At 41.7% G+C, this 144,179-nt stretch overlaps 4 protein-coding genes across 8 annotated transcripts; 2 read left to right on the forward strand and 2 right to left on the reverse strand.

Annotated features, from left to right (window-relative positions):
* The first annotated feature begins 1,460 nt into the window (after nt 1-1,460).
* On the forward strand, nt 1,461-81,514 carry LOC311263550 (cGMP-inhibited 3',5'-cyclic phosphodiesterase 3A-like). Of its 3 annotated transcripts, none has more exons than XM_084363703.1 (14): nt 1,461-3,006; nt 42,424-42,474; nt 53,037-53,297; nt 56,231-56,388; nt 65,797-65,870; nt 66,777-66,928; nt 67,032-67,169; nt 67,341-67,452; nt 67,680-67,793; nt 68,375-68,574; nt 69,480-69,683; nt 70,976-71,137; nt 74,265-74,526; nt 75,663-81,514. In XM_084363703.1, the coding sequence occupies exons 1-14, from the start codon at nt 2,086-2,088 to the stop codon at nt 75,974-75,976; spliced, it is 3,123 nt and encodes a 1,040-aa protein (XP_084219829.1). In that variant the 5' UTR covers nt 1,461-2,085; the 3' UTR covers nt 75,977-81,514. The 3 variants fall into 3 exon arrangements, with proteins under 3 accessions (XP_084219829.1, XP_084219830.1, XP_084219831.1); XM_084363704.1 differs by having other exon boundaries at nt 66,780-66,928; XM_084363705.1 differs by lacking the exon at nt 42,424-42,474.
* A 3,112-nt stretch (nt 81,515-84,626) lies between these two features.
* LOC311263635 (solute carrier organic anion transporter family member 1C1-like) lies at nt 84,627-104,911 on the forward strand. 3 transcript variants are annotated; one of them, XM_084363831.1, is made up of 15 exons: nt 84,627-84,809; nt 89,456-89,619; nt 94,519-94,660; nt 95,104-95,236; nt 95,389-95,510; nt 95,601-95,747; nt 98,859-98,957; nt 99,281-99,529; nt 100,812-100,976; nt 101,594-101,789; nt 102,033-102,198; nt 102,416-102,600; nt 103,659-103,723; nt 103,969-104,086; nt 104,388-104,911. In XM_084363831.1, the coding sequence occupies exons 2-15, from the start codon at nt 89,524-89,526 to the stop codon at nt 104,611-104,613; spliced, it is 2,109 nt and encodes a 702-aa protein (XP_084219957.1). In that variant the 5' UTR covers nt 84,627-84,809; nt 89,456-89,523; the 3' UTR covers nt 104,614-104,911. The 3 variants fall into 3 exon arrangements, with proteins under 3 accessions (XP_084219957.1, XP_084219958.1, XP_084219959.1); XM_084363832.1 differs by having other exon boundaries at nt 89,459-89,619; XM_084363833.1 differs by lacking the exons at nt 84,627-84,809; nt 89,456-89,619; nt 94,519-94,660 and having other exon boundaries at nt 95,129-95,236; nt 95,366-95,510.
* An 861-nt stretch (nt 104,912-105,772) lies between these two features.
* On the reverse strand, nt 105,773-109,186 carry bcap29 (B cell receptor associated protein 29). Its single transcript, XM_084363540.1, has 8 exons — nt 109,078-109,186; nt 108,584-108,690; nt 108,265-108,365; nt 108,016-108,163; nt 107,695-107,830; nt 107,058-107,154; nt 106,813-106,913; nt 105,773-106,684 (listed from the first exon to the last, which is right to left on the reverse strand). Exons 2-8 carry the CDS (start codon nt 108,673-108,675, stop codon nt 106,649-106,651), a joined length of 711 nt encoding a protein of 236 aa, XP_084219666.1. The 5' UTR covers nt 108,676-108,690; nt 109,078-109,186; the 3' UTR covers nt 105,773-106,648.
* Nucleotides 109,187-117,881: 8,695 nt separating this feature from the next.
* On the reverse strand, nt 117,882-125,501 carry LOC311264326 (G-protein coupled receptor 22-like). Its single transcript, XM_084365107.1, has 3 exons — nt 125,044-125,501; nt 122,741-123,918; nt 117,882-121,858 (listed from the first exon to the last, which is right to left on the reverse strand). The coding sequence occupies exon 3, from the start codon at nt 121,852-121,854 to the stop codon at nt 120,538-120,540; it is 1,317 nt and encodes a 438-aa protein (XP_084221233.1). The 5' UTR covers nt 121,855-121,858; nt 122,741-123,918; nt 125,044-125,501; the 3' UTR covers nt 117,882-120,537.
* Nucleotides 125,502-144,179: the final 18,678 nt, after the last annotated feature.

Below are 144,179 nucleotides of genomic sequence, written 5' to 3' on the forward strand. Positions count from 1 at the left end.
CATGGAATAAACCAGTCAGATTAAACAATCCACTCTTCCACAGAAAAGTCACCCCTGGGCTCCGATAAGGTGAAAAAAACAGATGTTATCACAAAAACCTGCTCACACTCGGAGGCGGCCACTGTCCTGTGTGACACGACACATTGAAAGGGATGTCTGGCACTCAGTGAGCATGTGCTGAGAGGTGATGGACAGGACCTGGCCTCCTCCTGCTCCTATCGCTCTGTGTTAGCGCTTCTTCTCCTCCCGTGCTTCCCGCTAATCACAACTGACAAGGGACACGCAGGACTCTGGATGGAAAGAGTCGTGCTGACCTGTCTGGGGGAATGAGCACAGGTAGAGAGAGGAGTGACGGGAGGGGTAAACAGCCCGAGATTTCAGGAACATCAGCACCACAGTCCTGCCAAATATGCTGCCTCTCTGTTTTGAAGGCTGCAGGATTTCCATAAATTAATGAAGGACGTGCGACTGCAAAAAAAAAAACAAGAGCATGGCATGACAGAGCAGAACGCTTTGTCTTTATTTAGATGCTGTGAGAAGACCAGATGTTTAAAAGGGTTAAATGTACAGTATAAAACAGAGTGTGTGTGTGTGAGAGAGAGAGAGAGAGAGAGAGAGAGAGAAAGGAGAGCTGCAGAGGCTGACGACATGCACAGTCTGTACGTCACCTTCTTTGTGTGTGCATCAGCAGACGTGAGTGAGTTTACATGTGCTTGCTCGGCTCTAAACGTCTATATTGTGCAGTCCCATGAGAGCATTACATGGACATCTGAGGGAACACATGTGTGCCTCCTGGACTGTGAACACAAGTGCTTATGCACAGGGGGAGATCTGCATGCTGAAACATTGATGGAAGCCTGTGACGCAACACATCATCAGTGACACTTAAAGTGTGATGAATATTTCAATGACCCGGTGGAGCAGGGGACAGTAGGAGTCAAGCTACAGGGCAACCACGGGCCTAGTATCACTGCAGACGAGTTTGAATGCAGAGCTGCCATCGTTTTTGTTTCTTCCATTCGTCAGCATCTCTGGACTCTTCTCCTCTGTTAAAAATGAATTAATGTCAAGGCAGTTTGATGCCTTGCGTTAGACCAGAACTGCAAATGAAAATGCACCCCTTGAGATAAAACATAGCCTGAAATGTTTGCACCCGAATACACCATGTTTATTCCATTCAGAGAGAAGCACACCAGGCAAATATAGGTCAGCTACATTATAGAAAAAGGGGGTTTGCTTCAGTTTAAAAAAAAAAAAAAAAAAGGTATTTAACAAAATTTCAAGAGACAAAAAAACAACAAAAACAAAAGTCTGATCTGGTGAGGACAACGCCTGATGGGCTGGCTGAGGAGAGATTTGGGGGGTTTCACTGCGGCTGCAATATCTTGCTCCCTGTGTGGAGTCGGAACTCGGGGGTGTGAATGAGCTGAGACTCACGGCTGGTTGGAGAGCTGGTGACAAACACTCCGGATTTGCCCCTCAAAACGCCGAGCAATAACCTGACGGACACTCACTGAAACAGCTTAAAAAAAAAAAAAAAAAAAAGGAAATTCCTCAGCAGTGTTTATCCTCGAAAGTATCAAAGAGGAGCCTCTCTCTCATTTCAGGAGAGACCGGGAAGTGGCCACAGACAATGGACACAGAGAGCGCGTTTTATCGCTGAATGTACACGAAACGGGACTGATGTTTCGCTGCGCGGACCGGGCCGAGGAGCCACAAAGCGAAGAGAAGGACAGCAGAAGTCAGAGAGACGTCGCTCAACAAAGGAGGGCAGCGCGGGACGCGTGTGTGCAGAGAAGCAGTGCCCTAGATCTGTAACATCTGAGTAACTCTGTCATTCAGCCTCCTTTCATGCTGCGTCGGGCAGCACTTTCTCAACCAGCACCTGGAAAAACAAAGAGAATGTGTTCAGTGGCAGCACATCTCCATGCGTAAATGGAGACGCATCGGTGCGTATTCGCTGTACTTTTTCATTATGCGTACAGTAAATGATGCTTGTGTTGCCATGAACTCATGCCCTGTCCCATGACCACACTGCTATAGATGCATTATAGACTTCCTCATACTTCATATCTGCCATGAGTGATGGCGATGCCTGCAGAATCTGACAGTACCGGTGCGCAAAGCAGCACTCGTGAAAAAAGCTTCAGCGCACCAGATCGCAATGGTTATGTGAAAACATGTGTCATCCCACTGTGCCGTGACCGAGATTACGAGTCGTGGGTGAGGCTAATGTTCACAAAAATATGGAGTTCCCAGAGACTCCGGAGTGCGGTGTGTGCGGGGTCGCTTTCGGTTTTTCTCGCTCTGTTGGTCAAATGTGCAGACTGGAAAGCTGGAGCCAGCAGCAGCAGCAGCGCTGACAACAGACTCTCGCATTCATCGTCCCCACTTCACTTCGTTTCAGGCTGCGCGGCGGAGCTGTTGCAAACTTGCTGGAGTGTGCTCTCGCCATTGTTCACCCTCGTATGTGCCTTCTTTTGGGTCGGGGTCTACTTGATCCGCTGCGGGGTCCTCATCCAGACCGCCCTCTCCCTCCTGACCTTGTGCCACCTGGGCGAAGCAGCGGCGTGGTCTCTCCTGGACGGGACAGATGAGCAGCTGTTCTCATTCACGACAGCAGCCGTGGTCGTGCTCGTCTGCGTGGCCACCGGCGCACTCATGGTAGCGCGGCTGAATCAGGGCATATCCGTGGTACTTTTCATCAGCATAGTCAGGACTATCTCACTTTTCTCGCTGCACAAAGTACGGGCCACTTGGAGACCGTACGTTGCGTACCTGGTTGGAGTGCTGGGCATCCTGCTGGCGAGGTATGCTGACAAGCTCCTTCCCAACCAAGGGAGACACAAGGAGGGCTGCACCCCCGTGACTGGAGCCAGGGAAGAGATCCCTGTATTTAAAAGGCGCAGGAGGTCCAGTTCTGTGATAGCCTCAGACATGGCACACAGTCAGTCCAACAGTAAGTCACATCGCCGGACCTCTCTGCCATGCATCCAGAGGGACCAGGTAAGAAGTTTGTGTCCCATTCGACTTTTTTTTTTTTTTTTTTTTTTTCTCAATTTTTTTTTTAATGTCTGGCATGTTTTCTCTCTTCCGAGTTTTGTGTTTGAGGCGAAGAGAAAGGAGGGAGCAGTGAAATGGCACTGAAATCAGGAATGTTGGCCTTTCAGGACTCTGATGAGAGTTTTCATGATTATTCTGCTCTTACTGAAGCGATGAGGATCACAGAGTTTATTTAAAAAAAAAAACGTGTGCGGTGTAATACACAACAACAATATTAATACATACATATGTACATATTATTGTAATTATTATAATTATTATTATGAGTTTACATGTTATGGTCCTGTTGTTTGGGTATTTTGTTCTTGTTGCTCTGATCATCTTTAGACTGTCACTCTATAGAGCCACTGACAGGAAAACATGCAAATATAACAAATGGCAATATTTTGTTCTACGTAACCTTCACAGTTGTTAAGGTTAAGAAATTAGAATCATTTTCTGAAGAAAAAAATACACTCATCTTCTACTAAAATGATCAGTTTAGCCCAAATTTTCCACGTTTTCCTCTGAAAACATGGCACCTGTCAGGCCAAGGTGATGAGTTATTTCGTGTAGGCGTATACAGTTCAGTTTCAAGTGTAGCTCAACAACAAAGTGCCAAATTTGGTGTTTTGTCGTCAAAGGGATGCTATTTTAGAGACAGCTTTTAAGTGCTGATGGGAAAGGGAGGCTGATGATTTGATGTCAGTGATTCATCTCATTCCAGATTATATATGTCAAACATTTTCCCCAGATGATCTCTGAACCGCTGCTGCAGAGCTCACAGTGTTTCTGGTCTTTCTGCCCTGGACTTTAATACCACTTGCTCCTCATGCTGTCCCTAAACCCTAAGAATGTAGCATCTCTGGCACCGACACACACGCGTACCTGTGTTAAAAGGGGACGAGGGGGTGGGTTGGTCATACAAGCAGGCTCATATCAGCTCCTTCAGCCCTCCTTATGGAAAATCAATGACCATGCTGAGCATGTGGATGGGAAACAGACTTTTGGAGTGATCAAAGCTCTCGTTGTGACCTGTGAGTGCGGTGAGGTTGGGAGATGAGAGGCTGCACTGTCGGCCCGGCCACTTGAAAGATGCCCTCAGCTCTTAGGGCTAGTTAGCGTTGTAGTGTGCTTGTTTGTTTTTCTTTGTGGTCACACACACACACACACACACATACACAAACCAAATATGAAAAGGCTCTCAGATACTTTACAGTTTACACCTTATTCAGATTCAGGTTTGATGTGTCAGTCATTATTAATTTGAAGTGCAGCAGTCGGTGTGCTGCAGCGATGGAGCGAGGCTGGATCCTTGTTTTTGATGGAGTGATGAGCTGGAAAATGGCTTGCTTCATAGTTTACATTGAACTGTTAGTGCGTAGCTGTAAACAGGCACGTGTGCAGATTATTGTTTTGAAGAGCAGCGATGCAAATGATGGAAAGAAAAATCTACTTTTTCAGTCTAAAAATGTATTTACATTAAGGGTGTCACAACGTTGTGATATTCACGATAACCATGGAAAAAAAGAGGAAATATTGATGTTGTGTTTATAATACACATATGATAATATGGTTTTAATAATCTAAAGAGGATGATCGGTCTTGTGCATCTTTTGTTTATGAGTTCATCTGGCTGCCTTTTTAGTAATTTCTCTTCTTGGAAACTTTTTTTAATCATCATGGTCACAGACTCTCTCTCCACCTCCCTACACTCGTGTTTTCATTTGCCAAAAAAAGAAACAAAATTAAAGATAGATTTGATTGCTAGCATTTTTTAAATTCAAATGTCTATAGATATTGATATTTGATCAATGATTATATCGTTATCTTGAATTCGTTTGGCCACAGTAATCGTGTAGTGAAAATCTGATATCCTGACAGCCCTTATTAACCCAAATACATGTATATGTATACATTTTGTTTACATTGTTGTTATTATCTTTTTTGGGTGTTGTTGCATTGAATAATGAAGTTATCATACATTAAAAACAAGAAGGGAACTGTATAGGTGAAAAAACAAAACAAGAAATGAAATATTTTTGCCACATCACAGAGAAGCTTTTTCATTATATTAGGGGTGAACATAGATATCAGAGAGCCGAGCTGTCAAATCGCTTCGAAAGACACCAAAAGCACAAAAAACAAAAGAGGACGGATGCCATTACACTTGGATTCAGACTCCATTACTTTAAGACAATCAAGATGGAGTTACTTAGAGAACAATAAAAACAGCCCCAAAATCAAGACATTAGTCGTAAACAGCTCTCGTTGATGCAACTGCGGCAATAAACACGCTTTTGTCTGCAATGTCCCAATAAAATCTGAGCAGGATGGAACTACCAGGCAAACAAAGCAGGCAATAACAAGCAAAAATACAAACTTTTACTACGTCTCTCACTCTCCTCTGCTCTGTCAGCTCAGCCCGGCTGGAGCCCTCTGCTGAGAGATGATCTCCATTACATGTTTTTGTTGTCGGCCTTAAAGACAGCAGTCCTCAGACTGTCTTGATGTGAAGGTTCAGAATATAACAGATTTTGTGTGTTTTCACTCTCATCTCTGGCGGCAGTGCTAAGCAGTTGACCAGTCATGGCCTGCCTGTAATTGAGACACACATGGCGTACACATGCTGTCTTAACCGTGTCTTGTCTGTGTGGTCTGTAATGTGTAAACAGGCCCATGCTGACCCGCACTAGTCATCACCTCGCTCACATGGGGCTCTGGCCTCCCTAAGGGAGGTCAGACGCACGTTTTGGGGCCACAATGCAACCACCACATGGTGAAGGGAACAGCAGAGATGCCAGACACCACGAAGCGTCTGACTGACTCTGCCTGGAGGAGAAAATACAGGCTAACAACGACAACAACTTAGCCATAATTTTCCAGATACGGCTGGTACCTATCAGGATGACCTTAAGAGGCTGAATGACGTCTCAGCAGCTCTGCCCTTTTGCTGTGTTCAATAGAGTTATGATGTTTTTAAGAAGCGGTAAGAGCGCCATGACAGGGAGTAGATCTGCACTTTGTTGAAGCGACGATGTTTGCATCAGTGCTGTGCGTCTGAAGTGTTTGAAGAACAGCGCGAGGTTGGATGAAGGATTACAGTTGATACTTAACTTTGTTTTTTTCTCAGGAAGCTTCTCCCACAGACCTTGGAGTTCTTATATAAAGGCCCTTCAGACTGATAGTCAGTGTGTAAAAACTGTTTATCCAGAAAATAAATAGAGCAAAGAGGGATCCCTCTGTCTCTTCATCCAAACAAGCCTTAAAGCTGCCATGTTGCCCTCCGCCACTGTGCCAAAGCCACGCTCCGAGGCAACGCTTCAATCTGTGCGACTGTAGATTTAATAAACAGCCATTTTCCCTCCTTTTTGATCACAAATTGGCTGCCAGCATCTATCAGCTCACTAAGTAGGTGCATTTCGCAACACTGGGGTCGTCCTTCCCATCATCTGCTTAATAAAAGAAAGTCATTATCAGCTGATCTGATAGCGGTTAGCGGGGGCCTCTGCGGGATAGTTCTTCTTCTCGGGTTAATACGAAATGACAGGCCGGTCTTCTGTATTTCAGCTGGGGATATTGAACTGGAGGAAGAGGTGTGGAGTTGTGGTGTGGATCGCTTTTCACAGCGTGTAAGGAAATTTGAGTCCAAGGCTCTCTCTGCTGCAGACATCAGCGCTGTCATGGAACTTTCTCTCCTCTCCAGCACAGGAAAGCAGTCTGCCATGTTGCCAGCGCACATCGAGTGTTTTAAACCTTAACCTACCTGAGCTGCAGAGCGGACGTTAGCGGGATTCTGCTTTTTTTTTACAAGATTCGCTCTCCGAGGTGTGAGAAGCCACTCCCTTTTCTGTCGGTAACTCCACCCCTCCTCGCAGCGCTCTGCTCTCTGTCCTCTCACTGACACCAACACAAATATTATCCCAACCAGAGGAGGAAATTCTTCCTTAACTTGGCTGATAAAGATATTCTTTAAATCTATGGTAATGACTTCCCGTGGAATGGGATCCAAACACAATTACTGTTGCAGTTGTAAATGTTTCCTGTTACTCTATTTTCGCTGCAGCGTCCATAATTGAATTGTATTTTGGATGGAGGAGGTTGTTGATAGCCTGTAGGGCAGTGATTTACCACTGGGCCACTGTGCACTCTCATCCCAAACAGCTTGTTTGTATTCTAAACACATAGCCTCGTGGGATATGATGTTTTTTACTTTTTTTTTCTCCCTGTGACTGGACTGGCCTCTGGGTTAGAGACGCTCTCATTGAAAGCCTCCCCCTTCATTTTTGGAGAGGAAGCTCATATCAGCATGGGGCTGTGTGTCTTGTGATTGGCCGATCCGCTTCACACTTTCAATCCCCATTCAGTCCCAGTGTATTAGCGGCGCCGTGCATGTGTGAGGAGGCAAGGGGTTGAGGAATTGGGGTAGGAATGAAAGTAGGTCATTTGAGGTTTTGTTTAGTAGCCAGGCAAAACAGCAGGCTTACTCTTACCCCCCTGAACGGTGGAAGAGTCCTGCGTTTGACTGATGCAGCATAGCAACTCTAAGCGTGCTTGTGCTCCAGATTTGTTTGTGTTACCTCTGCCATGTTGGCGGAGCAGTGTGAAGCCACATTACACAGGGTTTTGGTCTGTGGCGGCATAAACAAGAGCTTCTTGGCTGCATTTTTTTTTTTTGTTTCACCAAACAGACAGGTTCTGGACAGAGTGCTGCGATGGCCAGCTCCCAGCTGTTTAAAGAATAATTTGGGTTTATTACAACCTGGGTCTTATTTTCATAGTTTTGCCAATCGTTTCAATCTGTTATGATAAGATTTGGTAGCGTGGCGACGTCATTACAATAAAGTGTGACAGGGCAGCAATGAGTAGTCAAAAATGATGAGGAGTTAAACAAACCGTCAGTTTAGTCCAATTATCTAAACCTCTGTATTTGTGTGAGAACAACTGAAATGCTGGTAATAATCCCTCATTGCACGGGAAAACCAAGAAGTCATTTGTAAACTGTGATGAATGTTTGCAAACGACATTTCAGGTGATCATTTTACCATTAACCTTTGTCCTCTCCTCTTGTTTAAAGGAAAAGTTTAATTTTCAGGAAATACGCTTTATTGACTGTCCTGCAGAGAGATGGATGAGAAGTTTAATACCCCTCTTACGTTTGTACAGTAAATATGAAGCGACAGCTGGTTAGCTTAGCTTCGGATAAAGAGAAAAGCTAGCCTGGCTTTGCTCTAAATTTGACATGTTAAATAATGAGATTAAGTGCTGTTAGGCATGTTTGTTTGTTTGTTTGTTTGTTTTGTTCTTAGTTGGCTAGCCATTTATGTCATTTAAATCTTGACAAGAAAAGGAATGAAAGTATTTACGGTTAATTAACTGTTCTGCAGTTTAATCGATACCCCTCTTATGTTTGTGCGATAAACGTGCAGCTACAGCTGGTTAGCTTAGCTTAGGATAAAGACTGAAACGGGGGATAAAAGCTAACCCAATTTAGCTCTGTTTTAATTTTAACAACATGTTACTGTAAATGATGAGATTTACCTCAGCCAAACGAGCTGTTCTTCCCTGCTCACAGTCTTTATGCTAACACAAGCTAGTTAGCTGGTAGCTGTAGCATGTATGCCATTTAAATCTCAACAAGAAAGGGATGAGAGTATTTCCCAAAAAATAGATTTATTCAAACCTGAATTGTCATCTAACCACCTCCTTGCAGCGCCATCTGATCTCTACAGGCTGTATCGCAAAAACAGTCACTTCCTGGTTGAAAAATGGCAGTTGATTTACAGTGCGGAGATATGAGAAATCGGCCATAACTGTTAAATTTAAAAATATAAAGTAAAACATGGTGTTCTGACCTACCTGGCATTTCTGCTTTACTTATTTTATGTACTGCGTTGCTTTGCTAGCGTCTTGGATATCTACCCACCGGCGACATCTTAGACTATCTGCTAGTTTAGGATAAACAGGTTATTAGGTCTCCAACCTAATCTTAGTTCATGTTTATTAATGAGATATGATAACATCAAATATTCATTTTACATGAATTCGATGTATACACTTCATGAAAAAAGACAATTAGATTGTATGTAAACTGATGCATGATGCAGGGGTAAACAAACATTGGCATTGGCTCTACTTTGTGATGTTGCTGTGTTCCATGAAGTACGACCCAAATTGTAAGAAAGCAGAATCATCCTTTAAACTCTGCATTACATTGCTCACCCATCTGTGTCCAATTCTTTCATTACCTTCATTTACAGTGAGAGTAGCTCACATCCTGGTTCTTGCCCTGCGTCTCTGATCACCTGAGCCAACCAAACCAGAGGTCCAGGACTGAGCTGAGCACCCCTCTCCCCTCCACCCCTGGCATGACCACGATCTGGCCGACTACTGATTACCATGGAAATTATGGAAGGACGTCTGTGTGAGCATGTGTGTGCATGTAAGCGTGTGTGTGTGTGTGTGTGTGTGTGTGTGTGTGTGTGTGTGTGTTGCCAGCAGCTTGATGGCTGCCAGCTGCTGCAGGCTGAGAGGTTGAATCCGCTCGGAGAAACACGGAGGGCCTCAAACCACAGACACAACCCAACGCAGCTGGAACTGCTAGACAGGCACAGGCCTCCAGTCCTGACACACAGCACACATATTAACACCTCGGGATCCTCATAACTGCTGCACATTTGAATAGAATAGCAGAATCTGAAGCGAGTTATGACTTTTTGTGTGTGTGTGTGTGTTGAAGAGGTAAATTACACGCTGTACTTTCTTTTCTTCTGCTGTCTGTTCGAGACTGAGGCAATTATGTCACTCAAGTTTTTCTGTGTTACCATAAGAGACCGACTATTTCAGTGATGGAGGTGAACAGAATGTTCCTGGCAGAAATGTGTGTAAGCGTACAGTACGTGGGTGTGTGTGCTTGTGCATGAGTGTGTTTGTGTGTGTGACAGAGAGAGAGGAGAGAGTGTGTGTGTTTGTGAAGCACTTACATATGCGCATATGTTAGGAGTGTGTGTGAATAGAGCCGTGCATTGTATGAAATTCTTTGATACTATATATGTTAACTAATGTGATACACCAGTTTTGGTACTGTTAACGTACTGATACTTTTGTGGATGATTTACTTTTAAAGTCTTTATTTAAAGTCTATTTCAGGTTAAATATGCCCACTTCAAATTGTCCTTACCTCTGAAAACTATTATTTCTAGTAACAATGACAATTTTGTTTATCAAATAAGATGTTTAAATAGGAGTGGCTGATTGGACTCAAGTGCAGACAGAAGGGAGGCAAGTGTAGTCAGCTTTAGCAAATATTTGCACCTTTAGTAACAGCATATCGCAGCAGAAGTGCTGCTTATTCAAGCCTCAAATGACAATAGTGCTTGTTGTGTAATTATTTCGATGGGGACTTTTTCCAAGTATGTTTCTGCAAAACCACGGATAAGTTCAAGCTGTGTGTTTCCTTATGTTGCAAGCTGCAACTTCACACGTCTTTCGGTTCAATGTTTTATTTCTCTCTTGTCACAACGCTGTGCTTATGCTCTGGTTAGGTTTAGGCACAAAACCATGTTTTGGTAACCACAACGAGGTCTCCTTAAAAACACCCATTTTTTTTCGCCACATATTCATCTGGAATGGCCCTACTTCTGGTGAAAAATATCCAGTGCTGTCATGCTTGCAAATGTTAAAACACCATGGTCCCTCATCACAAATATCCAGTTTTTTCACTTGCAGACTGAAACTGCGGTCACCGGTTTGGAAACCTTGTAGCCTGTAACTCCGCTCCGCCTCCCGATGTCTAAGTCAGGTAATAAACATGTAATGTCATGTGATGTCCGGCTAACGTTGCTAACATTACTGAATTGAGCAGCACCTGAGGAGGTACTGTATAATTCATTAGTGGCACATTGCTAGTCTACCAAAGAAAACTAAATCACGGAAACAGTCCCCTAAATAAAGAGAATCAGGAAAATCATACAAAAGGGTATCCGTGAATATGACACTGTCTAAAATTCTAAAAAAAAAATTAATTGATTAAGCTCAGATCCAAATACATCCAAAATAATGCAGTTCGAGTGTGAAAAAAGCAATGTTTCTGCTCTTTAAAGGATGGGCAGGTTAATAGGTGCCAGTACATATCCGGTACGACATCACTTTGGGGAACTGAACGCAACACATTTGGCTTTCATCTCTATTTATCCTCCTGAAGGGCCTTTTCAATCACACGAGGAGCTCACCTTAAGACAGTGATCCCTTACATGAGGGGACATTCCTGTGCTTGCCCCAGCGCTAAATGAACTGGAATGTGCAGGTTGAGCAGACCCTGAAGGACAGGCCTGTGGGCCCATTCACCCAACCCTCCCCTTCCCGGACCCTCCTCTCCCCGCACACCCTGACCTGAGCCAACACCACCATCCTGGGCTGTCACCAGGTGTGCAGCTGGCCTCTGCCGAATGAATAGACACTCTCACATCGCCCCGGGAAGTGTGTGTGTGTGTGTGTGTGTGTGTGTGCATGTTTGTGAGAGGGAGGTAGAAGCAGGGAGAGGGGGAGAGTAGCGCTAGACGTAAATAGCTGCAGTCAGTAGAATGTGTGAAAAACAAATGGAAGAAACAACTGCTAATTTCCCCTCTCGGAGTGCGCACATGCACGTGTGACACAGCGGTGTCCCAAAAGTTGATCTCATGGTCTTAGATCGGTGTGCGGGTTCAGAAAGGAAGTGCAGCTAATCCCTCAGGTCCAGTCTGGCTATTGTGTCTCTGCTAGAAACAGAGCGGGCCACAGTCGCTGCTGCTGCTGCTGCCTCAGCCATGATTCATTTAACAAGCAGGAACATTTTGAACCCCTCTGACTGGTGCTGTCCAATAAATCCAAACATGGTCAGCTATTAATTGATTATATATTTCGGGAACATGACAAGGTAGGCTGTTTTCACTGATGGATGGTTTGTATTTAGTAATCCACTGCCTGGCTACATATTTTCGAAGCGACTGCATGTGTTTTACTTGACTCAAATTATTCATGCCACATACATTTTCCTCTAAACATTACAACCGCAGGGCTGTTGCACATTATTTCCAAAAGTACCAGTGGTAGAAGAAGTGTTCAGATCCCTTAAAGTAGCATTACAACAATATGAAAATGCTCAATTACAAGTAAAAGTACAGAAATGTTATCAGCTGATAGTCCAGTATCAAAAACAAACAATATTTGTTATTCATTATTTGAATTTTGTACCTATTTTGATGAGTCAGAGCGACTTTTTAACTTTATTACTAACCCTAAGGTAGTTGATCTGTAGTAATGCATTATTTATCTATTTTATTTTATTTTACAAATTTTACTTGATGTAATGTAACTGAGTACATTTACTCAAGTACTGTACTTAAGTACAATTTTGAGGTACCTGTACTTTACTTGAGGATTTCCATTTTCTACTACGTTATACCTCTACCTCCATTTTGGAGGCAAACATTGTACTTTTTACTCCACTACCTTCTTCATAACTTTAGTTACTAGTTACTTTGCAGATTACATGCTGCATCAGGTACAAAGCAGCACATTTTTTAATTAATTCATTTTTATCTGTTATTAAATTCAATACAATTATATAATTATATGATATATATGATAATACCAAGTACCATCGTATACAGTATATACATATATGACATATATATTTACTTTTACTGTGCATTTCATATGAGATACTTTCAGACTTATACTCAAGTACTGTTCATATTAGTAACTTTCACTTTTACTAATGTAATATTTTAATACAGTGTCTTTGTTTTTAGTCAAGTATCACTTACTTTTAACACCACTGATGTTTTGCATAACATCTTGATCTGCTCAGTAACTATTGGCTGTCACTTAAATGTACTGGAGTAAAAAAGTACAATATTTCCCTCTGTTAGCAGGCTGCATGTCTGTCTAGCTCGACGGCGTGGTGCGAGGAAATGTGTTATTGTAACCTCTGCCTGGTGAGCCCTCCCCGTCCGTCCAGCCCGCTGCCTCACTGGCTCGCCATGAGCCTGTCTGTCCCCGCAGCCAACAAGGCTTCTGCTGTTCCCTGCTCAATGCTATGTTTTACTCTCTAAATATGTTCGAGAGAAAAAAAATCTGTCTGTACATCTGTCTGTCAGTCAGGTTATTTCACCCCGTGCAGGGGCGAGAGTCTCAGGGTTTGGGTTAAGGGCTGTTTTCGCACAGTCACTTTCAATTAGTCGGATATTAAAAGAGCAATGTATAGCTGTAGTGCTGCGCTGAGGTTGCATGATGGTGTACGATTAAGATTTTTGTGAACAAATAAGAATGTGGCAATGCTGGTTATGATGCAGCGTGAAGCCCTTTATGTTCCACTTTGGTCACATCTCTGAATCCACTGTGCAAACAGAAACCGCTAATGGTCAGCTCAAGGAAATGAGTTATTTTTTGTTAATTAAAAATAGTAATAAATAGGGAAAGAGGTGAGAAATTGAAAAGCAGTCAGCTGTTTCTTTTTAAGTTGGAATCATCTTTCCTCTTAAGGTGCTTGAGTGTTTCCTATTCAGGGTTCGTACGGGTGCTGGAAGTCTTTATAAACGCTTGCATTTTAATGTTATATTTTTCAAGGTTTGAAAGATGCTTGGATTTTGGATAAAGCGCTTGAAACTGCGTAATATTTGTTAATTAGGATGGCAAGTCTACTTAAAGACACATTTTGAAACATGAAACTTTTTTGTTTTTCTTTGACTTTTCACCGCTCTGTAGGATGATACCATGAAACACAATTTTGGTTGTTTAAGGAGCAATAACATCCGATTTAGAGTGATGAAGTAAAATAATAATTTTCAGTATATATCTGTAAATATATATGTAATTTATCACATACGTAAGTTGCTGGAAAAACTTGAAAATTAAGTGAAAGTGCTTGAAAAGTTCTTGAATTTGGCTTTGTAGAAGGTGTAGGAACCCTGTCTATTATCTGTATTTATTTGCAACATTCCTTGTCGAAAGAGGGGTGTTCGCATGTGTGTGTGTGTGGAAAGTGTGCGGAAGTTTATCACTTATTAATGTGGGACACCAGAAAAAGGAACTTTTTTTCCCTTCAACGTGCGAGGCGCAATCAATATTTAATCTCATCTTTAAAGTTACGTGAGGTCGTTTCAAGTTAACGTTCACTTGTTAGGTATGTGATGAGGACAAGACATCCAGAGGGCATTGAGATGTTCCCCACACTTTTAAGAGTTCAACTCCACGCTGTATTATTCAGTTTGAAAGTGTGAGTCTCTGCTCATTTGTTAGAGAATCGGTGAGACGAAGGCAGGAGCTGTGGCTTGTCCTCAGTCTTTTTTTCCAAAAGAATCCCTGCTCAGTACCTCAGATTTTTGTCCGTGGACTTTGATGAAGTGGTGACCCCCTCCAGTACGTCTTTTCTATACACTGCTGACACACACACACACACACACACACCCAGAGACACGGTCCAGCAGACTGGCCAGGCAAGGTCTCATTGATTTGTTGCTGCTATGCTCTGCATTGCCCGGAGACACTAACAATGTCAGGGCTGACGTGTTCCTGTGTAGGTGACATCCGTTTGTTCTCGGCCACAATTGATGGCTACGAACAGCAAGCTCTTCTGTGCGTATGTGTGTGCGTGATCAAGACACGTCCTGTGTCGTGCAGATAGTGGGGCTGTTGGTACCAAGCGAGCACCCCTTCCTGCCCAAGCTCACCAACTAATTGCTTTATGTAGCACAAGCCAACCCTGATCCATTGAACCTGGTTTGGGTCATGTCTTCGTCTGGAAAACAAGAAGTGAGAAAAGACATGCCACGACGACATGTGAGCCCCGTTGATAAGACGCATGGCATTGTTTCGGAAAAACTTCAAATGAGCCCCCGTCCGCCCGGATAACACAAAGCCATATGCTCTGTGTCAACAGAGGGAGAAAATTGAAAATGGGTCTCACAACAATGTGTTTGAGGTTAGAATAGGCGCACTGAGCCTTTATTTTAACGTGTATGTGCCTCGGGCTGCCTCAGATTTCTCTCTCCAGAATGTTTTCCTTTAGCTGCTGTTCCACTCATACTCTCGCTGATCCCTGCGTTGTCTCCGGCAGGACTGGACAGCTTTGGTGTCTTCACTTCCCTCAGTTTTTCTCTCCATTGACAGTGGAGAGCGTTTAGTGTCAGGTCCTCAGGTTCAAGGCAGTTTAGCAGCCTCAGATTCAGGCTCAAAGGGTTTCAGGCTAACTTTTTTCACCATCCCAGAACCGTCCTGAAAAACAATTTTCACCATCTTGAAGTGAACATAAACCATCCCAAAATCAAAATGCTGTTTCTGTACTTTGTAATTATCATCTATAGTTATTGGTTAAAAGAAGCCTAAGTACACTATCCAAAGTGAGCTGAGCTGAAGCACTTAAGGACATTTATTGACTGTAAACTTGTGGTGTTGTAATGAAGTGCAGGTCACTTTTTAAGACTTCATGATTGTCTGGAGAAAAACTCATACTTGCCAATCTCGAGACCTCAAAAATAGGGAGGAAACCAAATTGTGGTCCTGTGGGTTGTAGCCCCAAAATATTTGAGATTCAAGGACTGTGTTTCCTGAATTCTGGTGACATTTGAAGAATGAAAATAACAAAAGAAAAAGTAAAACACAACAGCATTGTTATGTGAAATAATTTGAATTTTCACAAAACAACGCAGAATAATTTGCGCTGTTGGGCAAACTGGTATAAATCTGTGGCATCAAGTGTTATTTATGACTTTTCATTCATTCATGTTTTGCCACTGCCCTGTTTGTCAGTCTATCGATGGGGATTGATGTGGTGCGACTCCCGTGATTAACACAAAAATCGACGTGGCAGATTGTATAGCCCTTTTCCTATAAAACTGAACGAAATGGGAATTCTTCTCTCCAAGGCGTCTGAAATTTGTTTACATATTCTTTCTCAGTGCCAGAAACGGGTTATGAAAACTTAGAGGAGAATAGGTGTGAAAAATTATCATAAACGGGGAGAATTGTAATGAAAAACTGTTAGCTGTAAGCTATTAGCTGTTAGCTTGCTTAGCCACACACATCGCAGGACTCAAGTTTACCTTGTCCTTTCAGACTTTAACACTTTTTTTTTCATCGGTCTTCTGTCTCCGGAGAAGATCTCTGTTCATTCAAAAGCATTTTCAGGATGGCGGTAATCTGAGCAATGCAACTGACATTGTCTATAATTCTGCAACTTCCTTTGACCTCTCTCTTATTGGTCTCCATTTTGAACAAACGTTATGAATATTTGTTGACCTTTTATTATAATCACCAATCAACCTCTCACCTTATGTCGGTCCATCATGGTCAGACCCACTTCAGCGTTAAGACTAAAGAATTGTGAGAGGTCTGGCAGGTGATTCATCAAGGCTTTTGGAGAGAGCGTTTCCATTATAAGGACGAGGAATGGCATGTGGTGGTTTTGGCAAAGCTCCACAAACTGGAGAGGCAGAAGGACTTTTGACGTCATCGGGAAACGTGACCCACTTCTCAAGAGGCGAGGAGCCTTGGGCTGGTTGAGCAGATGTTGCACAGATGAGCCTGCGTTCACCCACACACACACAGACACACGCACCTACCCCGAATGCACACTTTCTACTCTGCCTTTATTTTCCATTAAAATACCCACAGAAAGAGAATCAATGGCGCAGGAACTTTAGCCGGGTCTCATTTGGGTTTGTGGGCGTGCACAGGCGTGAATTGATGTGGTCGTCAGAAAGAGGTGCAGCGTGACAAAAGGGGCGGTGTTAGCGGGTCATTCGGGTCATGTCTGCTCCTACAGTATACCTTCAGCTAGGTCGCTCCCGTTATGTAAGGTGGATGTAGGGAAGACAAAGTGATGTTGGGCCCAAGAGAACCACTAGTTCGCTTCTCTGCTGGCTCCATTCGGCTCATCAGCCAGGGGCAGTCTCCTCCCTCTCCTCTCTGCCATCACTCTGCAGCTTTCAGACGTTACATAAAGCCTTTCTTTCTGGTCTGTCAGTTAGTTAGATGTGTTACAGTGCAATAGGCTCTCTATCTCTCTGCACTTTTCACTGAAACTGTAAAGGTGCCCGTTGTAGTGCTTGGGTGAGATTGGGTTGATCGCACAGCTCCAGGCTGATTCCCCACTGGAGCAACACACAATGCAAACTGAAGCTTTCTGAGTTGCGTTTTCTATGTTTTCCACAATTTAAATGGTGATAATACAGCAGGTCAGTGTTGTGTTTACAGGGTTGATTTTCTGCATATTCTTGTATTACTTTTTCTTTTTGTCAATGTATCGTTTTTTTCGTGTGCCACCATGTGAAACTGAACTCAGTCCCCTTTGGGAGATGATAATGTTTCATCTAATCTGATTTCACTCTCTAAACCTGATTCATAAGTCACGATTTGTGGTGTAACTGATCCTCGACATCATTTGTGGTAATGATGGAAGAAACAAACTCTGGCATTTCACAAATTTCAGTTGATGGAATCAAATTATGCAGTATATTCACAATGCTTGCAGCAGTTCTTTGTCGGAGAAAGTGGCGGACAAACAATCCAGCCTGCAATCTGAGAGTTCATGTGATTTCTACATGACTTGCTCTCCGATTCATGTTCACGTACCATTGACTCTTTCGATCATTTGGGACACTTTGAGTAGGTAGTTTTGGATTTCATCTACATGGTATCTAAGTTTCTTAAGTTTTTTAAAGATATAAACAGCACATCAGCATCAACACAACAAATAATATGATTAAGTAGTTAAAAAAAAAAATAACAATGAATAGTTGTCTGGAAATGTTGTTCATACAAATATGTTAGCTAGGTATTCATTTGATCTGTGTTATGTCTCATGAAAATGTTCAATTTTTTCTTTTTAACTGTGACTCTTAAAAGGTATGTCAGCTTTTCCAAAGCCAAAATGTCTTGGACACTGTTCCTGTTTTGGAGTTTTGACATCAAGCCAGTTTCTGGCAATGGCTCTCTTACTTGCTGCAAGTAAAACCTCAAGTAGAGATCTTCCCTCATCACACTACTTTTAATGTTCCCAAGATCCAATAGCCTACAGGGCAGGTATTTGGGAAATTAATATCCCAAAACAATTGCAACAACTGCATTAACATTCCCCCGATATGAGCATGTTTTTTTGTTTTTATAAATCATGAAAATATGTGAGTTGTCAGCCTCTATCATTCCTCACAGCCTCTGACAGTGTGTTTGTGCAGCATGTTGCCTGATTTTTATTTTGGGTGTTATGAAAAAGCGAGCGAACATTTCTCCATTTCAAAAAAATTACATCGCTGCACTACCTGCCAAGCCACAGCTGGCAGTCACTTCCCAATTTCTGAGAAAAATCTGCCAAATTTCCCAGATCTTTGGAAAAGGCACACATCAGTACCTATTGATCTAAATCATAAGCTTGGCTGTGTCTATTTATATGTAGATATAGTTTCCTTTTTAATCTTGCTCCATTTTGGCAGTCGTTTCCTCTTCATTTGTTATTTTTCCCCCAGGGACGAGTTAGAGGCTAAATCATTTCAGGCAGATGTTTGGTCCTTTTTTTTTTTTCTGTGTTCAGAAATTCATAAAAAGTCTATAAAACAAAATGGTGGCTCCTCCAGTGAGAGGCTGCTCGCACTGTCTATGACAAGCTCATTATTTCTGAAATGTCAGTGGTAATGAAGATTGGTCACCTTCAAGAAGCAACTCAATTTACTGTGACGGAGGTCTTTACGTTTCTCATCACGCCCAGCTCCTCGCGCTTGTAAACTCTCGTGCTGAGGGACGGCGAGCTGAGAGCAGACCCGACAAGATTACGTGCTTATGAAGATTATTCCTGCTTCATTTCACATGCAGCGATATTGTCGCTCGACGCCAGGAATGCACTTGGATGTTGAAGGAAGTGCAAACAGACAACATGCACATACACACACCTGCATAAAAAGGCCTGCCTGGAGCCTGCATGTGATGTTGCCACAGATGTAATAAGCACTCATTCATTTCCATGTTGGCAGAATGTTAAGATTGATTCAGGGGCCGGCAGATGAAAAGGTCAGTGGGCTTGTTTTGAGTGAGTGTAAGATTTCCATCATCACGCCGCACGCTCTACCAGGCCCAGTCCAAACTACACAAACAGTGTCTCTGAAGCCCTTGACAGCCTCGATTCTGCCATTAAGTCAATAATCTGCCCTCACTCTCTCCTCCTCCTCCTCCTCCTCCTCCCCTCCCTCGCGACTGACCTGCTGTTAGTTTACGTACTTCCCTTTTTACTTACCCTCAACAACGCTTGTCCAAACAGCGGCATAACTTTCCCCCTTATGCGTTTCCCTTTCTCCCACCATGCCATTTTCCACAATTTATCCACTTTGTCTCCCCTCCTGAATTCTCTCACCCAGCACCTTTCATTGTTTCCAGACAGTGGTGAAACATATTGAGGGAAATGTGTGGAACGTTAGAGTCTGTTTGCACGGAGAAAGACAGGGACACACACACACACACACACACGCACACACACACACACACACACACACACACACACACACACAGGAGGAACTGTTCCAGGAAAGTGGCATCTGTGCAGCCCATTAGACAGAGATTCAGTGGACCTGTGCGGGCCTTTTACATATGGTGGTCAGCTGCTGGAAAGGAACTGGAACCAGGGTCACATTTGAGAGAAAACATTAGGGGAGATGATGCATGTTGGACACACACACACACACACACACACACACACACACACACACACACACACACACACACACACTCACACTTCAAAGCACTGTAGTGCCCTTCACCGATGCCCCGGTAGCATTACTCTGGCCAAGTCGTTCATATCCGCGGGGCCTGGCTGCAGGTCGCAGCAGACAGCCACCCTGCGGGCTGCAAATTAACCCTCACACTCACACATTTGGAGCCTGGACAAATCCTAACACTCATCTCCTTGTGTCATAAGCCGTGAGAAGTTTGACATTTGTTCTAAGGAAGTCTGAGGATCATGAGAACAAGGGGGTGAACTCACAGAACCCTCTCATCAGTAGCAAAACAGTTATTATTGCAGGGAAAGTCCAGCATACTGTAATGATTGCTGAAATGTCTCTCTTGAGGTCTGCGTTCTTGACTTTAGTGAGAGAGGAGAACGTGTGGAACAAAGGAGAGGAGAGTGTTTTGCAAAGGTTTTTTCAGGAAAGTAAAGCAAGGAGGAGGCAGCTGTGATTCATTAGTTTATTTGTATTGCTAGGTCTGAGTTGACCTAGTCCAGACCAGGCCCGGATACTTCCTACCAGGCCGACTGTTCTGCTCCCATATCTTTGAACTTTTATCAGTGTGCATAGAGGCATTCCTGTTCAGTGTGTAATGGCTAAAACATGATTGTATTGCACTGTATTTATGGCTCATTCATTTTGCTTTTTATTTTCCCCACATCCTTAAAAAAAAACTTTGTGAAAGCAAAAAATGATGGTGAAATCAATTTATTACCATTCACAGCAGAGGGATTCTTTCGCTCTGCTGCTTTTTGCTTTCATAAATTATTTATGATATTTTGAAGGGCTCTGACTTATTTTGAAGGGCTCTGACTTATTTTCAGTGCGATCATGTGAACAAAGTCTCTAACAGCAGGACACACAAGAGGTTATAATGAAAATAAAACAAATCTAGTAGTAAAAGTACAAATAGAAAATATATAAACAATTCCTTATAAACAATTTAGGGCAGCTTGTTGCTCAAGAGGTAGAGTAGGCTTTCCATTAATGACCGGATGTTTGGTTTGATCACGGGTCCTCTTGTCTGCATGCCAAGGTGTCCTTGAGTAAGATGCTTAAAGGTCCAGTCTGTAGGATTTAGCAGCATTTAGTTTTGAGCTACAGATTGCAGCCAACTTTTTAACACCCCTTGCCTCAACCTCCCCTACGGTGGCTGCTGAAAACATAGAAAGAAAGAGTCTGTGTTTGGTTTGTCTGTTCTCGGCTGCTGTAGAAACATAAAGGTGCGATATGGCGGCGTGGAAGAGGATCTGCTCCCTCTGTAGATATAAAAGGCTCATTCTGAGGTGATGAAAACACAGTTTTTAGTTCATGGTGATTATACACTAATGAAAAAAATATTCCATTTCTACCAAAAGATCCCCCTCAATCTTACACACTGAACCTTTAATTATTATTATTATTATTATGGTTTTGTTAAAACATGTAACTGTATTCTACTCTCCTACAATGCAGAGCCCTAAAATTCATCCTTCCCCAAGAAGCTCTCCAAGCTCTCAGGTATATTTAATCATGTATTTAGCTTTATATGCTGCACATGGAACTGGTGAACTTGAGGACGAACTTTGTAACTATGGCTCGGTTTTGTTTTGGCTATCTGATGTTGTGACGTTGCTATTGTGATATGAAAATGTCAGTCAATTGTGTTAGTCACGGTGATGTTACAGTGTTCAGCTGAGCAGATGTTTGGCTCTTTCATCCACTGGTTTATCATGATAGTAACATTCTTCAGAAAGACATTTCTCTTGAACAATTGACCCATAAAAAGCCATGTGCGATAATATTTTATTTTTTATTCAGCATTTTTTATGCATATTATTATTATTATTATTATTAATATTGCATATTACTCTCGATTTAAATCATCTGAAAAAGAGATACTGTATATCCAAACAAAGGGCCCTGACTAAAGGTCGCAGACATAACTTCACATGTAATGAAGTCACATGAGTTAGTAGTAGTCATTGGAGTACCTCGAATCATTTTACTGCCATGAAATTGGAGTCGATTGCCCATTTAACTTAATATGCCACATTTAGAAATGCAGTTGAAAGCAATTTGATTATGTGCAATGTGATTATACTTTTCAGAAGTTAGTCAGTAATAAATTACATTTGCAAAGTAACTCGATTACCCTGTTTCTGATCATGTTCGGAGAGCCTCCCTCGTTTTTAAAGTGACTTCTCGTCAGGTAATGTTATTTGAACCGAGTTTTTAAGGAAAAATGTTCCTTCTGGGTGGTATGTTGTCGGTCACGGTGATATTACGAGAGCTGCGGCCCTCCGGGAAGATCCTGCTCACGTTGTTTGAATATGTGTTGTGTCGGAGCACCTGGTCAAAGCCTCAGGCAGCGGATGTGGCTGCACATGCTGCATGAATACGAGACTCATTAAGTTCACTGGGCTGCCAGGTGGACTGCAGCTTGTTTCAGCACATACACACGCACATGGTCCACACACGCTTGCATGAATATACACATGTGTGCTCGCTAATAGGGGCGCAAATGAGACACGTTCACACACTTTGCAGGGACGGACGGAAGGAGGGAGGGAGAGCTATTGGGCCTCTAATCAGATCAGCTCAGATATGGTATCATTGTAACCAAATTAGCGATGGTACAGAGTATAGTATGTCATGTTTTGGCCAGAGCTCAGTCACATTTGTAGCAGAGAAGTGACATGGAGCGCTTGTCCCAAATGCAATAACTGGACTTGCGTCATGCACATTAAGGACAGGTGAAAATAAAGATACTGAAGGGGAAGACTGACGCTGGATGTGGCTCACACATGCAACTTTATTAACGAACACAGAGTGACGGATACTTCTGACTGAAGCTGCCGAGGTCACTCAGCTGCAGTTCCAGCGCGTCTTATGATCAGTGCTAATCCGTCTCACTCACAGCAAGAACAAACAACGAGGACTGTCACAACAAAGAGAGTAATCACTTTAAAGATCTGATGTGTACGTTTATAAAAAGAAAGTGCATAGCTGGAATGGCATTCATGTCTTGGCGACACATTTTCTCATATTTATAGCTCGTTATTTTTATCTTATAGTCGAAAATGGGATGTTTGTCTGAACCTATAAAGCAAAATATGTTTTAAAAACCATCCATAAAATCCTCTTCCTCCTTCTTACCGTTACTTTTCAGCTCACTGATGTTCTCCTGCAGTGGCATCACTCTAAACGCACCAAATACAAGCAAACACAAGCATTTGTGACTCTTTCTCTAACATTCCTGTCCTATCTGATACTTTAGATTTACAGATACTTTTCAAAAAAGTACAATAGCAGAGAGATAAAGTTACATATTTGATGTCTGAAAACATCTTTGCATAGCTTTATGTTTGTCATGTGCCGCTGTTTTATTGATTGATTTATTTTATTTTGTGCTCTGTGCATCAGAAAACCTACATTTCTTTGACACCAGAGATACACAGTAGACGTTTTGGATGGAAAACAAATATGAGCACAGCTGAAACTACTGGAGCCAGTCTTGACTCTTTGAGTTCTGGTGACTCGCCTTCTGTCTGGACTCACCTAATGGTCTTTGTGTTGGGAATGCGCACGGCCGCAGTAATGGAGTCTGGATCACATGTTTGTCTCGACATACTCGTCTCTGATAGGCCCGTGGTTCTTAATTACCAGAGTGACTGTTTATCCACAGTGTTTGCCTGGATCCTTATCAGCCCTAACAGTGTTTTAACTCCCAGTGGAGAATGTGTGGGAGATGGCGAGAGGAAGTGTGTTTGTGTGTGTGTGTTGTGACGCACAATAGCGTGCATGTCAGCGTGCATGTTTGATGTACTTTGTCAGACATGGGTCAGAGTGTGTGGAATGCAGAACACGCAGATTCAGCCTGTGATACCGTGGCTGTGGTTGTTGCTGATGAGGTCGTGTTTGTGCTCCTCGTTGTCGGGACGGAGAGTCGCGCTTGTGGTCCGCAGTCACCGAGAGGACACTCGTGTTGAGGTTTCAGCGCTGAGTGTTCACGTTATTGCCTCATTCAGCGCCGGGGTTATCGAGCAAACATTGAAACTGCACGTTTTGCATTCCAACTCAGGAGCACTTGTAAAATTGTGACGAATTTCCTGAGTCTGGATTGTAAAAATGTTCACGCAGTGCGTAATCAGTCTGCTTTTTATTTAAGGTGGCGCTTCTAGAATGAGTTTGTGAGTGTATACATATGTTTTTGTTTGTGTGTTGAGTGTGTGTGCGTGTGTGTGTGTGTGTGTGAGAGAGAGTGTGTGAGTGAGCATGTGTGTAACATGAGCTCTGGCCATCTCCCTGTGTGTGAGTAATGGTCCCTGTTTTATTGGCCCGCTCCTCAACAGACTCTATGAGTAATCACATAATGCCTGCTCTGACGTCAGAGCTGTTGCCATGGTAACACAGTGCTCCCCACTCTGGGGAGGTGCGTTCATTTTTTTCCCTTCTTTCCCCCACATCTCGTCCTATGTGCGCTCAGAGCTCCGGCTCCGGATGGAGACATTACTCCTCGAGCTAAAATCACCTCCCCCTAATCTATAGTTTCACATGATTAGAGAACCTCACTTTGCTCTATTTTACCTTCTTCCTCTTCTTTTTTTTCATTTCATCCCCATCTCTCTGCGTCTCACTCTGAGCCTCGTACTTCACCGTCCCTATTTTACTCATCCTTCGTCTCCTCTTGCCTCCCAGCTCTGTCTCTTTCATGATTAGCCCCCATTTCACTCTCTGTCCTCTCCCTTCCCCTCTCCTTTCTTCTCTTCTCCAAACTCCCTAATGCCCGATGAACCACCTCTCCTATTTCCACGCCAGATGTATTCATTTTTCTCCCTGCCTTTCATGCACTGTTGAATTCCACTGAACGGCCGACCCCTCTCTTTTCTACGGGCTCTTCCTCTTCACAGTTTTGCCTTTTCCTTTCTCTCTCCTCGCTCTGGTGAGACGACAGGCTCGGATGAAAAGGAAACATACTCGTTTGTGTGTCCGTGCCTCTATAAGATTAATGAAGCTCCATCCGTCCGTATGCTGCCGGGACAATGAAGCAAGTTCACGTTTAGCTTTTTTTATACTCAGGAGTATCATGAAAAATGATTGTTGCCGGAGTTTACAAGCACTATGTTAATTAATTTGTAATAAATCTCACATTAAATCAGATACATTTGGATGTACCTCCCCAATAACTAGTGTAATTTAAAGTACTGCAAAAGCTTTTTGAGCACTATCAGAGTCTGTGTTCCAAGCCTAAAAACCATCAAACTGTCAATAATCAGGCCAGCCTCCATCTCTCGCTAGCAGCGGCCGGTCTGTCTGTCTGGCCAAACACTCTCACAGTGAATCCGTTAATGGCTCTGTGTTATGTCTGTTGTCATTGCTCAGAGAGGCCGGGGCTGAAAGCATTACTCTGCCCATTTCCAACCCATTTCCTTCCCTCATTCTGAGTAGTGTATCGCTGCTGACGAAAGGGGTGTCGCTGTCTCCCAAACCAGCAGTGATCTACCGCTGCCTCTATGTCATGTGGATGTGCCGTCACTCATCCAGTCGGGACTGTGATTGGTGGCCAACAGCGAAGACTGACTGCTCGTCCGCGTGATGTGTTTGGGACTGTAGCAGGACCGCTGTAATAGACTCTGTGTCTCACTAATCAACAGGGCTCGGCTCGTACAGGCGTCCATCTTCATTTTCCAATCAATTAGACCCCAGTGGAAAACAGGCCCATCTGATACAGGTGCATGTGTGTGTGAAGGTTTCTCCGTGGATGTGTGTGAGAGAGGAACACGAGGCAGTCAGAGGACACGCAAGTTCATGAGTGTGTGCGATTCTGTGCGGTTTGCCAGAAAGGCAGCCATACCAGATGACGGCCATAAAAAAGTGCCGCCTTACAGCTCAGCCTCGAGTCATGGCTGGGTTTCTGGCTGACTTGGCCTTGACAGAGCCGTACCCATTAGTCAGTTGCCGCATGTGACTGGGGGTTTGACCGAAGCCCCTGGGAGCGCTATCGAACCATAACCCAATGAGCCTCAGTTGAGGGCGTAATCGCCTGAGGCAAGGCCCATTTTGCCAGCAAAGGTCCCCTTGTTGCCCACAGTTTCACATGGCATTGCCAGCTCAGCAGAGGGATCGAATTCAGTCAAGGACGAAGACAAGGTGAGAGTCAGAGCCAGGCAGGGTGGATGCAAAAATGTTTGGAAACATTTTCAAAGAAATTGTGGCTTATTTAAGGACTGGAAAAATAAGTTAAATGTAAAAAATAAAAATAAAGAATGGTGAATGGTGAAGGACAGTACACTGTAAAAAAAAAAAAAGTTAAAGTAAAAGTAAACTGTACAGTAGCATGTGCAAAAACAGTAGGTGTGTATACAGTATATTAAAAAACACCAACCCATTCCCCTATTCGTTATTCGCCCTTGTTGTCAAGAGTTAGATCAAATATTTGACTGTTGAACATGAAGCTATGGCTAGCTTAGCTTAGCATAAAGACTGAAAACACGGTAAACAGCTAGCCTGGCTCTGTTTGTGTACCAGCATCTCTTCCCTTGTTAAGATGCAAGAATGGAAACAAACTACAAATGGAAATGGTTCCAACACGAACATCTTGTCTCTTGCCTACAGATTTTGCATTATTTGCAGAAAGAAGTTTATCTCCCAGAATACTGAACTATTCCTTTAAGGGAACCCTCCTCATCAGCAATGCCTTGTTACAGCCCATCAGTGTTAATCTACCAGGAGATATCACAGTGCATAAAAGACTGGAATGAAATGTGACACATGGAAAATGCACCATTCTACTAAAACAATCTCCCTCATACCTGACAGGCGTCATTTAGCCGATGGTTTCCAGCTTCTGACAGCTCATAATTGTTGCTGTGATTAGTTCTTTAATCTTGTGATTGCGTACAGTGAATGTTTTGGATGCAGATTCTGGTTGGGTTGAGGTCTGTCTGCAGTTTCTTCCCTCCATTGTATGTTCAAGGTTTTACGGTGTGACAGTGGCAGCGGCGGCCAGATCTGTGAGCTCTCCGTTCACACCCGCCCCCTCCTCTTTATCTCCGCCGGTTGTCAGCACCAGATCCATTTGGTTCAGGCCGGTGCAGCTGTATTAATCAGGTTATACGGGGAGAACTAATTTGTTTCGGGGTCTGTTTTCCATTAGATTAATGCGCACATGCAGATAATAAACATGCAGATTTTTCAGATGGCAAAAAAAAATAAAAAATGAACATTTGCCCAAGTTTCCACAGTTTTTTTTACTCGAGGGTGGCCATTTTGTATTTACAAGTCCCACGCAGTAAAGCCTTATCAACCGTGCAGTTGAAGCTGTTTATGGCTCAGTTTTATGATACCTCTCTTCTAGTCTACCTCCCTAATTAATTGAACTACTTCCCATTATACAGGATTATCCTTTCCAATTGGGCATTTTTCCGCCAGCATTGTGAAAACAATCCTGGCTGATGGACGTCATTTATCCTGAGCTGCAGCAGACGTTATTTGTTTCTGCTTTTCCATGGTCTACAGAAAGTGCAATTACAGCAATTACAGATGAGAAGTCACACTCGCTTCGGGCTACAGACCCATTTTGTCGGACATACACGGGATGTGAATCTATGCCGAACACGATCTTAAAACCAGGATTAATCATTCTTTTCATTGTTTGATTAATTATCCTGTCATCATTACTGATTGGCCAATTAAGTGAATAACAAATGAGGATTTGGACAGTGTAATGAGTGAGTGAGGTTAAACACAGCCTCCATCACACTCTCCGTCATGTTTTCTCTGCTCCTTCAGATGGTAGCAAGATGAGCCTGCTGTTCTGTGGTGTCTTTGGACCGTGTCGTGTGGAGCAGAATGTGAGAGGCAAAGGTTTCAGCTAATTGTTTCCTCAGCTGTGCTGCAGAGTTCACTGTTTGGGGTGGGCTAAGAATTCAGAAGCCCATTTTTAGAGTTATGTTGTTTTAAACTTTCTCTGTTGTGAGAGTTTTTGTGGCTTTCAGCAACAGAATGCAAAGTATGAAGCCGCCATTTTGTAAAGAAAGTTCTTTTCCTAACGTCAACAAAGTGACACCGGTGTTTCCTGTGGTCAAGGTCATGATCGAATTTAGCATTCACATGCATCTAACTATAAAGCAAGACATCTCTGTCTGTCTGTCTGTGATTCACATATCTCAAGAACCGTTCCTCCAAACTACTTTACACTTGGCAGGTTTGTTGCTGAGGACCCAAAGAAGAGCAGTCTTGAATTTGGTGAAATTTGGAAAAATGGAGATTAAAGACACGTTGCAGCGAGGATAAACAAAAGTTGAAGGTTAATTGAGTTTTGATAAAATGGGAGATGCGGTCAACACAGGTTTTCTATTCTTCAGCAAGAACTGGATGTGACATTTTAAGTTACTGTCAACAACAGTGTGCTCGCTAACATTAACCTCAAGAGCTACTAAGAGTCAGCTGCTACGGGATGCCTCTCATTGTTTTTTTGTGGTCCAGCTAGTAGACAAGTACTGGTGTTAATCATCTAGATTTTAAATTGTAAAATATGAAACGTGTCTGATATCATTGGGGCGGCCACGATGAATCCGTGTGCAGTTCAGGAGGCTTGAGACTGGATCTGTAAACCCCTCAAAATACCAGATAATCTGACATAATAGACCCTTTTCACAGCTGACAGCACAGATTTGGCCAATAATGTTAAAGATGGCTCCATTGTGGTCTGGTAGGTGGTGAGTAGCTGTAACTGTTGGACAAAAATGTTCACCGTCCTGCTTGCTTTGGACATCTGGACAGTTTAGTACCTCAAATATTCATATACTGTACATTATCATATAGTATACTGTCGGTTCTTCATTGCCACTGGTATCCTCTATAATACAAGAGAAAACACTAATTTAACAATAAGCTCCAAGCTCCACAAGCGAAAGCACCAAAGAAAACATACTGTAGTTTAAAGCCGAAGTATTCATGCATATTTATGCAGTGAGTTGTTTGTATCCATCTCTTGACGGCAGTTTTGCAATTATTTATGGGTTCCACGTTTTAAGTGGAACAGGAAGGCTATTTCAGGCAATAGCTGTTCACGAGCACACAACTGCTTACGAAAACGGATGGCAAGCACAAAGTAGTGCTTATTTCTTTTATCAGGAAGAGATAAATATAGCAAACACAAGCCCGGTGAATGATTGCTGCTTTTATAATGTATGATCTCTGCTCCCTCTGTTCCGCAGCATCTGAGACAGTATCAGTGAGAACTGAGACTGATGAATGTGAGGAATGTAGTCTGACGTCACTGGATGTGCCGTAGCTTCAGTCACATGGCTAGGTAAACACAAGTAGCCTTTTGCCATGGTGTGTGTGTGTGTGTGTGTGTGTGTGTGTGTCTGTGTCTGTGTGTGTGTGTGTGTGTGTGTGTGTGTGTGTGTGTGTGTGTGGGTGGCACCGGTGGCTCTGATCAAGAAGGATCCAGGAGCAAAGTGTGTTTCAAGAGAGTTCTGTGTTGTTGAGTGTGAAAACAGAAACAAATGCTTTGAATATTTTAACTAGGATTCCTTCCATGTTTAAACAGCAGACTAACAGGGTTTTTTAACAATGTTTTTTTTAAGCTTGTGGTTGGCCTTGCTGTTCCAGATCCTGAGCAGAAATGGTTACATAGACACTATTACACAGAAACACATGGACATGAAAAGAGAGAGAGAGAGCCATGCACAGGAATATACAGTACATAGGGACATACTCCTATGTATATCCTACCCTCTCACTAAAGTTACATAACGCAAGTGCAATTGATAGGGGAGCGGAGGGACTTCAACGTAATTGACTGATCAAACGCAATTGTAGGAATAAATGTTGACAGTGTACGTGTCTGCTAACCATGGATCTGCTGAAACCTTAACTTTCTTTATGCAATTTTACATTTCTTTAGTTTCCATTTTCAATTTTATGTTGTGACACTAATGTTTTATGGTCTCTTAACTTCAGTGCCATCCCCTCTACTTCCTGATATGAAAATCAGGTCGAAAACCTGTATTTTAAATATGATATGACAGATTTGAGTGTATCAGTGGTTTGCAGAAACGTTAACGGCCCCATTTTATTCTGGTGACAGGGCTGTAAAGATAGATCACATGGTTTTAGGTAATGCAGAAGGTGTTGTTTGCAGTGAAGAACCCACAGAGAATGACTTCCTCAATCCGCAAACAAGCGCTGATAAAAACACTGTATGCTATCCGCCTAAAACCAGATGGCACACATAGGAAGTTAGAACCAAGCTGGTGAACATAGTGTGGCACTTGACAGGTGTAGAGACCAATGTTTTTTTTTAGTTGATGAAGACCAAGCCAGAGCTCAAAGAAGAGTGAATATTGTGTCCATGTCGCTTGACATGTATCAAAACATGGATCCAAACATGGTTCCCTGTTGCTAACGTTGCTCCCTGCTGTATCTGCTGGGTGTTTAAATCTGCAGCTGTTTTTTAAACAAATATAAAACATCATCCACTTGCAAATTCACAGTTTGGAATAAATGTGCCTCGGCAGTGGGCCTGTGAACAATCAGTCTGGGTGGTCCGGTCACAGAGCTGTTGTCACTTTTCAGTAGAGCTCAACTGAAACCATACTTCATGATATTCCTTTGCCAAAGGCGTAACTGCTGCACGACACAGTGACAACATATTATTACTACAGCATCTTTGGTTATTATCACATCGTATATCATTTAGGCGAGCCGGGCAGAGAGCTTTGAGATAGTATATACTGTATAGTGCTCGCTGAAGCCTCGGTGAGCCCCAGCGAGGGTGTGATCGAATAAGATGGTTTTCTGTCACTCATGGAGCCTGCAGGCTATTTCCCCAGAGGACAACCAGCATCTCTATCTTATCCCCCTGTTTACTTTGCTCTAAGCCAGGTTTCCAGGATGGCTATCAGCATGATGGCCCACTCTTAATGGCTTTGTGCTTCGCCTCATGGAGCGAAGCCCACCAGAGTGTGTGAGGGAAGGCCATCTCTTGTTCCCTCTGTACCTTCGTGGTCCCCGCAGACCCCTGCATTCCTTCTACTTGGGGAACTAGAGCCCTCTGTGAGTTTCACTGATAAAGCAAGCGCTTTACAAGCTAATGGTGGAAAACCTGCCCATGGGGCTGACCTGAACCTCCCCTGGGGGAACAGATTCTGTAATGCAAATCCTTCCACCTGCAAAAAAGAGGAAGCAGAGATTTATGCCCCCACGCAGGTACACATGCTGTTTATTAGAGGCTGGCAGTCACACACGTTCATGCATGCACACACATGCTTTAAGTACATCAGTCGGCACATAGGTGCTGTCCTGACTGTACATTTATGCTTCTACCTCAGTGATTTATAAAGGATGTAGGGATGTGATTTAAAGGCATATGCTTGAGCGGGCAGTCGCTGTCTGTTTGTTGACTGGAGTCCTGTGGGAATCTTGATGGGATTGTAAATGTTCTATGTGCAGCTGAAATAGTGGGGGATATGTGTGTGCGTGTGTGGTCCTCTCTCTGATGAGCACAGACCAAACACAGAACACAGACGTTGCTGAGTCAGCCCTGTGAATAAACGATTAAATAATGTATGCACTGGAGGCAGCATGCATGCACAAATCCCCATGCTACTTTCATAACAGGGCCTTTGACTGAACTCTGTGTTATTAGATTCTCATTTCCTATTCTATGAATTATCTTATCGCAAACTCAGGTTGGATGCTAACGCTAGACCGGCGTAATCAAAAAGCAGATTTCCACGTGTCACTTCTCAGCCAAAATTAACATAATTTAGGGGCCTCATTTATAAAAACGGACTCACAATTAATTTTGTATGACTTAAGCAGAAAAACATGTATAAGTAGTGATTTCTAAAAACCTAACTTTGGCGTGGAAATGATCTTATCTCTAAGCAAAGTCTAGACTTGGCTTAAGTGATTTTCCTGCCCCTTATATAGGGATATTGCAGTTTAGGACACATACAGTATGCACCCAACCCTGTGGTTAACTTTGCATGAACTTTATGAACAATGTGCAGCGGCGACACACTCTGACGCTGCGTGTTTGTCTTTGTTTCTCAACCCACTATTCAGTCCAGTGAATAATATGTGTCCCTGGCTTCAATCTTGTCCACCATCTCAGTTTCATTTTCTCTTGATTCATCTCTATTCCTGATTAAACCCTTAGTTGTGCTGCATGATATGCGTGGAATAGCAAGGCAGGTGTGGTCAGTTTAAGTTGATTTAAAGGAGACACATTTTTTTGCTCATTTTCAGGTTCATCATTTTATTTTGTTTGACTACTAGAATAGTTTTACATGCTCTAATGCGCAAAAAATGCCTCAGTTTCCCCCTCTGTCTGATACTTAATGTTTTAGCTCCTGTCTCTTTAAGGGCCTCCTCCTGAATACCCAGTTTCTTCTGATTGGTCAGCTCACATATGCCAGCGCCAGCACGGCTTACTGTGTCTACGGTCGGCTCTGTCCTGTTTTCAGCTACCAGTTAGCTTCATTTTTACCGTGAATATAGGCATATATTATGCAAATGTGCGACATGGTGATGTAGTGTGATGTCACAAAGTCATCGAATTGAAGGCGAATCACTGACGAAGTGCTTCAGGAGCAGTGTTTTCTGTGGGAGAGAGGAGCTCCCATTGGCGTGGATGAGAAAGCATATTAGGTCTCCTTTAAGTTTAAGTTACAAATGGGATTCTCAGAACCTTTTTTTATGCTCGGCATCTTTTATGAATCAAACTTAAGCACACCGTTGGAAATGATCTTAAGACTAAGTTCGAGCATAAATCCTAGAACATTTTTTATTAATGAGGCCCCAGGAGTGAAAGTGTGTTTGCTTCAGTTCACATGTCACGGTCAGGTCCAAATGGTTTTGTTATTCAACTGTTCATTAACTTTGAAAACCCCTCTTGACGTAGATCGACTCCTCCAAAAGAAATATTGCCTCCTGTCCCAGTCAGACTTATGGTTTCATAAAAACATTTTACAGTGGAACTGTAACACCCAGCCCTGTTGTCTGAGACCTGCGCTGTGCACCAAACTAGCACAAATCTCTCCATTTTTCATTGCTTAAATAAGTCCTGTGGGAAACAGAATAGGGAAAAATGTGGCTAAACCCTTTTTATCAGCCTGCACTCCTGATCGCCTCGCCTTTCATAATTTAATTCGTAAACGCTACAGAAAGTCTTTAAGAAGACATATAAATCAATATTACCATTTCCATTTTGTGATGAAAGCTCAGCTGGAAAATACCCAAGCGGCTGAAGCAGACTGAAGGGCTGAATCACCGCGTTGATGGATGATGGGGAAATGCACTCTTTATCTCAGCGCTGTCTATCTTATTTGATGAACATGAAGCGAGGCCAGTAACACACAGAAAGCACATAAGTAGAGAATTAGTTGTACACTAGATGTGTGTCTAATTAGCCAATTAACAGGCAGGTTTAGTCACCTTTGGGGAAATGTATCGACCACAGAATGAGTGACAGCACAAGCCTAATGTCTGTGTTTCAGAGGAAGTTAGCTCAGATTTATGAAATTAATTGCAGTGTCAGAGCCTATTTATTCTGACATAACTCTTCCAACCAAGTGGCCATAGAGTAGCGGCTATTGTTGACACACTGTGCATCGTTCGAATCGACTGTGAATTAAACCACACAAAGCCCACTGGCACCTTGCAGACTGAACAGAGCGAAAGGCTTGTAAAACAAACAAACAAGTGAGTACTGTGTTCCCTTCTCAGCTCTCCAGGCCCCGGCAGTAATCCTGACTGGACCATTATACACTAATGGCGTTGGCATGCTGTTTTGAGGCGGGCTGCCAGGTCTACTCGGCCAGATCCCCTCTTTTTCACCCATCTGAATGTGCGGAGCTGGGAACCGGACAGCTCGTGAAGGAGTCGGCCAGAGCTCACAAGCGTGTACGCAAAAAATATCACAAAAAAATAAAAGGTGATGCTTTTTAATCATGAAACCACATGGATGAGGCTTGAAGAATATTTTGCTACTATCCATATAGGCTTTTAATGAAGAGATTTTCGCTTTGTCTGTGACACTTCTCATGCCGCCGCATTTGATAGTTTTTGAGGTCAGAATATGGGGTACTCCCATTGAGGTTTTCTCTGGGCCACGTTATCCTTGTGGCCTGTGCTTTCGCCCTGGGAGGCTGACAGATCTATCTCTAGCAAAGACATACACTGGGTTTCTTCTAGGATCAGGCTAAGTCTCTCCCAGGAAACGTAAAGACGATAAATCCCATTAGTCACACTTCAGAAATTAGAAGAGTCTTAGTAAGAAAGTGTGAAGAGTTGGGGAGGGGTAAACAGAGTGCAGATGCAGTGCTTGTGTGTGAAATATATCATATGATCATATTTGTGCACGTGAGCCTTTTTTTTATGCACATGCAAGTGTGATTTGTTCATTAAGTGTGTGTTTGTGTGTGTTTGCTTTGCAGACAAAGTATGTGAGAGGGTGTGGATGCCAAACAGCTTTTAGGTGTGCGTGTGCTAATCTTCGCATACACACAAGTGTGTTCCTCATTCGCAGCGCACGGCCCCCACCGCTTTGGCAGCCCACCTCAATAGTTCCCTTCCCTCCGGCGATGACGCAAATGACCCACGATGACTGACCCCCACGGTAAAACCTGTAAAACATTAGCCAGCGTGAATAGGAACGACTCTCCATACTCTCGCCTCAGCAGGCGGGCAGGGAAGGATTTATGAGTGTCCTCCCAGCGGACGGCTGCCGTGCTCAGGGTGGATGTGGCGGAGGAGAAGGTGCGGCGAGGTTTTTCGGAATCACAGGGACAAAGAGCCAGACAGTTTGGGTCAGAAATTTGTGTCTGCCTGGACCCGAGCCTTTCCACACTCTGTTCCTGCAGTTTTACTGTATACAGTACACACCCCTATTAATTCTTAGCACTTCTATTTGCCCCGTGTCCAATAAAAACAAAGGACAGTTTATGAAGATATTTCCAGAGGAGGATGATAGTTTATTAATGAAAATGTGAGAGAAAAATACTAGTGAGAAAGTAAATACATTGATTAGATAGAAGATTAGGATGGCACGCATCCACTTCTCATTTCCATCTATTTTATCTGTCATTGGCTGTTAGATTCAAAAGGTAATGCTAAATCTGACAGTCCTAAAGAAAGTCTGTATCTTTCTACACATCAGAGTAGAAATAAAGAGCACCAGGTAGATCACAGGGTTCAATTATCATAGCTTTTTGTGCTCGAAGCTTAGAAATTAAAGCAGATTTTAACATTTATACCAAGTAAAACTACGTTTGCTTCTGGCGCAGCATAATTCTTCCATTATCCCAGAAGAAAATCATGTAAATATACAGTAAAATGCCATTATTCCTGAAGAAATATCATAAAACAAAAAAACACAGCTTCCCAAAGAGGGGCCCAAGAGAAAACAGCTATATGACACTAATCATGAGAATACCTCCACCTGGGGGTGCAAAACAAGATTACACCTCATTCTCAAGGCCGTGATGAGTAACACAGAGTTTACTGTGGCTGTATCACCGTGAAAGTGAGTACAGGGATCTTTGATTGTTGCCTTGATGGTGTCCTGACGAATAAGCCGCTGTCATTTCTGAAGCCTTCATACAGAGAGACTTAGTAGAATCTGACCTACTTTCTTCTTTTTTGTCGGCTGAAATGAAATTGAGCGCAGGGATGTCTGAGTCAAGCGCAGCAGACGTCAGAATATCTCTGACAGAGAGCTGTGATAAAAGAACAAAGGAGGAATAAGTGAGAGAAATTCGGAGACCTGGAGGCAGCCGGTGTGAGCCCGAGTGCATGTGTGTGCGTGCACTTAGCAAATAGGCATATGTGTGAACTCATGACTGTGCAGGCCCGACTCTCAGCGCGAGAATAGTGGGTTTAATTAGACCGAGAGGTGGTGCGTAAAACCCTTGGGTCAAGCTGATTGGAAATCCTGCAGCCTGATCTCCTGGCCCTTCAACACTGCCTTAATTAACCCAACCATACTGTAAAATCAGCAATCTCTGTTTTTCCCCAAACAGAAGATCTCTAGTCTGCATTTCTTGGTTGCTGTGTCCTCAATGGACACCGAGTTTGAGTCAGAGTAAATCCAGGGCGCTAACAAGATAACACAGCTACTGAATATCTGAGTCGACACACATCAACTCCACTCACATGAAGCTAGTAATGAGGGACAAAATAGGACGCGAGAGGCAGAGAAAGAAGAATGAAGGCCTGATCATGAATGAATGATTAAGAAACACTGCTAGCGGTTAAATCGCACTGAGCTATATTAGGACAAGGCAGTTTCCGCTTCTCTCTCCAGACAGATTTAGAAAAGTACTCTGTAGTGAGCGGATGACAGTGGGTCGGGCTAATTACGAGGCTTCAGGTCGATCGGTGTGAAAGTCGAGCTGCACTATGGGTGCCGCTGCCGCCGCCGCTGCCACTGCTGCTGCTGCTGCAGCTCCCACCACTTCACACCCACAGGGAAGTGGTTCTCAACTGGTTATTGGTGGGAGCAGGTCAAAGCATATTCCAGTTAGTTTGTTTGTGCTTTGACACCGTGGTGTTTACCCAGCACCTCAGAGGCACAGCAGCTTGCTGTGGGCTGTGGCTTGGAGCCATGGTGGTGGACAGGGCATGGCTGCATACTGGCATCCACACTGCTGCCCTCTTAACACTCTGGGTGAGAGGAAGGGTGGGAGTTTACTCGGCTGGCACTGTTTTGAGTCATGAGAGCGCGGCTCATTTGCAGAGGGCAGTGGATATGTTATGGCTGGCTGCTTTCTTTGTATTGCTGACATTTTCATATCATCTACTTATGAGTATCCGTCCCATTATTTACCTTGAAGCATACAAATGTTTCTAAACAATCTGTCATCGAGCTGGACGGTAGAAGACAGGATGTCTTATGCCAAGAGGTTGAAATCTAGAACTGTGATACATTCACATTTGTACGTGTCAAAGGCTACATACCATTTTGACATTTCAATAAAACGTCTCATATCATGCTCACATTACACGTTTATGACCGAACTTCAGTGTCTGGAGGTGGAGCGAATTGTTACAGGCAACAAGGAACATTTCCAGCTGTGTTTGTGGCGCCAAAACTGGATATTTTTGACGGGACATTGTGACATCTCCAGCCGTGTTTTTGGTGACAAGACTGGCTGTTTTCAACAAGACCTCAGGACAATCTCCGGCCGTGTTTAGGGTGACAAAAACGGGTGCTTTTAATGAGACCTTGGGACATCTACAGCTGTTTCGCAGAGGCAAAGAAGGGTGTTTTTGTCAAGACCTTGGGACAAATTCCATCCGTGATTGTGGCGACAGGTGTTTTACACCAAAACAAGAAGTGTTTTATTTTTGCCTAAACCTAACCACAGCATAAACACAGTGCTGTTACGAGATAAAATTACAAATTGAACATAAAGAAATGTTGCAATATAAAGAAAAGTTAAGTTTCAACATACCAGTGGTTTTGCAGAAACGTACATTGCCAACATTTGTTCTGGCGATTGGGTTGTAACCTTTCCAAGCACTGAATCAATGATGTATGATACTATCACATGAAAAACCAAAGAAACATAACACAGAATATCGTCACAGTAATAAACAAGCATAGCAACAGAGCTAAAAACATGTAACATGTGGTAAACACTCACTCTGTTTGGCTAACTCAGAGTTATCTCCTTCAAGTTAATCCAAATCACACAAAACAAAAGTATTTCCTCACTCACTTCTCGTCGTATCCAGCCAGGAAGATATCCGTTGACGTTGAGATTTATGTCTCCATCCCGATACAACGAAAGTGAATGGAATTTTGTTTTTGGTTCAAATCTTTCTAAATTCAACAGCAACATCTCTTTCCAGGAACAATGTGACTCTGAATGTTCCACCAAACCTCACTGTGTTCAGGCTTCATAGGTGGAAAATAGGTCCAAAGTAAACTGTTGACAGTGAGGTTTGTGGGTTATCCACATTGTTCCTGGAAAGACAAGTTTTTAAATGTAATTCCATTCGTGTCTATGGTATTGGGGTGGAAGCAGAAATCAAACAGATGTCTTAAAACCAAACCAAAACTATCTGCATGGATAGAAACCAGTTACCAGCTCAACAAACAGATTACCACCTCAACACCATGTGCTGAGATCAGTGTAAAGTCAATTTATTGATTCAATCATCTTATTTGTTTCTTGAGAGATTCACTCTGGATCACGAAAGTAGAGTAAATGTCCAGAATGCGTTCACAATGGAGCCAGAGTCCCATAAAAATGCCTCAGACCTTATTGAGTGTGTCATGTTACTCTGGTAGCTGCAGTGCTGTGATTGAAAGACTTCCACTTTCAAAGACACAAAGCATTTTTTCCTTCTGAGGACTGCTTTCAGTCGCTTATAAATCACAAGTATTGCTGTAAGTGATGGAAAGCCACTGCTAGTCCTGGCTTATTGTGAGTTACGGGGCGGCATAATGAATCTTGCAGAGGGTGAAACAAAGGGCATAACTTCTGCAAAGTTGTTATTTTTCCCAGTGGGTGCACTGGAGCTTCAGGACAAAAACAAATCCATTTGGAAATTTTACTGCTTGGGCTGCGTTGTGCTGCCTGGAGGGCATCCATGAAAAACCAGGAGATATCTAAGAAATCATTCATGTGTGGTTTTACCTCTTCAGACATAATATTGGCAGTGAACTGTCACATGTTTTGAGTATAATCTTACACTGTTCTGCTCCATCCTGCTGAAACAAAACAAGGTAATAAAGCTTGAACAAGACTTTTTGTTTTTTTCTTGTTTTTTCTTTTTTTTCATTATTGTTTGTTATAGATATATAACCACTTTGTTATGTCATGTGCATTTTGATTGCAGTGATATATACATATTTAGCCTGTGTGAGGTTATTGTCTAGTTATGTTTTCTACCAAAGTTGGAGTAGTTTTGTACAGAAGCCCTGAGAGGCAACTGAGAAAAATAATTCTAGTGAGCATCTTTCATGTTTCATTTGTTGGTTGTTTTTTCTTTTGATTGGTGGCTGGTTGGTTGGTTTGTTGCTTGGTTGGCCGGTTGGTCCAGAATAGACCCCATTAACTTTCGGTGGCTATCCGGATAAAGGGACAGATGGTGGCTGGTATCTTTGAGTTAGAACAATTTGATGCAGATCCTAATAAAAATCCAGATCTAGCGGATTTAAATGTGTTTTATTTGATACTGGATTAGAATTGATTGTATTAAAGGGGGCTTTTGGGCCTCGGTGGAGTGCATGGAGAAATGAAACTCACCTGGAAGAAAACATAAATACTTTTTAGTCCTTTTTTTTGTTTTGTTTTTTTTAACTCTTGTTTGTCTTTGAAACATTGATGATGTTTGTGCTTCAGCAATTTCTTGTTTATTCTAGTGTATGTGGTTTGAAGTTTGAAAGCGCCAACACCAACGTTTTGTTTTCCGATTTTCCACCTCTGGTAAAAAAAAAACCAAAAACAAACACCAGACTACATCCTGTGCGTGGTTTAGTATTTGCTGATCAAAATGTTTGAGCCAGTCTCAGAGGAAATGAACTCTGCTGCGGCCTGTAAAGTCAGTCTGTGCGCGAGGCGATCTGCCGCGCTGAAATGTTTCAAGCCCGGCTTTGATTTTGTGTGGCTTTTTTTTGTTTTGGCACATCAAAGGGCGCATGTAGACTTCTGTGTAGTCTGGGTCTGTCTGTCAGAGCATGGAGATGAAAGGTTGGGTTACATAAGACCGTAAGTCGAAAGGCTGTTTATGTGTGTGCGCCTGGAGAGCCTCACTGATACTAGGACCTTCTAATGGAGCAGGACTGTGACCACGGAGGAGCTGCTGCCGGCTCCTATACTGTAAAAGCAAAAGCCACGCCGTCAGAGCAGTGAAGAATAAGACAAACAGCTCTCTGCCCGGCTGATACTATCATTTACAATCATTTATATCTAATACATCTAATCAATCTAAAGCCTTTTACACAGCTGATTGCTTGTTGACGTCCTTCTCCATTTAGTATGGCTATTTTTATGCATGAGAAGCTTCGTGCACGCTTGATGGAGCTTTAAAGTGACTCACAGATATTATCGTGTGAAGGATCAGAGAATCTAGGCTCTTCGTAGCTGCAGTCCAAGAAAATGGAGGATGAGAGAGTGAAGATGCTCGTTGAGAAAGGGCAAACCCCTCCTATTGCTTTTTTAAAAAAAAAATAAAACCTCCTAAATGTCAAACTGTAGAAAAGCGGTTGCACTTAATGAATGGGCGTGCATCGTGTTGTTTGCGATTGTTATGATGGCGACCTTGTTTGCTTATTGTCAGGGTCACCACGTTCCGTGGAGCGTCACCCATTGTTGCCAGAGCCTTGACCAAAGGATGAGGTGTACAGTAATCTTCCCACAAAGCTGCTGACAAGCCAGACCGTGTCTCCTGCAGCTAAAATGGCACATTTAATGAGCAAAAGGAAAACACAGTCTTCACCTAAATTCAAAACACAGGATTTCAATCTGCTTTGATTCCCAACTTAATCTGCAGCACAGCTTAAGGCCTTAAAATGTATCAGAATGTATATGAAAGAGCTTTCTTTTCTGCAAAAGTTGGAACAGTTTGGTCATTTCACAGATTTCTGTCAGTCTGCTGGGATTTTTCAAACTTTAGCAATATTTGAATCATGTCGGATGACAGCTGAGGGATTCTTTGTTTATGTCAGCAACTGCCAGTCAAAAATGATGATATCCAAGGACTTTTTCCCTCAAATATAAGCTTAGTTTGTTGCTTTTTGGTTAATATTTAATATTGAAAAGTGCCCAAGATTTGTTTTGGTTTGTTCATTTCTTTTGTTTCTATTGAACTGATCACCGAATAAAAGAAAACTTTACTAAAAATGCTTTTAGGGATCGCAAACATAGGGAGCATCAGCAGACAACATCAACATCTCTCTATTTGACACTCAGGCTGCAACTCACTATTATTGTCATTATCGGTTAATCTGCTGATTCTTCTCTAGATTAACTGATTCATCGTTTTGTCTATAAAAAGTTGTTGTTTTAATTCCGTTTATAATCTCCAAGGAGATGTATTCAAATTGTTTCATTGAGTCCAAAACCCAAAAATGTTCAGTTTACTATCATCTAAGACAAGCAAAAGCATAAAATTATCACATTTTAGAAGCTTTAACTAGTATATTTTGCTTTTTTCTTGAAAAAATTAACTAAACGATTAACTGATTATCAAATAAGGCTGTCACATTATCAGATTTTCACTACTCAATTACGAATTCACGATAACGATATTATCCCCGATATCTTTTTAAAAAAACCTGAAAAAAATAAATGCAATCAATTGTGTATTTAACTTTGTTCACTGTGTACTTACAGTATTGTGACACCCCATTATTAAATTTTGTGTTGATTGACCTAACAATTAATCGACTACTCATTACAGCTCTATTTGACAGACTTAAAGGTTTAACATCAATGATTTTATAAACAAAGAGGGAAAATAGACCTGTATTTTCGAGTATGAAAATGCCATTTTTTTTTATTTTTAAATGTTTTCTTATCAGAACACCTGAAGAACTAGTCTCTATGAAGGATTATACATTACTCAGGACATTGTTTCTGCTGAGACACATCTGCATATGTACTTTTTGGTGCTTAAAGCAACACATTTTCCATTCACCTCCATTGAATTGGAACGGGGGAAGAAATATCAGAGCCAGATATCGTAAAACCTCAGCTCATAAAACTCTCTGCATGGTCAGACACCACCAGAGGTACTGTAAATGAAAAAAATAACAACATTCTTCAGTCTTCAATTCAGTATACAGTACAATGTACCTGTGTTTTTAAAAGTAATAAATGTACACACTGAACAACCTTATATTTACAGGAACAGTAACTTTACTGTTGTATTTGTTTAGAACGAAGCAGCTCTGTGGGAAAACACTCCACACGACAACACTGCTGTCCAGAAACCCACTGTTTCCCCAGTGTTTTCACTCACAGCATGACACAACTCAATGACCTCCACTGACACAGTAAATTACACCTGAATTATCAGTTTGGCTCTCACTCTGAGCCCCTTGCCTCAGTGTGTGCAGCAGCAATTTGTCACAGCGACATGCTGGGTTTCTCAGGGCTTCTCAGTTCTGGGCCAGAAAGCTCTAACAGAGGCAGGGAGGGAGGATGGGGTGTTAAATGTTGACTTGGCTCTCCTGCAACGCGTGTTCACCAAAAATCAGTGACAGAGCTGCAGTGATGCATTCGGTGACTCCCCGAGAAAGTGGAAAATGGGTTTACGAGGCCTGTGGGAGGACACAGTGGCTGGTAATTAGACAGCATAAAAATCCTCAGCCTCCACCAGCCCCTTAGGCGGTGAATTGGAGCTAAAGTAAACCAAACCTGACTGTGAAATTGCATTAGACGTCTGCGCTTAATGGAAAGTGAAAAAAATAGACAAAACCCATTTTTGCATTTATGAGCGTTTCCATTCCCCCCACACGTCCTCGACTCTTTGCATCGCCACTCCTGCTCCTCCTCTTTTCCCGCAGTATATCTCCATTATGGTGTCGCCTTTGTGAGGAGGCAAGTTGTGGGATGCTAACAGAAACAGGATGTGCAGGACTGTGGTTTGAACGTGTCTCTGTCTCTGTTTCCCACAGATGCTCCCCCGCTCAGACTGGGACCACAAGAGAGGCTCCCGAGGATCACAGGTTAGCACTGTGCAGAGAAAATCACAGACACACCACTCATCACAAAGAACACATTTTCTACTAAATACCTGTAATAATAGTTGTAGTAGTAGTAGTAGCTTTAGTTTCAGTAGTAGTAGTAGTTGTAGTGCCTGTACTTTCAGTAATAGTTGTAGTTTTGTTGTATTTTCGTGAAAATGATTTTGTGAATCCCTACCAGAAGTCAAAGCAAACTTCCTGATCATTCTGCACGTTTTGATGTATTTTTTGGAGAAGCATGGTGAAAAAATTCTTATATTTCGTATAAATGGAATCGATTGCCGTGTGCCGTGTGCTTTGCACATCAGGCACACTGAATACTTATAAACAGCTGACGGGAAAACACACACGCTAGCTTCCTGATTTCTGTCACTCGCCTACACACAAACACCTTATAAATGACGCAAATAGCAGAAATCCTACCACTAACAGGCCTGTTCAGCCGCTCATTTTAGCCGTGGTTAAACAGCATGTCCAGAGGTGTCACTTCCCACCAGAGTCCTTGTTGTACTCTGTTAGTCTAAAGGACGCAGGTCTGCGATTTGGCTGTAAGGCTCTGCACAAGCCATTAAAAGCCAGGGAATTGAAACTAGAAGGACACGACACAGAGGGCACAGCTTGTGGAGGGCAGACACACACAGCCACATCCTTCAGATTACCTTTCCCATCTTTGAAAGAGTGTGTGCATGTTTGCGAATTGATGTATCGGGCTGCAGTGGAGCCACAGGGCAGGACTCCTGAGTACATAAAGAACAAACAATGCCCTTGGCGTTGGCATGGCCATATACAGTATGTGTGCACTGCATGTGCTGCTATCAGGAGGATATCCTTTAGAAATGAATAGACAATGCGTTTGCGCTGACAGTGTGTGCTTGGGTAGAAAGAACTCAAAGTTGTGGTCGGGGGAACATTAGGGGATTTTTCGCGAATAGTGATCATAACTTTGCAGCGCATGAGTGGGCCTGAAATCAAATTACACACTATATGATTTCCTAGAGATGTGAAGACTCATGGTGGTGTATCAGTTCCTGAAATCAGCCGTACAGAATTATGCCCTCAGAAATTTTCTAATGGCACGTTACCATTCTGAAATTTTCTCCAAGGCTCATATCAATTTGTTATGTGGGGTTAGTAGGCAAGCACATATTTTTTGATTGATGCATTCCCTAAGCTGCCATTTAGACTCAGTGGTCAGTTCAGTCTTTTTTTATTTGGATTGGTGCTGCGCGTTCGTCAGTGGAATCCTGTAATAGTCCAGAGACTGACAAGACGTGTAAGACGCTGAAGCTTATGTTGGCATCCCTCTCCCATCTCGTGGCTATTTTCCCTTGGCTCTGCTCTCCTGTTGGTTCAGAGAGGCCGGTAGCGCTTCACAACGGTGTGCATGGCACCTTGTAGAGGGTGTAAATCACACACCCCGCTCTTCAGCCAGTGGCCAGAGCGCTGCTTGATTGATCTCCACGGTGTCGTATTCGCCAACATGCACACATTAGCAGGCTCATTTTCCAAACCACGTCTTTTTTTTTTTTTTCTTTTTTTTTTTTTCCCGTCCAAAGCTTGCGGTGGATGTTTTAGCTTAGGAATTGACAGTGAAGTTATGTATGGAAAGAGCTATTTAAATATTTGTTTTCGACTTGAAAACACATTGGTTTTGGAACATTACCCGCGGAGATTATCGGAGAAAAGGGTGCTTGTAGGCCCGGATCTTGTGACTGTTATTCTAAATTACAGAAAGGCTGGAAGAGTGGTCTGTGAGGCAGACAAGCCATGACATTGCAGTCATTTTGAAGATTTCTCAAAATCACAGTGAGCGCTTCAAACACTTGAGATCAGACTCTCTTAAACTGCGGGTTTGAGAGTCGAAAAAGGTCGCTGGCCTTTCTCGGGTTGGTCCCATCATGGCAGGCTAGTCGAGTATTTTCTCATTAAATTGGGTCCTGTGGCAAGACTAAATTTATGGCTGACAGAGACTGAAAACACACTCTTTCGACCGTCCTCCGCCTGGGAAATAATTGGATCTGCCACAAATGATACGGAGGCATTAGCAATTTTCAAGCTCCTACTTTTTATGATGTGCAAGCAACAGTAAAACACCTCTGAGCTGGTGTCATTTCTCTGAGAGAAACTGAGGAGTAGAATGACATTTTAACTCGGTTTTATTTATAGTATGCCCATTCAGTTAGTAAGACTCACGACTGCGCCCGCTGCAGCGCTGATGTGGTAAATCCTCGCTCGCTCATCGCCCGGCATAAGCCATCTGTTTTACCTCATGCATCCCTTTTGTTTGCTCTGTCCTTTACGCCAGCATTTCATGCTTCTCTACCAGTCTGTCTGTGTGTCTATCTCTGTTTTTTTTTTTTTTTTATCTTAGCTGGCTCCTTTACTGGAATCAAACACCCTGAAATATGTGGAAGGAAAAACAAGTCTCTCCTTGGAGATGAGATGGCTGCATGTTCAGGGTCAATTGTCTTGACCTTTCCCAGTAAATCTTTAATGAGGCAGTTATTCTTTTTTGTTTTGTTTTGATCCCCCCCAACACACCCCCTTTTAATAAAATATGTAATAGCGTGTAATTGTATCCTGGCTGCAGCCGAGGACCTGGCTCAGCAAGGCTTTGGTCTGAGCTGACGGAGGTTGTGAGGAGAGTTGGGTCGCGGTGGGGAAGTGGGAAGTGCTGCTGGGTGTAGTTTTGGCTGTCGGAGCTGAGGCAGGGAGCGAGGAGTGTCTCTGTGGAGTTTTGTGTTACTGTTCTGCTGTGATTCGCACCGTATCACCGCTCTGTTATTTTAAATAGAGAACATCGGCATCTCCCAGGCTCCTCTTCGACTAATCCATCTCGACAGATGTAATCAGGCCCATTACACTGACTGCACTGCCACTGAAATATAAAGCTGCGTGGTAATGATTTTTTGAAGGTTCTGTGTAAATTAAATCAACGTGAGAATAAATAATGGCCGCTCTTAAGTATCATTTTTTTAATATATCCCTCAACTTCTTGCTCAGCACATTCCTGCATTTCTAGGAGTGTGAGGGTTAGGGTGAGGGGTTAATTTCAAAATAAGCACTACAGTGTGTTTATCTTATGAAGAGCCAGAGTTGCTTAGATTATTCTGATAGTGAGGCTGCAACGATTAGTTGATTAATCAGTTAGTCAATCAAAAGGAAATGAATTGCCAACTAATTTGAACATCCATTCATCTTTTCAGTCATTTTTCAAGCACAAATGTCAAACATTTGTTGGTTCCAGCTTCTTAAAGGATAAGTTCACCCAAGAAATGAAAATTCAGTCCTTATCTGCTTACCCCTATGGCGATAGAAAAGTTGGGTATGGTTTAGTGATCCACAAAAACATTTCTGGTGCCTCACAGTAAATTATTGTTGCAACTTTCTCCCAAACAACTAATGTAAATAGGGACTTGTTTTAAAATGGCATTTTTGGATGAACTTTTCCTTTAAATGTGAGGATTTGCTGCTTTTCTTTGTCATTTGCGATAGCAAATGGAGAGTTTTGGACTGTTGGTTGGACAAATGAAGCAGTTTGAAGACGTCACTGTGGGCTCTGGGAAATTGTGTTGAGCATTTTTCACACTTCTCAAATGTTTTAAAATTTTATAGACTAAACAGTTAGTAGGCAATTGTTAGTTTCAGCTCCAGAAGTGTGTTTACTAAGAGGATGAAATACTGTTCTTTCCTCAGTTGGCCCTTGAGGCATTTGTCCAGTCTGTAGCTCCCCTGTGGGATACATTATATTCTCACCATTGCACAATTTAAGAAGCCCACATATCACCGCCGTTTTACTGGAGGCTGAGAGGACTGTATGTTTAGACGAGGGAGGCGAGGGGTTAAAAGTGCACGGAGTGGACCGTCTCAGAAATTACAAAAATGTGACCTCTGTCTGTGTATCCCATTAATAATCATCATTAGACAGAAGGATCGGCGTTTTGTTTGTTGCATCAAATGCACTCCGTCTGTCCTCTGTAGAGTTATTGGCAGAAAACATGTGGACACAGCAGGAACACCAACAGTCATGTTTCCACTGCTCAGTGTTGTTGCAACGGTCGATGGTGTTGTTTGTGAAATGTCTCACATGAGAAATGTACGTTTAGTGCGAACACAGATCGGAAGTTTATTGGTACAAGTTAAAATATCTTGGATGCATGCATGGTTTGGTTTGAGATAGTTATTCGTCAAAAAACAGAAAGTAAGAGAGGCATTTTAATGAAACGTTTCTTCATCGTCTTGAACAATATCAAGATTAAATCAGCACAAATTTTTGCAAATACATTTTGGTGCGCATTTCTGAAACTAAAGCTACACGCAGCTAAGTATGGTCTTGAGTGCAGAGACGCTGTGTGGACAAACAGCTCTTCACTCTTCTCTAGTGATTGCTGGTTTGTTTTGACTGGCCCTTCATTTGGTTTACATGAACTGCTGCGCGGGTGTTAATCTATGGCATGTCTATTGATGTACTGATCCAAACAGGCAATTAAGACCATTGATCATGTACATCGTTGTTATTCATTGTAAAATGTCATAACAGAACGTCCATGCAGGCTTTAGTATGCAGCTTGGCTCGGCGAGGAGTCATAAAGACTGTTTATTGATGCTGGTAGTCAGTTTTATCAAATGTAGGATGTCGACAAAAGCTGGGGGCTTGTGACCAAATATCACACAGATTTGTGGTAATTTTGTGACTGGGCTGCTGGCACAGGGGCCTGGATTAGAGGGATCAGTGGGTGTGTCAAGGGCTGGCATCAGTCAAATCAGGAAATTTCCTCCCTTTAAAGGCAGCGTGTCTCTTGCCAGTTAAATGCAGAAAGATTGGCCAGACACAAAAATACCAAAAAGCTGAAAACAGTAAAGGAATCCACAAGCTCCAAAAAATGACTTCTTGGATAGCACAAGGTCACTACAGTGGCACAGAGGGCTGTCAGTATTAAAAATTGAATAAACATCGCTCCAAATGACCCGCCTGTTAAGGTGCCCTTGAGTATCTTACTGCTGTGCATTTGCAGTCTTTACTCGTCGTTCCCTGAGAGCACCAGTCCTCAGGCCAACGAGCAACATGTTGTATGACTGCTTCATTTATTTAAAGCAATAGTTTAGTGTATCGCTTTGAGGGAATATCTTGAAATTTGGCACAAATGTCCACTTGGACTCAAGGGTGAACTGCTTAGATTTCGGTGGCAAAAGGTCAAAGGTTAAGGTCACCGTGACCTCACAAACACATATATATATTTAAAAACGTACACAAATGAATAATGGGATAAAATGATGAAATTATGACATTTTATACCCAAAAGGTCAAAAAATGTTCTGGCCTTTATTCAACACCACAGCTCAGGAATAGTAACTTGACTGGTGCGCAAACGCACACAACCACAAGGCTGTAAAGAGTACCCCAGTTTCCTTTTTTCAAAACCGTTGTTAGATCTGCAATGTAAAAAATAACCTTGAGTTATTCTACGGCTAGCTGTAGGCTAGCTATTTTAGCCTAACCTAGCACTATGTAAAAGAAACAAGATATAATCTGTGAGCTTTAGACTGGTGGTAGGTAGTTTTTGTTGCCTCTGGAGTGAAGGACTGGCCTTTGTTCCAACGGTCAATTACTCAGAAACCCTGATGTCTCATTACACACCCTCCCTGGAGTTCTTCGCCTGTAATATATTAGTGTCGAGTCAGGGTAAGGGTATGTCATTGGGTTTAAGTACTGAAAGATTCACCCCTATCAGGGGCAAAACCCATATGATTCAGCACCATAGACAAAACTCTTAACCACTGAACTGACAGCTGCAGGGACAGTGTGGCCGTTTGTTCTCAGGGTAACAGACTATCAGACAAAGGGGCTTTTCGGTCCGATAGGATATTTATCGGACTATCACGGTTACGGAATAATGGCATGGCACCTTGCCACAGCCAGTCTAGCTACTTCCCGCTGTCTCCACACTTCACGCTAAACGAACCAGCTGCTGGTCATTGCTTCATACGTGTAGAAATGTGAGAATAGTATCAATCTTTTTATCTAACTCTTGTTTGTCTGTAGCTTTCTTTCTGTTTTCTCAAATCTCTCAGTCATCTCATTCACTGTGCCAATGAATTAACCAGATGAGGGTTTGTCAGTTTGTCACTTTTCCAACAAGCAGGCCTGCTGCAGTTTTCATGGCCACCGTGTGTGTGCGTGTGTGTGTACGTTGCCTTTAAAAAGAAAGACTGATCCATCTCCCTTGGAAACACAGGAATGATGAGTCATTTTCAAACTAAGGAAGCTGTTGTTTGGGTGATCAGAGAGGTGACATTTCTCTTGTTGCTCTGTAATTTAGAGTAGTAACTCCTGTATTCACACAACTCTCTGAGGTGCTGGATCCCTCACTAATTCTGAAGGGTGTATTTCTCAGAAAAGTCTCTACAGAGCTAAGTGTGAGCTAGTGACAGACGGTTGTTGACAGCTCCCAGATGTGAATGTGTGTTACTATTAATGTGATGTCGGGCAGCAGTAAAAAGAGCATGTATGCTTAGGGAATTGTTTAGAAATAAGTCATACAAGACATATACAGCCTGACTGGAAGGTTAAAATATGACTTTAATCACTGCTTTTAATGGAATTTACAAACACTGCAGATGTGTCCAAGGTAAGAACGTCTACGCCAGCCACGGTACTTTCACAAAAATATTAAGAATTTTGAAACGCTCAATCATAACATCTGTCCAATAGCTTTTTTCTGTAATACTCTGTGCTTTTTCCCAAGCAGAGGTCACAATGTGGGGCTCGTCTGAGATATATCCTCTTCGAAAGTGAAGCCTGCTGCTACAGAGGTGGCCATGGCTGATGAATGAAAGTGATCATCTAACCTGACAGGAAATGCTTATATAACCTTGTGATATTATGTAACTTACTCGCAATTTGATCTGTTACAGGATGTCTATTGATGATTCTTAAGTTTTAGGTTGCAGATTGTTGGAAGATTAGACAAATCAGAAACTGTCTTCAAGCCAAGATGCAGCTTTGATGGGAAGTTAAAAGCTTGAGCCAGGGATGGTCGGGACTTACCATTCTTTATCTTCCCTGCAGTCAGCTTTGTTTAATAGCTCAAACTCTCGTTCCTCGGTTCACAAACATGTAGAGAGGTTCAGAGACAGGATTTTTAAAGGGAGATATATTTTAACAGCACAGTATGTCTAAGGATAATGCCTTACATATGGTAGCAGACAGGTGTAGTCATTTTTTCAGGTCAATAAGAAACAAATTTAGTGGAAGCGAGATCCCCACTGCGTCCCGAAGCTCATGTCTCAAATGCACCTGGAGCGGTTCACCAGACTTTATTTTTCATGTCAAGTTTTGGGCATTAAGTGGCTTCCTCCCAGTGCAAAATCAAGTCTAACACATTCATCATTCCCTCTACTTTTATGGCCACTCAGGTCCAGGCTCGGGGTTGGTCACCGTCCTTTATCTGGGTGCAAACTTGGAGTGTCACAATTAAAAATCAATCGAAGGGAGCTTTCAGTTTTGATCATTGAAATCAAAAGCAGGATCAGCGATTCTCCCAGTATGTTGTGATTCTCCCCGACCTGGCCTACGTGCGTGCATCTGAAGAAAAAAAAAACACAGCTTCAAAGACGATACAGCTAACTTAGCGGTAGCCAGCAGCTGCACTTATTTTTCTTTCAGAGATCCTTTATTAATTTGTTTTGGGAAGGGGGTTTACGTTTAGGGGGAGAACTGAGCTGAAAAGAATTGATAACAGAGATAATTTATTGCTTTGTTTGAGAAGAGGGTTTACTCCGGACAGTTTTGAGAAACAGAACTTTTAAACAAACTGAATTTCTGTCTTTTGTTGTTTATTGTTGAACCCCCAAGTGTGGAATTTTTGTTGAATATTTTTTTAACCTGCTTAACTCAACCTGCAGTAAGTCACCAGGATAAAGTCTGGTGTTCGTTGTAAAATAGCCCCATCTTTCTGGAGAAGAATTTGTGAATGTAAATGACAACTGTCAGGGATAAATCCAATGATCTGTTCATATTTACAAATCCAGATGTGTTCATTTGACAATGGCGAATTGTGGATTTGAAGAATTGTGACACCACTAGTGCACACATGAGTCTCTGTGCTGCAAGCTCGGGATGATGCCAATTTTATTAGTTTGTGTCCCAAGGTATATTTATATTTAAGTCTTTCTAAATGTTCCTTCTGTTTTCAGTTTTGAGTTGGCTGCGGTTTGCGAACAAGGAGCAAAGTTTGTAAAAGTCAGTTTGTGTGTGTATGCATGCATGTTTGTTGATGCTGAGATGAGCCAGATGTTCTCCGGCAGCTTCATTCTCCTTCAACCCCTTCTTTAGAAAACTCCTAAATCAGCCTGTAAATGAGCTGAGAGACAGGTGTTTACATCTTATCCTCACAGCATGCATTAGAGTAGAGTATAGGAAAGAGGAGAGGGAGGAGAAGAAGAAGAAGAGATTTGAGGGAGAGGAGGGGTGAGGGGAGTACAATAGTCGTCTGTCCAGACATGCTCCGTCGGCCGTCCCGCAGGACGACTCCTTCTCTGTGAAATAGATTAGTTCGCTCCCAGTGCCGGTCATTTGACAGATTTATCAATAAATGTGTGTCACCATGAAGGAATGCCCTCACACCCGGTGAACACACGCCTTTTGTATTTTTGCAGATCAACAGGAAGATTGTATAAATACAGCGACTTATCTGATACGACTAGGAAAATAAAAAGCGAAACCTTCGCTGTTCCCACAAGTGGAAATGCATGAAAGGCGCTCACACATGTGTTGTTCAGCTCAACCTTTTGCCACTTAGCCAGTGTAAACAGAGTAATTCTGGGTGCCTGGCAGCTGGTGTCAAAGTGAATGGGACATTGGGGGAGAAAAATCTGATAACATTCTTTGGGGAAAAAGGGAACTGGTGAGCTTATTAGATAAATTTGCTGGCAGCCAAGACTGACCTGTGTTTAGTTGTGGTTGTTCAACTGCTCTAGGCACAGCAATTAACAGTGGGCTGTGAACTTTTCACTTAGCTCTGCAAAAACAAGGCCGGCTCACACTACGCCGGTGCCTTCAAAGCTGTGGGGCAGACGGGCAGAAACAGACTGCGGCTGTTGACCGTCTGAGGGGTCAGGAGTGAGGAGGTCAAAGGTCAGAGTCCAGCTGAGACGTTGCTAATGAATCCATTCATTAAGCATCAAGTACAGCTGCACAGTGTTGTTCAGAGGTCCAAAAACGCTACAAGTATGTCAACTCCTACTACTGCGGCGCACCGCTCCTTCCTCGTCGTTGTGTTTTTGCTTCCTCTGAGCTAAAAGGAGCCATATAAGGTATAGAATAAAGCCTTTGATGAGTGCGTGGATGTGAGTGTGCATGCAGCTTGATGTGATGCCACAAACATAACGCAGTTTACAAAGCTCCTCAGAATCTCAGTCTGACCGTATAACAGAGGTGCAAAATCAATTTTCAATTGTTTTATTATTTTCTTGTTTCTGTATTTTTTTGTGGTTGTCATTTGTTTCATCTTGTGCCATGTTATTGTTTTTCCCGAACTAGAATCACTTTTGAAACATGATTTGGTTATGGCTGTATGTGCTTGTCATTGACAACACAGAAACACGCACATGAGAGGAGTTATCTTTTCAAACATCCAGACCATGTTTTCTCGAACATCACCAAGTATTTTTGCTACCTAAAACTAACCAAACAGTGACAGAAAACTGAAAAGAATCAGAAAATAATAAGTGAACTGAATCATAATATGTACCATAATAAGGCCTATACTTATCCCATTCAGCCACAACAACTTCCTCTAAACACAGACTTTGTCACGTTTTTCGTAAGTTGAAATGTTGTTTCTGGAGATGCTCTTTAATGTTGAAGCTAGTGGGTTAACCTTTTTTATACACCGCTGTTGTCCAGTAGAGAGATCAGATTTAGAAAGTATCATTAAATTAAAACACTGAAACCTGCATTGGTCTCTTTTGGGCTCCTTCGCAAAAAACAACAAATTCTAAATGCTACACTCACAAAAGGTTTTATAATGTAACAATGTGGACTCCTAAATCCTTTTAGATCAGTTTTGGTCTCCACCCTCTGCTGAGAAGAATATCTGGCCCTTATCAGCTAAATGCTTCTCTATGTTCATCAGTTGCTACCTTTGTTCCGTCTGTGTTCTGGTGCTGCTAAGGTAGCGTACAGTGGGTTAATCTGCTGTCTGCCTGTATGAGCAAAACTTTCACATCACACATAGTAATATGACCCATCATTGAGCAACATTAAGTTCACTGCACATATCTCCTCAGAGCTGAGTTATTAAACAAGGTTTAACATGCAGCTCTGCAGGAGTGATTGGAAGTGATTCCAATATCACCGTTCAGCTCATTATGTCCTCACACCGGAGCTGCTGACGTAGTTCACACACCTGCTCTTCACGCCTGCCACCAGGAAGCAGCACACGGCCGCTGTCAGACCCAGCCATTAATGAGCATCAACTCCCATTAGCCACAGCAGCAATGATGTTTATTTCTCGTTTCTCTGTCTCCCTCTTACCCCACAGTCGTCAGGCACCACCGTCATGGTGGACATAGCAGTGATGGGGGAAGCCCACGGACTGATCACAGACCTGCTGGCAGACCCGTCTCTGCCCCCCAACACCTGCACCTCTCTGCGGGCTGTCAGCAACCTGCTGACCACCCAGCTCACCTTCCAGCCGCTGCACCGGCCACGCCCTGCTCCCCTGCTTAACCCCAGCGATGCCTACACCCTCTCCGACTCAGAGGAGGGACCAGAGAAAGGAGAGAAGACGTCCATCCACAAGGTATGCAAATGAATGAAGACCAATTGTGATGATTTACATTTGAAAGTGGGGATATTTCACCCAAGTATCAGAAATCAGAACTGTTAATCAGAAGTAGTCATGAGCCAGGCAAAATTTTGTTTTGGAAATGGCTGAAAATAATCCTTAGATGGAAATGCAGTCCAGTTTATTACAGCAAAATGATTTACACACCACACTGCGCTCCACACACATGTTAATCTTTCAGCCCATGTTTCAGCTAATGAGTGCTTCCTGCTTCCAGAGCTTTTAGCATCAAATGAAGGAGTGTATTTTCACAGAGTTGAGTGAAGAAAAATTGAGCGCGTCTACTGCTCGGAGCACTGTTCTCCCTTTCATAGCCACAGCTGTGTCAACATGACAGATGTGCAGAGCCAGACACTGTGTATGCGCACATGTGAGTCAAGTAGAAGAGGAGAGGGAACATGAAGGTGAACGCACCGCTCAGACAGTAACAAAAACGGACGAGCGTGTGTCAACAAAACTGGACCCCCACCACGATTACTACGGTTATTCGTCTGAGGAAGATATCTATCTAGTGTGTGGTGGATGGCTGCCATGCCATCGAGCCATCGCTTGGCTGACAGGTGTATTTTCACATCGTCTGAACTTTGTCAAAGTAGCTAAGACAAACTGCGCCTGTTGAGTGGCAAGTGAGGCTGCACTCATTAGGACTCTGCTCCCCAGAGACGCTGTGCCCACCTCTAACTGCCCAGGAGGAGAATAGCGGGAGGAGTGGAGGTGGTTAATGCAGGAGTGGAAAGCCCTGCGCTTGCTTTTCTGCCTCCTGGCTAAGAGTTTGATGTCCGCCGCGGTGCATGCTGATGCCTCTCAAGCACTTTTCCAAAAACTCATTTTCTGTCCAACACAGGGCATGCTCCCTGTACTGCAAGAGAGAGCCACTGCATTAGGAGCACGTACGGTACAAACACAAAACACAATCTTATCTCAACAGTTAAAGAGATAAGTCCATTTATAGATTTGTATCGACGCTGACAGCAGCAGGGATCAGCTTTTTCTGTTCCTTTGTGTGAGGATGGCCTGTTTTTGGTAATGTGAGTGTTTTTCTGGCATGTGTGTTTCTGCTTTTAGTGTGTCTGCAGGGCTTTCATTAAGGAATGGAACTACGGTGCTGGAAAATCATAGCATAACACCACTGCTCCAATTTCACAATCATGAGTTGAACACGTATTTTTTATGCCGTTTTATTATTCGCCGTACAAAACACATTAGTAATCTTTGGATCTCGTGCAATTTTACGTGCATGAATGTGTCAACGCTTGAAGTATGCGTTGATTGTGCATGGCTCATTTGTAGGCATGTGTGTTTTCTTACACTTGCATTCAAAAATCGGTTAATCTGCAACTAAAGTCAGCACATACTTAAATCAGAAGGGTTCCACAGCGAATATTAGTCAGTCAAATGTTCACTAAGGTGACCCAAACCCGCGGCGTGTACGAGTGTGTGTGTGCTCTCTCGCTCAGTGTGTTACGCCTTGCTGTGAATGGACTCATTCAGGATTCTGAGGCGATCTTTACTAGGTCACCCTGCAGAAGACTGAGAGAGAGCGAGAGAGGCTGCCATGTTTTCGCGCTGCTGTTCCAAGCTGCTGCATGGCACTGAACAGATGGAGGCATCACAAGGGCACAGACCACTGGGAATCCCAGAGAAAGAGCAAAGAAAAGGCAGATAAAGAAAGAGACTGAGAGACCGAGACAAAAGAGACTCGGGGAGAGAATTAGAAGCAGAGAGGCTGAATCTCGATGATGAAATGTATCAGTGCAATGCAATACTGACATTGGTGTCTAAGAATAACCACGAGGGGCATCGCTGGCACAGCTGCCTGCCAATATCCTCCAGTCAGTGACGACTGCAATGTTGATTCTCTCTGGATTCAGTGAAGACAAAGATTAAAGTGCAACCAGTCATGAAAATTGTTCCAGGTTATTTTCTGGAAAAACAGCTGTCTCGACTGGAAGATCCATCTGACTGCAGACGAAGCAAATACGCATGAACTACATGTGGAGTTCTTTAAGATGATTAAATGCAAAAACAACTACAGCCTTGCTTTTTAATATCTGCAGTTAGTTATCGATGATGATTTTATTGATTGATATAAAAGAAAAGATGGGTTTTCCAGGAGTGTTAACTGTGCGTGTGTACTGTATACGCAGCCCCGCTATCAAGGCAGTTTGTGAAATAGTGACCAAATGTTACGAATGGCATTCGCGTACATTGGCACAAGTGGCAATTTTTGTTGTGACAATAAGCCCGACTGCAAAAATGGAAAATTTGTGTCTATGTACATGAACCCTAAAGGTTACATTTTGTCAGTATTTAACGTACTGGTTTTAAAGGTGCACTATGTAAAAACTGGCCAACTGTCAAATTAATTCTCGGAAAAATAGGGCGCAGCATATCACCAGAGTAACAGCATGCTGCTGCTAATTACAGCTGTCCTTAGCTATTTAGCTCAGTTAGCAGTGCAGCTAGTGGTCTAGAATGAGTTCAGATCACAGAGGGGGTGTTTACACCTTTAGCAAGGAAGCTTTGGACTGGGACTGGCTGGGGCTAGCTGGTTAGCCTGCTAACTTCATTAGATAGGCAGGTTTAAATGTTATCAATTGAAATTCTTACATATTGCTCCTTTAAGGTATAACCAAAACTCACGATCTTCCATGACTCACTCACGACTGAAAATATGTTTTCCTAACATTGCAGGTGTCACAGTCTCGGCCCTTGTACGTCTGCCATCCACCCCGACCTCCTCTCTGTGATGCTAATGTGGTTCATAAATGTAGTGTTTCATTCAGGGCAAGCATGAAATATAGTCGTGCTATAGTTATAGTCTTAGTTTCACGACCTGCTGCCCTGCTACAGTGTTGGTATATATTTTTTTCCCTTTTTGTATGCAGCGTCTGAGGCGGAGTCTCCACCCTGGTCTTCTGAGGAGGATCTCTTCCACGTGGACCACCACCACCTCCGCCACAGGCCTGCCCACCATCGAGCCCGGGCCCGTCCGAAGGGACCGCAGCGCCAGCATCAAACCTTACCATGAAACACTCACTTGCAGGTACCACAGCTGAATGACTGAGCATTCTTACTTCTCATTCTTCCACTCATACTTTCACTTGTCCTTTATCTTTTGCTTGCCCTATTATTTTTTCCCTTCCCCAAGGAGTTATATGGAAAAAGGTTTGCTGTGTTCGAAGCAAAGTCGTGGAGTTTTGTGTTTAAATATACTAATTGGATCCTGCTGTGTGACATTGTACTAAAGGTATACACAACTGTGGTTCCAACGCTTTAATGAGGACTACCACAGTATGACACATCACTCTGAAGAGGTTTATTCTCAGCAGTGTGGCTGTAGTTATACCAAAGACATCAGCGTGAGTGAACAGTAATGGCACAGCAGTTCGGAAAAGGATGTGTGTGCAATGGGAGCCAGAATGGAAATATGCCCCACAGGCGAACGCATTAACCTGAATAACTAAGACACACATCAACTCTCAGCGCATTAGAGCTGAAGATAGCATGAAACTCAGGCTACACAGAAGTAGATCTGCATGTATGTGGGGATTTGTGAGAGTGGGATGGAGAAGGAAGCAGGTTCTTTTAGAGCGCTGTTGCATTCACGCTTTATCTGCCGCATTAATTTTGGAAAGCTGTTGAGAAAGTCAGGCCTTACTGTGTTCAGATAGGACATGTCAAGACACCACAGTCCCATGTAGCTGTGTTCATTTCGCCTGTGTTTTGTTTTGCTAGTAAATCTCATTGATGCATTAACCCTGAATAAACACAGGGTCTTAATTTATTAGAGTAGACGTGATTACTAAGAGAAATATTTCTGCATAATTTACTGTGATCAGCGCGGAGATTGCATTCCTTACAATTACTTGGTGATTACTGTGACGTTGTGTTTGGATTATTTTAGCGCGGCTCAGGGGAAATAAAGGTTTTTTTTATGAATTTCAAAGGGGTAGAAAAAGGAGATTCAGCTCGCAATTTTTCAGCTGTGCTCGTTTGCGTGTGCTTGAAACATGAGCTTTCGTGCATACAGTGTTCTTACAATGTGGGTGTACAAGCAGTGCTAGACAGCACATGCTGCCCTGTCCCTAAAATATTAACTATGCCTCGACAAGAAAGAGTCTCTTCGTTTTTCATCTGCTTTATTCAGTTTCTTCCCCCGTCGAGGTTGTGTCATGCACATGAGGCAGCGTTTGTCTGCGGATTCAGACACTTGTGTGTTGTCTCTGATGCTTTTGGTGTGCTAAACTAGGGGGACAGTTAGACCACGGTGTAGGTTTACATATACGGGTGTGTGTTCTTGTTCAAAGTTTGTTTAATTGTCAAGTGTTGCATAAGAGCATTTTCCCATCTCTAAACTGACGCTGGAGCTTAATTATTGATGTGTAGTAGAGCTTCAGATAGACACGTCTGATGTCTGACTCAAAGGCACATTGAAACCAGACGGCATGGATTCAAACAGTTTCAGCTGATGACAACCTTTGTGTTGTTCGGTTGCTGTGCTGTCATACAGAACAACAACAGACGTGTCTTGTTTCTGCATTTCTAGACACATTGTGCTTTTTCAATTTTTTTCTTTTCTTCGGTGTGTTGTATAGGTTTTTGTGAATGTTAAAGTTCCTGAAAGTTAAAAAGGGCAAAGTCCACATCAACAGAAGCTCATCTCTCCCACAGAAAACACTGCTCCTGGAACGCCTCTTCAGTTGTACCACCTTTAATACTGTATGACAACACATTAATGCCTAGCTGCTAGTTTGCCACGTAATAATTTATTTGGCATAGCTGCTATGTTGTTGTTAGTGGTGCTGGCTCAGGCATGTTCGAGCTGACCAATCTTAGAGTTTAGAGCTTAAAGAGACAGGAGCGAAAACAGAGCATTTCAAACAAAGGGGGAACACAGTGCTGCTGCACTGGGCGATATGAGAAAACTGATGCGTTTTTGTGTCTCTTCTTGCTAGTATTAAATAGTCTTTCATTCTAATACTTAAAGATTTGGCCACAACCTAAAGACAGATAAATCCCTTGAGCTTAGTTTTCACCACAAGCTTTATGTTTCAACTTGAGATGTGAATCAGCTCGACCTGTCAGTGAACTTTCAGATAAAAACAAACTCACTGCTTATGCAAGTCACCTGAAACTAAACAATTGTTAAATCTTGGTATTTTAAATGTAAAATGAGGCGTGACTCTGCAAATTCATGGCCTATTTCTTACCTCTGATTAATTTAGAAACTAATTTTGGTAGTTGGAATTCAATTAGGATTGATGTTTCCAGAAGAATTGCCATGTTATTTTTTTGTAGAGTAGATACAAAGACCAATCACAGGGCAAAAAGTGGTATGTTTATCCACATCTTTATAGTCGGTTTAGCTGGTATATACTGTTTACTCATGTACAGTTAACGTGACCTGATGTCTGTCTAAAGTTCAATCATCCATGTTTTTACCAGAGAAAAAAAGCCAGCCAGTATTTAGCTTTATATTGTTTTCTGTTGTGAGGGGAATTGTTTCATGATGCTATTAATTCATTCTGCATGTACTGTAAAACAGTTCCCGTAAAAACATGTGGCTCCTGTCCTCCGAAGTTTGAGCCAAGCTGCCTGGAGAAACATGCTAACTAGCCAGCCAGACAATTCCTGCTGCACATAGTAAAAAGACACAGTACACTATTTGCTCAGTTTATGGACATCATCTGACATCAATGTGGTTTTATATTAACTATTCACAGGTCAGTGTGCTGCTGCTTCCAACAGGACGGACCAATACTGCGACCATAAATACATTATTATACCAAAAGTATGTGGACACCTCTGTCCCCTCACTTTTTTGTACTTTTTTCAGTTGAAATGACTTTGCCCCTAACCTTACAACATACAGTGACAATTCAGAAAACTGTTTGCTTCAACTTTGCTGCAACAATTCGAGGAAGGCCATTTCCTGTTTCAGCATGATAGTGTCCCCATGCACAAAAAAGACCTGGAAAGAAAATGTTTTTCATAGAGGAGTTCGGAGTTCCCTTGCACAGAGGCTTTAACCCCATCAAACACTTTTCTGAGAAATCTGAATGCCAACTTATCTCCCAACACAGAACCTGACCTCGCCAATGCTCTTGTGACTGAATGGAAGAAAATCCCAGGACTAGATATAGCAGCAGATTAATGCTTGTGTTTGATAAATTACTTTGTTCGAGTTTCCATGTCCTTTTGGCCTCTGTGTGCGTGCGTGTGTGTCCGTGTGTGCATATCATCTAAGAGCCTGTTTTTGTCCTCTTACTCTCTCATTCTGCTGTATTGGGTGAACCTCACAGCCATAACAAAATGCAACAAATAAAATGTGTGTGCATGATATTCCCTGCAATGTGTCATATGGTAGGTTTCATATCAGTGTGTGCACAGAGTACATTTATTCGGGAACCATTAAGAAAGCAACATGACTTGCAGATTCTGAGAGTTCAAGTGAGTTCACTCAAGATTCGTCTCATAGTATCCAAGATCCCAGACTGTATTCTTTGAAAAAGCTCCTTTTGGCATGTAACATCCTCCTCCTCACTAATATGAACTCATACAAATGATATTGTTTAGGATGAGATCATACTCACCCACCTACTCACTAGTCTGATATATAAACTTTTGTTTTAAATGATGTTTAAAATCTGCAACTTAAAAAAAATGATATAAGGATAAAATATGAAAAGAAAATAAGATTTCATCAGACAGCAGGCTTGCGAACTTTTATTGTAGCCATGGTCAGGGAGGAGTACACGTTATGTGTGGATAACATTTACAGTTTGTATCTGATAATTGATGAAAAGTTAATGGTTTGGTTTGGTTTGTCTTTATTCAGTCATAAACAATCAACATATAACAACATTGTCCATGTATTTACACAAGCAAATACAAATAGCACAAATTCAATCTAATGTGAGACCTAAACATGCTGAGACAAAAATGAAATCCAGAATTAAAGATGTAATATTGAACATTTCTGCATTAAAATGTCTACAAACGATGAGCATATTGTTATATATTTTGCTGAGTTGTGTTCTTACATTATTCCAAATGTGTCTAATAATGTTCAAACCCAGAGAAATCTGTTATTTCATTCAAGGCAACAGTGTGTTTCATTCGTTTGCCTGTCCCTAACTCCTGAAAGTTAGAAAAAGAGAGTAAGGAAGGAAGTCAGTGTTTTGACTAATCTTAACATGAATAAAAATTTAAAACATTACCACATCACATAGATAGATTTTCGTCATCAGCAATAGTAGTTGCTTAACAATGAAGATAACAACTTTCATGATCCTTATGTCTTTTGTTTTGTTTTGACTGAGAGAACCCTAGTGGCAGAAATTACATACTGTATGTTTTAAAAAACAAAAGTGTAAATAACATATTACACACAGAAGGTGTTAAGACTGAAGCGTGACAGGATAAATACACTGAAAGGTAACATCAGTTATCTCCGTAGGTGACCTGGCCTTCCCCAAATCATGATAAATAACCTTGTGACATGCAGATTTAAATAAGGAACTGTAGGTATTACTCGTTAGACAAATAGTGCTCAGATACTACATACTTTCACCCATCTCCCTTCTTTCCATTGCCTTAAATGAAAAATAGTTTTTACACCCCTTTTTTAAAATACGATATAGTCTGTATTACAGTTAATTCATGTTGTAATATCAACGTAATATACCAGAAAACTGCATGCAAAAGTCTGCAACTCATGACTCCTGTATATCCAACCTTGAGTTCTTATTGATAGTGTTTACCGCACAGTTAGCAGCAGTGTAAAAAAAAAAGTCTGTTGTTTTGTTTTGTGTCTTGAGCCCTCTGAAGAAGTGTGTGGGCCGCGTCTGTCAGTGGCTTGTTTGGGTCTGTTTGCACGATGACAGTGTGATACTTGAACGAGTTCTGTGAATGTAAGCACACTGAGCAGTTTCTGTACACAAAGCCCTGTCGCCTGGTCTTACAGCTCAGCCCCGGCCCAGCAGCAGGCCCCAGCTACGGCCACTTATGGTGGTGTGAGTATAAACAAACACCTGGGCCTCTCCCCAGTCACCAGAGCCCCACAATTAACACACACATACACACACACACATGCTTCGCCACACTGTCACAGCTGTTTCTTCTGGCAGGGGTTGTACAGACACAATTGGAGAGAACAGAGAGTCCCTGGGTTTAGTTTATTGCAGCTGAGAGGGCTCTCCTCTGAGTAACACTTTATTTAAATTTGGTTTTTCGACATCTGGTTCTTAACCAGATGCCTCAAATGAAAAAGAGAGCTGGTAAGGCATCAGCGTCACGCTACTAATCTACTGACAACAACTTCAGAAACCGGTTCAGAAACCAATTATGATCCAAACACACATAAAATATTGTGATTTTTTTTAACTTTTAAACACAATTTTAACACAAATGATGTACTTTAACAATACGAAAAAAAGATTCAAATGTGCCTTAGGCCTAGGCAAAGATTGCTTAAACATGGGGTGTGGCTCCACTGCAGTCCCCTTGAGATGACGTAGATCACTGTGATTGGCTTATAGACATCCAATTAAATACGTACGTTTGGATGAAGTCTCGCTTGTTAATCAGGAAGTAGTGAAACGATAACGATCTGTCAGATTCCCTAGGTTTAATTGACTTGCAACCTGTAACACAGCAGTACGACATTTGAGCTTCCCAACGTGATGAAAATGGCCGCCGTGTGAATGTAGTCTATTCAAATGGACAAAGGATCTGAATGGGTTAATGCTGTTGGGATTGAACCTGTGATGGTCTCTTAGCAATTGGCAACTTGCCAACACATTATCTCTCAAGTTTTTGGGGAGTCGAGTGTTTTTGTAATTTATGTTCCGTAACCTGTATCTATCAGTGTTATCACTTTTGAGAATTGGCCAAGACTTCAGTAACATATTAATTAATTTAGGAATCACATAAAACATCAGTAATCACTCCTGATAGGTAACGAGTCCTCTCAGAGAAGTGAAATGGTTGGGGAAGGGGGAAGGAGAGAGAGAGAGAGAGCACATGGAGGGGAAGCTGGGAGAAAATGAACACATGGCTTCAATTGCCTTCTCTCTGCTCCATCATCAAATCTGTACAATCTTAATTAGGACATTAGGCTTCTTTTTTTCCTCCCGCCTTTTTCCATCATGTCAGCTTTCAGTGACGTACAGCGTTAAGAAGGAATAACACCAACTTCAAAGCTACAATAACGCTTTTTATCGGACAGGCCGGGTATAAAAAGAGGCCAATTGAATACCTTCCATTTCCCTTCGCCCCGGCCACTGTGCTGTTATCTTCTTCACGTCATCTGGCTCCAGAGTAGGTAGATTACTGGAAGCAGAAATAATGGCTGCAGTGTTTATCGTGGCTTGGACACTGTCCGTTTGGGCTCTGAACCAAAGGTAATCTGTCAACCTGCTGTAAGTGGTTGAGTATAAAATCTGGGAGTAAACTGCAGCAGAGAGGGGAGCGGGCAGAGGCCAGTCAGAGCTTATTGCACGGCTCGAAACATTTAGATAAGCAGCATGGGAGGGGGAGAGGCAGCGGGGCTGTTCTCAGAGAACGCAGACAATGTTGCAATTTATACAGTATTTCCTATTGCAGGATAATTAACTGGACTGAGGTTTATTCTGGAGAATGCCAAGGTGCGTTTGTGTGAGTGTGTGAGAACAGAAGTGATTTTCTGCCACAGAGAAAAACTCCCAGTTGACCTTTTACAAACCCATTTCGACCTTTGACCTTTGTGTGATCCTGTCCTGTAAGAAAGCACACGGAAACAAACAGTTTCTAACAAATGATATTGATAAAGTAAGTTCTTACAACTAATTTTACAACAGTGTATTTCGGTGGCAGACAAAATTGTGTCATGATAGCGAGGTTAATAGGAAACCAATGTAAATGAAGATGGTCTCATTCTATATCCATTACATTGTGCAGTCGATAATAATGATACGCTGAAGCAGACCACTTGTCTGTTGTAGTGTCTGCAAAGTCAGACCCATTATACAGGATCAATTAGTTGTCACACAAATATTTTGATAGCCAATTAATCAACTAGCAATTCTGTTTTTGACAGAAAGTGAATATCGATTCTTGGCTCTGTTGGTTGCACAATACAAACAGTTATTTTAGACCTGTGAAATTGCATTTTAGCACAATGTATTGACACTTTATAGACCAAGTTAAGTTAAGTTAAGTTTGGTAAGTTCTCATTTTCTTCTCAACCGCATGCTGATGCAAAGTCAGTGAAGTTTCATGGTACAAAAAACATTTCTGGAGCTTCACCACTGAAGTAGATGGGGACTTGCATTTTAAAATATTATTTACAACCTTCTTTGAAGTAACACTTTTAGCTTAGCCGCTAGAGTGAAGATTTTGGCTTAAAAAAAGGCTGTGAATAATAATATTTTCATGTCAATCTGTGATCTGCCTTGGAAAACAGAGTGGAGCCATTTTTTTATTTATTTATTTCGTCCCCATCTACTTTAGTTGTTTCAGAGAAGCTCCAGAAATGTTTTGTGGACTACAAAACTTCACCCGACGTTCTGTCGGCATTGGGGGTGTGTATCTATTAACTGAATTTTCATTTTTGGTTGAACCACAAATTTTGGTTTTGGTTGAATAATGATATAAAAAAACTGACTTGCAGCATGAGACAGGAACATTTATTTTTTCAATATTTAACCAAAACCATGATCCCTTCCTGACCTTAACCGAAGTGTTTGCCTCAATCTAACCTTACCACGAGATGCCGGATATTTTCTTGGCTGAACTAACATAGTTGCAGCCAGCAGTTACATTCTTCCCAAAGGTATTAGAGAAAAATTATTAGTGTATAAATGTTATTTTGAGGAGACAGGGCTGAACCAAAAACAGGCTGGAATGTGTACTTTGTATTCTTACAGTAGATATATTTCACTGGGACAGTTAAATTACTGTAACTACAGTGCTAACTGCTGTAACTGCACTTAAGAGGTTTTTTGTGATAAAAGCAGCGTCACTTGATCCGTGACTGACAGATTCCTCGGGTGAAAATGGACGACCTCCTTATTTACATTCTGCGCTGAAGGCTCAATGTCAGTAGCCGAGGCTATTCTGCTGCATTAGCAGAATAGGAAGAGTGTCTGCCAGTTCTTCAACTTTCATTAAAAGTAAACCTTTTAAGCCAAGCGCTGCTGCCTGCCCAGACCCCCCTGACAATAATGTACTAACTGTTCGCCCGCCAAACTATCAAACTATTTTATATTCCACACCTGCTAGGCATTACACACAGTGGTCCAACCCGGCCACGCAAACACAACAGAACTGCCTTTGTTGGGGCCTCAGGACCATTAGGCAGGGCGGGTACAGCTCGAACGTGTTCAAGTAACAATTTATCAGAAGGAGATAGACACACTACAAGCCTTTGTGCTCCCTGTGACACCATGCTCTAGCGGCAGGCATTTCCTGCCCTGAGAAGGCAGGTTTTACAACATTTAGGGAGAGGTATTTTAATTGGAACCACCTACAGCCTGACAGAGGCCTCAGTGGAGAAACATGGAAAAGCTGTTGAGAGCAGCTCAGGAGGCTCCCCCGTGGTGTCACACAGCTAACCGACCAGCAGGCCGGCTCAAGGCCCTTTCCGAATGAGATGACATTTATTTGATTTATAAACCAGTCAATAAATGTGAATATTTGAATCTGTCGCTCAGACTGTGGGGCGCATTAAGCTGCTCCCGTCACCGATTTGTCCTACAGCTCAGAGAGGGTGGGCTCAGTTTCTAAAGAGACTATATACCGTAACAGCGCCTGTTTCGCATTTGTATTGTTGTTTGTTCTCTTTGCATTGTGTTAATGTGTGCATCCATTAAGTTCATTAATGAGTATTTTTCTTCAAGCGTCTGTACAACGTCTGTTTCATGTGGAGACAGCACAGTAGGAATCCCATTACGTTTTTTTTTTCTTGACAACTTCTGCCGACTGGTTCGACATCAAAGACAGATGTAGTGAATGGCTTTACTCCCAATCCTTTGGCATAGCTACAAACAAACACACGTATACCATTCTGACTCCCATTGTTTAACAATCTGCTCTGCCAAACAAAACCAATTACACAGATTTCTCAACATAATGATTAACACCAAATTTTCTCACAATAGTAATTAAGATTTCATCTCAGCCTACAAAAGCTGCAAAACAGATTGTTGCAGTTGATTAGCAGATGTTTCAGTGCACATTTGGATGTAAATGTCTGAGCTGTGGATCAAATCGACATGTCGTTTTTTCACTAGTCTCTAGAATTGATTCATTCACATTAATGAAATCGATCGATTCCGACATATAGGTGCAGCAGTCGAAGCTGCAAATATCACAGCATTACAACAGGGAGTGTCGTACGCTGTGGAGTTAAATAAAACACATCCCTTTCATGCACTTTATCTCTAACCTGTTAAAACCCTCTTGTCTACAGCTGTGGGAGGCCATACATCAAACTGAGCCACGGGGAGGGCTCAATAGACAAGGGAGACAGGATACCACGGTCAGGTATGCCCTCAGTCTTTCTTTCTTACATCATTACCACCACTGTCTTGGATTAACCTAGACATTGTAATATGTGAAACTGAAATTGTTTTAAGATAATAATCATTTATGGCCCATGATTTTTACCTTAAAATATCACCTTCAAACTCATTTTGATGCACATATACTGTATGTAAATGTATAATTTTACTTTTACTTGCATCATTTCCAGCATAACAAAATCACAAAATCTGTTATTGCTGTGCTTCTTTTCAAACAAACAAAAAAAATCATCAAAGGCCATGAAAAACACAGACAAACAACAGGCAGATAGTAAAAGGGAGTGGAAGGAAAATAAACAATGAATAATCAACAGGGAAACCACCAATAACAAAAATAATGTTATCTGTATGACGTCTCCTGCAAAAAAGATTACACACTCATCCAAGAAAAACACAAAAATCTAGCTTATACCCATCCTCACGCTCGCTTTTACCAAAGAAATATTTTAACGCAATATCTTTAATTTTGTATGTATGACCAGTATTCAACAACAACAAGTCAGAAATCCAGCATTTAAAATGCAGAGATACCAGCTTTTCTGATGATACAAACTCAGAGTACTGTACAAAGCGTTGCTGTTGCCACCACACACGCTTTAAGACATGTTTTGAGTGAGGGGCGTGGCAGCAATCACAAAGATGCACCAGTGTTAACGAGCGAGAGCACTCACCATCTTGGAGCGCTTTCATTCTGAGAATTGCAGAAAATAACCGACTATAAAGAAACAGGATTAAGGGGAGCGGATGTGCCAGAGAAGTAAATTCCCCCCTCAAATAAACTTGACGATTTGCATCAGCTTAAGGAGATTTAACGGTGGATTTTCAGGCCACAGTTTGACATCTCTTTGTTTTTTTTTTCTTTTAATAGCAGAGGACCAAGTGGTTGTGTCATCAGACTATGACAGCACCCACGAAGCCAACCACAGTGACAGCAGTGATGTAGCACATACAGAGGAGGACACGGAGGAAGGAAAAAACCCCGCCCAGAATGTCATCCTCCACCCACTAATACCTCCTGAGGTAAGGCGAGGCAGAATGACTCCAGTGTGACTATTAATTATTAACTCTATTAACATCAACACATATTTCATATCTGTTGACCACTTTTCATCATGTGTTACAGGACAAACCAATTTTGGCTCCAGAGCCGTTACTAATGGAGGACTTAGAGCCTTTGATGAGTCAGCTAAACAATTGGAACTTCCCCATCTTCCGTATGATGGAGAAGACCAATGGGAAATGTGGACGGATCCTCAGTCAGGTGAGCACGTCTGAGAGAGATCAGTGGTCAGTCAGTGTGTATTGGCATGGGAAACAGCTGTTTACATTGCCAAAACAAGTGACAAAACTTTATTAAAAAAAAGCACTATCTTCAATACCAACAACTGAACACTACCAAAATAAGACTGACAATTTGATTTTTGTGTTTCAGGTCTCCTACAGGCTCTTTGAAGACACCGGCCTGTTCGCGACCTTCAAGATCCCCGTCAAAGAATTCATGAACTACTTCCACGCCCTTGAGAATGGTTACAGAGACATACCATGTAAGCTCGAGCATTTCTCTCCATCTCATGTTTCTGATTTAGCCTTTTTAACCGTGTTTGCAGCTGTAACAGTTAAACCAGCCACTAGAGGGAAACGTTACACCGTTTGTCCAGTGTTCGTCATATATGACTGTATGCAGCCTTTATGTTGTTATGAGAAACATAAGCAGCCCAACAGTGCTCCCTGGTGGAGAAGATTACACACACACTTTTTTGTCTTGACCCAGATCACAACAGGGTCCACGCCACAGATGTGCTTCATGCTGTCTGGTACCTCACCACGCAGGCTGTGCCTGGTCTGCCCAGCCTCATCACTGACCACGGCTCTGCCAGTGACTCAGGTGTGTCCTTCAGTGCATACATGCAGACATTTGCACCACCTGTTGGGGGTCGCTGGTGTGTTTGTGAAGTTGCCACAGAAGAACACATGACCTTTCGATAGCTTTTTGTTCAGTTTTTCAACTTGTGTTAAGCCGTTTACCACCATAAAGACTGTCTATATGCACATCCACACTTTTTTTATTTAGATTTTTCCACCTGCCTCCAGCGTCACTGTGAGCCATCTCATTAATGTCAGAGCATCAAACCTGCAGGAGTGTGTGTTCTTATCCTACCCACAGTTTGTCTTATCTCTCTCAGGCTTTTGGCGCTTGCGTTTACGTACCAAACACTATTTGAAGTCTGGAACAGCATGAAATCGCAGGCAGATTAGAGTTCCCTCTCACCCCATTTCCATAACCTCATTTGTATGCCTTACTAGGGCCATCCCTTTGATCCACATATAAGTGGATTTGAGTGTGTATTTCTGCGTGTGTGCTCTAGAGTGCATGTGTGTGCACATGAAAGTACAGTATGTGTGTTTGTCTAAAGTCTGCCACCCTGCTCTTCACCCTCCTCACTTTGTCTGTTCCCCTGCGGCTAGACTCCGACAGTGGAATAACACACAGTCATATGGGCTTCCTGGTTTCAAAGACCTACACTGTGTCAGAAGATGGTTACGGCTGCCTGTCAGGCCTCATACCTGCTCTGGAGCTCATGGCCCTTTATGTGGCTGCCGCAATGCACGACTATGACCATCCCGGGCGGACCAACGCTTTCCTCGTGGCCACCAGCGCCCCACAGGTACTCGTGCTACTCAGCCTAAAGTAGAGAACAGTATCTGATTAGGATCAAAGTAAGTAGGAGTTCATTTGGTTGATTTACTGTCACACATCAGTGTTCCTGTTTTTCTTGGTAGTCAACATACGGTCCTTTGATTGGAGATTTTATTGGAATTTGATCACCAGTTACAATGACACCTCATTGTGTGTAAAGTATTAAAAATCTGTCTCAATGTATACAGTATTTCCTGTCTAGATATATCTCCTAAATTTAGGTAAACAGGCTTTCATGATACTGATACAACTCAGTTATCTATCAGGGGGTAGCAATGTAGTACAGTGGCTTCAGATTCCTTGTTAATACTTTGGAAGCTTGATGTGGTTTTTCCATTTGTTTAGTTTTGTCGTAACGTCCTCCTCAACATCCGGTCTATTTAATTGTCTGCTGGCGGCACACATCCAACCCAGAAACGACCTCAATTGGCATATACATCAGATTTAAAGAGAAAAATTGACATTTGAATACTTACATTATTTTGTTGTCTTTTTAAAAACTACATTGGCTGAGTAATACATTTTCTGGTTTGTCTCACACACTGGGAACATGTCCCCATCACTTTATAAAAGCATCATTTTCTTAAAAAAGGAATAAAAAAACCTTGCTATTTTTTACTAAGTTCATTTGTGTTTGTCTTCACCAAAAGCTAGAGAAAGGTTTTAAATAGGCTGCTGAAAAAATGTCTAATTTTAAAATCTGGCCCAATTGAATTTTCTAATTGAACAGCTACTATTGGTCTACTCTATTATCCAGCCTCACTTTTTTTTTTTATCTCTATCTAGCACTGTATGCGCAAGATTGCTGTATTCATATACTACGGGCATTGTTGTACCTGATTATGTAAATATAAAGTGTCTGTGTGTTTGCAGGCAGTGCTCTACAACGATCGATCCGTTCTGGAAAACCACCACGCTGCCTCGGCCTGGAACCTCTTCATGTCGCATCCAGATTACAACTTCCTCGCCAACCTGGACCACGTGGAGTTCAAGCGCTTCCGTTTCCTGGTTATTGAGGCCATACTGGCCACTGATCTGAAGAAGCACTTTGACTTCCTGGCCGAGTTCAATGCCAAGGTATATCTAAAACTTTTTGACATCACAGGTACTGTGGGTAGGATTTAGAGAGATCTATGGGCAGAAATGGGAGATAAGTGTATGATCACCTGAAACCAAGAATCCTACAACTACAGAAGGAGCACCATGTTGCTCTGCCATGTTTCTACAGTAGCCCAGAAAGGACAAACCAAACACTCTCAGTTGGCAACCATATCAAATCCTACACACTGGACCTTTAAGTATTGAAAAGATATGACTGTTGGGTCTAAAGATATGGTGTTTTAAACCCTTGAAAATGTTAGTTTGACAGTGCCAACACTGCATTATGAAACCTATCCACAGATAAAAAGTGAAAAGTTTGTATTTGAATACTTTCTTAACTTAGTTGTCTTCGGTATCTTTGGAAGGCTGAATAATGAATCGTCTGGTAAACTTAAAATCGTAGCATTATTATTCAGTTTTATGAGTCCTGCGTTCACACCTGAGCTTGTATAATGTTGAAAAAGAGAAATGTCTAGTGGTTTTTGAGGAACAGGTCTGTTTGTGCAGAACACTGCAGCACTTGCAGTGTGTATGTAACACAAAGCACCCTGCAGCTTTTCAAGAACTCATTTAAGCGCAGACAGAATGTTGGCTTCAGATTTGAGGGTCTTGGGTTTTTCCATTGTGAGTACTCGTACAGTGGTGGTACTCGATGGCCACAGCCTGTCAGCTAGCATTGGGCTCGTTGGCAGTGTCTTCCACTGCCGTGCACCCTGGACTCTGCTCTTCCTGGAAGCAAATTAGCTTTCTGTGAAGTACCAATCAAGTTCAGCACTTGATCTCCTCCGCTTCCTGAGTTATTAGGTTAGAATGATAAGTCCATGGTCCTCCTTCAGATTTGAATCTCATTAAGCATAACTAGAAATACTGAATCCAAAATTCAAACAGTGTTGAGATTGACGCAGGCCTTATGTTTATGAGTGCTGCTGTAGATGTAAGATGATAATCAAAGGTCTAAAAGGTTTGATTCAGAGGTAACCTCGACATTTTTAAAGCAAATCATCAAAGGAAAAAGTCGGCTTATGTATCTCATAATACAGGTTGAAGCTGCAATTAAAAGGTCTTTTGTCATTCACAGTGTATTCCAGGGTTGCTGTATGTCTCCTCCCTGATTAATAAACCCTCTTGACATTGATATGAATACACAATCTTTGAACAGCAGAACGATGGCGCCACATTTACATAACATCTCCATATTACAAGCTGTGTCTGCCAACACGTTTGAATATGTTAAATGACAACATGCCTGTTTTGTTGTTTTCCTTTAGGTGGGCGATGATCCGTCTACAGGTATCGATTGGTCCAACGAGAACGACAGGTTGCTGGTGTGCCAGATGTGCATTAAACTGGCCGACATCAACGGGCCTCTGAAGTGCAAGGACCTGCATCTGCAGTGGACAGAAGGCATCGTCAACGAGTTCTATGAACAGGTGTGTGAACCGCCGCTGACGGGAGCTTAGACATCGTTTGTTTTTGCTAAACTAATCGTCAGTGTAGTGTCATGTTTGCACGCAGGGGGGGGACGCAACAACACAACCACCTGCCCGGTATTACACACAACAATCTAATACAGTAGTCCTGCAATACTTAATCATACATTTGGGAATTAACATTCCTATTCTGCCCAAAACCCCCATCGAAAACATATTTCAACTGCTTGAATTTCACACGTTTTCTCTAAAAATGAAATTGAGGAGCAGAACTGAATGACTCCTGGTGGCATGCTGTGTGTTTCAGAACTCATAGAAACCACTACAGAAACTGAAATACAGTCTGCCCCTCTATATTTTTTTTCCTCCACATAGGCTCCAGACTTCTAGCTTGACTGATTTTGGTCCCTTTAATGCATTTTTCATTCAACTTCTCTGATGTGTTTAGATTGTAACGGCAGTGCTCCTCTTTGCTGAGCTGTTACTGTGAGGCGCTGTCATATTTATCTGTTCAATTATGCATCCTACTTTTAAATTCTAGATATACATTGCATTCACATGTAAGCCAAGGGAGCAGCAGATACAGTGTAGGTTTGGCTGCAAAAATGGGCTCTTGATTCACATGTCTGCCACACAGCAGCTGCAGCAACTCATCCATAAATTCTACCTTTACGAGCTTTATACTGTCCAGTTTATGTTGACAGTGTCGGTGTATTTATAAATTTGATTATGTGTTTATAACTTCGGTCATAGTTAAAAGTGGTACTCGACTACATTATGTTGAGAGGTGTTTCTGGTCTTTTGTCCGACGTATTTGCATACATACCTGTAAGGGGGGCAAAATATTATAAAAATCAGAAAATAGTGCCGTCCAGTACAACACCACCATCATCATTAAATATGACCTTGATGCTGTAGTTAGACCTAAAAAAGAAGACATCACAGGCATCATAAAAGTAGAATTTATGGCAGAAAATTTGTACTGAATTGCAACAGATACAAGTATGCCTGTTAAAGGGACCACTGAGTATACAGTGCTACTGTAACAAACATACTGTAGTCAAGCCTTCAGCCTAAAGCCACCCTCAGTGACCTTTGTTACAGTATGTCCCCTTGGCACTGGATGGCTGCTAATCTCTGCTAATTGCCTCTGTTACGAGCTCAGACCCTCATGTACCCTTCTGCTTCAGCTCGGTGACACAACCATCTTGTTACAAGCCACTCTGACGTCTACGAGTGGACGTACAGAGGAAGGAGAAATGCTCTTCAGTGACAATAGTTTTAGTGCTGCAAGATGTGGTGACGCAAGCAGGGTGCCCAGGCAACTGTCATTCAGGTGGAGCAGTAGCCTCTGATTACACAGGCAGCCTTGAGAGACCAATGACCTTGTAAAAAGCAACACAACACACAATACAACTCATCCTCTATACAGAACATGTTCATACGTTGCCATGGATCGCAGGAAATCATGTTGACAGAGCCTTGAGGATAAGATTTGTTCAACGTGCCGAGAGGCTTTATCAAATTGATTATGATGTGTGAACCAGGATCTGGGTGACTCGAATCTGTAGCATGTTTAATCTCTGGGCTTACAGGGGTTCACACTTAAAAAGTACTGTAGGTGTTACGCCCAAATATAAGCTTGTATTTATCATTTATCGTCACCGATATCATCAAACAGCATTCATTCACGGGAATACTAACATTTTCATGGCTCTGAACTCACCTGTCAAGAGATTCCATCAAGTTGCAGATCTCTCTGACATCCCATCTTATGATGAGTCTCTGTGCTTTACGATAGCAGCGAGCAGGAACAAAGGCATCCAGCTGTACAGTGTATGGGATGTCACTCAGGGTCAGTCACCAAGGCAACTAGGAAACCTTGCTATACTCTAGCTGTTGTTCATTCACGTCCATATGGACGTCATAGACATGCTGCTGCCCCTCAGCCTTCCCACTATCACCTCATATTGTTTAGGCCTTCGTGTAAAGTCTTTTTTTATCATAATTTCCTGGAAAATAACTGAAATGTAATTTTCACTTCTAGGAAGGTTCCTGGAAAGAGATTATGTTCATATATAATGAATTCCAGTTAATAATCTAGCTTATCCATCCTAATCAGTGCACAGTAGGTCAGCTGAACATGCAGCAATGTTTGTCGACGGGCAAGTATTCAATTTTACATACACAGATCAGCCACAGCATGAAAATGGCAAACAGGGGAAATAAATAACGAGGATCCACTAATTACACTGCAATGTTCTGCTGGCAAACTTTGGGCACTGCACTCCCCGATGGCAATTCCAAACCCCCCATGGAGCATCAATAGAGGCCCCATTGTGGATCAGGGGCTCTGACCTGATTCAGGACTTCAGGGGGTGTCCGGTGCTGTCTGGCACCACGGCATTGATGGCTGATCATTTGGGTTCCTGTGGGTTGCGAGGTAGGACTTCCACGGATCTGACTTGTTCCGGCACATCCCCTGGATATTGTTAGGCCTTTCTTGTTGTGGCTGATGTATATAGAGAATTAAGTTTCCAATAATGAATAAATACACGAGTGGCAAACTCACATGTTGCTGAGCAGGGTTATGTGTATATATTTTTCACCAGTCGAGATATTACCATGTTGTGTTGGTGCTGTTACATTTCAGTGGGCAGTACTTCTTCTTAGTTTCATTTATTTATAGTAAGGGGGCTTATCCTAGTGGTTTTCTCATCCCAGGTGTAAAGAAGTCATTGATTAGCAGGCTGGAGTCAAAATAGATATGACTTTGGGACTACTGGTCTGTGTCCACATTTAAGCCTCCCTCTTTTGTTCCACCTTTCACATTATATGTTTTGAGTGCTCACGGTGCCACAAATAATTTTCTTCGGCTTCTCCTTTCTGATGCAGAAGGCACCAAACGTCACATTGTTAAACTATTATGACTCAAAACCATTCATTGTTGTGAAACAAACAATGTAAGGCTTGACAGAGGCTTAACATCAATCCCTCTTATTCACTCAGGCCTGAATGTTCTTTTGCAACAGTGTGTGTGGCTACCTGTGACTGTGAGTCATGCCATGTCTTGATATTCATTCAGCCGTTGATGATTTTGCACTAATGTGGCTCATACTTTATGCAGGGCGACGAGGAGTCCAGCCTGGGCCTTCCCATCAGCCCCTTCATGGACCGAGCGGCGCCACAGTTGGCCAAACTCCAGGAATCGTTCATCACACACATCGTGGGACCGCTGTGCAACTCCTACGACTCGGCCTGTCTCATACCTGGACGATGGGTGGAGCCCAACCCGGAGGCAGACGAGCCAGAGATCACGGAGAATGAGGAAGAGGAGGATGAGGAGGATACTGCAGAGGAAGACACGTCCACCAGCTCAGAAGCATCACGTAAGCACTGTGGCCTGAAACAATGCTGTAAACATGAAGTAGTGGTACAAGAGAACTGGAGGTGAAACATGTAGCCAAGAAAGTATGAAATTGTTATTGCTATTTCTTCTCGTTATATGGGTCTGATTATAGAATATACTGCAAACTAATTTTCAAATAACAACATTAAACTTCAGTTTCTCCTCAGAACGATGAGAAATAATTTAGTTTTGCAGGAGTTGTGTAGCTTATTATCAAGCAGTTCAAAGCCGCTTATCAAAACATACTATAAATGCTAATGACAATTCATTGAAAAGCCTCGAGACCAGTTTGTACATTTTGTGAGCGCATACATAATCTATACAACATATCCATCCCGCCGAAGATATAATATATAACATTTCCACATTAAATGTAAAAAAGAAGATCTTTTTTTATATATTCTGTTGATTTGTGTATTTCAATTATCCTAAAATGTTCAAGAGAAATTTTCTGTTATTTTATTCATTTGGTAGCCTGCAGCTATAAATCAGAGTGTGAGGCAGACATGACTGATGTCTGTCTGAGTCATGTCAGATCGATTCTCATCTGCTTTGATGGTTGCTCCCATGATCTCACACTACCATCCAACATCATTAAACTATCTCTTTTGGGTTATTTTTGTTTTGATTGAGGGACCCCTAGCAGCAGAAACATACTGTATGTTGAATATTTATCTCCAATAACAAGTCAATAAATGAGCAGTTCTTTTGAGATGTCTTAATCTAACACAAGTAATGGTAATCTGTATGCAAAAAAAAGGTTTAGGCAATAATACATGACAAAATTTGGTACTATAAAAATCAAGTAATACTAATAACAAACACAAGTGATTAGTCAAAGTTTGCATCCAATTACTTATGTATTGTAACTAAAAGAAAGATCTATTAAAAGGCTGTATAAGCAGTGAAAATGTGGAAAACTGTTTCTGATCTTATGGCTATACTGTACAGTTTAAAAGTTGACTTTACTTTAAAAATGTTGGGCAACTGATTACCTCTCGTATGAGCTAAAACGCTTTAACAACTTCAAACTATTAGTCCACAGTGTACTCAAGTGACTTTCCTCCCATTCTTCATCCTTTATTTTCAATTAAGTTATTTCTCTTTCCTCCACAGAGAAAGCAGCTCCCAAGAGGAGGAGGAAAGCCTTTTGCCAGATCACCCAACACTTAATGGAGAACCACGAGATGTGGAAGAAGGTGATCACAGAAGAGGCCCAGAAACAAGGCCAAGGAGCAGAGTCTGTCCATTTAAACAATGTAGCTGAGCCAATCCTGGCTACTCATGAGGAGGAAGAGGAACCAGGCAGCAGAGAGGAGCTAGTAGAAGGAGAGGATCCAGAGGAGGGAGTGGAGGAACCCGAGTGGCCCGTGTCTCCGCAGGAAGACTCTAAACCTCCGGAGGAACTAGCGGAGGGGGACCCACAGTGAAACAGCCCATGGGATATATGGAGTCAGTCAGGGCAAGGACATGAAGACGATTTTTTTTCTCCTATCAGCTGACTCCTGTTTTTGCCAGCACATCACTTAGACACAACACTGTAGATGTTTGGGAAATGTGTGCCTATACAGAAAAAAAGAAACAGGGTGGGAAAATTTGTGCTTTACACATTTTATTTGAATATCTGGTTTCACCAAACATTTAACGGAGCTTTCCATATTGCAATACAGGATTATTTGTGTACTTTGGGATACAGACTCTTTTGCTACTGTCAAGAGAAGAGGAAGACTGGTTGCACAGACCTCAACCCAATGTGGTAACACGGGACTGCAGAAATTTGCTGCCAATTTATACATAATTATTTTCTGAATGCAATTATATATAGACATCACAGTTACTTGTACTTGTGTTTCAATTTTAGCACGAGTTTTTGAGGTCTCAAGCGGGCCATAATATTGTTTTTTTTATATATATAAATATATGGATTATAAAGGGAGTCAATCAGATGAGGAACATTGGCGTATCTTTCTTCCTTTCAACTTCTGCCAAAAGTACCCATAGGCTTTAGCATACAAAATCAAATCACTATTCATTTTATGTTTTACATTTGTTGCCAAATTCGGTACTTTATACCATCAGGTGTAGCCATATTAGTTTAAGGGAAGAGATTTGAGGCCTGTCATTCTCTGTATGTGTGTGGGTGAGTGTGTGTGTCTGTGTTTTAATTTAGTGCACTTAAATAGACAAATTCTTCTGCAGAGGACAAAGATATATTCAGCAGATTACCTGAATATTTGTGCCATCTCTGGTCTCCAGTCCCAGTATAATTATAGCGGTCAGTAAAGGGTTCACTGTGCTAAATGTTGTAGTGTCCAGAGGCCTGCACTTACAACGCAACAGTGGGATGTTGGAAATACCTGTGTGCAGAATATAAGAACAAAAAGGGAGGAGAACATGCACTAACACTACCAAAGTGTCAGGGAGGTATGAAGGGGGGGGCAAGAACAGGTAAATATGCGCATGTGCACCCAAAATAGTTGCACCCTGGAGCCCTGCCAGGTAAATAAAATGTATAATTCTTCAAAGTTCTTTTAAAAATGTAGACTTACATTTTGTTCTTCTGCCCTCTCTTTAAATTTTTGACTATCTGACGACATTTTTGGAATCAGTGTGTTGTATTACACTCAATACTAACAGGTCCTTATAGTGTAAATCCTGCCAATTACTGTATGCCGACCTTAAACCCTCAGGAAAACTTTAACTGTTGAAGTTCAAAGTAAACACTTGTATTACCTACGAGGACTGTACATTTAAATATACAGGGGAAACCAGCTAGTTTAGAATAGGTTCATAATAGACTGAAGTTTATATCACACACATCCAACTTCTCTGCATCGACTATCATAACATAAATCAGTCTGAAATCTTCTCCTGGCACCTCAGGGAGATTCAGAGTTAAGAGCAGAACTCAGAGTGCATCAGTTTGTCTACAACTCCAACCTGTTGAAGCGAATAATTACTGTGATAACACAGAGAAATTATTCAGGCAAAGTGAGTTGGGAATTTCCTTTTTGTTTCATATAAAAAAAACATGTGATTTGAAATCTAGTCAAGGTTGATTAAAGTGACAGCTGTGCTGGCAAGTTTTCAACATCAGTATTTCAGGTCACCTGTCCTCTGCTAAAAATATTCTCACAACGAGGTGCAAGACTACTTTACTACTGTAGCTGTTTGTTGACGGTAGAAAATATCGTTCTTTCTTGTAGGAGTTAGCTTATAAATAATGGCCATGATGACAGAAGTTATGTGTTATTTAGACACACGTTTGTGTTTAATACTGAGCCTCTATATGACCTACATATGCAAACACCAGCAGCGAAAAGATTGGCTGTTTTTATTGTTATTATTATACTTAATACCTGCCATTAGGTCGGATTCAGGATTCAGGTTGTATAAGTCATAAAATTTATAGGATTTTTATATGGCTGATGGCTCAGGATGAACTGAGCGGCCTCACGGCCTGAGGAAGGAAGCTGCTCTGTAGTCAGGTGGTACGGCAGTAAGCACCATCTCTGTTATTTATCTTACATAGCCACAAATAAATACATTGACCCATCGTCATGCATCCTGCAGCTGTACTTAAAGAAGAAAAAATGTATTAAATGTATTCCGAAGCAAAAAGCACAGGCTATCCACATCAAGAAAAATCAATCTTACTCTTTGAAACATATAAAATAGAACAAAGTGGTCCTGAGTATGTCAGTTCGAGCCCCAGACATTTAATTGTTGGACTCAGTGACGCACATAACACAGAAAACTGCTTTCCAAGAGTTTTCAACGGACATAAAAAGTACTGTTTCCAAAATGTAGCTTTTTTTTTTTTATGTCGTGACTTGTAAATGGAATTTAACATAATAACATTACTGCACAGAACATGATAATGGTTTAAAGGTCAGTGTAGCGTAAGACATCACATGATAGGCCCAACTTTCAACTGAGAAAAAGCCTTGAGGTAAACTAAACACATATCCAAATGCACAGTAGTTTGAGTAGGATGCGAAATGTCTCTGCTGAATATCCCACTTTGCTTGAATAATTCACATTTACACAGAAAAGTGTTTGAGAGACCATAAGTAGATCTTGATTTGAATAAGTTAAGTGCTCTACACTGAGTTGGCGGGTCACAAGCGAGTGCAGTGAGGCAATATGTAATGAATTATCCACTGCTAATCTTGCCCAGTTCTCATGACCTACATGCACATCTGAATCTCCTTTGCACTGGTATCTCATCTCATGATTTACCGCTTCTTCTCTCTGCCATAATCCCATTTCTTTAAACTGAACAGCACACACGTCTCCCTGTAGTTAGGATATGATGAAGCAACCGCATCATAAGACAGCGGCAGAGAGAACATCATGTCCTTGTATCCTTGCAGATACAGCAGAAACATACTCTATTAACACACAATGTTCCTGGCTGTGGTGGACTTCGTACTACATCCATAATGGCCTGTTTACTGCTGCCCGTGTGGAGGGGGGAGTTGGATCTACCGCAGCTCAGGCTGCAAGAGTTCAAGATAATTGGTTGACCGACTGATCAGACAGGCATTAGACCGAGAATAGTTTACCCCGAACCCCTATATCAAATGAAACTTGTTAGAAGCCGCTGAATCAGAACAACTTTTGTTTTTTTGGCCACTAATGACCGTATTTGCCTCACTCATTGTATGTTGATTACAACATGCCCAGTGTTTCTGTACATCGCCTGCAATTCATCCCTAATGAGCAGTCATCATTATACAGTCACAATGGATACATTTGCAACACAGACAACGCAACTAAAGTGGTGCAGAATTGGGGGAAAAAAACACTTTTTCTAGTAGTCTTGTTTCCATTTCAAGCTTCCAACTTAAAGGGTAACTCCACCAATGTTACTCATTAAAGTGTTTCACAGGTCTTGGGGAGTACTACTGTATAGTTGAAAAAAAATCCTTTTGTGTGTCCAAACGAAGCTGCCTATAATCTGATAAATTGGCTAAGTTGCATTGTGGGTAATCAGTAAATTTGTCCGAATAAAAAAGGCGCAATCTCTGGTTCTGCTGTTGATTTTGATCATTCCCTCTTAAAATATTCATAATAAGTGTCAGTGTTATGGGAGTGTAAAAACCTGGTGCCTACATTGCCCACAATGCAACTTAGCCACTGACTGACATCACTTTCATTAGATTACATGCAGCCACAAAAGGATTTATACTACTTTTTTCACATACTGTAGGCTGTAGTACACCCCAAGACCTGCAAGCACACTTAAATGCGAGTTACCCTTTAAACTCTCCAAAGCTCCTGCTTTGTGAATGTATAAATAGTAAACAGAGTGTGTGTGAGAGAGAGCAAGTGTGTGTTTGTGTCTATTTGTCTTTCTGAATTCTTCCAATGGCCTCTCTAATGTGACTCTGCCCTGTATTTGGCTGGCTTTTACAGCTAGTAGAGAGAGATGCTGCTTTTCTTTACAAGTAGAGACGGTGAAATAAGGAAGGGTAAAGTGATGCAGTAAGTAGATCTTCAATTCTTCTCTGAAATTGTTATTCCTATAGCATATTTCTCCTTGCGCTTCCTCTTTGATCTGCCATCAACTTAGCCTGCAGAGCCTCACCGGCAACAGTAGTAACGCATTCATCACACAACCCGCTCTCATCTTTAAAGGTGATCCAATAAACCATATTCACACAGCGGCCATTTTCCTCTAACGTCAAGCTTGAATGCTGGGATAATGTTATGCTGCTGTGTTCCAGCAGTGTGTAAATGTAGGGACTCGAATTGTAGGTACAAATTGTTATTTCACTACTTCCCGATTGTTTAGCAACTAAAATGATGACGGATAACGAAAATCTGGAGGGACGTCGGGCCATATTTCAAAGTAAAACAACATATTTTATAGCCTATTAGCTAACCTTAGCATTCAACCATTTCCCCGCTAACATTCACGTTTGATTACATCCAGTGCATTTATCTTCTAGGCTTCAATAAATGTGTCCAAGATGTGGGATCGTATTTGATAATGAATTTACATCTTTCCTATCATATTTTGTAACACTATCAAACAGAAACATTAGCTAGGAAATGGTTGAATGCTAACGTTAGCTGTCGTCCGACAGAAGCTAGTGGGTTATCAAATAAGTTGTTTTACCTTGAAAATTTGGCCTGATGACACTCCAGATTTTCCCAATCCACTGTCTTTTCAGTTGCTGATGAATCAAAAAGCAGTGAAATGATAAAAAAGAAAAGGTCAGATTTGAGCTTCTCAGTCTGACTGTGATGTTAGAAGAAAATGGCCGCCATGCGGTTATGCTTTTTTCTGTCCACTCTGTTAGTTTTCCTCTGTCACCTTATTTTCTGTCAGAGTGGACTACGTATGCATTTTGCCCCCGGTCACATCAGTCTTAACTCAACACCTGCATTTGAGCTGATTTTGAAAGTGTATTTTTCACATCTTAATTGGTTTTATTTGTCGTACTTATTCACACATGTAACATAATTGTAATCATGCGAACCAAACTTAGCTTTACAATTATGTAAAGGTGAAAAAAATGAGATGAGTATTTTTATATAGTTGACACATGATTTAATAATTGCTTTCTTCTCACTAGTACCTTGCACTTACCACATGTACTATTACTTACACAAGGAAGAATATGTCCAAATACACAGTATTTGTGAACGTAAAATAATTAATTTTCTTGCAGGTTGATGCTCCATTTTGTACAATATACATATATGCTGTACAGTAAAGAAATTTTAAAACTACAAAAACTCTTTTAGATAAACATTATTTATTTTTACCATTTTGTAATTTAGACACTATACTGTAGCTTCAATATTGCCAGACTTACTGGAAGTGCCTATATTGGTATTATGTATCATACAGTGAATATATTTGAAGATCATTAGAAGTTGTCACAAACTGAACCATGTGGATGTTGTAATGTGAATACATTGAATTACAAGAATATAATTTCTGTGGTATCCCTGTGTCTCTCCTGTGCTTATTTATCATCATTTGATTTTTATTTCGAATCTGCTTTATATTTAAATCTCTTGTTGTGACAAACTGTCCTCAAAGTTCGAGGTGATGTGCTTCATCCAGACAGTTTTATATCAGCCACTTCTAATCACAACATAAGAATTTAAATCTGCCAAGTCTAATTTTTATGAAGATTACATCCAGCAGGCCTGCTTCTGTGACTTTGTTCAAATTTTACCTGCTATTACAGTAGATTCTCATTGAAATATATCCAAAAATATGTTTAAAAAATGCCTGTATCATGTTTTTTGTTAACTAATTATCAAGCACAATGCACAGAAGTGCCGTCTGTACCTGGCTGCAGCTCTAAGCATTTGAATCACGATACAATTAATCACTATAGACCATGTTAGCACCGTACTGTAGCACCAATCCTGCATCTCACTTCAGGTGCTGATTAGATTATGTTAACTGACCCGTGTAGCCATTGAGAGAGGTGTGGACATGTTCATAACAAGAGGGTGTGCTGTGTATGGACCAGTTATCCCCATAGCAACCAGAAACCTGAGAAATGAGGTCTGACCACCTGGTGTGTCAGTAGGCTCCACAGGGGATGACCTTATCTAATGATGCATTTTTATTAGGGGGGGGGGACACATTTAAGGCACATTGATACCCTCTTGTTTTTTAAATGTGTTTCTGTCATTCTTTTGTGAAAATGCCACTTCGGACTGAGTAGAGGAAAATTTAAATAAAAAAAAAAATCAATTTTAACAGCAGCAACCATCTAAAGTTAGATTCGCCATCTGTAATGCATCATTTCATTTATCTGACTTCTTTACTTTCATGGGTCAAGACAAGTTCAGTGAATAGTGAACTGAACTGTTGAATCATGATTCGATCTTCACGACTTTGACGACTACTGCTTTGGGTGACTTAATGACTAATGTTAATGAAGCTGACTCAAGTATATATATTATATAGATTCAGTCAAAACAGTATCTGCTGTGTTTGGAATAATTTATTTGTTCATGGTTCATGATGCGAGACAGTTAATTAAACTTATCAATTAAATTTCATAGAGAGTGAATAGTTTAAAGGCCCAGATGCAGTCCATTTAACTGTAACAAAGCTGGCAGTGAAGACAAACTGATGGTATCACACTTTCTCAGTTTACATGTGTCCTTATTGTGTGTGTGAGCAATCTCTATGATATGGTTTTGCTTTGCAGTGTTTTATTCTTATCTGAGCCATCATTGAAAGCTTTATTCATTACCTGGATGGAGGGGAATCATTTATCCACACATGTATGGACAAAATGATGGGCAGGATAGCAGGTCTACGGTATGGGGAGACTGGAGATGGTTGTAACAATGGGATGGTTGTAGCACCACTTTCAACAAGAAGGGGTGATTTCAAGGGACCACTTCCTCCCCTTGCTTGTGAAATGTAATAAATGTGTGAATAAGGATTTTTTTGGCAACGTGAGGCATTTCATCTGTGCCAATTTCAAACCATCATTCTTCTACAGCTACTTAAACAATGGCTGACAGGGGTGGGGATGGATGTAACACATTAAAAAGCATTCAAATTACCACCAAAATAAACTTTCACTACCAAATCACAAAACCTCAGAGAACAAGGATTAGGACAGCTAGCCATGTTGGCTATCAGAGCAGTCAGAAAGTCTTCAATGTACAGTTGACTGTGGCAGCAGAATACAAAGTGTTTGTATGTTAGTATTTTAAAGGTATAATTTCAAGAGTAATGCCAGAATTCAAAGGTAGCTCCAAAAACCATCAACTGCTGCTCTTTGCTAGATACCATTGGCTATTTAACTGATGGCTCACTTAGGTGTTGAGCCAGTGACACTATAGTTTGTCTGGATCAGGACCTCGGCTCACAGGCGGAGTCACCACGGGCGATGTGGCTCAGCTCAACTGGATTTGGCAGCCTGAGAGTGGACACGGCTGGACATAGGTCCACGACCGAACACAGCCTCCAAGACCAACGGAGGTCAGATGGACAACAGGGGATACGTGCAGAGGGCATTGAGACATCCTACTCAGTGAATTGAGGATTTATTTCGACCAAATCAGAGGTGATTGTGGAAAGACAAACCAAGAGAGTTATATTTAGTTCATGGTGAGTTTGAATGAATTCAGACGGTGTGCGGTTGTACTTTACTGTTTAGTAAGGAAAATAGAAGTAAGGATATTTCATCTCTTGACATTTTGTGAGTTGTTCATTTATCACACCAACAACTAGCCTACGTGAGGCTATCGGACTATTGCCTCTTGCAGGCACAAAGTGGTCAGGACGGCAAAGGACATTTTATTACCTGACACAGCCTTGGAGGCGGAGCCCCATTCATTCCCATGAAAGCTTTTCAGTGGCGTTTTGAAGCCTCTTCTAGACTTTCAAAATGTTATTAGACCGAATGGCTCAAATTATGACAGTGAAATTAGTCATTTTGCAGGGGTTGTGTGATGCTAAAAAAAAAATGGATCGACCATTTTGCAGACGCTTCTTTCACAATGTTAGCTTATGGGAAAGACTCTTAATGGGCTGCAGTGCATCATGTGATGATGTAATCACACAGTTTGGTAGCGTCAGCAACATCTCTGCAACACAGTACAGTAGACGTCTTAGACCGAACATCTGAGCTGTTGTTTCTTCACACTCTGTTGATAATGTTAGTTTTTACTCTCTTTTAAGACAGGAAGTTTGCATAATACATTTCTTCAGATCCATATCTTGTGTTGTGGTCTGTTTCAGCTTCCCCCAGGCTGCATTACTACATTGCTATCTGTAGAGGACAATTAAAGGTACACTTCAAAAGGTCAAAATCTGAGAACTCCAGTGTTGCAACCATCCCAGGTCACCCCTACTTCTGCCAGGTCTGATGGATTAATTATTAATCGCGGATATCTAAATCAGGGCTTCATGTTGCGGGGGTTTACCGACACACTGCAGGTGTTTGACAGAGACATGTCACAGCTCACCAGAGCTCAGTGAAAAGGTGCGATATACTCCGCGGCGAGTAGTTTCCTCAGCTGTGTGGCGCGTCACGTGTGCCTCACTGTGAGCGCGGTGCTCAGTATCCACCCTGTCGCCTCCACTGAAACACACTGTTCTCCAGCTGCCTGTCGAGGAGCGCGTGCAAGTATGAGCAGGTGACTTGGTAGGGAGGAAGGTCGTCTCTGTCTGTGGAACAAGTGGATTCTCACCGCCTCGATTTTTTGTTTTTACGATAAGAAGTTAGAGACGCCGTGAAGGAGGAGGGTTGAGCTCCGAGTTGGGTAAGTGTCATGATGTTCCTTTTTTGGGAAAGATCATGCGGATTTTGTTGTCTGTACATTTTGTTTGTTTTGTCAGGGAGAGGATCCAGTGAGGCTGCTGCGGCGATTATGATTTCAGATCATTGACAGAATGAAAATGTGCCGTATTTAACTCATAACCGCTTTTACACTTTAAGGGTGTAGTGCGCACAGCTGTCCGTGGACGCAGCAGGGGTGGGGAGGGGGGCGTGCAGACTCCAGACAGACAGCGCGTATCTGGCGGCCCAATCTATGCATTGATGAATTAACCCGAGTGCATGTGGCGTCCTAACGCCGATAATTCAACAGAGATCACGTGATTGTTGCCACGTTTGTTATAGGAAGCGAGAAAAAAGCCCACTGATATTACTTAAAACTCAAAAAAAAAAAAAGTGAAAGTTTACTCCCTGTTTTTTTACATTAATCTTAGTTTTCATCAAGAGTTTGGCTCTCCTTGAAATAAGTCTTATTTGACTTTATGGCAGTTGACCTGCCTTTAAATGCTCCAGGCTATGTTTTTCCCTTTTTACATAGAAAGTTATAATATGGTACCTTTTATCATTTTATCATCCACATGTTTGAAGGCCATGCAAAACAGTGCATTGTGTCCTGAAGAAACTGAGAGTTTTAGATCAAACTGCAGCTGCTAAGTAATATTAAAGGCACATTATGTAGTTCTGGGGAAGAAATTTAAATCAGACGAGAAAGATCTTTTATTTGTTATGCCCAAACAAAATAAATGAACACATTCTTGAAGGACAACACAATGTCATACTGTTTTACTTTGCTTATATTTGGTGGACCCTGCCACCTTTCTGGCTTCTAACAGTGTTCTGGGGACCTTGTTGTCCTCTGAGAACAGCTGGTTTATTCAGTTCTTGACAAATAGATATTACTGAGTTTGTATTATTTCCTGATTAATGTTGTAAATATTAAAATTCTGAGTTTGGATTTCTTCTCCAAAACTACATAGTGCCCCTTTAAATATGGTTTGAGCACCATGATCCACTCACCTTCAGGGAACTCTCCCCTCCCTCCTGTATGGACCTGACTGTGCAGTCTTGTCTGAATCCCATACTGTCTCTGGATGGACGCCAGTATAATTGTGCACATACAGGGAATGTAGCCCATTAACTGCCTGTCTCAATCAGATACAAGCTTCAGAACAAACTGATGTAAGTGGTACATGAAATACTTGTGGGATGCAGTTTAGAAGATTGTGTAAAAAAGTTAAGTCATCACTGTCTTATTACATGAGATGGATGAATGGCTCTTCTTTCTATGTGCATCCCTAATTGGTAGGTCAGTTTTATTAAAACTAAGAGCTTCTTTCATGCATAAAAGAGAGACACTGAGGCAATTATTGTTTACAGTCTTGTTGTGCCAAAAGTCTGTTCTGCTGAATGTCTATTAAGGTTAGATGAACATGAAAGCCCTTATGGCATCAGCTACATTTCTTTTAGCAGGGTTCAAAGCTGTCTGTCCGTGTGGTTTGGTGCATGAAGGAGGGATCCATAGGGAGTTGTCATGTCTCTGAATAAGCAGTCTGGCTTTTAAACAGCAATGCGGCTTTGCTTTTTGCATTTCTTTCCTCTGCTCTGATTCTATCATGTCATGATTCACATGCACCAGACTGAACAGACTCAATGCAAATATCAGTTATCTTTTTGTAGTAACTCCCTTTTTCTTGGTCGTTAAATGTCACTACGTTTTTTCTTAAACTGTTTGCTGTGACTTTATCGGTCAGAGCGCTCTCCAAAGATGTTTTTTTGAATCCTAAAAAGGACATTACTATGAAACAAAGATTTCACTTGTAGTTCACTCCAAACTTATTATGAAACCCAATCATTTACAGCCCAGTCATACCACTGCAGTCATTAGTGAATTCTTACTTTATTTTTCTTTACACACTTGTTATTGAGTTTTATCATTCCTCTTAAAAGTAAACTGCACAATTTCTAAATATGTCTTAGTATCGCCACTGCTACTGAGGACATCATTCTAAGAATTGAAAGAATATGTTATTAATTACTCATCTCTTCAGTATGATACATGCCTCTGGTCTGGTGTCTGTTTTTCTACAGTACATCTGAAGTAAAGGAAGGTCATTGTAGCATTTTGGGGTAAATGATGGTGATGACAGATAATTAGGTTTTCCTGTATGTTAAACATAGTGCATGTACATCAAAATGAGTGGTTCTTCTGCATTGATAATAGCCCAGATACAGGCATAGTTGGTCAATTAGATAAACGGGAATTCTGGTATTGTTCAACCTGGGCCCTATATTTACATGTTTGTGTGTGTAAACGAGTCATACTTGCCAGAAGTTTTGGAATCAGTCCAGTTCCACGACAGGGCTGGAATGACTGCAACTTAATCCTTAGAGGCAACTTAGATCATCAATGTTACGTCCATTTAAAGTGCTTGTACTGTAAGTCTCTGACAACCTTACGGAAACGATTCCAATGGAAACAGACCTTTTTGTATAAATAATGGATCACGCAAGAGGTGGGTGGATGTTGCCTAATCTGGATTGTCAACATCAGTTAATATTCAGACATGACTTTGGAAATCAATACTTCTAAGTGCTGTATCGTAGACAACTGGACTTGTTTCAGTTGTCTACGATACATCACTTAGAATTACTATGACCCGGATTACTGAGAACCTTCATCAGAAATCAATACTTGCTGGCAGTTTCTCTAGGTAGGCTCCAATCTCCTCCCTTCAACTCTGATTCACGTTCCCACTGTCTTATTCATGCAACAGCTCACATCTTACTGTAGTCACTGAGCTGCCCATTTGCTTGTTAAGTCTGCTTAAAACTTGTTTGTATTTCCCAATAGTGTGCTGATAACTAATCTATATGTTTAACTTGGTGTGAATACAATCAAGAGTTATTAATTACATGTCTTGAATCGTCATTTACACTCATGTCATAGCTTAAATAAAATGCTTGGCCTTGCATTGAATTATTTATTTATTTGCAAACTACATTTTTTTTTAAACTGCTGTCATTAGCATTTATAGTCCTTGAATAAGTTGTCATTGATTTCATCACCAAGGTTACAGGATTGTTTTCTGCTGAGAGGAAATTATCGCTAACAGTAATTCAAAGATTTTTGATTGACATGTTTACAGTAAACAAAGCTAATAACCACAGCTGAGACAACAAACACGGATTTATACAGACTGAAATTGTCAGTTGACTCCATTAGTTGAGGTATATAATCAGTGCACTAGCATGCAATGGGTCCTTAGTACAGTTAATTGTTGAGGTGTGGAGCATATTATAGGTAGACATAAGGTATTTTAAGCCCCATCAGTCAATTTCTTGTTTATAACTAGTCAAGAACATCCATAAGACACTCATATTTATAATTCATTGTCAGTCACATCTATAATGTTTTATGACTGTTGATATGGTGCATCACATGCAAGTATTATGTGTGTCCATGAGTCTAGTCATAAAGCATTATGCTGCATTATAATTCATTATGAATGCTCACTTAACGCACTATAGATGTGGTCTTCAAAGAAAGTGTTACCATTATTTTGATATTGGTGAAGGATGTGTGAAAAGAAAGAGTGAGAGTAATGGTAAAATGGTTAACGGCTAACTTTATTCTTCTGGGAAACGGGGAAAATGTGCCTGACTAGTAAAATAGCTATGTTCAACGCATTATTAATTGTTCCTCCCAGACCCGCCCTCCTCCGCCTGCAATTGGTTGCCGTGGTTGGTTGCGTTCTCTATGCTTGATTCAAACTGCTAGCATTCATCCTTCCTTTTTTCATTGTATTAAGCTAGGCTATATTTATTTATTTATTATCAGAGTTAGCTATGAGCTAATTGACATCTGTTGAAAATCAACCCTTTTGTATAAAAAGACCAGTAACAAGACATTATGTATTTATTTTAAAATAACCTCAGTGAGTCCAATAACAACAACAATAAAGATTGCAAAGCATTGACATGGCAATATGTAACATTCAGAAATTAAAATCATTAACAGAATTTGAGGAATAAAACTTCTCACATTACAGCCTCTATGTATTGTGTTGCAAAGATATCTACTGAAGTTAGCATGCTAATCAGCTAGTACTGATGTGTCACAGTCTAAAGCTCTTGTGCTAGCGGTGTAAACACCAATGATCCTCCATTTCACCGAACACCCAATCTGGACTGCTAGCTGCATGGCTAACTGAGCTAACTAGCTGCGATAGTTAGCAGCAGTTAGCCATTAGCCATCCAGAAATGTGCCCCTTGTTTCTTTTGAACTGGACAGGTGTTCAGTTCTTACATATTGCACCTTTAAAACACTACAACAATGACAATCAGATTTCATGGGATTACGTGTTTGCATTTATGTGTGATGTGCACATGACTGGGTTGATTTTACACATGATTTCATCCTAAATGTAAAATCAGTGAAGCTGCAGCAGTCTCTTATATTGCTTGGCACAGAGTGTACAGAGTGCTTCTATGTTGTTTAACCTTACTTCAGTCCAAAAGGAACATGCTCATCTTAATATGTACTGTAGGCCTATAATGAAAAGATGTCTGAGTGCAGCGATGGTTGTTGAGCAAAGTGGGTTTGACAGATTTCTCATTCTGAATGCTTTCCAGCAGGTGTGAGTGAGGGAAGCCATAGTAAACCACCCAACAGCTCAGGCAAGTTACCCTAGGAGGCTGCCATGAAGAAGATGGACAACTCAGCCGCTGGCAGCTGGACGCTTGACAACAAACCTACCTCCTCCGCAGTGAAGAACTCCTGCCACCCCAATCTGAAGGTACTATACTGTGTGGAAAAAACAGTTACACAAGCCAATGGGAACAGTGTCATCTACTAGAACACTCATAAGAACATGCTGAAGTGTTCAGCCTGAGGCCTCACATGTCTGTCATATTAAAAGTCATCTGACTGGTTAAGAGGGAAACAAAAAATGTCTCTCCAATGACTGGGACCATATATACGTGAGAACACAGAGTGACACAGTGCATATTTTGGTGAATGCACCCTCTTGTGTGTCTGTTTCATGTATATGGGGAAAAGCTTTAGGCTATTGCTATAAGCGTCTCTGCTGCACTGTGATGTATTTAGCATACCTGCCTACATTCCTGATTTTTGCTGGAGTTTCCCTATTTTAACCCTTTCTCCCATTGTGCTCCTGATTGGTATTTTCCCCTGTTAATCTCTCAATTTCATAGTGATACAAATCACAAAGTGTTTCTCAGTTTGTGCTTGAGTTGTGTGTGTCCTGGTACCTGGCAACCCAACCCAGAGGCTTGCTCAAGCTCTCTGCTCTCCTCAGTTTTCTGCTGAAAATGGATCAAACAGATCCCAAGAAGAAGAAATACATTTCCAAATTGTTCTCCACTTGGTGCGAGACCTTTACCTTACTGACATTTACATTCTGGCTCACCTTCTTTCCTCCACTCTGCAAACTGTAGTCCTGCATCATTTTACCCTTCCTCTTCTTCTTTTTGAAGGTCTACCTGGCAGTGATGGCTCCTCAACACACACCAACACCCTCACAATGTCAGATGTTGACTTTTGATTGTTTTTTGTTTATTCTTAGGTTCATTTTTAATTCATTTTACGGTGAGCTATGAATTCAAGACCATTGAAGAGTCATTTTAATTTCACATCCTTAACATGTGATGTTAATGTATGGGGAGTTGCGGTTACTCAAGAAAATCTCCATCTCTTCTTCACAGCCGTGTGATTTAATAAGGAAATTATGTATGCATGACTTGCTGAATATAACCACTCTAAATGGTGTCTGTGTACATCGATGCAAATCAATGAATGAACACCCACTGAAAGTGAGTCGAGCATGCTGCATGTCTCTGGTAGGCTTTGCTGATGACCATGAAAGGTGTTGAATGCAGCAGCTCCCGGTGCCCTTTGCACTGGGTATTAAGTCGTTGTGAAAAATTCCTCAGACAAAGTTTGTGCTTCAGTAAAATAGGTCAGAATGGAGGGTCTGTACCTCTTTATTGGATTAAGAAGCACATTGGACAATCATTTAAAAGCTGCTTAGTGAAATGCTTATAAGGAATTCCAGTCATGCTGCCTTTTTGTACATGTGTGTTTTCTTTCTGTGTGTGTCCTACAATGAACTTCTCAGTGTGGTGCTTTGATGCAGCATTCACTTGGCAATCAAGAGAAGGTGTTTTTTGTCTAATTAATTTCAAGTTTGTCAAGCCCGCATTAGGATTGTCCTACATGTATTCAACCTCAGGTAAATATTGTGAGATAGGGGTAGTGATTTTTTTTTAATCTCTTTCCAGTGTTTTACTTCTAAGATTTGTACAGTTTTTTGGGTTTTTTTTTCAAAAGTAAAGGATGTCATGAACTATACAAGATTTTGTGCATATAATAACAAGGAATTACACTTGTATCACCAAGAAAATAAAAATATATTTCTCATCAGTGGAATTTCACAGGTGATAACTACTATATCAAAGTAATTTTATTTAATATATTTTATTTCCTCAATATGTCCTTAAAACAAAATATAAACAAATAATTTTGGAAAAACCACATTGTGACAGCTAAAAGTAAGGACATTATTTTGTAGCAAGAGCTCTTGAGGACTTTATATGTTTATAATTTCCTTCTAAAACAAAGTTAAAAAGCAGCTCAGACGAATGTCAAATTAGAAGTGAATCCAATTTAAAAACAAAAGACAATGCAACACAAAATAATTTCAAAATTCATGAAATAAAATACATTTCCCCTCCAGCCATCAGCATTACAGAACATAAACACCCGACAATTAAAGTCACCTCTGCAGATCACTGCTGCAGTCAGGTTAATAAACAGGAGTGAAGATAAATCCACTTTTTAACTTTTTAAAAAAATCTCTGAGCTCTTCTCCCGTCGGTAAATGGTTCCAATCTAACTCTGGATGTTTATTGCTCCCCTCTTTCTCTTTCAGAGCTGGCCAGCTCTGGGCAAGTTGGGCAGCGGCTCTGCCCTGCCGCTCCACTTGGCCCTGCCAACACAACACTTGGCAAAGAGACATCAAGTGGCAGAAATGAGATATTGTGCCTTTAACATCGTGATGACAATATGGCTTGCGATAAATAAACAAATACTGAAGTGTTTATTTAAGCGCTTCTCATCTTCCTCAGCCATCATGCTAGCTAACCTCGCAGTTGGCACCAAATTGAAATCAATTAATCTGAGGGCAGCTGGGGATACATCCGATAGGTCAAATGTTGCATACTGAGTGTGAATACATGGAGCATGTCAACAAGATTATTTTTCCAATTTATGTATTAGTCTTTTGTGACTTGAGGGTAAAATGAGAATGAGAGAAAGCATGATGCAGTGATATATAGGCTGCCCCACACGCCAGAAAATGATTTGGCCTCAGTGGTTGTGCTTTAAATCTGAGTCACAAAATAAAGCAAAACTGGGTTTGGAACTGTTTCACCAAAGATGCGTCATGACTTTTTGCATGTTGGTGCTCACAGCATGCAGCTGGTGCCTTTTTTTGTTTTGTTTTTTGCCCCTGCCCCTTAGCCAGCCGGAGTCTGCCACTGATTAGCTCCTCACAGATTTGAGAATCTTTCTTCTTCCTGCTCTGAAAAACTCCATGTTAAGGGAGACTACTGCTGCAGAGAAAGATTAAACTTCTTGTTCTTTCTGATTCAACGAGCTTCGGGTCAAAGACAATGGGGTTACATTTCACATGACCTAAAGCTCCACCTTGTGCTACTACAAGACTCACTTGGAATTCCCTAAGAACGCTGGTTTTCTAAGGCCACTCTCGACACAGACTAAGCCCAGCTCAGGTTGTGAAGTTCGTTACATTATGTTGTTCAGGATCTACTTCTTCTTATTTGTAATTTCTAATATGCTGGCATCAGAGAGACAATAGCATATGTGGTTTCCTGAAAGCAAAGCAAGGCATTTGTGTTTACACTTGGGACCACCATCTGAAAGAATGGCACCAAACTACTGCATGTGTGTAACTGGACATGAATTTTACCCTCACCAGAGAAATCTGCTCAACTGACAAATCAACACTTTTTCAGTATCAGGGAAGATTACAGTAAAAATGTAAAAATACTGTGCTGCTGTAGAAACCAGTAAGAAACATCAAACTGTTGTACTGTGTATTACATCTGAAACAGTAAGTGGATTCATTAATCACCCTTCAATTAATCAATTTAGCAAATGAGGCCAAAAGTCACTGACTCCAGCATCTAAAAGGTATATTTGCGTATGTTATTGTATGTTTTTTATGTGTGTTCTATGACAGTAAGTTATATTATACTTTTGGGTTGTAACTGTTGGTCAGACAATAAAGATGGATATGTCACAAAAAATTTGTGACTTTCATTTGTCACTATACTGTATAAAGACAGTTATTGATTGCAACACAACTTTGAATACATTTTCCACATTTGGCCTTGAGAGAGCGCCTTAACATTATTCAACAGAATATTTTATTAGTTTAAAAATATTAATGAACATGACGATACATGATGGGCCATACATTAATACTTACTACCTCTTATTTTATTTTATACTAGATACATAGATTATACATAGATAAGTGGTTCAATAAATACATTAATATGCCACTAAATTCACATTTTTAAAAGTAAGTTAAAAATAAACGCAGGCATTAATTAAATTGGAGAATACAGAAATAAATACAACTTTAAAAAAAAGATTAATTCATCAATTAAATGGGAAATGAAAGAGGAAAGTAAATAAATAGAATTCATATAAAAGTGAAAAGTGGCAAATTGAAGCAGAAATATCAATTTATGTCACATTTTATAAATTAATTAATGTTTACTTTTGATTAATGAATTTGATTAATTAATCTAATTGGTTAATACAATTTATTTTTGGTGCATTTAATTGCATATTAATTCATTCATTTAGCTGTTTATTTATTCTTCTATTTATTTATTTTTGGCAGTTTCAGTCCTCCATATTAACCTTGAGATCTTTTGTCTATGTACTGACTGCTGAGCTTATGAAAACTCATTTGTAAATGGAAATGTGTTTCTTTTTACATTATGAAAGACATTTTGAGATTTTGCAGAACTAGCATCAATTTATATTTAAAATAAGTTATTCATAAAAATAATACAATCAACGTCACAAAGTTTGTGATTTCACAGTTGCTTTCAAATGCATGTATGCGTGTACGTCTCTTCTGAGGTCAGGCTATTTTCATCCCTGAGAGTTCAGGCTCTCACCTGTTTCCTATTACGCTGCCTGTCGGTCAGCCTGTCAGCTCATAGTGCAGTGGATGTGTCTGCGTCCTAGTGGGATTGGCTTCTCTATCAACCTTGCCTTGCCTTGCCTCTAATCCTCCCTTTGTTGCTGACTGTCAGTGTCCACAGGTGGCTTAACAAAAGGAGGAGGGTGCTCAGTAACACTCTCTGGCCAAAACTTTAACAGCACATTGCTTTCCTTTGACAAAGACACATCTGCACTGCAAATACACACATCACAAGCTAGAGCTCAGTGATATGTGCTTTTTATTCTCTGTTTTGTTTTACTTACTTAACCCCTTATGTTCCCCTTTCAAACGACGATATTTGAACTGCAGCGCCGGGGATACTAACTCAATTAATATTAATAATACGATAAAAAGAATAATAATACAGGTTGATATGATCTGTTGAAGTCTTCTCTTCCTGTGTTTCTGTAGATGTTTCTTGCCGCCTTGTCCTTTGCCTACTTTGCCAAGGCTTTATCTGGCAGCTACATGAAGAGCACAATTACACAACTAGAGAGGCGATTTGACATCCCCAGTTACTTGATCGGCGTCATAGACGGGAGCTTTGAAATAGGTGAGTTTCTCAATGCCATTTTGATCATGTCTCTCTTGTGCAACATGTTTTTGTAGCATTTAGATACTAATGCAGGTAAGCCAAGTATGTCCTCAGCATGTCATCGAGCTTGACACTCTAGCATCTATCCGTCCTCTTTGAGCGTTGAATACACACTGGTCACGACCGGCATTCCTAATTGTCTCTTAATGAGCGAAAAATCCTTTGAAGTGGCAGCTTGTAGGTCTAGGAAATAGATGGACTTTGTATTATTGTGCAGTTGCTCAACAGACCGGGGACACTGAATGAAGATGTTGCAATATTGCATAATCATGCCTCAGATAAATATGAATATTGATACAGATCTATAATCACTTCACAGTGATTTGGTGACTTACCTTATATTTAATGCCTTTTAATGTCTCATCTCCATCTCTTCTCTTCTGATCATCTCAACCCTGTAGGGAATTTATTGGTGATTGCCTTTGTGAGCTATTTCGGTGCCAAACTCCACCGACCAAAGATCATAGCAATTGGATGTGTAGTGATGTCTTTCGGGACCTTTTTGATCGCCATGCCTCATTTCATCATTGGCCGGTAAGCAGAGTCTTGTGTATATGTGCATGCATTGCAGTTGAGAACTGTACTTTCTAATGTATGTATTTGTGCTTCACATTGTGAATATCTAACAATACCTGATGCTTTCTCCCTTCCCTTGTTTAACAGTCACATTGGTATTTTGTACGCAGCTATAAGATCGAAACATCAGTCAGACCGTCAGTGAATTCAACCAATAGCCTCTCTCCGTGTCCAGAAAGCTCACCTGAGTCCACCAGGGCAAGTGACAGACCCTCTATACTGCCCTCCAGAGGTGAGATTAGGAGCAGTGTATGTTGTTAATGCCTTGAAGGTTTGATTCATAAAGTCTAATCCCATCTCACTATTTAATTTTGAACTCTAGGCTGTGAGCGAGAGTCTGGTGTTTCGATGTGGATCTATGTGTTTTTGGGAAACATTCTGCGTGGGATCGGAGAGACTCCTGTACAGCCTCTGGGAATCTCTTACATTGACGATTATGCACAATCCGAGAATGCTGCGCTCTACATTGGTAATGTACCTTACTTACAGCCTATCTTAGCAGCTTTGCACGTTGCAACAAGACAGTCGCTTTGAATATTGTCTAAGGTGAATGCTAAAAAGTGTAGTGTCAGTGTGAATGACTCATGCAAAGTAGACCGTCAGCCAATATGTATGTTTATATCATGATTAATTGGGCTTTGGTGGATCCCTCCCTCTGACTACATGTTTAATAAATGCAGGCTTTTGCCAGAAGACAAATAAAAATACATCTTAAAGGAGACACATTATGCTCTCTCAGTTTTTTTTCTTTCCTTCAGTGTTTTGTGTAGGTTCTTGTGCATGTAAAAGGTCAAAGGCTGCAAAAAAAACAAAAACAGAAGCTCCTCTCTCCCACAGAAAACACCACTCCCCTTCAGTAGTATCGCCTTCGATTCCGTGATCACGCTACGTCACAGAGTCACACATTTGCATAATTTATGCCTAGCAGCTAGTTTTGCAGGTAAGAATTAATTTAGCGAAGCTGCTTTTTTGTTGTCAGTGGTGCTTGCTCAGGTGTGTGCGGGCTGACCTTGAGACAGGAGCTAGAACAGAGTGTTTCAGAGAGAGGGGGAATACAGTGCTGCTACGCTGGACAGTACTGTAAAACGGATGTGTTTATTGAGCATTGAAGCATGTAAGGCTATTCTAGTAGTAACCCAAAATAAAATTCTGAATGTGAAAATGAGCATTACAGTAGGTACTACTTCAAAGTGGCCATTTCACTCGCGGGGAGCGAGATTCACGCAACGCGTGAAATGTCAGTGACAACTGTAGCCACTAGGTGGAAGCATAGTACTGAATTGCAGCTCAAACGATTTTGGGACAATTCCACATTTGACCACAATGTAGCTGCAATGGAGAGTGGCGCTGTTTTAGGCTACAGGTAGAGTGAATGGAGAGGGGGACTGCTAAACCGTATCAGATTGATTCAGACTGATTGTTTCACAGCGGTGGGACACCTCAGTTATCTGGGTGACCTTGGATAATCACTTGTGCTTTCTTTGTTTTACAGTAGAGCTAAACTACATTAGTCGTTTTTTAAGGAACATTTGTTTACTGGTAAAATTGCCGACCTGAATTATTGTCCCAGTCCGCCCCCGTGAGCCTATATCACGGCCTGACTGGATGTTGCTTAAATATAAGAATAGCCAATAAAAATATCTGATACCCTAAAGACATCTGAGGTTGTGATTTCGCTTGCTCGCTCGCTGCAGCCACGGCTAATAAGCAGAGGCAGAAACAATTACGCACAGCCTACAGAATTTTCTACGTCCATACAAGCATTTAAGAAATGATTCTTATCAGTTCCATAATTCAGAGAGGATTTTTACTCAACGAAGAAATGTATAAAGATCATCTTTTAGTTTGAAGACACGACAGCAGCACGTATGTCCAGACGCTAGTGTGTGTTATGACTGACGTATAGCTCCCCCGGTAGAGCAGCTCCCTCAGAAAGCAGAATCTGCCGCTAGTGTGAGTTCGAATCTCAGTTTAGGCTGTAACTTTAGTTAATGTGTTTTCTTTTCTCATCATCATCATCATTATGATGATGACGAACACGGCATCTTTATTGTTAAGAAAATGAAACTCCAGGAAGCTCCCCACTGCGTAAAAACGCAGCGCAGCCAGGAGCTGCACCTCCGGGCTGAGGGCAAAAATTACAGCGAGTTGCTCTCTGGATGTGTGGGGACAGAGTAATCAGCCGTTGGATCTCCGCACGGGGCAGCCGGTACTTTGCCTGGACAGCCCGGTCTGACAGCACGTCCAGTGGGGAGAAGTGCTGACGCACGTATGCATTTATGTAAACCGTCTGGCTTCGCGCACGGCGACGCTGTTGGTTCGCAGCGAGAATGTGCTGTATTGTAGCCATCGTTTCTCACACGCGCGGACTTTGGCAACGCATTTATATACTGTAGAGTAGCAGGTGAAGCCTCTCTGGATGAGGTTCAGTTGAGTTTAATTACATCTGTTTCCTTGATATCTGTGAAATGCCACAGGGTTGTTGTATTTTTATGTGTAGCAGCCTACTATAAACTCATATGCAGATATGTGTGGAAAACTTAAACGTGTAATTCAATAACAAGGTTTTTTCTTCTTCTTCTATTAGCCTATGTTTCTTGCGCCAGTGGTCCGCAGCTATGAGCGCATTTCAACATTGAGCATTGTTTTATTATTTCGAAAAGTGGAGGATGTAAATTTCCCTGACGCGGCTTGATCACTGAGCATTTGGTCGCTAAGAAGGCTGTTAAGAGTGGGTCAGCTCGATCTTACATTTCCTTCTTAGTGAAAGATCTTCTTAAACTAAGAGCGACTCTGGAAAACACATCCTTCTTTCACAGCGTTCTTAAGAGCGCTCCTAAGAAGATCTTAGCACTTAAGAGCTCCTTAACGAATCTGAGAAACGCGGCCATTGGCAGGGCCAGACACAGCTTAATGAGCTTCTCCACCTCCGAATGCAGGATGGACACATCCTGGATGGTGCTTACTTCTCGTCCCCTACACACATTCCTCAGTATGGGGGAATGCAAATGTTAAGGCATCTGGAACAAGTTGCTTAACTGGAAAGACCACATCCATCCCCCACACTTTTGAAAAGCTTGCTACGCCAGCGCCCCCACCCCCACCCCCGCGCGCTGAGGACAGCAAAGAGGTCTGCAACAAATACATTGATCACTTGGCCAAGGGATCTCCTCCTGCAGGGAGACTGCTTCAGGGACTCAGTCCGCTTTAAATAACCTTCTGTATATCCGACTACTGTGAAGCTGCTGATTATGTATTTTAATAAAGCTAGAGAAAACTGTCTGACATGACGTGGCGTCGTTCTTCTTTCTATAAGCCTGTTGTAGAAAATATAAGGAATAGAAAGCACAAATATTTGTGTTAAATTCTGACACCACAACTGAAATAAAGAAAGCCGGTCATAGACGTCGGAACTCACGCACCCCATCAGCCACCCTACCCACGGGAAGATACGAGATGTATATGTCTTTTTTCAAGATGAAATAAAGCATTGCTGACTTGAGACAAAAGACAAGATATTATATTAGTAGGTGTTGAATGTGGTTAAAGTTAAAATCTGATTCTTTGTTGTTTATTCTAGGATGTGTCCAAACCATATCAGTTATTGGTCCTGTCTTTGGATACCTACTGGGGTCGCTGTGTGCCAAGATCTACGTTGACATTGGCTATGTGGACATGGGTGAGTAAGCTGTCATCTGACTGATGAATTATGACTGACTGGATGACTGTGTTGTGCTTGACAAATTGATTGTTCACGCTGCAGAAATGCACTCACATTCCTCTGTAGAGAGTTGGATCTATATAATTTTTGTTGTACATGACAGTGTTAAAGGTGCGTAAAACATAACACCTGCCAAAAGGAAATGAATAAGGGCAGATTGAATCTAGTGACACGGTATGATCTGAAGCTGTTGTAAACCTTTCCATGTTACTATGCTCCACTGTGACCATAGTAAATGATAATCAAATGAAACAAAATGTACCCACATGCTCTCTATACAGAAACGGTGACTATAGCCCCTGATGATTCCCGCTGGGTGGGGGCATGGTGGCTGGGCTACCTCATCGCTGGTACCATCACCCTCATGTCTGCTGTTCCGTTCTGGTTCCTGCCTAAATCGCTGCCCATGCCCTTGGATAAACACGATACCAGCTGCACTCCAGAGCAAACCAGGTTCATCAAAGATTCTCCAACCATGGAGCACAAATTCAGACCTGAGGAGCCTGCTAATTTACATCAGATGGCCAAAGGTTTGAATATAGTCACATTAAGTTTTATATTGCACTGAATATTGAGTTTTGGCTTCCTAATCTGTATGCATTCAGTGGAATCTGCGACACGAGCGAGTGTCAGCTCGACTTGATTGTTTCCTGATTGTTTCCTATTGTAAACATGCAGCTGCGGCGTGCCACTTTTGAGCCCAGCGCCCTGTTTCTATTTCCATCCTTGTCCCTGGGGACAGAATGCATATTTAACAGATTCAGTGTGTGGGCAATCACTTCCTATCAGACCTCACATGCAGTCATGACACTGTGTAAGGGATGTTACAACTTTCCCTTCACCAGTGTCTTTTGCAACATTTTATCCTTTATTGACTGATTGATCGTTTTCTCAGATTTCTACCACAACTGCAAGCTGCAAGAAGCTTTATTTCTTCTCACGAATTTAAATTGTCCTCAGATCCAAGAACAATTTTGTCAGCGGTTATACAAGCCTGATTCAAAAAAAAGTTAGGATGCTGTGGAAAGCATAAATAAAACAGAATGTGATGATTTGCTCAGTCTTTTTGACACTCAATTTGAAACGATACGCAGACAGTGGGCCCTACCATATGCCCAGCACTCACATTGTGTAGGGAGCACTCCCATCTGAGAGCTCATGGGTGTGTAGGTCTTAAAATCAGGTGTGGTCATGTGCATTGTTGGTGCATTGCTATTGTGAGGCAGCAGAAAGCGATTGTGCCTTTGACCAACAAAAACCTGGTCTATAGGTCGATGGAGCTGTGTTTTTCCTGCTATCTAAAGAGCGCATTAATAAGGTAGTAAGATGTGCCGACATACAGTAGGTGAGATCACAACATGCATGTACTCTGCTTGAATGATTTGAGAGGCTGCTTTCAGACATTTTCATGGTTTCCGTGCGTGCAGTAATGTCACTGTGGCAGGTATCGTGGCAAATTTTAAAAGCAAAACTAAAAGCTTTAGTTATAAACTTGACAGAACAGAAGAAACTCTCCAGATGAAATACATTAAACTTTTAGTTTCTGAAATGTTTTTCAGAGTTCAGATTTATCAGGAGGGCGGCTCCTTTAACAAACAATTTTGCTTTGTGATACTTTTCAGAATCACAGTTGGGTTTTGTCATTTTAAACATGTTTGTCGGTCTAGTTTTGAACATCGAATCCTTGTAATAAATGCAATATTAATCAGTAAGTTATGAAAAGATTAAGAGAACCAAACAACAAATGTTCATAATGTGTTGAAAGAGGTAAAGCCCATGTTTGAAGTGGTATTTATAAACTTCCCCACACAGAGTTCCTGCCCACACTGAAGTGTCTCCTTGGAAATCCTGTGTACATCATCTACTTATGCGTGACCATCATTCAGTTCAACTCCCTCATCGGGATGGTCACCTACAAACCTAAATACATTGAGCAACACTACGGCCAGTCGGCATCAAAAGCCAATTTTCTCATGGGTAAGCAGAGGATTTTGATAATTTATACTGTTTACCTTGTTTGGATGATTTTTCTTGGGTCATTTTATCTTTTAAGATGACGAACAAGCTTGTTCAAAACCTGTGCTGCCTCTCTGAAAGGAAAGTATTTAAGAATGCAAAGTGATGTGAGCCACACAGTCATCATAAGTGTTTCATGAGCCAGCTTTTGATGAATTTTTTATGCTTCAACTCCCACATCCCTCTTAAGTAAACGCTGCAGCTTCAAAATGACAACCAGGCTTCCCTCAGTCGTCGGACGTCCTGTAATGACAACCATTGATTTTTTAAAAAGCACACAGATTAATTGCTACCAAGCCTGATGGAATTGGAGACAGAGTAACACAGCACAGCTCTTTGAATCCATATAACTGAGTGAGCAAAGACGGTGCTGGATGATGAGAAATGCATCCCATATCCTCTCAGCCATCAAAAGTCATTTTCATCTTTCACAACTTGACTTCAGTTCACTTCACATGAAATATGAATGAGAGAGTTCTGACTTTAATCCCAGTCGGGGAGCGTTGTTGCTGCCTAAAGTGGCCTGTCCCTCTTTTTCCCCCCCGATAAGAATCTGTTGTATTCTGCCGTTTGGTTAGGCATGATCAACATCCCGGCTGTGGCTCTGGGGATGTTCTCCGGAGGGGTCATCATGAAGAGGTACAAGCTGGGTATCATGGGAGCAGCTAAGTTTGCCTTTGGGACCTCCCTGCTGGGCTACTTCCTGTCGCTCTTTTTCTTAGCTATGGGCTGTGAGAACTCCAAGGTTGCAGGCATCACAGTTTCATACACCAGGTATGTGATGTCTGGATATATTTCCCACATGTCTCAGTGGAGTAGGTAATAGAAGGCGCTAGGTTTAGGAAATCCTACAATTAATCATACAGCTAAACACACTTTCCACGGTTTATTTAACGTTGCCTTTCCTTGTCTCTATTTTTATATTCCATGCACTGAGATGATTGTGGCTCCTCATTTGATCAATGTTGCAACAAGCTGTCAATAATATATGCATTTTCTTCATGTTGTCACATACAGAGTGCAAGGCTTGCCTTCTCAGGAGCCGTCTCTCTTCTCCGACTGTAACTCGGGTTGCTTGTGCTCGAGAAGGGAGTGGGATCCAGTGTGTGGAGAGAACGGGATCACCTACGCGTCCCCGTGCTTGGCGGGATGCGCCTCCGCCACTGGCTCTGGCAGAAATACGGTCAGACACACGCCACTGACGTCATGACACACTCATATTTCTCAGTATAACAGTTCACTTAGTAACACAGCATCATATTTTGCCTTAAGCCTCAAGCTCTGTCATTCATATCATACAAGTGTTTCCTGCTGTGCTGCAGCTCATTTGTCATTGATAAACGTATTGTTTTCCTCTTTGTTTTCCTTATATTTTTCTTCTTTGTTTTCTTCTTCATCAGGTGTTTAACAATTGCAGGTGTGTAGCGCTGGCTGATACACAACCAGGCAACCTGACAGCCACCCTGGGCCAGTGTCCGCGCAGAGACAGCTGTGACAAAATCTTTCCTTACTTCCTGGCTCTGTCCGTCCTCAGCTCCTTCATCATATCTCTGGGAGGAACACCTGGCTTTGTGCTGCTTGTCAGGTCCGTCGAAACCCCCTTGCAGACTCACGTGTGTCTTACTATTGAAGAAGCAATACATCATCTTGTCGTTCTTGGGCATTTTACACTTCCTGCTCTCAACTTTCGTATGATACAGAATCACCAGAGAAGATATTTACTAAAACTGTCCGAAATTCAAGAAACTACAGATGAAAAGGGTTAAACAAAATTAAACAAATATAAACATTTGTCACCAGTTGATTACTTTCATTAAGACCCTTTTTCTGTTTTACAAGTTTGTGAAATGTTTTGTTTTGAAATATGTGCTAATTAGCACACAATTTCCCGAAGAGAAGTCTGAACACTGAATAAAGCCAAATCTCTTGTTTCATTTTGTTGACATATTAGAGCCAAATCTTATTACAGAGGGAATTTTAGCACTCCATAAATTATAAAACTGTCATAACAGCTATAAAAAAAAACAATTTTGCCATGTTCTTAGGAATAAATTGTTATATAAATCAGGCTATGAATGATGCAAAACAAATCCCTCTGTTAAAACCTTCAGGATGTAGACAGAAATAAAACTGGAAATGTAAGTGAGTACTGACGTGGAGATTTCTGGCACAGAGTACGAGTAAAAAAACTCATTTTGAGAGTTTTATTTATCGTAAAATTACATTTTTAGACAAAGAATAAGACATCACAGGTAAATAGGCTAACTATTTAAACTCATATATATCACCATGAAACTTCCCCAGTTGAAATACATTAAGACAATTATTTGTACTTATTTTCTGAAATGTTATGTTTAAATATGCTATGATACATTGTCTAATTTAATATGTGCTCATTTGCATACATTTCCAGAACAGAAATCTGAACTAAAAGAAGCTCCTAGTCTGAAAGAGGACATGTTATGGAAGACAAATAGCCCGAAATCCTGAAAATTGACCCATGTACAGTACAACAAAACAATGTTTCCACCTGCTGTTTCTGACCTTAAAGTATCTTATCAATGTAATGTTCATTTGTCGTGTATAGTGTCTACCTTTCAGTGTTGCAGGTTCCTCTTTAACACCTCAGCCTTTTCTCTATAGGTGCATTAAGCCTGAGCTGAAGTCACTTGCTCTGGGAATCCACACGCTGGCCACACGCACCCTCGGTGAGAACCATCTTCTTCTGTTCATTACATTTCAGACTACGCAGTATGATTATATCAGGTGCGCAGAAATCTCTTAAGAGCTAACATTCACTTTACTATATGTTGGAGAGAGCAGAAGTACGTATGGAAACAATTTCTTGATATGTGAATATTTGAGGCACCTCTTTTCCATTAAATAGCATGAATAGCAAACCTTTATTTGCTCTTTGTTTGAACTAACAAGTCTTTTTTAAATCCTGCAACAGCTGGAATACCTGCCCCTATATACTTTGGAGCCATAATTGACACAACATGTCTCAGATGGGGATACAAGATGTGTGGAGGAAGAGGAGCATGCAGGATATATAACACCTCAGCTTACAGGTAATTCAATCTGGAGGGCTTTTGTTATGAAACTCCATATATGATACCCCATAGGCTGTCTTAAAATTCACTTTGAAAACAAGACAGAAGGTCTATGAGCATGCAGGCTGTAATTCTTATTAACACAATGATTAGATTGATGAGAGAGACAATATTGCTGTTGGTGGTGGTTAATGACTGGTGGAACAAACATTTCTGATTATTAAAACTTGAGACAGGAAATGAGACTCACCCTCAGGGACTTGTAGCTCGACTCTTTCCCAGTGTGTCCCCTCACAATAAAGCTTTCTTCGTCTTACAGGATCGTGTACCTGGGCCTTACACTAGGTTTGAGGACGGTCTCCTTCCTCCTTTGTATTTCAGGCTTTGCTCTACTCAAAAGACATGTAAAGAGGGAGGAGAAATACGCTCTGACCAATGGCAGTGCAGAGCTGGAGACGCTAAGGAAAGAGGAGAACAGCTCCGTCCACTGTGAGGAGTTTATACCGACCTCGGACTGCAATCCTGACAGAGAGACTCGCTTGTGAGCCTCAGCACAACCTCTTGTCTTCTGACACAGGTTCATGGAGCACTATCAGATGTATAGAGGAACACACACACTGTGCACACTTTTGATAGCACACAGAGTATATATTTGTACAGGATTTGTGTAGATGGACTGTACGATACCTGAAATAAGAGTCATTTTAAAAAAAGCAACTATGCTGGAATGTAAAAAAATACATTAATGTGTTTTTGTTTTTAATGAAGACTTTTGTAGAAACAAGAATGTAATTGTGATGTATTTTCTATGTTGGTTTTTATGATTAAACTTCATAAAATTGATTTTTTTTTTTTTTTGGATTCATCATATGTTAAGGTGCCTGAGTTAGATGATTTAACGCCATCATGCCAGTTTTGGGTTTGTGGCTTTGCCTTCAGTTGAGAAGGTGTCTCACCCTGTGTCGAACGAATGAGGTCAAACAGATCAAACCTAGAGGCGACACAGGAACAGCAGTGCTTTCAATAATTATCCCGTTGGCATACAAAGTTGAAGCTTCGACTTCCTGCCTAGATGTGACAGCAATCATTCCTTCAGCGAGATTATGATCTTATTCCACTTTGTAGCTTCGATAATCAAACTTCTCTTCATTCTTCTGAACTGTAGCAAGCTGACACTGCTGTTAGGTCAAGAACAAACTGTCAGACTTTAAGTTAACATAAAGAAGCCATAAAGTCACTTAGACTCACGTAAAGTTCGAGCATCCACAGTTTATAATGCTGCAAATGAGAGCCATGAGATGTGGTAGACAGCTCCAGAACAAGTGCTTAAAGGTCCACCATGTGGGATTTGGTGCCATCTAGAGGTCAGGATGCAGATTGCAACCTACTGAGCACCACTCGTCTCACCCTCTGCTATGGTCCTCCCCTAGACATGTGAAAGTCTCTCTGAGAGAAATGTTAGTTTCATGAATAACAACACCATCATTTATATGTAGGCCTATTCTATGTTGTGTTTCGGTATTGATAATGAGGCTCATTACAAAACCGACCACATCTGCCTAATTTGTTCACTGTGCCTTATTATGAAGCCCACTGCATTTTTTTTTTTTTTTTTTGGCAACATATGATCATATTTTCTGTCACTATGGTGCTCTATGATTGATCCCTGACACATTTGACAACAAGGAAGACGCTATCTGGCGTTTTGTCTTGTTTATTTTTCACATTCATGCCTTTATTGTCGTACAACAAACATACTGTCGACAAATACAAAATAGAAAAACAGCCATGCCGTCTAAAATTCAGGTCAGGTTATACGTATTAAGGTTTGAAGGTAGATCTACAATTCAGGATGCTTAGAGAGAAGAGGAAAAAAACAAACAAAAAAAAACAATTAACAAATACATAAAATTAAAAAAATTAATTTGAAGAGCTGTCTTGACTGAAATCATAACTCATGAATATCATTAAATGCAATAACTAAACATGTATGCATTAGTCATTATATGCTTACAGGCACTATTATGCTGCTCAAGTCAAGAATAATCTGGTGCAAAAAGTGAGCATGAGCCCCTGAGTCAAAATTTCAATTCATCCGTGCACTTTACTTGTGTAACGTGAAAAAAAAAAAAAAGAAAAACAGAAATGACTGATGTTCATGATTAAAAACTTTCAGCACTCCAAAGCTTACTGTAGCATGCTACCATTTGTTGCATCCTTTAGAGGTGCTATTTGTAAGAAAAGCTTTTGAGTCACAGTCACAACTAGTCAAATAATGACACTCTGGGTCTCCCAACTTGTTAAAACTGATGTTTGGGGATGGCAGCCGACCAGTCCTACAAAGCGTCAGTTTTTGATGAATTGGGAATGAGACTCAAATATCAACTTTTCTTACAAATAGCACCTTGAATCAATTAAAAACTATGCTTCAGTTTAAACTAGGATGAATGTTGTAAAAAAATGTGCAAATGTGGCCTCTGGTGGCTTAATTCATAAAGTACACAGTTGTAGTGTAATGAGGGGAAACGGTATTCATGGAACAAACAACACATGAAACCAGTCTTCACTGTATTCCTGTGGTTACTGATCCTTTTTGTCTTCAGCGCTCTGGAGATTCTGTGGGTGAAGTAAAGGGTTAAAAACCGAATCACTCCAGTATCAGTCAGGTTGATTTACAGTCAGTGGTTTGTGATTTGGTATTAGCATGCACATATAAAGTACATCTGTTGATGTGTATGTTTTACCTGGAGTTGATGGTGTTCTGTCAATAGTCTGTCGTACTCTTGTGCCAGACCTTTGGCCTGCCTCTTCATGGCCTCAACTTCAGCGTGAGACTTGTGCAAAGCTACACACAAACACATTAATGCCTCTTAAAATTAGCATCATAGAATTTAAGCTTTTCATGAACATATTATTTCAAGAACGGTTCCTTGGTTTTAAAGGGTGTGACTTCAGATTATCCAGTATGAAGGACATGATGATTACTCACCGTCCTCAGCAGCCTTCACTTGATTTGTCAGTTTTTTAGCCTCCAGCTTCAGTTGCTGGTTTTTTGCTAACATGGATTTTTCCTCGTCCAGGAGAGCCTGAACACAAATGATTCTCCTTCATTACCAACAACAGACTATAGAACACGTATAAATACAAATACTTAATATTAAAGGAAAAGTTTAAAAATGCAAATTTACTAATTATCTTCCAATGCTGATGGAAAGTCGGGTGAAGTCCACAAAACATTTCTGGAGCTTCACAGCAAAATAGTGTTGTAGCATTCTCCTAAACAACTGAAGTAGATGGGGACTTTTTCTTTTACATTAAAAACAACAAAAAAATGAACATGAAATGACTCCATACAGCTTTCTGGAAGCCCTGAGATCCCAAATTGATTTGAAAAGAAGTTATCTGCAACCTCAAGGCGTGGTCAAGCTTCTGCACTCACCTCAGACAGGGTACATGTGGGTACAACGCTCTTAGCTTCGCAGCTACTTAAAAAACTTCTGCTTAAAAAAAAAATCCCAATTTGGGATCACAGAAGGTGCAGGCTCAACTACAGTACAGTAGAAGAAAAGGGAAGGAACAGGTTGTAAGACTTTAGGTTTTATCATCAGACTCTGACTGAGGCTCACTTGTTTTAGCATCAGGTTGTCTTCTTGGTGCTGCTTGGCTGCTTTGACAGCACCGTCCGTCTGCGCCTGAAGACCATCTGTAGTGTCCAAGGTGACAGCAACCTGGTTTAGCAAGGTGACAACCCGACGCATGATACTGGGATGAGTTCACAGGACAAGAGGAGATGAGAAACGGAAGATAAGACAAAGACAGGAACTCAGAAATGGAATTGTAAACAGTAAGTAAATGGACAGTTGTTTGTTGTTTAAAGTAGTGAGTTTCTTTGAATAAGGTCCCAAACACTTGATTCTGTTATTCTGAAAGAAAGACATGACACTAACAGCCAGAGGAAGAGAGAGAAGCCAGAGATGTAGAGGTTCCTCTGGGATCTGAACAGCTTCATGTGGACGTGGTCGTAGACATTTGGGTTCACCTTGGCATCCTGCATGGGCTCAGGACCCGAGTACTTGTGCACCTCACGGAGAGCATCTGAGAATGAGTAAGGGCACAGAAATCTGACTGATGCTGACAACATGCTGTCAGTGTACTCACTGTTATTTAATGTCTGTCACTCACAGGTGATCGCTTACCAAGGAAAAGAACGATAAGAACCATGATCATGGTGAAGAAGCATTTGTTCCAATACGGAGATAACCAGTTCCATATTCTCAAGTTGAAAACCGAACGCCATCTACAAAGGAGGTTAAAAGGATGTGGGTTAGGGTTAGGGTTACTGTCATGCAGAAGATCTACTCAGACAGGACATGGACACACTCTGCTGGTGAGTTGTGTGAACTGCTTTTGTCAATTTCCTTATTTACAATCAAGCACGCACATCCTTTTTCGATTGATTCAAAAGATGGGCAGTTGCCGAATGAACTTTGGATTTTGTGTGTTGAACTGCAGTACCTCTTTGCTGATATGAAGGGTATACACAAGATGAGGTTGACTGCAATCTCTGCATAGAGAAAGAAAGCCACAGCTGTCCACTGCAGAGTCATTGTGACTGGGATTTCCTGAGGAGATTAGATGGGTTCATGAGCTCCGTGTAGAGTAAGAAAGTCAGTGAAGAGTAAGTGAGTAAGGAAAGTCAATGAATATGCAAAAATATTATTTTATTTTCATTAACTTTTTGCTTAATCAACTATATACAGGATATACTGCAGTACTCTACTACTCTTTTACACTGTAGAGTGACTTTTTGAGCACACACACGCGTCTCTGCGGGCCTGCTACATGCAACAGGCGTTCTGCAGCAGGCATTCATAGCCCATTTTCTATTTATAGGCTTTTACCTCTAAGTCTGTTCCTACTCTTCAGCATAAGTATCGTCGGCTGTCATTTTGTTTAAGAGCAGGAGGTGGTCAGTCTAGTCCAAGCGATTAATAAAGTTGTTGGCTTACCAGGCAAAGTTGAGCGATCAGCAGAGAGAGAAAGTCCAGACACACACACACATCCACTAACACACACACTCACAACAGCTGCTGGTGAGCGTTTGAGAAACTACAGCCCTAAATAACACTCTGCTGCTCAGTTGACATCACTGGTCAGCCCCTTCGGGTTTGTTAAAGAGCACAACCACCCTGACAAAACTGAGCTGACGTGAGTTTTTAGTCTCCTGAATAAGAACAAGATTTGTTTTTTTTCCTTCTGGACCTCTTTTTAATTTTTTCCAGTGGTCTCTCTCTCTCTGTGTGTGTGTGTGTGTGTAAGCATGTTTCCTGTTGTCCTCATTTCATTTCATTTCATGTCACGGTACAAAATAGTCACAAGGTGGAACACTCTATCTCCATCTATCCCCAAACCTCTAAAAAAAGAAGCAGTATTTTTACTTGGACTATCTCTTCTGATAAGTTGACTTCTCTGACTGAGCATTTTCTTCACTAACGACACGGTGCAAAGGGCCACAAGGGGGCGGTGTTATCCAACCATATCATCATAGCTTCTGCACAGGGACAGGAAGAAGGAAGTCTTGTATGTTTTGCAATTACTGCAGTAAATTCAATCCAAATATTCCCCGTGTGTCAAGGAGATACGCAGACAGCCAACAGTGTGGATAAAAGGCTTGGTTTACACGCCAGCTGTCACTGACATGGCGGATATAGACTCATTACAAAAAGACTGGAAAGGGCGGCTCTTTTTGTGTTTTTGTGCGCCTTTTTAAAAAGGAACATAAACATCTTGGCTTGCTCATAAACACATAAATTGCCTGGTTATTGCACATCAACAAAAGACACTGAGGGAATTCTTGAACGTGGCCTTCTGTACACTCTTCTTCCTTTTAAATAATGAGGTTTTTTTTTAACCGAATTCAGCTCCGAGGACTGTGCTGTGTATTCTGCCCTCTCCGCCGCATTCAGCTCGCAGAAGTGTATTCACACGGGCTTCCTCTGTGAAAGAGACTGATAGCTGCTATCCTCTTTGACTGCGTGTCTTGGGAGTGCCGAGGAGCAAAATGTTTACAGCTGCGCCCTGTGATAGCTTTTTGAGTGTGGGCAAATGACTGTAGCAGAAGTGAATACGCTTTGATTGCTCTCCTCTCCTCACCATCTCAGAGGTCGCAGCTCAGGAGACTGAAGAGTCATTACAGCAAAATGCCTGCAATAAGCAGATGGTCAGGCCACGGTGATGGTGTGTGTGATGGAGTGAGAGCGCCATCCTTTTTATTTATTGTCTTACCATGTACACTACATACATTTCTGTCATGGTAGGTAAAGTGAACAGTGTGACAATGAATATGGACTTCATGGATGCTATCTTAACTGTTATTTAAGATTGTTAACATTTCTTTTTTCTTTTTTGATTCCAAGTAAATTTTGTCATGCACAAATTCCTGTCTGCTTAATAGACTAAACTTACTTGCCAGGTCACCGAGATTTTGTTCAAGGTATGCAGCCCTTTGCTCAGTGATCTAAGGGATCTGCCCTGTGTGTCATCAGTGAGCATATCAAAACATAGCAAGGAGCTGAGCTATTCAAATATGTTGAAAAGTATTTTAGTCAAGAGAAGCTAAAATAAGAGTAATGCGTTCAAACCATTTCATCTTATTCACATCAGATGCAGAGAAACAGCAGGCTACGCGGAGAAGTTTTACAGGTCCTGTGAGTATCACTGGTGTATAATTGGGTCTACACTTGGCTGTTTGTACCCAGAATAACTCCACAGAGAGGCATCTTCAAACTTGAGTCTCTCATGTATATCTGAGCTCCTCACCCTGCCCCTGAGGGGTAGAACAGATACCCTGCAAAGGAAACTCATATCAGCTGCTTGTGTCCACAATTTCATCATTTCAGTCACAACCCATACTTTTGACCGTAGCTGAAGGTTGGGACATAAATCGACTCATAAATTGAGAGCTTTGCCTTCAGGCTCAGGTGCTTTTCTTCACTGTAATGGCCTGGCATGCTCAATGTTACTCTCATTTGTGAACAAGTCAGTCAGCTCAGTCCGTGCCGGCCCATGTGACCCGTCATGAGCTTCGTATTGGTCCCATATTTATCTCCCCATGTGAGTCACTAATAGTGTCAAGAGTGGACCCTCAGGCAGCGCAAGGGCGCCTTATTCTGCTCACGTACTCGGGATCTTTCCTGGCAAAATTGGCCTATGGTTGGTTACCATGTGGATAAAACATGGTGTTAGAGGTACTGATTTTTATGGAAATGCCTCATCACATACTAGAGGTCGAGCGTTGAGACAACCACCCACCTACCGATACGATCTGTCCCTGACACTACTGCACAACTGAAGAGATACAGCCGCCCAAAAAAACCCAGGGCACGGACTCCTCTAACTCTTCGAACTTTGCTCGAGCACAAGTCAGTTGGATTTAAAAGTTCCTTCAAGGTGCAGTTTCCTGCCAACTTTATCACCCAAACTCAGTATTTTCTCACATTCACTGAACAATGCCTCCCTGAGACATCTAGCCCCTGACCTTACTAAGAGCTTTTGTTTCTGCAGCTGCAGTTTGTTTTCTGACATGTTGATATTATTGTCGGAAGACTTCTGTCTTCAGCCCGATCCTCTACTGGTTTCCGAGAGAAAAGGGCCTGGGGCACAAAAGCTGAATAATGAAGCATCACTGATGAGATCAGCCAGACCAGTACCCCAAATCACCCAACGTTTTCCAGCATAGACTTATTAAGTGTCGACGTGTCCAGCGATCCCAAACCTCACCTACAGCCTCTACACAGTCTGGATACTCTAAGCTACATTTTTTTGCAGATCTGAAGCTCAAAGCCCAAAATCATAAATTAAGGCTAAGGAAACCAGACCATCATCTCCCTGGACAATGCAGGGTGACTTACTTTGTATTTGGTCTATTTGAAAGAAGACAGTAAATTTCTCTTTGACTGGAAACTTGCCTGCAACAAACTTAGACGACCCCACAGAGCACAGAAACGCTTTAACTAAGATTTTAAAAGCAGCAGCATTTCTACATCTGCTGCAATACCTTTCCTTGACTGTTTGTGGGGCATGCCGAGTTAGTGCAGGTGGGTCTGAGGTCAGAAGCTTTTGCAGGACTTTACCTGCTACAGGTGTGCCAGCGATGGAGCCCAAACACACCGACTAAGCTCTGTTGGGCTCTTGGCTTTGAATCATGGGAACAACCTTGGTTTCAGGAACTTTACAAACATTAAAAACAACAGAAGAACTGAAGTTATAAGACTCCAATTATACATGTGGATTAAAGCTCATCAAGAAGGACTATGCATCCACACAGGTTAGTGTCTTCTTTATTTATTAACTAAAATGTGATGCTGCTGCTACATATGCTAACTTTCAGTTAGCCTTAAGCTAACTATCTCTCTATTGGCATTTGACATGTCACCGACACCAACATGGCTGCCAACTCGGCACAGAAAAGGTACAAAAAAAGATGAAAATCACAATAAATCTGGTCATATTGACGACGGCAATAATGTGAAAGCTAAGTTAGTCAGTTTTGCGAGCTAGCTAATATTCAGAACCAGGTCTACAATGTTTAAGTTATGGGATTTGGTGATCGTTAACTACCATACAAAGTTTTTCTGAAATAAGGCCCCATGGCGTGAACCAGAAGGGGCGTGACTTCAATACTTTATTAAGAACTGGTTGTACAGAATATTTCACACTTGAAAAGTAGACTTCTCAGCGCTCTCTGGTGGACAGACTATGAAAAGGCATATTTGTAGTGCAATTTCATGTTAGTTATTGGCCCACATACAATATATTTCGATAAGATGTATCTGTGATACACTAATATCAGTCAATAGTCACTTGAGATTTGCCTTGGACTTGTTAAAGAGAGAGTTATCATGACTTATCCCTGGTATGACTTTGCCTATTTGCATTTTGTGACTCATGAACCTCTCTGACTTTTTATTGTGGTAGCAAAGTAAACCCAGATATTTCCATCTGGTTATTTTATCCTTTTGAAATGGATCATTTAATGAATTCAACATATGCAAATGTCTCTATTAAACAACATTTACAGCATCAAATCATTTCTTTTGTAAAATAATTTAAATAAAATCAATGTACCCAGTCAGCCAGCAGTGAAACAATTCTCTTTGAACCATTTTTTCAAACTTCATTAAGCTACATAGCTAGAACAGACCATTAATCATTTTTCTTTTGAACACTTTTGAATATGTAAAGTATCTCTTTAGATGTGGAGGATATGACTTTGATACTGAGGCTGCTGAGTCCACACTTAGAATCAACCTACTTACAGTGGGTGTTACTGTACAAACACTGTCTCTTATTTAGATTATGATATATGGGCATATCTGGCATAATAATAACTCTGTTTGTTGAATAAGAGAATAAGGCCAGATAATGAATTCACAGTATATTAGCAATCGCTGTGCTGTATAGACTGTTTCCCAGCAACGCTATTTCAAGATGCGCGTTCAGTTTCACAGAGAGCTACGGTAAGAGGAGTTGAGGGGGAGTTGTTGTGCGGTGAACTGTGCGAATCACAAAAATGATGGGTGGAAAATGTTCAATATCAAAGAGGTTAACATTTATTTCAGCACAGAGTGCATAATTCTGTGCATCTAGGGATATGGTCAGATCCCTGCATCATGATGTGGAGGCAAAACATCTTGTTTATGATGAAGCAGCATACTATCTTTCTGTGTATTTAAGTCTGGTTGAGGAGCAGAAGTTTGTTTGTACTTTGCTGATTCATATACAGCAAGAGATATGTCAGATTTTAGAAAGGAGGCAGATTGAAAACTTTGGATAGAGGATGAATCAGCTGTCTGTATGTGGTGTGCCAGAAACAAATGAAGTGAAGATAAATGTCCAATACAAATGTACATGTTAATATTGTTTCTAATATCAACTAGGAGACACAACAAAGAATAATTTTCCTTAAATAGTAGTTACAAAGTTTCTTTAATATTTACCTAAAAACTGAAAGTGAAGTGATTTAATCTGCTGAATGTTAAAGCAGGTTTCTACCAAGCGTTATCTTAAGATTCAACTCGCTGTTGGCAGCACAACAGAATTGTAAGTATGGAGCGTGGTGGTTTTGTAAGGGGAAATGCAGTTCACATTTGGTATAAACATCAGTCCTGAGTGGACAGCTCTACTCAGCTGACATCCTCTTGTGAAACAGCAAGAAGAAGCAACAACAACAGACACAATGGATTACACACTGTCTGATTTACACTTGGTTCACTGACTCACTGTTTGGACTCTCTTAACCTGCCAGTGTTCACAGCAGAACACATTCTGTTTCAACTGACCTTTGAACTAGGGACTATAATATCCCCAGACTCCCTTACAAATCGCTTGATTTTAAGAATTGTTGAGTGAGGAACAACTTCACTAACTTTGCAAAACTCTGCCATGACAAATTCAAAATTATTCACGTCTTCCTGTAAATTCGGCATTAAAAGGCATTACATTTTGTTGTTTCTTTCCTTGTAAACTGTGTTAGTTTGTCGCACAATCTCTGCACCAGCACATCTGCTTCCGTGTCTAAAGTGCGTCTTACCTCCCAACATTTAGCAGCTGTTCATTTCCACTAAATGCATGAAAAAGACACCATTTTATTGTTGGTAAGCATTACAATTTTTTACAAAAACAGTAACTGGAACCAATATATGCAACTTATTTGATGCGCATGGAGAGAAAATCCCCAGACTTCCTTAACAAATTGCTCAACTTTGTGAGTTGTGGAATCAGGATGAACTTTGTTAACTTTGCAAAATGCTGTTTACAACAAATTCTGAACTATTTTGGCATTCTTGTTGATACAGCAAATGTTATACATGAAGATTATTTCTTTATTTGTATAAAAAAACATTGTATTTTGTATTTATTTGCGTATTGTACGGGGAAGCGGTCACTCAAGACACATGTCGAGATGTATGTCAATGCCAGATGTGAACTGAAGTGCTGTCCACTTGTGATTGGATCACTCAGGACACATATTGATAAGAAACATGAACAGCCTCACACTTCCCTCCTTCTATACACAGGCTAGTAACTTGTTAAATCGTCAGCTAGTGCTCATCTTTTGCAGATTATACAACCATAATGGGTTTCAAGTCCATCCGACATTGTCTATGCAGAAAATGAATGGGAGCTTTACTTTAGGAGCTCTGGAAACTCATAATAACTTCTGCTATTTTGCAATTCTATTGTGACATGAGGACACTTGGAGGAGAACGGAATCCGTTTCAAATATAATAGTCTATTTTGGCTTTAGTGAATACAAATGCTCACCATGTAGTGTCAGACTCAAGCTGCCAGGCTGTGTTGGTGAGCTCTGTTGTGATGGCCCCATTCATATCTTTTCCATGTGGAGAGAAGAGTGGTGGTATAATCACCAGACAGTAGTCATCACTGTGAGGGGAGCTGGAGGGCAGCAATCTTCTCTCCGCCGTCTCCCCTCGCACACACAGTGGTTGACACTCTGTCACTGCCTGATAAAACAATTCGACTGACACACGGCTGCACGCACATACTGTAGGGGCATAGCTGCACATGCTGCAGTATGCACCTACAAATACAGGACAAACGCACACACTGACTGGCAGGTGCACACACACACGGGCACTGGGCATGCAGCCATGTCGGCACAAAACTCCTGACTTCTTTTTGTCCTTCACATTTTTGGTTTAGAGCGATAAGAATATGCTAGTCTGTCCCTTTGTCTGAGCCACATTTCCAAGAGGATGATTAAGATTTCACAGAATAATGGCACATTTTGCCGAATGTAACATTCTTGCTGAAAGCATGCATGATATGTTGAGCAGCTCTTGTGCTATGGCCAATTTGTCTTCATATGAAATCCATGATTACATTATAATACCACATTATTTCACTACTTGAGCATGCGTTTGAAGATGCTTGTCCCTGTTTACCCCCCAGGATTCTTTTGTTCTCGGATATAGAGAGGATAATAAAGGAGTGCACTTTATGTGTCATTAAACATCTGCTCTCTACTGATAGCAACAGAGAACCATAATCTACACAGCACTGATTTAAAAGCAGACTGGTGTGTTATTTTTTTCCAATACCACACAATGATGTCGGTAAGGTCACAGCAGGTAGAGGTCATACGCCATTGTATCCGTCTGCCTTCGATTCCTGGTTTCTATTGGAGGCTTAGCCTTTCTTGTACAGAGATTATTGGTTGTATATCAGAGTCATATATCTTCCAACTCTATAAAGTGTCCCTCCATCTCTCGAAATGTGGCTTAGTGAGAGTAACATTTGGAAAATGACCACAACCAGCAATTTGTCAAGCTGTGCTGACTGGTGTGCTCAATTCAGTTTCTTCTTCTCTACGATAGCAGAATTACAGTTGAGTGTTCGGTGACCTAATCCAATAGAGGCTCCATACGGACAGAGTAATGTGATTTCCCAGGCTTTTATTCTGTGTCTGCAGCTGGATAGAGAGGGGCCCCGAAGAGATGGCATCTGAATTGGGGACGGCTGCCTAAGAGAAGCAGCCATTGAGCGAGAGAGGCAAGGACATAATGTATGTGGTAGGGACAGCAGCAAGAAGCAGCCATGATACGGAGTATAGGGGCGAAGGGAAAGGACACGCCAGGGTCAAGTGATCCTAATAAGGCTCACAGTGAAGCATCGGTTAACCTCTGCTATTGACTAGGATAGTGTATTGACCTATTTTTTTCTCTTCAGGTCACCTGAGGTTAGAGGTGTATAGCGGTGGCCTGCTAACCAATTCAATATGCTAATTAGCTGACCTTGACATTTGATGCCATTTGTGAATGTCACATCAATAAAAGTGGTCGTACATCAAATAAAGACATGAAACTACTTGAAGCCAATATAGTAGCAATCATAACAATAAGGGTCGATGACAATGTTGATCACAATATTGTGTTTACAGAAGAATAAAGGAAAAAGAAGACTCACGACGGCTTTTGTGTCAATCAGTCTCATGCTAAACAGAGCATGTTTGTGGATGTCACATTGCTTTTAAGCTTCAATAATCAATATTTTTGATAGCCTATTTATTTTGTAATATTTAAAACAATATGTCCCTGTAATAAAAGATAAGCATGATTATGTGAATGCTCCGTTGATTTTTCTTTGCCTTTGCAAAAACTGCTTAATGCAGCTTTTGAATTAAATTATATTTTAATTATATTATATAAATCATAGATTGAGACAAAATTGAGGTAGCAGATCATTGCCGTTATTTTCACCACAGCATTTTACAATATACCCCAAAGCTCTAGATAATATTGTGGTACAGATCTTGTATTTAAGCTGAATATTTCAAGTGCATCCTGGAGCACAACTTGCAGCTATTTGACAGAGTCGTGCTCTTATAAATAAAAGTGAATCCGCTCTGATTTTGAATCTGTGTTAGTTGCTCCAGGCCCACATTTAAAATCTTGTGTTTGAGAGCTCTGTTGTTGCTCTCATGAAAGACTTTTCCCCCAGTTGGAGGTACGACTGAGCCAGCCAGCCATTGCCTTTATAGGTAGGACCAATGTTAGGAACGTCATCGAACTGTGCCAGAGCCAGAATCCAAACAAATATAGCAACAAACATTGATAATAAAAAAGGTGGAGTTAATAAGCCAGTAATTCCAACCAGAAACAGCACTTAAGAATACCACCATGCGTTAAAGGCTTTTTTTTTTTTAGGAAACTAGAAGAGACTTTTAGATATTATTAAAAAAATAAGATTATAAATTTGCCCTCTGGTACATGAGGAAATATAAGATGAGGAATAAGGAGAGATTCAATATTTATTGTTGTTTCTCCCTTGAAGGCCTTAATAAGGAGCAAGTTAAAGAAGCTTTACAACCATGAAGCTTGGTGTGACAATGACATGGTAAATAGTTACGACTTTACTCAACATGTAACAAAAACATCATCTTACATCAACCAACATGATAAACTTGAAGTTAGGTGGTCCCATCCAGCACTCGCACAGCTTCGGTTGAAAATGACATCAAGAGAACTGATACATCAGTCGCAGTGCTTAGTGAGAGCAAACAGAAAGTGACTAACAAGAAGTGAATGTCGGACCGAATAATGGCAATTCAGTCAGAACAACAGTCGTTGTTTGTTGTGCTTGAAAGACCTTTTTAGGCTTAGTCAGTGTGGCTGCACCTCAGGATGGAAAACAAATTGTGACCTCAAATAATAGTAGTGGGTGTAAACAGTATTGGTCTTTGAGAGGTAATTTTAGAAGGCAATCAATACAAATGATTTTTTCCAGTAGCACTGATGAAGTTTGGAATAGTACCTGACATTTGAGCAGAGGTCTAAATTATCTGTCACCAGGACTGGAACACAGCCGGTAGTTGTGAATCATTGTTACAGCGGTAACAGAAATACGTCTGTACATTCATATATTGATTCCTAACCTTTAAAGTTTTCCTTCTAAAAGTTGGACTCATATACATATTTGTTAAATGTATCCCGTGGCTCGGTTTCTCATCTCGTAGGTCATTTTCCCTCCCCCGTCGGCTAATCTGTTGCTGGCTGTGATTCCATCTCCACGCTCAATCACAGACATGCCCTCGAGGCACCGTGACACGCACGCTGCCTGTTTACAGCAGGGTCATAAAGAACCTTGCCTGCATCAATATTCCCATATCAGCCCTCTCTGTTGTGCTACAAAACCACACACTGGCAGCCAGAGAAGCATCTGATCGAGGTTGTGTAATCGCTCCGGTAGCCAACAGCCCTGCGCTCTCAGGATCTAAAGGGCCCTTCAATTTTCTACTGTACCTGAGACAGCAAAGGCGTAATAAGCTCATTACTGAGATATACTGTGTGCGAGGAGTACAGTGTGCATATACATTTGTGTATGCGTGCCTTTATGTATGCTTGTGAACGCACTGTATCTATCCTGATCTTAGACAGAATGTAATCCTTGACCCTGGGATTGTAATGAAGAGAGCCGACAGGCTAGCTAAGCATGGCTTTATATGCTAATGGGTATCGTAACTCTGCAACTAGATTCAGTATTAGTGCGGACTGAATGTAATAAGCTGACAGTTTTTCCCCTTGCAGATTCCCACTACTGAAATTCTTCTGCAGCTGTGTGAATAAATTATTCAAACTTATTTAGGGCGAACTTGGTTTGTAGATAAGTTGAGCCAAAATTCAAGGCTGGCTGCATTATAATCTACCAGTAGCAGCCACCTGGGAAATACAATTTCATCTTCTTATTCATTGTCAACGAAGGAGAACACGCACTGTTGGTAGACGTACACAGGCAGCAAAGAAGAACTTCATTATGTGTTGTTGTGTATTGTAAACAGACTTTTTTATTATGCTTTAATATTGTTTTAATATTTTGTGCAGTAGTTCTTTATTGCAGTTATGGATTTGCTTACTTGTACTGTAGAGCCTTGTTGTTAGGCTAGACACTTTGATTACACAACCATTTCCCTTTAGTTTGATTTAATAACTTCTCTCTAAAAAGGAAACATCTACGGATTCTGCTCTTTTTGAGAATTAAAACAATATTTATTATTTTCGTTGTGTTCAATGTGAAGCTGTCATTGTCACAGTCCCTGTCCCACCGTGAAGTCATGCTCAATTTATCATACCAAAATAAGACAGCTGTAGATTTTCCATTTGGCTCAAAGACGTGACTGTTAAAGCGAAACAGACAAGGCTTTGATTACATCTGGTTTATGTCAAACGATGCGATGAGAACCACGGTGTCGTGTTGTGTCTGTGGAATGTAAGAGTTCTTAAGCCGTGATCGTGAACAGTGCCCCCATCGCTTTTTAGTTATAGCAACATAACATACACTACTTTGCTACTTCCTTTCCATCTCTCTATGTTTGACCTGTCTGTCTTTGTTGCATCCTCACACCTATAGTCGTATTTCAGTGCGAGGGCCTTCCCTCAGAGGGCTCCCAGACAATAAGGTCAGTGGTCACTTGGGATTGCAGGGTCTGTTGTCAGAACAAGTGGCGTGGTGATGAATGGGAGTAATCTCACAGCTGTTACAGAATCACAAACACTTTACTTGGGGGAGGGGAGAATAGGACGCCTTTTGCTGCGTTATGTGAGTGAACACAAAATTTATTATAAATATACATATACATAACAATTCCTACTTTCTCTCTCTAAATATACCTTGTTTACCCTAAGCTGTACACATATTATGTATGTACACAAAGTACTGTATGTTGCTACCGTTACAAAAAGCCATGCAATATCTACAGTACAGTATATGGTGTGTCTATGAAACCTACTTTTGTTCTCAATAAATAGTAATAAATTATCCACTTCTTGTTTTTGTACATTCTATTGCACATATTATTTACATTACTGCTTTGGATTAACATTTTCCCTTTTTCATCGTGACCTGATGTCAGTTTTAGCTGCTTTAATTGATCCTAAAGATAATGAGTTCCTCTACTCCACGTCCTCAGATGACAGGCATTTCTGTCGGGCATCTTTGTCCTCAAATGTCACCTTTTTGTTCCTCTTTGGGTCGATCCAGGAGTTGTGGATAATGGCATTGTTAGGAGTAGGATCTGCCTCAATGATCGACACCACTCGCTTCTTCATCTTGCTTTTCAAGACTTTCTGGAACTTCTGCCTCGTGAAGGCATAGAGTAGAGGGTGAAAGATAGTGGTCCCGTAAGCCATGACCAGGAAGCCCAGTCTCAACTTGACCATTAGGTCACTGGGGCCCACACTCAGGATGACTGTGTTGAGTATTGTGATGGGCGTCCAGCACAGCAGAAAGGTAGACACAATCAGGAGGGACATCCTGAAAACCCTCTTTTGGCGCTCTCGCCTCTCTCTGTGGCGCTTAACAGCCCTGCGCAGGGCGATGATGACAGAGACGGAGGTACGCATACCCAATGTGGGGTTGCGGCTGCCACTGCTTTGGGATCCATCCGTGGCCTCTTGCTGCGTTGTCATGGCCGTCATGGATGGTCGCTTTTTCCTGCGAGCCTTCTTCTTCTGTGAGGCGTGGAAACGTGTGCCAATGCGAATATTGAGTGCCTGCAGGATCTTTGAGTAGGTGATCAGCATGACAACGGCAGTAAAGAAGAAAATAGGGATCTGAGCAAGCAAGTGGTAGTAGAGGCCAAGTTCTGTGTAGTACTGATTAGTGTGGACGACATTCTCCACCGCTGTCTGGTTCAGGTCAGCGTGGCCTTGGGCGAAGAAGCCCACCTCAATAAAGGGTACGAGGAAACTAATAAAGGATAGCACCCAAATGGCAGCCAGCAGGGCCAGGGCACGGCCCATGGTCAGCACCCGGTTGGCTGGTTTAACTGAGATGTCGTAGCGATCAAGGGTGATGGCGAGCACATTAGCAGCAGTGGCAACACTAGCGAAGGAGACACAGGCTTCATGGAAGCAGCAGACGAGAGCAGTGTCTCCCTCCAGGGAAAGCAGCACCACCACAATGGTGAGGGGGATGCAGCACACACAAACCAGCACATCCAACACATGGAGGTTCATAGTGACAATGTTACTGACGGAACTAATGAGGTTCGACTTCATACAGTAGAGGGCGAGGACAGTGAGGTTAGAGCTCAGGCCCAGGAGGATTTCCAGCATGAGGAAGCCAGTCAGGGAGACCTGAAAACTGACAGGATAGGGATACGGGCTGGGGGTTGCCGGACTCATGGTGCGGCTGATGGGTTCGGTGTTGTCGGTGACCGTGACGTTGCTCATGGTGGCTTCTTGTTCAGGGCAGGGAAGGATATGCATTATCCTGCGTGTGAGAAGAGAGAAGAGAATTCATGAAGAGAAAAAGGACAAGAAGAGGTCTGCAATTTTACAATTTCTCAAAAGTGGTAATGAACACACGTTCTTAGAAATCTAGTCAGACGTAATGCTGCCAGTTAAAATGATGAGAACGCCTTTTCATTTTAACAAGAAATTCTGAGAGCAGACACTTTAATAGAGAGGACATTTTTTTTCAGAATATCCCACCACACGAAAGTCATGACTAACTACTAACCATCTCGCCTCAATCAGCTTCTACTTTTGTTATCGCCGTCCTCCATCAGACAGTTGCATCCACAGAGGAGGCTCATAATAGAAACACTTTGAAGCCAATTAAATTCTTATAACCTCATAGCTGTAATGGCTTGGTATGAGTGGTGGTGGCTTAGTTCTCTCGCCTCTGTTGAACACGCCATTAAAGTAGACGGTAGAAGTATTGCAGGGCGGGGGTAGGTGATAAAATACTGGGCCATGGACCTTAGTCACTAAACTTGACATTTCTGGCAGCATTTTAGTCATTGTCAAAACACAGGCGGTGATTCATGATTGCCATAATGTTCTCCCAATGTGTACCTCATCACCAGCAGGTGTCCAACTCTCAGAGATGCCATTCAAATACAGGATGTTTGCTCAGGACTGAAATGATTGATGGGCTAATGACTGCACCAAAAACCATTTGGTGTTTGGGACTGTAATTAATATTTGGTTTGGAGGAGCAAAATCTAATATACTTTAACACCAGAGTAAATTAAAAATAACTGATTAGCACAAGCAATATTAGAATCAGCCAACCTCCTAGACAAATAAACCCAATCTGAGCAGGCTTCTATAACATGGAGAACAACAAATGGTATTTTGTAATATTTACCCTTCCCTCCAGCACTATCTGAATTCCAGGGCTGTGTAATCAGGCCATAGAGTCCATGTTGCATCCACATAGACAAACATCACATCCAAACATAGCCTTTGGAAAAGTGTTTCCGCTCCAGCAGAGACCCCCAGCGAGGCCTTTCCTTTCACTGCTAGTCCTTCCCAGAAAGGCTGACAGCCAGAAAAGCACCTGTCCGTCTCGCCAAGGACTGTCTACGGGCTGCCAGCTTTTTTTCCCCCCTGACCTCAATGGCAAGAAAAGTAAGGAATCAGCCACCTGCACCCAGTGAATGTTAAAGAATATAGCCTAATGTCCTCTACAGAGTGTTTCTCAGATTTGTGCTCCGTTTGTTTGGTGATGGTGGGAGCGCTGATGGATGAGTGGAACAGGGATAAGATGTCGGAGCCACCTCCTGTTTATAATCTCATGATATTCCCAGGCAGGAGAGACACAGCCAACCAAGAAAACAAAGAAACACAGACTCTTTCCCCTGAGCAGGACTGGAATGTACTGCTCATAGTATGATCCAAATCCTTGCTTTTTGCTTTTTTTGTCCTCAGTGAGAATAGTATTGTCAGATCTGTATATACAAAAAATAGTTACATCCATTAGCTTGTACTCCACGAGGCACAGTTTGTCAGGTAGATTCCCCAGTTTACACCATAGTAATGTCCAGAAACTGTCCAGAAGAGGTCAGTGCGTCCGAGCAGTGTCCAGGCCCATGTCTCCCCTGGGAGCACTAATGGAACAGGCCTTCACTCTCCACCTCTCTCATCAGTCTCTGTACGCCTGGCTCCAGCCGCCATTGACTTGTAAATCGAGCACAGGTCTCCAGTTTGCCCCTCAACATGCTGAACCCTCAATCACTGGGGATGGCGTGAGCAGAGCAGATTATTACAGTGCATGCGTGTCCAATCGCCGTGACATGTGTGATCACTGTGTCATTGGTGATCACTAGTATTTATATGTGCGTGGAAGGGGGGGTTGATTCAGCGATTCAGTGGAAGGTCATCCTCAGGAGGTAGTGGCAGGGAGTTCATCAGGCAGAAAGAGCCTGCCGTGTAGATTTGCACACAAAAAAAGAAGATCCCAGACAAGAACTGGACTTTAGGAAGCAGGAGCTGCATGTAACATCATCTGTCTGTCCTTCAGTCCGACATCGTTCTCACAGTGACCTGAAGAGAGAGAAAGGATAGGGTAATGGATGATAGAAAGAGAGAGAGAGTAGGAGGAGTAGGAGAGGGAAGTGTGGGGGATGCGTTACTGATAATAAACATATCCTCTGTAGAGAGGCGACAAGGAAACTCTCATTAGCATAGCAACAAGCCTCTGATGTCTTATCGTGTTCCTGTGCATCGCCTGATGCACTTTACATCTTTACTAATGCATTAACATAACAGTAACACTAATAAATGACTTGCACCAAAGCAACTGGTATTACATCTCAGCCTCCCATTTTCAGACTGAAGATTAACTGGAGTAATATTTTGCTTTTCTTGTTGTGTATAGTGTAAATTATTAAAGGAAAAACGCTTTGTGTAATATAATGTGTGTCACTTGTACAGCCACAGTGGTGATGACAATGTCATACAATTTTCATGACAGGACCGACTAGATTAGCACTTTAGTGCAGTGTAATTCCTGGGGGTACTTGTCATAAAGAAATGGATGCCCCCTCGCGTGCCACTATACGTGATCCATGTTATCTCTTCAGAGGAATATGTCGGTCATTCTTCAAGGTTGTTTCAGTGAGGGATGCCATACTTTACTATGCCACAATGTCAGCAGAAATGAGCAATGAGTCCCGTGCTTCTGTACCAGGCAAGAGAGAGGATCATACATGTTAGAAAGATGCGTGGTTGCATGTCAAGTTTCTGTCTGTCATAGATCCTGACAGTTTGGATTATGTGTGTGTTTGTGTGTGTGTGTGTGTTTGTGTAGCAGTAAGACACACACAGATATGCACAGTATAGGGATAAACACACATCGGATTGCATGAACACATTATCAAAAGCCTTTTAGAGTGGGATGCTTACTTGGAATACAAGACAGAATGTATTTCAGTCAGTTACTGAGACCGTTTTGAACCATTGCCATATTTTTTTAAATGAAAGTCTTACAACAATAGATCATAACTGAAGTTATTCAAGAAAAATATGTAGCTGATGGTCTCTAATCTGATACATTTGTTGAGATGTTCGGCATTTAGTTTTATATGCTTTCACATACGCTGTACTCAGCTGAGTGCTGTAAATCAAACCAATAAGTAGAGTGCCCCATCAAAACACGGCAAAGCTCACCATGCAGGGTAAACACAGATGCTCCGGAGCTGGTCCATACACCACGCTCTGCAACAATCTAGGTCGACTGATAGAAACTGCTGGTTTATCTTCTGCTCCTTCCAGCAGTAATCCAAGAAGTGGGATTGAATATTGATGAACACACGAGGGTCACACAACTGACAGATGTTCTTTCCCTCCTGAGTCCCAGACAGAGAAAAACAAGTCCACAGAGCTTAGTCCTGACAGGGATGTTGATGGGATTTTTCTTTTTCTCCCTTTGTCGCCCTTTTTCCTTTTATCCATCCATATGGACCGGTTTTCGAATACTCATCATCTCACCAACTCTCTGTTGCACTCCCTCCCTCCCTAACTGCCTGGATAGGAGTGCAAACCATCACACTCCTGGTATCTCTCTATCTCCCGCTCCGCTCTCCTCTCTCTCCCTTGTTCCCTCTCTCTCTCTCTCTCTCTCTTACTGCGGAGGTTTGCAGTGCTCCCCCAATCCTGATTGGTCCTCTGTAATAGGCTTAACCCTTTCCCTCCCCAGCGAGGGGAGGTATTTCCTTTTGTTCTGACTCTATCCTCTCTTCCCTGACAGTGACTGTGACATCCCGTGTGGGGCTGGAGTGATTTGGAAAAAAGCTTCTACTATGCTTTTGCACAGGGGCTTTAAGATGTCACTGCGCTAAACACACAACCTGCTGCAGAGTCAGCGAGGCAGGCTGTTGGAAGGAAAAACAGCAGAAAATTCTGCAATGATGTATTAATTAGCTCTGTCACGATGTAATGAACGAGTAATGTGTTTGTGTACTGTAGGGGGAATGATGAGGATGGAGAGGCAGCAGAGAAGCAATATTTTTTGTATTGATTTTGTGCACATACATGGCTCTTAATATGCGTGTGCAAGTGAGCATGAGAGGCAGCAATACTGACAGAGAGGAGATAAATTCTTGCAGCTGTGTGTGGGAGAAATGGATTATGCAGGAAAGAATGCAAGTCAGAAAAGAAGAGATAGAGGACGGCGGCTCTGATTGATAGTTTCAATTAAGTTGCTCTGTCAGATCAGTAAGAGGTTGACCACCCTCCATTCTTTTGTCAAGGCTCATTTGTCAGGTGCAATTATTGCCACAGGGCATCCTGGTACCTGACAACCTCCGGTGAAGAAGAGGGGGGCATCTGCTGCTATGGCTTGGCCACCTGATAACTATCAATTAAAACCCACAGAAAATACATCAGGTGTTGTTAGTCTGATGGTGACAGCTTCATAATAACGCGTTGCCAGGCAGATGTTTCAGTTAGTTTTCAAAGTTATTAAAGTCGACTTGACGCACGAGAGAGATCAAAGATGTAGCAGGGGTTATGAACTATTTCCATGATGGGAAGGAAACAATTTGTCAATGAATCGATTAGCTGATCGACTGTTACAATCGATCTAGTTATTAAAGTTCCAGATTCTCATATGTATAGATTTGCTGCGTTTTACCTCCACAAAGGTGTCTGTTTGCCAGTGGGTTGGTTGGTTTGTCAGCAGGATCGCATAAAAAACAAGACACAGATTTCCAGGAAACTTGAATGAAGGATGCCCGGGCCCAGAATAGACCCCATTAACTTTTGGTGCAGATCCAGATAAAGGGATAGATCCAAGAATCTCTCACTTTCTTTCACACTGTGAGATAGGAGGGTTTTTATTTATCTATGTGTGTACGCAATTTGATGCTGATCCACATAAAAAAACACAATGTACATTTTGATTACACCTGCATTGTTTGGTAGTCAGAGGTGTTGGCTGGCAAAGATTTAATAAAGATGTTTTGGCACAAAGAAATCACCCGATGAAGGTCTTTGTGCCGAAATGTTGTTATTTATTTATTTTCCTGCTTGTTAGTGAAGTGGACAATGTGCGGGAGTTTTTTCTTTGAATAGTTTTTTCAGGGAAAATGAAAATGGATAATTCTCACTAGTTGTGAATCATATATAAAATATAAAAGAACTGTTGTTATGATGTATTATTATAGATGAAGCTACCAAGCAGTATTTAAAGTCGTTAAAATGAGCTCTACCATTACCAGCTGCAACATTAAAGTGACATTCATTCATCAATAATTTCAATCCATCATTTTTGAATGGATTCATTTTGTTGGCAATTGGAAAAATGCTCAATAACAGATACCACAACCGGCCAGGCCGATAATCCATCCAGAGAAATATCTGTCAAAACAATCACGTGATTTTTTTCCTCCATAGCGTGCAGCCGTAGTTGGTATGAAACAATCATTGTGAGGTTTGTCATTTTGGGCTGTGAGGAATTTAGAAAAAATGTTTTAGTTCCCTGAGAATTTAACACTCATCTGATTAATCCAACAAAAATGTAACACATTCACTGATGATGACAACAATCACTGCAGCCGTACACCTTGCATGATGAGCTTACTGAGTTTCTCAATGGAATGTCCTCCTCACTGCTGTACCTTTGGCAGCCATGTAATCTAGAACAAATTGAAGGTCAAGAGGAAAACCTCAATAACAATCTGGTATTATTGAGGGCAGCGGATACTCCCTGATCATACAGAGACACGGTACATGTTTCTCTTCCATTTGACACATGAAGACCACCACACACTGGAGGATTAAGACGAGCAAATACTTACACGTTTTTGAGCCTGTCATTAACTCCAATTCTCACTTGATCTTCACATTGAATGATATGGGGCTTGGCATGTGTGTCGAGAGGGTGTGATGATGTGAGAAGTGGAGGGGGGAAAGATTAGAAAGTTTGACAGATGGGGGGACAGAAAGAGCTTTTATCTGTGGTGTGTACTGGTAAGGGTAGTGTGTACAGCTCTTTTGTACATATCAGTAGGTTTGTGTGCATGTGTGTCCTCAAGATTGCATGTTTGTGTACCTCAATGTATGTACCCAACGTCAAGTACCTGCTTCCTCCACGGGATCCATCTGCACGCCTCTGGCTGTCAGACTATAATTACACAGCAGTGCAAAGCAGCTTCTCTGTCAGTCCCTGCAACTCAGGGCACTGTACTTTTCATAAAAAGCATCCTGAAGAGTGGAAAGTGGACGCTTATATAAATAAAGGTTGGACCTAACACAGCCTTCTCAAGGTCCTTTGGGAATCCTTCTAGTTTAAAGAGTGGTAAACATGCTACTGCAAAAACCCTGCATTCCCAAAACTTCAGAGTTCAATAGAAGAATGATGTTAATATTTCATTCCCATTAATATTTCAGCCAGCTTTTTCTCTCTGTCCCCAGACTCCACTGTCTGATATTCACTACAGTTTTTCTTCGCCTTCACTCTGAGTTTCTGTAGACAGCCATGGAAATGCTGCTCACATGTGCCTGTTGATACCCCGGTGTGTGCATTGCTTTGCTTATACCACACTTGTTGTGTGTTCTCACCCTCCATGGTACAGTGTGTGTATTGTGTCTGTGAAGAGGACCCTCTCTGGCCTGGATCATCAGATAAAGAAGATGCAGATCCGCCGTCGTTGCCCGTCTTATTTCAAGTCTGTGCTTTGCATGCCAAACATCCGCAGGCAATCGAGCAATAGTGGGATGGAAGCCGGCAGGCCCAGAGGACCCAGCATACAGACTTTTATCTCCTCCCTGCAGCAGGCATCCTGCACTTCCATTTGGTGCCACTGTGATTTGCTCCAGATTGCTTCAGAACAGAGTTAGCTCAGTGCAAATGGGGTGGCAGGTTTCAAATATTGTAGCAGGCTGCTGTCGTCTGATCGACTTAAATTGCCCTTTTGGTAAACCCTGAGGAGCTCCTGGTCCGACCCTCACATGGACCTGGGTGGTCACACAGAGGCGGAGAAAGACAAATATTGTCTCTTCAGCTGCTCCTGTATTTGTTCCCTTGTTATTTTGTAGAAATGTGTTTTTCTTCCTCCAATATTCAGCAATTTCACCAACTTCCTAAACTATCCATAGAGCACCACAGTGAATTTTGCTGCTTAAAGGATGTTGGCCAAGAAAGGAGACGAGTAGAAGATGAAGAGAAAAAGAAACATTCCAAGGTCTTCTGTTTTCTTGCCGGCGGTTTGACCACAGGGCAGTCTGCTTTGGCGTCAGTCCTAGGGTTCCTCCGTGCTCAGTTGGTAAGAGATGAAAGTCCCTGGATCAAGCAAGAAGAGGAGGAGATGAAAAGAAGGCCATCCCCACTTCCTCCTATGTTAAAAACTCGAGATTGATGAGCAGCAGCTGCTGATAAAATGCAACCTCAGTCCTAGAGGAAATGTTAATGTATCCTCTTCCATCCTCGTACAGGTTCATTAGTGCTGAAGTGGCTTCATTTGTATGTGACATTTAGCACAGTATAGTGTGCAAGGGTTTTTGGAAACCCTTGGTAAAATACGACTAATTTGGGTACACAATAGATTACAGCCCTCAAATGATTGTGTAATTATTTTTTAATTATGTTGCACTTAGAAAATGATTATGTGGGACAATGTAATTACAAAGAGGAACAACACAAAAAACTATACGAGAATAATAAACACGCAATGATTAATGAAGACTAAATATTGCATCGTGAAACATGTGAAACTTATTAGAGAGCAGAGAGGTCCGTAGGTGCAGTGCTTTTTGCATTTTGTTTTCCTCTGATGTTGTGCAGACTCTTTCATGAAATTAGTTTTCCGCTGATCACAAGACAGTTATCTGTTCGACGGTCATTTGTTTTTGCCTGATCATGAAATAATTATTTCCGCCCTCTCGACAATCCAATTGTAATCCAAAATTGTCTGCTTGTGAGCAACAGATAACACGCACTAAAGTCTGACATGGTAATCATCTATTATTAGCAATCATAATTTATTCTCTTAATGTCACTGCTCACATTTGACATCAGCATGTTATTATTGCCTAATGCAGCTGCAACCTGTCAAACTCTGTCTAATGCAGGTATTACACCACATTATATCAGCTCGATAATGACCGACCGACCAGATGCTGGGTATTGGGAACGAAAATGCGCACCGGGCTTGTTTTATTCCTGTGTGTAATATTGGCAGAAAACAAAACAACATCTGGGATTCCTGGTGACATCTGACAAAAACTACCTGTATAATTTGACAGCTGTGATTGTTGTGGCATTGACCCTGACAGGCTGTGGAGTGCTGTGACTGAGAGGGGGAATAATGTCGGTGTTGGTGGCGTCACCTTTCCGATCACTCATGCACATGATGCAAGAAAAATGAAAGATGGCAAACTATGATTGCTGTTGGACAAAAATAATATGTAGTGTGATACTGGCTAAATATTACTATAGTATTCTTGTAGGGACAGATTTTTGTGTCTCTGTTTTTTAACAGTTTGTTCTCTAGTGGCTGAATTGAGACCTACTTTAAACCATAGAGGCCAGTGCAGCTATGTTTGTCCTTGTCACCAAACCTAGCAAATAATACTGCTATTGAATTGCAATTTTTTGGTGTTGCTGAACAGAAAGCTCCCATAAAGTAGGACCGAGCGATACACAAAAACGTATCGTATTGTGATCATTTTGACAGGATATTAGGATTGTGATATGAGACACTATTTCAGTGGGAATTTGTTTTCACTGAAAGAAAATATAAAATGATAATTACAGTATGTGATTTTTGATGGGGTCTACCAAAAAAGCATGTTCCCTTATGTCTGGAGAGTATGATTTGTAGCTTGGAGCATCTGTGTAGCAACATACTGCTTTATTTTATGGCATGTAACTTGGCCATATTGAGATTTTGATAATATTTTGATTAATGGTTCAGCCCGTCCCTTAAGTACACTTTATATATAGTATGCTGTTTGCTTCAATATTCTTAGTTCCTCTCATTTAAGGGTTTTTTTTTATTGTCACTGTCCTACAACTATAACTCAAATGTTAATTATAACAGGTGCCACAGTTGTGTAATCTTTCTCTCTCTCTCTAGCAGTGTCTCCCTGTCTCTCTTACTCGTTCACTCATCTTTCCCTCTCTTCTACCATTGATTTACAGTCCTGGTGGTATTGTGGGTCAGTAAGGTTAGAGCCATAAAGCCGAACTAGGCGAAGGCAGCTGTTTAACCCTGACAGTGGGATCAGAGATTGTCCATGCAGACTCTTCAATCCCGAACATCCCTTACACACACACACACAGACTCTTTGCTGTTTCCTGCCGTTCAGTGACCTCCTCACTGTTCTTCGTCACGGAGACGAACAGCTTCTTTTCCATCAGCCCCTCAGAAGTTTGGCCACTTCCTGTCACGGCGCAACATCTGTTTACGTAAGCCATGTCAAAGAGCGGCGGCCCAGGCGTGGGAACGCAAGGGAGAGCATGGGGGACCCCACACTCACCCACGGGGAGGTGCGATCCAGCCGAGGGCTGAGTCTGGGGGGTGAAGCATGTAGAGGACAACCGCACACACTCTGCGGAAACACAGATGCACACATTCATGCTCCTCCCTATAGGCACCCAGCCATCAGAGTGCTTAGTGTTCGTCATCATATTTCGTCTGGTCAAGCTGCTACCCCTGGGAGTTACTGGAAAAATTACTTTTTAATTTCTCCTTCAACAACTAGTTTAAGGACTTCGGTAACAAGTCTAGGTAATTTGGAAAACATATCAGGAGAAATTGATTATTTTCCATGCATGCTTCGTGCAAAGGACATTTCCACCCCTGAGGCCGTGTATTTGTGTGTGTTTGTGCACATGTGTTTGTGTCTGTCTTGGTGACTTTGTGTTAAGAGTTGAGACTGCCATGCTGTCTGTGGTCTAATCCTGTTGGCCCCATTGGCTTTTTTTCTGACTGTCTGTAATATAATGCCTTATTTCTGTGTTTAGTAGCGACGGGCTCCCAATAGAGAGGGAATTCCCCTGTTGAAAGAAGTGACTTGTTTAAGAGTAGAAAAAACATTAAACTCTGAAGGCCACGGCAACACAGACAAAGGACTTCTTAATGGAGCACAATGACATTTACTGCCGTTTTATGCTATTGTCACAAAGTAGTGTGCAATAATGGAGCTGTAGTTGGCATTTCCTTTCGAGTAATTTGTCCATGCTGAGTTACTCTACCATGAGAAAGGTGGAAATAGAGCTAGTTTGATGTTAGCTCAGCTCTATATAATTAAGAAACACACTGAGTCTCTTACATAAGTACATCAGCATGTACATTATGTACCGCAGCGTATGTGCTGATGAGTGCGCACATTAATGTAAAGGAGCCTTTGTGGTTGGAACATTTTGGCCTTACAGTTGCTGGCGCCAACCGATGCTTGTTTTTCTCCTCTGGAGCTCCTTTGAGTTGTAGTCTTTGGGGGGATGGAGGGATTAACCTCAAATAGATGGGCCTGTGAACACCAACAGGAGGCCCGCTAATAAGCAGAGTTACTCTTCCTCATACACGTACGCATGTATTCACACACATAGCCACACACAAATAAACAAAGGAGTTTGCATTAGGGATGCGCAATTAATCAAAATATTAGGGAAATCCCAATATGACCAAGTGCAATAACCAAATTGCTAGAAGTGTGACAAAGCATCATTACACTGAATTACTGTAGTGCTGCAAAAAATGTCCTGGATAATCTAAATCTATTTTTTTCCCCCCATTTTTTTGCCTGCAGTCCTATTATACATTGTTAATTTGCATTAATTGGAGGTTTGAATCTTCACTGGATTTTAATTATAATACCAGTATCTGAGTGACCTACCTAAACATTACAAAAACAAAACATAAATCCTTCTGCAGTCCATGATTACATGTGTGCTGTAATCTCCAGAAATAAAGCCGCTCTAAGACATTTAAAACCTGTCTCAGCTGCACACACCTCTCTCAGGGTTGGACAGCAGTGTTGACAGTGGCTCCTCAGTTCTTGGCTGATTAGCTTGGCTGTCTTATGTTTACAGATGTTAGCCTCAGGTGAAAACAGCTAATGTGATAAGTTATTGTCGTGAGGCAGATATTACATACAGCTCGTGTCTTGTCCAGTTTGTGCTTGTGAGTTCCAGTATTACACCTTGTTGACGTGGACGGTCTTTTGCTGTTGTTTCCTCCCACAAATTGCCAATTTTTTGTCTTCTGCCTTCGCCTGGTTCCCTTCCCTCTTGTTTTCCTTTCTAGCACCTTACAATAATTAGCCCGTGCTAGCTGTCTTCTTCTGCCTGTCCCCAGTCGCACCTTGTCAGCGAGGCCTCTCTTGTCGGCGATCCACCACTAATGGGCCACTGCCTTGGCTCTGACAGCCGGGATGACCCTTCCTTCCTCAGCTGCTACCTCTTCATTAAGGCCTGCCTCCAGCTACATTGGCACAAAGATCAGCACCTTTGTCTCTGTGTCTGTCACACCAGCTGAGGATCTTCACAGCACCGCAGCTCCTCCTACCACACATGTCAATATGTTTTAATCCACCCAACACCTCAGCGCTCATGCACCTGGCAGGATGGTGGTGGGTGCCTGGATGCACGTCGCCTCTGCTGTGTCTGATGCAGATTGTTCTCAGTCATGCAAAAGCGAAACGTTGATAACAGTCCAACTTCTAAACTGCACAGCAAGATGTCAGGAATCTGGATGCATGCTACAAAATGTGAAACCAGTCTCTTTTCCTGTTCCTTCTCCACTGTTTGAATGGAAGGAAATAGATGCCAATTACATGTAATTAAGAGTTAAACGCAGCGCTAAGCTGCTCACTCTTGTTCTGTATACTGCAGTGAGGATGTGTAGCTGTAAATGGAGCTCTTTATTACACCTCAGCGTTCATTGCTCAACCTTTGGCAGGTGTGGAATGAAAGATAATTTATCTTGCCATTTTCAGAATTAGACTAATGGCCCAAAATCACTGCAGATTATTTAGCCTGTTAGAGCATCACAGACACCAGGTGCAGTTTAGTCCAGTCTCCTATGCGTCAGTGGGATGACTGTTGCACAGGAGTGTGACATACTGTGTGGGTGGCAGCAGTAGGGTGCTGGCCCTGCCTATGGGTGTACCAGGCTGTTGCCCTTGATTGTCTGGCACAGGGTCAAGGTAACACAAGGCTGGTCACCACCGTCAGCATTTCTCATTGTCGAGGCACACACTCTAAGACCACCGGGATCTGCGCGACCGAAAGTGTGTATTTGTGCACGTCCGCCGGAAGATGCTGTTGGAATGTCGATGCCATTTATGAGTGCACATGCTATGAGTCATGTTTAAGGAGACTGCCAAACTCTTTCTATATAATCAATGCGTCCTTGCCGATGACATAGTGGCTGACTCATACCACACTGTGACATGTACATCCTGTGGTTTGGGCTTGATTCCATCCGGGTGTGTCATAAGAAATCAAGCACTAGTTCACTGGAAAGTAGGAAGAACCCATAATGTTATTCAGATCTCTCTGTGTGGTTGAGTTATTTAGTGATCATTTTCCATTAAGAAATGTTTGCCTCCACTGTGAATTAGTCTCTCTATCAGCATGGAGGATGCTGCTGCTCTCAGGCGCTTACTCATCTCAGCAGAATATGAATTGATCGTACTTTATCCAGGCAGAAATCCAGGCAGGGCGACTTTGAAATTGAATTGAGAGGGGGACAATGTGAGATAGCAGTGGCTGAAAGGGCTGTCTCTTTTTATTCAAAATCAAAACTACAGTCCAAAATTTAGATTGTATCCATTTGATTTTAAAATGTATATCGTGTGTAATCACAACAGGTCTTCTTAAAACACATTTTACTCTAATTAATAAATTAAAATTCAAAGAAGGCCACCAAGAGAATATTGAGGTAGCATGGTAGTTGCACGCGTTTATTTAATGTGGCCTTATTTGACTGCTTCGTGTCATAGTGGCACTTCACACTGCTGCTTTTAATAATCACCACAGTCATGGAACATGTGAGACGTTCAGGGTTTGAACTGCCCGTGGGAAGAATGAATATGTAAGAGTTCATCCATTTTTGATTAAAAGCTCTGATTTCGTTGTCCGCTTTTCTCTTTTTATAGCACGCCATGCAAAATACCTCCTATCTTGTCTCTCCTCCGTCCACTGTATGTGAATCTGCGATTTTTCTCTGAATATACAGTTCTGATTGGATAGCGACACACTGTGTATCGTGATACAGTCAATTTCATGGAAGACTGTTGGCGAGACTGTTAAACTAAAGATAAACTAGATAGTAATGTCCTTTTTTTTCATCACATTGAAACAAAAAATCAGGTAAATCCAATACTGTATAGAGGAATACTGTTCAGTGATTTGGCCTCAGTAGCCAAATATGAACAAAAATAATATAGGAATAGTTAGCACAGTATAGAAATGGTATACATGTATATTGTTTCACATTGCGTACCATCATATCACCCTCTTCTACAGTGATATCATAAGGGACACCTTTAATAAAAATAACTGCATCTTCACTGGTTGTAATATATGATTAATATTCCCTGAAGCTAACATATGATAAACTAAGTCTATTTTAATGACGGCCCTGAAACTGATAGATACGTTCTTGAGGGTATTAAAATGTTGGTTGCGATAAGCTATGAAAAGCACGTTGACTTCTAAACAGGCTGTTTAGTGGGGCCTGTAGAAAGGAGCCTCGTATCATTAAACAAACAGATTAGATTTTGGTTCCACTCGACAAATTGACTGTAATTTCTTTTGCTGGCTGGATGATCGGTAAAGATTGGATTTCTGTTGGGCTCTGTAAGAAATTCACAGGAAGGCATTAGCAAAACAAACATCTAACAACTGCTCAGTCTTGATTCAGATGCTCTTTTTGCATTACCCAGAGACTTCGAACACTGCGTGAAATGAAACAATTTTGGGGGGAAATCCCAAATGACACTATCTGGCAACAAAGTTGTTTTTCCTTTGCACTTTGAAATATCGAGACTGATTTACTTTGGAGGAAAGAATATAAGACTGAAAGAGATGTGAATAAGATTTTGAACTGATTAGGGCGATGGACTGATAAGCTGTCTGTGTGACAGGAGTGTCTGAGTGAGTAATCAATGGTGTCCCCAACAGGAGAGATTTCAAACAGGAAATACATGCTCTGGTGCCAAACATGGCAAGCAGATGGCAAGCAACAGGGCCCTGTCAGTCCAGTGTAGGGTTGTGGGTTTGGAAGAAAAAACAGGGGGGAAAAAAAACAGTCAGGACGGATGATATCAGGCCATCTGTCTGCCTTACAACAAGGTGTCACTTTTAAGAGGGTGGAAAACTCGCTCTCACTCACTCTTCAGATCTGGTCTTTACAGCAGATAGAACATAACAACTGTGCTTTTGCCCCCTCCGTCTTCGAAATGTTATGCAGGCAAGTCCCACTGTGGCAGTTGCATAATGATGAGTGTCTTTAAATGTATCAATTTGCTTCAGGATACTGTGTAGTGACACTGATTTTCTCTCACAATCTCCTTATTGTACCTTTAGTCTGCCCTCCCTTTGGGTCTCCGTTTTCCTTTCATCCCCCACTCTGTCTGCCTCCCTCCACGCGTTATCTTCCTCTGCATCACGTTGCATTGTGTTTCGTGGGGGTAGGCACAGAGCTGATGCTGTTCAACTCCCCTCTCTGTCGAAGACGATTGAGACGCGCATAAGAACGAAGCTGCCTGGAGAAGAGGCGCTGAAGTTCACACACATGTAGGGAGACATTCCGGCTGTTACCAAGTGGAAAGGAGTGTGTCCGCCTACACGCTCAGAAGACCAGGAGATGTGTGTCTGGGCCTGGCTTCGAGGCTGCTGGCTTGCTCTACTGTAGCAGGTGGTGCACATTTTCCATTTACAAGAAAACACTAAGTGTAGGCAGCAAAGAGGAGGTGCTGTCATCTATTCCTGCATCGAACACAGCAGATCTGAACCACTTTGTGGCAGCGTGGACGGTCACGTTGTATTGATGCACTTGAAACTGGCTCAGTTTCTGTACTGGTAAGGTTTCCAAAATTACACAGTAAAGTGAGGGAGGGAGAACATTTTAATTCACATTAAAACCATGATTGGTATCTTGTAATATTCTTAATTGATTCACAAATTAGAAAAAAAAAACATTTAAAGTTATGTTGACTGGAAAAAACTCAACAATGAGAGCACAGTGTGACACGTGGACTGTGTCAAGTGTGTACATGCTAGTAGTTTATCTTTTAAAGAACTTGAGTGTCTGGATTTACTCAATTATTGTTCTCAAGACAAAGGTTAAGTAGGCATCCTGAACTGACTAAGTGAAGTGGGGCAGTGAACTCCAGCACTGGCAGCACACACTGCAACACTTTACAGACCTTCAGTCAAGTCTGATGAGGCGAAGAAAATTATTGGAAACAATCTGTGTCATTTTGTTCTGCATTGCTGGAGACACAACGTTGGTAACAGCCCAGCGGAGCACTGCCAAAGTGAATGGTTTTGCACAAATGTCCCTGTGTCCTTTTATCTGTTTATTGAATGAAAAATTGGGAATTAATTGCCAATTAGAGCTGAGCGACAAACATCCCCATGCCTGTTTTAAAACCCTCTTTGTTTCTGCGCCACATGTCCGTAACCCAGCTGTGTTCTGCCTCAGAAGCTTGAAACAATGTTAGCCAGCTAGCTAAACTGAGGAAGCTTAGGTAAGAAAACGCATGAATTAACGATGGCACACTTGAGAGAAACACACTAACAGTGACTCACAGAGAAGAAACACAGCTGCCACCAATATAACGGATCGTCTTGAGTTCACCTGACTGACCTGGTCTAATAAGAAAATAAATAACGGGTAACATTAGTGCATTGATCAGCAACAAGGACTTCTTCCAACATGTCATAAACACCAACAAATCTTGCCTTACAGCAACTCTCGGTGAGCAAACTTCTATTTTGGGCTCTGTGCCGGGGCGCCTTTTAATCACGATGTTACGATGATTGTTACGGGGCTCAGTAGTCAATGACTGTCAGCCATTAGAGATGGACGATGGCATTGTTTATCGGACCAGCCCGATTGCCAATTGAGTCGTGACACCAATCAAACAGTGAAATCGCCAGATTCCCACCCCTAAAAATCTAGAATATGTATGTGTCCACTGTCGAGACGCAGTATTGATTGTCTGAGGTTGTGCTCATCCACTTACTCCAACTACCCCTTTATCTTGTTGATAGAATTCCTTTTTTCTAAGAGAAGTTGTCATGGGATGATAAACTTGGCTGAGGAGCAAACAGACCCAGTTCTTTGAAATCATTACAAAAGGTAGTGTTATCTCTGCTGAATAGTAGCGTCTGTCTATAGAGATGTATTCCCATTCGAGCCACGTGGATCATTGTGATATGTGAATGTTTGGGGTTGATGTAAAATGACGTCCCTTTTCCTTTAGAATTTCTTTTGATCGAGAACAGACCGAGACCTTTTATACATGTGGCATGTGCACTTTTTTTTTACAAGTGACAGTCAATGGAAGCCAAAATGTCATGCAAGACGTTTTCAGGCGTCGATAAGAAACATAGGCTCAGTGTTGGCTCTTATCATCTCAACCTAGAAAAGTCAAGGAGAACTCAGGGGGGTATTGCCCTGATTTAGTCACATTCTGCACGCAGGGCCGATGGAAGGATGAAAGGGCGAGTAAGAATGAGGAAGGGAGAAATGCATGGAGATGATCCCTGCATTCATCCATCAACTGCAGAACTGGAGATATTATGTAAATTACTGAGATTATTCAGCCAACCATTGGTTTCCGCAATTAGGATTAAGGTGGGACTTCTAGGGATTCATAGTTTTTCTCTGAGCTCTGCTTCCACGAGTCCCCGATTGGCTGAACAGTTGACAGAAATAATTCAAAGTTAAAACCTTGGTTGATTTTGCATGTTGCACATTATTCAGTGGTATTATCAGTGTTCTGAGCCATACTGTATGTGACAAACCCCAGCGAGCCTCGCAATGCAAAGTAGACATGTTGTCTGTGTCGTACGGGATTATGCCTATAGGTGCCAATTGTGAGGCAACTCAAATACTAAAATACACTTCATCTGCCAGAGGTAGGCAATATGTTTCTCTCTCTGAATTCTGAATGCAAAGTTTGTACCATCCACCCAGAGAACAATGTGCTCAAGTAAGGACTGTACAGTGCTGTAAGTTGGTGACTTAGCTGCAGGTTAGAATTAGATTTATTATGTTTTTTTCTTTTTTAGGTTGCGTACTTGCCGAGAAGCTTCCCTTAACTCCATCTGCGACCAACTTCACCATCATCACGACTGTCACAACAATATCTCGGTGATAAATTGTATAAATGCAAATGAGGCAGCACTAGAAGGATGGCACAGGCTCTTCTGTGTGCCCCCGCGGTTGATATTTACACTAAACTGAACACTGATGCTGAGTAATGTTTGATGATGGGCCAAGCTTGTCCAATTCCCAAAATGTGATACGCTCCAGTGGCTCAGGTCATTATACTCAGAGCCAGCATGCTTTAGAAAGCACTTTTAATGATAGGAGTTCTGTAATAAACTGCTACAGCCAGACGTTGCATTATCATCACGCGGAGTTGTTGCCACCGGTTGTTTTCTTACTGAAAATATTATTTAGTTGTTAGTGTCAGCGCTGAATAGCTTCGCTGATTTAGGACACAATTTAAATACATCTGCATTTGAATGTGTGGCCCTGTCGACGTTGTAGCGTGACAGTTGTTCAGGGATGAAGACAGCAGCAGTTGGATGGTGATATTCTCTGTGTTTTACAGTGTGAGACAGCGATACGTCTTTGATCCAGAAATAATTTCACCTCAGAATTTCTTTTGACCGTGAAAACTGTTTGATGAAGACATTTGATTTCTTGCTATTTCTGGAGCCTCTCCTTCCTATTGTTGTTGCGTCAGTAAGGTTTACCCAGGCAGGTATTTGCCTCACACATTGCTCAAAATTACATATTTCTCTGTTTTGCATCTCTCTCTCTCTCTCTTTTTTTTTTTTTTACCTCTCACACCCCCACCCCCTTTCTTTTCACCCCCACTCCCACCACCTCCCTCTGGGCAGTGAGAGCTAAGAAGGAAAGGGAGATGGATGGTGCTGTTTTGAACTGTGACATGTCTCCATGCAAGTCATTCCATTATTATTCATAAATAATTGGCCAGGACCGACTGTGGGAGCTATTTATGGAGCTGATTGCTGTTTTGCCAAGGAGTACAAAGTCTTAGCGCTTTATTTCTTCCCCTTTTGTGTTTACCCAACTGAAAAAGCTCACATAAGGTTTAGTTTCTGAGAGGATCTTATAAAGCACTTGACCTCTGGTTGGTTTTGTTTGCCCCCGGACTCTGGTCCGATGCTACAGTTTGCTTGTGTGGTAAATGGAGATAGATGTGTAAGATATTGATTCAAGCTCTGTCGTCTCACCTCTTCCAGTTGAAGTCTCTCCAAGAGTGTAGAGCCAGTGTTTAAATATATCTAATTCTATCACTGGCGGCCAGAGATATTAACTCCATCTCTCTTCCGTGGATCTATCTTCCACTTAAGTTGAAAATCAATATGGACCAGTGAAACCGGTCAGTTATACTGGATTAGACAGGAGCACTGATCCTGCTCCTACAAATAGCTTGCAAACACATGAACCACTGTTCATTTGTTCATGCTGGCCACAACATTACAAGCTCCATTAGTTATATATGTGAGCGTGTGTGTGTGTGTGTGTGTGTGTGTGTGTGTGTGTGTGTGTGTGTGTGTGTGTGTGTGTCTGAAGGTACCTGTAGTGCTTCTCATGCCCTGTTAAATCTTTAGCAGTGCCCTTGAAGCTTGAAAGCGCGGATGACGAAAAGAGAGAGCAGGAAATCAAAGCGGTGAGGGAAAAAAAGGAGGAAATAATCAGATTGGGAACAAAAGAGTGGATTATTTAGCCCTCATGGTTAATCAGGATAAGCCCACAGCCCTCTGGTGAATATTACATGAGAGTGTTAGATTAGGACAGATGAAAGGGAGAATACTAGCCCAGCTAAATTGCACATAAACACACTGTAGATTTAATTGCACTTTGTTTAGGAGACACAGCTTAGATTGGGATATCCAGTTGGAGGGGGGAGCGAAAGGTGAAATGAGAAAAGCAGCTGCCGTTAATGCACCTCGCACATGCACGTGGGATTAAGCAGGTGGAAGTGCTGGCAGAGCCGGCGGACTTTGAAAATCATCTGCCTCCGTCAGGTCACTGTATCTGCTGAATCAGCATATTGGGGTGTGGTATGTTAAACTTGCTGAAAAGACAAAAAAGAAAAAGACGGCATGACGCCGTTAAAGCCCGAGCCTACCCGCATGACGATAAAGAATTCAATTTCAAACACAAGGCGGAGCGCTGCACGTGCTGCATTAAGGCAACACCTGATAAAGCGCTCCGTCGCCACTGCAGCATGACAGCATAAGAACATGGCTGGAATGCAGGATGACAAGGGTGTGTGGTAGAAACAGGCGGCTGTCATTAGTATGCAGCACAGACCCGTCTTGTCTAGCTGGACCTTTGCAGAGAGTCTCTCCCCTAGAACAGCAGATGAATTGTCTGTGGTGAATAGAGCAGCTGAGGCAAATCTGTGCCCTTTTCTACACGAGGAGATTTCTCTTGTGTCGTTGGATTTGCTCCACATACAGCAGTCACAACAGCCTTAAACACAGGAGGTGTATGAATAAAAGGGTCGAAGTTTAACTTCACTGTAATATTGCCCTGAGAAAGAGAAGCAGAGAGACGGAGAGAGAACCTTATTAAGACCTGTGCTCCAGCGGCTTAGCTCTCAACTCCTGAGTGAGTTTTATCAGAGAAGGCCCTTCAAGCATGACCACAGTAATGAACCTATTAGCCATGAAATTGACTTTTCTGATAAATAAGGAGCAGATGAGAGTTTAGAGGACCAATTCCGCATTTCAGCCCTTTTGTTTGAAATTCATAATTACATTTGAGCATTAGTGCTTTTTTTGTGACGACTGGATTTGCACATGTGCACAAAAGTCTTACGTCATCAAGTTTTCTACTTAGCTGCTTCTTTTAAGTATTCTGCAGAATAATAATTGGACCAATTTTCTGGGTGTAGGATCAACCCCACGCCATCGCCAGTGTTTAGAAAGTGTCCAAGCTGTGTAAGAAATGGAATACTTAGTTCGAAGCAGTGCATCAATAAATGATTCAATCAGCAAATGCAAACTTCCTGAAATAGCATTTTAATCAACTGCTGTGATTCACTCAAACTTGAGAACCTCACGGTGCAAATCTCTTCTTTCTGCCTTTCTTAACCTCAAAGATAAATGTGTTTGTATCTTCCTGCAGATTCAGGTAGTCACGTGTTGTAACCTTACAGGCATTGTGCTGCCTGTAGGGGTTACAACACAGGAGTATACTTTAAAGGCTGACAAGAGGCGACAATGGTACCACTTGTAGGAAAAGATACGATCTAAAGTAGCGTTTACAAATCAATTGAGAGATCTTGTGATATTCTTGAATCTTCTTGTACTTGTACTTGTCTCCAAGGTGTGGTCCAGGCTTGTAAACTAGTCATGTACAGATAGAGAATCATATAAGACTCAGTTAGAGTGAATTATAAACAGAAGTACAAATAAATGCCTAAAATAAACTAAAATGCTAAATTAATGTTCTCCTCACCGTAATACCATCACCCTGGCTCACCAATTAATGGTTTATTAGGTCTGCTTAGGGGGACATCCTCTGTTACAGCTAGCAGAGTGACCTCACTTGTGAGCTGGCTCAGCTTGACTCAATCCATCAGCCCAGAGCAGCAGGGATTTGCATCACGATTACAATATGGCTACCTGCTTGAAGGTGTGTCTTTAACTGATGATGAACTGGTCTTGACTAGTGGTCAAGGGAGCGGCTGTTAATACTCTTTTGATTGATAGTATTATTGAAGAATAGCCGCTAACAAAAATCTGATAAACACGTTTCATTTCCTATAAACAGGTCCCCTGTTATTTGGTTATTTAAAAGTCTTTATTGAAGCAGCACAAATCAGAAAATCTTGGGTTTTCAGCAGCAGTACACAACTTCTGACACAGCTGAAATTGAACCTGATGAAACATTAAAATAGATATCTGAAAGTACACACAGGCACGCTGGAGAGAAACTTCTGTAGAAGCTGCAAAAACACTTAGAGCTGAACACACAGAAAACGTCTTCTCCTGCACAGACATTAGTCTCGCAACATATACTCAGGGGAGAATGGGGGTTGTCACAAGTTGGACACAGTCACAAGGCATCATCAGCCCGCTTAGAGTCTGGTCGGGTGCTCTTTGGCCCACCATGGTGAACAATATTTTTCCTCCCATCTCTGTGACTGTCACCTGCCCTTGACCACCTCCATTCTAGGTTATGGATCACATTGCTCAATGTTCTTAAGCATCTAACAGCACATCAAGTCGTTTCCTTTTTCATTCTGTTACAGTACAGCACCGCTGCAAGGACATGTCGTTGGCAACTGTACTAATATCTTCTATTTGTTTCAGTACCGCTAATACAGCTACTGACACTGCTCAATTTGTTTTGCGAAACTTTGCCAATGTTGATGATGTTTGACGAGGGGAACATTTTCTCTGTGACTGTTATTGATCTGCATTCATATCAACGTGATTAAAACTGCCAGTCACTGTTTAATTCAAAACAATTGCACAGTTTAGAGACAGACGCTTTGAGGGCCTCACGTATTTTAACCAAACCCACGCCGTTGTTTTTGAGAGCAGTCAGGTCTTCTCTGAAACAGGTGGTTTGGGTATTTCTTTAACCAAGGAGTGGAATACCAATGAACTTCAGCTGGCACTGGTGTGAAAAGGGTCCACACAATCTGAGTGTGTACAGAAAGGCCCACAACACTTCTCTATTTGCATGGATATCCTGTGACATCCAATCAACATATCCCATTGTGGTGAGTGTCAGACCCCGGTTGATTGATTGTAGTTCTGCTTTGCGCCCCTCTGCTCAGAGCTCAGCCCTGCAATGACAGAAAGGACACACAGATGAATAATGCATGTCTCTATCAGCCCATCTTGCAAGCACAATGCTGGGAGAGAGAGAGATGGAGAGGTAGAGAGAGGGACAGACGGACAGGGAAAGTGAGAGAGATATTCCAGAGTTGATCAAGACGGGCACTGTACGTGAAATTAGAAGTCATGATGACACGATCTCACATAAAGTGTCCGACACAACAAAATTACAGTTTTCAATCATTTTCATTGAGTTAGCTGCAATAATATGAGATGGCTGCTCTTC

This window comes from Pagrus pagrus, assembly GCF_965226575.1.
Source record: "Pagrus pagrus genome assembly, chromosome: 10".
Taxonomy (NCBI): domain Eukaryota; kingdom Metazoa; phylum Chordata; class Actinopteri; order Spariformes; family Sparidae; genus Pagrus; species Pagrus pagrus.

Coding starts and splice junctions, on each gene's coding strand:
- LOC311263550 (XM_084363703.1), top strand. CDS start 2,086: ATGGCGATGCCTGCAGAATCTGACAGTACCGGTGCGCAAAGCAGCACT. Junction 3,007..42,423: donor CATGCATCCAGAGGGACCAG/GTAAGAAGTTTG, acceptor TGTTTCCCACAG/ATGCTCCCCCGCTCAGACTG. Junction 74,527..75,662: donor CACCAGCTCAGAAGCATCAC/GTAAGCACTGTG, acceptor TTTCCTCCACAG/AGAAAGCAGCTCCCAAGAGG.
- LOC311263635 (XM_084363831.1), top strand. CDS start 89,524: ATGAAGAAGATGGACAACTCAGCCGCTGGCAGCTGGACGCTTGACAAC. Junction 98,958..99,280: donor CATTGGCTATGTGGACATGG/GTGAGTAAGCTG, acceptor CTCTCTATACAG/AAACGGTGACTATAGCCCCT. Junction 101,790..102,032: donor ATCACAGTTTCATACACCAG/GTATGTGATGTC, acceptor TGTCACATACAG/AGTGCAAGGCTTGCCTTCTC.
- LOC311264326 (XM_084365107.1), bottom strand. CDS start 121,854: ATGCATATCCTTCCCTGCCCTGAACAAGAAGCCACCATGAGCAACGTC.
- bcap29 (XM_084363540.1), bottom strand. CDS start 108,675: ATGACTCTGCAGTGGACAGCTGTGGCTTTCTTTCTCTATGCAGAGATT. Junction 108,366..108,583: donor CCCTTCATATCAGCAAAGAG/GTACTGCAGTTC, acceptor CCTCCTTTGTAG/ATGGCGTTCGGTTTTCAACT. Junction 107,155..107,694: donor ACAACCTGATGCTAAAACAA/GTGAGCCTCAGT, acceptor ATTTGTGTTCAG/GCTCTCCTGGACGAGGAAAA.